Source organism: Liolophura sinensis, chromosome 6 (genome assembly GCF_032854445.1).
Source record: "Liolophura sinensis isolate JHLJ2023 chromosome 6, CUHK_Ljap_v2, whole genome shotgun sequence".
NCBI classification, from domain to species: Eukaryota; Metazoa; Mollusca; class Polyplacophora; order Chitonida; family Chitonidae; genus Liolophura; species Liolophura sinensis.
Window position 1 is genome coordinate 747825 of NC_088300.1, and position 144179 is coordinate 892003.

Consider the following 144179-nt stretch of genomic DNA (forward strand, 5'->3'; position numbering starts at 1 on the left):
TATATATACGATGTCTTATATATGTAGCACATTCATTCAGTATTTCAGATAATATCAGCATATCCACCATAATGCTGACCGTCGTCGTATACATGAAACTTACTGAGTGCTGCGTAAAATACCAGTGAAATAAATAAATATCAACATGTCCTTCAGCCGTATATATATATATATATATATATATATATATATATATATATATATATATATATATATATATATATATATATATATATACATAAAGTGGATACGTTTGCATGAGAAAAAGACCCAGTGGCAAAAATTTAAACTCAAGAGCAAGAGACATAACATTTAATATTTAAAGATCCCCAAAACTGTAGCAAATATTTGCAAAAGACCACGAACTTATTGTGTACAGGTACATGATAGATATCAAATGCTACTTTTTAAACAGGAATGTTTAATAATGATACTCTATCATGTTACTTTAATGGGCAAATATATTGCACAATGAATGTCGGCATACATCTGAAATTCATTATCTATTTGTTTTATTTATTGATTTGACTGTTGTTTAACAGAATAGATTTCTCAGCTATATACAGAATGTATGAGCAAACGGCTACACGCATATGGGTATAGGGGCCTACATCTGAGCGTTCTTGACCTCTTATTGTCGCCAAGACCTCCTGAGCACACGCATGTGAGATAATGGCGGTTATTCTTCAAGCCTTCAGAAATAATGGTCAAAAAATTATACATGTATTTAAAACATGGAGTATGAATGTCACACCTGCTTGACGTGAGCGTTGTAAAAACAGAGTGGTCCCCGCAGCAAGTGATTACTGTGTGTGGACATTTCAGGGAGATATAGATGCATATATTCCGCTTCCCTTCTTCCAGCATCGTCTTAATTTACAACTGTCTTTATTCTTAGCATTGAAGTCCACAATAATTTTGGAACTACAGAGGTATTCGATCTGAAATTGAAAATTATCCAAAAAAATATACATGGTTGTGAGTGTGTAACACATTTGTGTTATTTTGTTTACGTCCATGCATGCATGGAAACGAACACATCTAGATAACATATAAGTTGATCAAAACCCATTGTTTGTGGACCTGTATTGGATCCCTGGCGACAGAAACATCGCTGGCAAAAATACCGCCACATGCATGGACAGAGACATTTGACGTGGGAGCTACAAAAGACTGGCTGTTTGATGAGACATTTGACGTGGGAGCTACAAAAGACTGGCTGTTTGATGAGACATTTGACGTGGGAGCTACAAAAGACTGGCTGTTCACTAAGACGTTTGACCTTAAGGTACTTTTCCATCACATACATAAGCTGGTCTGTCAAACAGGTCAAACTACAACACATTTTTCACCGGTTTTCAGTTCTGCAGGTTCTTTATCAATTAAAGTGGAATAAAATGTCCTTTGGTGCAAACTGACTTTTGACTTGGCTCAGTTCCATCTCATGACTGTGTCTTAAGTCTGTGATTCATAATGAGATCGAGTTCATGGTGTACATTACATGGTAACAGGTGTATAGGTTCAGATGTATGGATCGTAAGTTGCGGATTGTTTCATTGCCATAGATAATGTATGGTGTACACGACGACAGAATAAACCCTTGCGTGGGTTGGAAATCGATCGGGTATAGCTACTATACAGTATAGCTACTGGTGATGTATGTGTGACCCCACACACGTGCAGCTAGTTGCGCGGGTGTGCATACACACGCAGTTTTGTGGGTATAACATTTCGGATTATGTTGTTATTAAAGCACATGCATGATTTGAGGTGTAAAAGTGCATGGGCTGGGGGTTGTATAAATGTAGTTATTACTCTACACGGGCACATTTTCTTTTTCTTTCTATCTTTCTTTATTTTTGTTTGATTCGATTGAGGTGTAACGCCATACACTCTTGAATTGTTCAATTCTACGATGGCCATCAGTTTTATAGATTTTGTTGAGTAGCCTCTTCTAATTTAAAACTAATATACTACCACCTAATGAGCTTACTCATTAGGGCCAAAAATGGCTTTAAACTACAGTTTTCATAAGGCCCAAGCGGTCAGCCCGGGAATCAAGTAGCCTGTATGGTATGAATGTAGGGGTGCAAAGTTCATCCCGCACACTCACGTAGTAAGTTTATCTCCGCAAATTTCTGTCCATTAGCGGAAAGTAGGCAAAAAGATGGGTAATTAAAGCTTAGCAAAGACGAGAGTTGTTATTTATTTATTTATTTATTTGACTGGTGTTTTACGCCGTACTCAAGTATAAATCACTTATACGACGGCGGTCGTGTTTTATGGTGGGAGAAAACCGGGCAGAGCAGAGAAAACCGGGGAAATCCACGACCATCCGCAGATTGCTGTCAGACTTTCTCACGTACGGCACGATAGGTTAAATCTCGTCTGCCGATCAATCTCAAAGTCGTAAGACCATGCATCAGCGACTATTATTATCTCAGTGCGAAGAGCTGAGATGCATGACTTGATTTGCGTCTTATAGGGATACAAACTCGTTTCTGACTGGCTGGTGCTATGTCTAGCCTGAGATGAATTTTAGGTATGGCTGATTTATTCAAGCTTTATCGAAACAGTAAAGTTTTGTGACCTGCAAACACTATCTCCACAGTCAGCCAATTATCGTCGAGTTCGTGTATTCCGAGCCTATAAAATGCTTAAACAATTACTGCTTTTTCCCATTTTTTGGAGGCATTTCTGTCTTCAATTTCCGTTTCTTTTCATTTCGAGTTCTTTTTTTTTGTATCCGTAATGGACCAAATCACAGTCACAAACATGGAATGATTGGAGGCCTGCATTGAGTCAGGTTTTTATGAGGTCTTCCCATAGAGACCTGCATTACGACAGATTTGTATGAGGTTTCCATAGAGAAGTGCATTATTAAGTCAGATTTTTATGAGATCCTCCAGCGAAATCTGCACTAAGCCAGATTTGTTTGAGATCTTCCAGAGAAGTGTTTTTTTAAAGTCAAAAGAGACAATTGATTGTGTGTATATGGGGTTGTATATAGGAAGGAAGGTCCTTCTGTAAATATCTCTCCAAAGTAAATTGTATACAGTTATGCCTGTAATGGGTATACGTGACACCAAAGCTGGTCACACTGTAAGTGGTTGATTGTGTTACACTGTAACAGATGTGGTTGACGGTGTCACACTGTAAGTGGTTGAGGGTGTTACACTGTAACAGATGTGGCTGATGGTATTACACTATAACAGATGTGGCTGATGGTATTACACTATAACAGGTGTGGTTGATGGCGTTACACTATAGTAGATGTTGTTGATGGCGTTACACTATAACAGGTGTGGTTGATGTGTTACACTAGAACAGATGTGGTTGATGGTGTTACACTATAAAAGATGTGGTTGATGGCGTTACACTATAACAGATGTGGTTGATGACGTTACACTATAACCGATGTGGTTGATGGCGTTACACTATAACAGGTGTGGTTGATGGTGTTACACTATAACAGATGTGGTTAATGGTTGTACTCTGTAACAGATGTGGGTGATGGCGTTACACTGTAACAGATGTGGTTGATGGTGTTTTACACTATAAAAGATGTAGTTGATGATGCTACACTGTAACAGGGTTGATGGCGTTACACTATAACAGGTGTGATGGATGGTGTTACACTGTAGAAGATGTGGTTGATGGTGTTACACTGTAACAGGTGTGGTTGATGGTGTTACACTATAACATATGTGGTTGATGGTGTTACTATAACAGATGTGGTAGATATGTGTTAAACTATAGCAGATGTGGTTGATGGCGTTACACTTTAACAGATGCTCGTTTCGTGTACGTGTATTCCGAGCCTATAAAATGCCTGAAAATTACTGCTTTTTATGTATCCGTAATAGACCAAATCACTGTCACAAACATGGAATGACTGGAGACCTGCATTAAGTCAGTTTGGTGACATATTTTTCTGTTTATCTACAAATGCATGTGTATAATGTCGGAATTTCGAATTGCACCAGTTAATTTCATAATCATTTCTTACAAGGTGAAAATAATTAGAGGAAAACACGCTACATCGTGTACCAAAGACATCTATGTAACACCATCATTGCTGCATGTATTCCAGAAGGGCCGACACTGTATTTATACGGTGCTGTCTATAACCTGACCAATGATCTGGTGGTATATGCACAACCGATTGGTTAGTTCCAACCTCCAACTGACGGTCCCAAAGGTGGTTGGTTCCAACCTCCAACTGACGGTCCCAAAGGTTGTTGGTTCAAACGTCCAACTGACGGTCCCAAAGGTGGTTGGTTCCAGCTTCCAGCCGACGGTCCCAAAGGTCGTTGGTTCAAACCTCTGACCGATGGTGCCAAAGGTGATTGGTTCAAACCTCCAACGGACAAATGTCCTTAATGAGTTTGTACACTTTACCTCGTGTCTATAAATGCGTACATGTCGCACCAGGATATTCTTCTCCGTTTTCCCTACTTCACTTCGCACAAGAAACGAACAATGGAGTAGCAAAGGTCATCCTTTGCTATTGTTTCAAGGTTAGGCTTTATAGCACATACAGTGGAATCCATGTAAGCAATTGCATTGCGTTGGGTTTGCCAGAAGCGAATCAGCTCCTCCGCCCATCTACATTTTGAGTTCGTGGAGTTTGCTATGCTGAAAACCAAAAAAAAGACACATTGTAACTTACGCTAAGTTACAATGTAAGAATGCATACACACATTTGAAGCTTAAATACTACTAACCTGGTCGTGAGTATCGTGAAATTTACTTGTGGTGTTTTACATCTCAGTCCATATGTTACAATACTCCATCAACTTACCGCAAAACCCCCCAAGGCATCCTGTAGCAATCTGCAGCGTGGCTAAATCCATATTAAAATCGGTGGCAACGAATAAGAAACTCAACAAGAGCCCGATAAACTCGCTTGTGATTACTAGTTGGATCTCCACATTGGGGCGCTAATGTTATCCCATATTACCCCTGTATCCGTGAACATTCGGCAGTGCAACAAAACATGAAAAGTGTCATCGACCAGACACTCTTCACACATACCAGTACCATGTAGACGAAATCTATAAACATTAATTAGTTTGCATGTGTCCAGATAAAACTCTGAAGACTAATTTATCATGCTCTTGACAATTCAATGCTAGCTCATGACACACATTTACAGATTTGTCAGAAGCATAAGAAAAAAAAAGCAACCTTCATCGGATTCGTCCCAATCCCGTTGCTACTGCTCAATCAATTTGTGCTTTACGTATATAGGATATGGCTTCATCAATCGACAATGGTTTATCACATAATGTGTGCTCAAAGGCTACACCCTGCTTGGTCAACAAGTCCGCTAACTCAGCACAGGTTATACCAAAGTGAGCAGGGAACCAGTCAAAACAGTTATGAATGTCAATGTAAGCCAATTTTGAACACAAAGTTAATATTTCTTATACAAGCATGGTGGATTTCTGTCACATAAAATTTGCGATTGCTTGTAAAGAACTCAAGGACTCCGTGAAGATAACCGCTCTGTTTGGGTTATAGTCAGATAAAAAAAATTCAGTGCACACATAATTTCCATTAATTCTCCAGAAAAAAGAATATGCATAATTAGACAGCTTGACAGACTTACTGTATTTTGTCTCTTGTACACAAAATAAAGCAGCCGCCCTAACGCTCTCCGTTGACTTCGATGCATCTGTAAAAACGTATAAATATTTAGACTACTGAGTTTTGATATGGTCTTGTGCACATTGCAGAGAAGAAATGGGTGAATCATCTTTCTTTAGTTCATTTTTTAACTCCATATATATAAATATTAGGCTTTGCTGCCACGGAGGGACTTGCGGACTAGCCGAAGTCTGCAGAGGCTTTGTTAGCTGCCACGGAGGGACTTGCAGAATAGCCGAAGTCTGCAGAGACTTTGCAAGCTGCCATGGAGGGACTTGCAGAATAGCCGAAGTCTGCAGAGGCTTTGTTAGCTGCCACGGAGGGACTTGCAGAATAGCCGAAGTCTGCAGAGGCTTTGCAAGCTGCCACGGAGGGACTTGCAGAACGACCGAAGTCTGCAGAGGCTTTGCAAGCTGCCACGGATGGACTTGCAGGACGGCCGAAATCTGCAGAGGCTTTGCTAGCTGTCACGGAGGGGCTTGCAGAACGGCCGAAGTCTTCAGAGGCTTTGCTAGCTACCACGGAAGGACTTGCGGAACGGCCGATGTCTTGAGATTAATATCTTTCAACTCCTTGGCCAAAATCACATCCCTTGATCTTACTTTGAATGGTAGATTAGAGAAAGCTTGGTCATCACAGAATCTGTCGTAATGAGACTGTTTCAGAACAACATTGGCTGAGTCGTTAACATCTCCCTGGATACAAAACTTAACCGTTCGCAGCTATCGGTGGAGTCGTTGTAGAACACTTGCAAAACAATAAAGTTAACATAAAGCCTGCCACTACATATACATAGACAAAACGATATATGATACAGTTATCACAGACGAATGTGTGAAAAATTCTATGAACAACTTTTGAAGGCCGAGAAAATGAAGCATTGGGGATATGGCACTGACGGACAATTCACTCCGAGTAGCCATGATGTAAAAGCTCTTATGAGCTTGGTCATTGACTAGCCCCGAAAGCGTCACGTGATAATTTGTCGATTATCGGTGTGGTTCCTTATAATGAATAGACAGATATCGTTGAAATAAACAAGATTTTGCGGTTAGTTTAACTATTAAACTGATTCATTTTGGACCACACATGTATATACAGGGAACTGAGAAAGGCACCCCATGTCACAATGTTGGTGTACATATTGGACAGGATATTGCAGTAACTTGTAAGGGTGAGCTGGCAAGAAACCTGCCTCGGGAGAGTCATTGTTTGAAGAAACATTGTGACATTACACTCTTTTTCCTTAGCAAAAGTCAAATTTATTAAAAAATATATTCCCAAAATCTGAATGAGAAAGAGTCTGAAATCAATAACAAGGTCGTGTTATGTTCGTTAGATTCCCTGAAGTCGATACAGCCAACTGGGTCTAAAGCTTACATCCAAGCAGGACCGTTAAAAACGACCCTTATGTCCACGAACATCGCTCGGACTGAGCGCGAAACCAAAAGAAATGTCAGCCTTTTGGACAGGGGACAGAGCTAACAGGCCTAAACTTTGGTAGGGTATCAGGCATTTTTGTTTGTATTTCCTTATTGTCTCATTGTTTAATAGCGATGGTACGGGAGAGTTCCTGAGTTTTGTGACGTCCCTCTAGATAGCAATAACATGACAAACTGGCGCCACGAAATGAGTAGCTAGGTACTGACGATTGTTGGCTATTTATTTTGTTGATAAGTGGTGTAGAATTTTTAAAATCTTTTTCGAACATTTTTGGAATGCTATTTTATTAATTAATTCACCTTTGTTGGCCGACTTTATGTTCACTTTAAGCGGAGCAGTACGGACTGCCCCTGCACATATTCGCACAGCATTGTATTGCATCTAGCCTGCTTTTTCAGGGTTTATATGCCTCGCAACAATGGTCCAGTCTGGATCTTACTAAAGCTCTACATATCAGAAAGCAAGGATTTCCTCTCGGCCCCCCAAAGTTCTGCCCGAAATACACCTCATAAGATTTAACACTTTTTGGCACCGGACCACAACTTGCATAACGGGTTCTTTCCAAGTTAGTCGCATATCCAGAACCACACCGAGATACCTAAATGGCTCTGATACCTAGCGTTATAGCGTTACCGCTAAGATACAATGCACAATTCTACATTCTTTACCGCCCTCCTTCAAAAAACGACAGCTTCAGTCTTACCGTCTAGATGTGTAGCCGTCTATCTTGTATGTCATGTGTAACATCACAGATGGCGCCTCGTGTAGCATGAGATCTTTACATATTAACGGGAAAGACGTAATCGTCCGTTACTTTTGAATCACAATCTGATCGGTTAGAGTTCTGTAACGCTCGTCATTTTCAAACTGTATCTAATACCGCTTAACCTGGGGCTAGGGTCCGTAAAGGTAGCCATGCTAATTACATCAGCATGATGCCTTTATGAACAGTTGCAATTAAAGCGCGACTGAGATACTTGTTTAATTGTTATTTGACATGGAACTCATTCACGGACTACCAATTTGAACTTTGATATGGAATTCATGCCTGGAATATTCATTGTTTGCCCTGAATCATTGAAAACTGATGACCGCTTCTCTCTTGTGTGTTACCGGCTTGATTTCTTATTTGTATAATTTCTTACATACCTTTGTCTTTGGGAGTTAGTGTTAAACATTGTTTTGGAAATGGATCTTGCGATTATCGATTTGGAACGCCCTTTACGGACTACGAATGGTATATGAATGTAGGACTTGACGTTTATATTTAGTTCGTGAAGACATAAATCCCAAATGTATTTCATGACATCGTCTAGCTCCTGTTGTATATGTAACACATAATTTCACATTTCTCGAGGCAAACCAAATTACTTTTATCGACGGCAAACAAACATTTATTTTAGTGGACAGAACTTTGAACTTCGAACACTTTTACCCACTTTGAACAGAACCGAGTAGATTGTGCTTACTGAGGAACCAAGCTAATCTATAGTTTATCATTTTTCCAGGACTTTAGAAATACAACATGCAAGAGCTACTGGCCAGTATGACGTAGGAATTAAGGCATCCTACCCTGACTTTGGCACTGGAACGACGATGGCCCTTTTCCAGCTAGCTGGTAACCTCATCATCACTCGTCATTCACCAGGGGACTGACATCTTACCGCTCCCTAATGGCTGCCGCGTACTGGTCATTCACCAGGGGACTGGCATGTTACCGTTCCCTAATGGCTGCCGTGCACTCGTCATTCACTAGGGGACTCGCATCTTACCGCCCCCTTATGGCTGCCGTGAACTGGTCATTCACCAGGGGACTGGCATCTTACCGCTCCCTAATGGCTGTCGTGCACTCGTCATTCACTAGGGGACTGGCATCTTACTTCTACTTCCTCCGGAGGACTTGGGAATGGATGCATCGGCAGCTGTGTTTAAGGCTTTTAACAGGTTATCATTAAATACATCAATATCATCATCAATAATATCATCCTCAACAAAAGCTTAGGTACACTCTGTCCGATACAATACCCAATCGACTTTTCCTTCCAACTAGGTGGATGGCCAGATTCACTAAGAAACTGGCTGAAGTTGCATGAACAGTGCATCGGGAAGTGATCACTGCCACAGAGAGAGGACGAATCTACCCACCAGTTAAAGTAGAATTTGTCTTTTGAACATAATGTAAGATCTATACAGGACACTTCACCTGTGTGGGGTTCAAGCCTAGTATCCGCGCCATCATTCAACAAAAATCCTGCCTAATAACAACATATCCCGGGTAGGTGAAATTCAAATGTGGTTTTTAAGAAAGTCCCCTTCAAACAAATATCAGGCATTGGATCAAAATTTAAAACATAAAATTTGAACTCTTGACCATGAGTGCCTAATCCTATGACTTTTTGTTGTAACAGATTAAATGCCATTACCAGAGAAAAACACAATGAAACAAAAATATTGTATAATCGATTCATTAATGACCGGAAGCTAATACTAGAGCATAGATTGACTCCCTAAGAGAATTAAAATCAACGTGCTCCGGACCAAGGTGGTTCTTAATTACCCACAAAACAAGTTTAAGGAATCAGGGCCCATCACCAATTTTAAACGATTTGAAAATAATGTGTATTTGTGGTAATTACTTGCTAGTTATAGTCATAGACAAATTTTCAGTCTGAGTTGTAGCTTCGACGCTTGTTTGAGTGGAGGAAGATTTCAGAACTGCATGGGTTTACCTTACCAAATGAGGGTTGAGACCCAGATTTGGGCAGAGATTGTGACCGGGATAGTGCTAAGGATTGTATTTAATGCGGCGGCATGTACTCTGGATGTGTTTGGGATTGGGACGTACAAAATTGCACTAAGCGGCTATGAGCTTCCTGTAGGTGTGGTGCCTCTAGTGGGACGTAGTCATCACTTTCTACCGTGAATTCCGTTGAACCTGGACTTCTTTCCGGACAGATGTCAGAGCCTCAGCAAAGGATACCTTTTGCGTTGCTTGTACGTATTGAAGACGACTCCATTGCTGCCTAATCGGGAAACCCAAATATGCACAGGTGTGGCTATGAGATCCACAATTAACACATCTAGGCCTGTCCGTATCTGAGCAGTGTTCGAGCTCATGATCCTCCTCACATAATGGGCACCTTACCTTACCTCTACATTCACTTGCTATGTGACCATATGCCTGGCACTTGAAACATCTAATGGCCGGTGGGACATATGGCTTCACATCAAAGCCCCGATAGCCAAGGATCACTTCTTCTGGTAGCGTTTCAGTTGCAAAATACACTTGGTTGGGATTTTTATCTTCACGTTTTAGCAAAATATAAAGACTGTTGTCTATGTGCTTTAGTACATTTACATCGCTTTTCCGACTGCCCCGTGTAACGATTGCCCAAATTTAATAGGGTTTCATGCAAGGATCGGTAGTCCCCCCATAGATGAAATGACTATACATAAATCAACAGACCAGGGTATCGCCTATCTTGATGCTTTCCTCACACTCCGCTTGTCTCGTGCGTCCGATATTCCTGGATCATGTCCTCGTTTCAGGGCACTCTTTGTTGGCACGACTTCCATGATCATATCCGGCTCGTCGTCGTGGTCGTCCAAGATACCGAACATATACTACCCTGTAATACTACAACTTCAGTACAAGCCTGAAGAGCACAGTAATTAGCGGTGTTGGACAGAGAGGTTATTATAACAGTTATTAGATAGAAGAAGGCTGCCTAGGAGCTGCTCTAAGCCAAGGAGATTGGACAAAAGGTGCTCGATGTTAGTAAGGCAGATACAGTGCAAATTACACAGCCCATCTACCTACATACAATGATATTCCGACCTATATACAGTGATATTCTGCACCTAAGATACAGAGCGAACTTACTACACTACACTACCCCAACAAATACTACTGAGGCAATACTGACAGATTTGTAAACTCATAGATGACCGAAGCCAAATCTTTCGCCCTTCAACCGTTAATCTAATGACACGTGCGACACACCTTATAGACCAATAGTACAAGCATAGTCAGTGCAAGGTGATACAACATGAGTTGTGCCGAATGTCGTCAGACTTATTGTAAAAAAAAAAACAAAACAAAAAAAAAAACACCATAATCCACAGTCGTCGATCGAAAAAACCGATGAAACTGCTATGACAGTCTCAGCCAAGAAGGCCCTATACTTTTCTGTGGGGCTTTATAAAGAGCTGCGATTTTACACATCAATTTAAACTATTCCTGTGAGGCCACACTAAGCGGTTTATGAAGCACTAACATATGTGCACACCAATGTCTTACAAGCCCCCTACACAGCGCAAACTTCATTTCGCTAGCGCTCAGTCGGTTAAAGCGCTAGCGCAGCGTAATGACCCAGGAGTCTCTCACCAATGCGGTCGCTGTGAGTTCAAGTCCAGCCCATGCTGGCTTCCTCTCCGGCCGTACGTGGGAAGGTCTGCCAGCAACCTGCGGATGGTCGTGGGTTTCCCCCGGGCTCTGCCCGGTTTCCACCCACCATAATGCTGGCCGCCGTCGTATAAGTGAAATATTCTTGAGTACGGCGTAAAACACCAATCAAAAAAAAAAAAAAAAAAAAAAAAAAAAAAAAAAATCATTTCGCTAGCGCTATCACATGTTGGTGAAGAAAGTGTGGCCACGATGCCCCCAACGCTATTAAGAACACAAAGGAACAAAAGCTGTGTATTCTTGACAAATAATCCACGCCAGATGACAATGGTTTAAGTCGGATAAAACACTTGTAACTATTGATTCGTTGTCTATAATCCATTGGGCGCTTCGCCGAATCAACGAATCAACAGTTACAAGTGTTTTATCCACCACATCCACCTAACCATCTTGGCCTCCAACCCATGTCATAAGGTAATAACTACAAAGCCTGGAATTACATTTTGACAGCTATTTTTATTTGTTCTATGCATCACGTTATCATTCAAGCTTTGAGGTAGAGGAAACTTGGTTCGAGAAAATCACACGTCTATGGATGCCGGACAAGTGACGTGGTGCATTTTGGTATATACATTTTCTTTGTTTGGTATATACAAACAGACCATAGTCTGTTTCTATACTCGCTATCAAACTTGCCTTTCGTTAGTGACACGAAGCACAACAAGCTCTACACCTTTAGTGAGATCTAACTTCAAACTTGAACGTTTAACTTCTATCTAAAGCTCTCTGTCGATGTGCTGTACGTTTATATTATTGCAGTCTATTTCTTTTAGCCAGCCAGCTGTACTCAACTGTCTTTAAAATCAGCCATACTAGCTACCAACACTGCCGTTAGGGAGTGACAGGTAACAACAAAAGCTCTACACATGGTTATGCTGGAAGTTCTTGCACACAAAATGCAGTTAGCATACTTTCATAATGTTATAACTCCATAAGCCTAGTTTCAACACCAAGAACTCATTGCCTCGGGTGACGTCATTATTATGGGCGTGAAGAGTAATTTGCTTTACAACAAACTCAACACTACATTTTTTTATAACAAAATTTTCATAACATTCAGCTCTAAAGCTGTCGTGAGATCATGTACAAGAGATAAAATAAAATTCTGTTATGAAGGTTATATTAAACTAAAACGTGCACACAATGTCTAACATTGGGGTGTCAAACGCAGGGTTTAAATTAAGCTGATAGCAGTTTAGGTAACTGGTGTCACCCTTCGACAAAACATATTGAACTCTGCCCTGTGTTCAGCATGCTAGTGTTTTTTGAATGATTAGGACATCACCTGAGTCAAAGAGTTCTTGCAGTCGAAACCGAACTTATGCAGTTTAACATTGTGAATTAGAAAAAGTGTTCTTACCTCATTTTCTGTGCAAGAATATAAACTTCCAACATAGCCATGTGTTGTTACGTGTCATTGACTAAAGGCAATTTTGGTTCCTAGCATGACTGATTTTATGAACAGCTGAATATAGGCGGCTGGCTGAAACAAACAGTCTACAGTTCTGCCTCCCGTGTGCACATGCTTAACAATAAACGCTCAACCCTAAGCAAATCCATACTGGTGTATTAAAAAACAAATGGACAAGTATCAGGAGCGGTAAATGGAAATAAAGACCATAATACGCTGATTCGAGGCACATAATACACTGATTTGGTCACGTAAGTATTCTTGGGGAGGGCCATTCGTGGAAGCGTTTGGTCGCTCCTTCGTGCCATCGCCGGACGATGAATGATACGATGACCTTATCCGGCATCCATACACGCATCTTTTTGTTTTCCCATAAACGTTTATCCACAACTGTTTCAATAACTACGTGACTAATGCAAGGCCATAGTGGACAAGTGTCACACCCTTCAACTACTTCCCATTTTGTTTATAATGCGACACAAGTTGTACTATGTATGTAGATCGACCAGTGACAGATAGTGGAGCATGCTAATTGTCAACTGGGGTTGTCTCCCCTGTTTAACTCCCTACTTTTAGTCCTCATTTCTCTAATGGTTGCTACTGTGCAAAAATCTGGCCATACCACATCTACGTCGCCGATATATCAACCTTTGAGAAGCAAACATTGCTTTCTGGCGCCATGGAGTTAGACACAAACACACATGCACATGGATCATGTGTTTGCATGTATTACACGAATATAAATATATCCGGTACAAATTGAAATATTTAATACATCTCTTCACGAAAAAACTAAGGCAAATGTAAACAACTGTAATTATCAACTAATGCAGTTAGTGTAAATTATTGATTGCTAATGGTTCAGTATCCGTGACCTCGGCTGGGGATGAGATATTTACAATACTGATGAGCGGCAACTGACGGAGGAGCAGATACCGGACGGCCACCTCCTCGCTTGTCACCTGTGTGACCACTTTACTAGCCGCATCTCTAGACAAGGTTGGGAACAGAGATAATAGGCGGCTTATCGCCATCACCCGATCCATTTTGCGGCTCAGCGTAGGATCAGAGGCATTCTTTTCAAATGAATTCTGGCATCGATCAAGTTTTACAATAATCCTTTGCTTTTGATGATCAATCTCATTAAGTAGCTGCATTAGCTTCCCGGTTCGCTTAGCTAGGGCGTTGGTGTTGTCATAACGTCTGGCATTGACCCAGAACAAGGTGGTTAATAGCGACATACCGACCCCTCCTAGGACAACATAAAACCAGTTGGACATTAACCACACCCTGATTCCTTTTGACGTCCTCAGTCCAAACATATGTGTGAAGCGCTGGAAGGTGCTGTCAGAATCCACTCTTACACACTGACCATTTCTGTCACAGTACCCATGGTAATCTCTACACGGTTGACCAGCTATCACATTAAGAGTCCCTGTAAAATTGAAACTTATATTTCTTTGAGTTAGATAAATTTCAACTGGATGACAGCCACCTGAAAAGTTGGTACAGCAGACACCGCAGAGGCGGTGTTCCTCAGAACACATACAGTTTGAAAGCCCATAAATTTTACACAGACTGTTCTGACATTCACCCGACAAACAATAGCGCTGTACATCAGAACACACTGTGCCATCTGGCCTTCGTTTGGGTGAAGGACAAGAGGCTGAAACCCCGTCACACAAAGATTCGAAACTGCAATCAGTCTCGTCTTTACACACGTGGTTTTCTGTCTCGGATAAGATCTGACAATGTTGATTACAACAAGGAGAAACTCTTGGGCTACAGATGTAGCCATGTTGTCTTTTAATTGTACATGGGTCGTCCTTGGACCAGAACGGGGCATCGCCGGGCGTGCAGCACGAGTCTACAAGCTGACAAGACGCTGTTGTACCACAGTCACATTCTTCACCTTTCTCCAAAAGACCGTTGCCACAGACGGGACCAGAGTGTGCTATTAGACAGTAACCTTTTTTAGCCAACACAGGGTTTATACTTGCTAAACTACAAGGAGAAAACATAAGGTGGTTCGGTTTTGTTCCTTCCTGAGAATAAGGGTACATGAGAAAGTTACCTTGTCTTCCACCGGGAGCGCAGACTTTGTCACTTTTCAAATCGTGTGAACTCCCAAAGTTATGCCCAAGTTCATGGGTCACGGTTATAATAGACTTGGCACGTGGTAGACGGGCCCCATGGGCTCCAAGTGTAACCAGGGCGCTGTTTAAACTGTACTCTTTTTGTTTGGTCATAAGGTATACCCGCTGCTCACAAATGCCCCCAGGGTAGTAATATTTGCTGGAGCTTGCCACATATGCCAGGCCGACCACACCTCTGTTAAAATGGCGATATGTGAAGGCCATGGCCAAACAAAATCTACTAAAGTCATACTCAGAAAATGTCTCTAGATACTGGCCAACACTAAGGCTAGTGTCACCAAGTTTGTAGCCCACTACAGAATCGTCGGTATAAATTACAATATCCCTTATTACAAATCCCAAATTGTCACTAGTCCCGTCACCACTGAAATCTGTTGAACGGAAAATGGAGTCAGCTTCTTTCACTAACAGGGCTATCTCAGCTATTGTTTTAGCCACGCTCTTCTCTCCTACATGCTGGAAAAACAGGTGATCCGCTACCAGTTTTAAGGAACAAGCCATTGGAGTTTTGGCACCTCTTTTGGGACGTGACGGATACTCCTTATAAAATGGGATATCTTGAACATGTTCAAAGTCAAATTCCGCAAAGCGTTTTCTTATTGACAAAAACTCATCTTTATCTCCAATGTCATTGTCTTCTAAGTATATATCTCCTTCCCTGTACACGATGTGTATGTTTTCAATACCAGGCAGGTTATTGGAGTATCTGTTTGCCGGTTCCACATAGTAAACGCCATCAGAAGTATGAATAATCCCATCAAACACACCTTTGATTATTGATCCATGACACCATACAGAACTATCGGTCAATCCTCCTCCAGCAAACATGGGGTTTTCATCACTTTTCGTATCTGTAGAGCTATTCATGGATCCAGATTTTACATACACCCTCATTTTCGGATCAAAGAGAGAGGTATCTTTTCTCAAAGTAATGTTGAAACTCTGATGATAAGCCGTTAACTTCAAAGAAAATGTCTTTTTTGTGATGGGTACAATATAAACAGAAGCTATATCACAAAATCTGAACAAAGTTCTGTTCAAAAAACAGTCAATCTGAGGTAGAGATGTGCTATTCTGAACAAACAAATTGTGTGAAGAACTACTGCGCACGCCTGTCAGCCGCGTTGATGACATGCAAATACTCAGATAAAGTTGTGTCAGGAGAAAGAAAACAGTCTGTTCAGATATCCTTCCACCAGCATTTACAGTCACTGGTTCCAAATCCACACAGAGAGACCAGCGCATTCTGCAATGGAGCAAATTTGCCGCGCCGAAGAGTTCTTCTTTCTGCTAAAAGCCAAACTTAAAGAGAAAACCGGATATTGCTGTAAAGATCTTGCCGTTGTTGGCACTGATCTGAAGGAAACAAAAGCCCCAGAAAATGTTCTTTTGTCGCCTTTTTCATAATTAAAGAAAAACCAATAAGAAATATGACATTAAGGTTAATTTATAGTAACGGAAGCATTATTTGTTTTGCGCTGACTTTGAAAACAACGTCAAAAAAGTGAAAACCTTGAAATAAGTATGATACTAGTAAACATATACTATGTTCTGCATTAGCTATTCACAGCTTACATGTATCTTGCACTGCCATGTATATTGTATTGAGGGAAATAATTACCTCCAATCGTTATATCGACGCAACATTTATTTTAGTCATTTTAGTCATTACCAGGGTGATTTGACAGAAATAAAAGCGGACATTGTCAGCGGTTAGCTCCCCTAGTTGTTGAAAGTACAACATCATTTCTCATTGGCTAGTGGTGCAGGCAGTAGCCAGTGAAACCCTCCGTTACTATCTCGCTACGTGTTGACGTTGTAATCGTTTCTGCTGTGCACTGTCATGCCGTGAAACTATTTCGCTTTCCATTATTGGCAGTGTTATCTAATTTTCTGACAGAATGGATGAGGATAACAGCAACCGAGAAGAACTTTTAGGGTTTAAGCCACAGAAAGAAATCTTTTACAACACTCTTTTGCCATATGCGGACAAGTTAGACGAAGAATCTTGTCAACATTTCGCCGAAATCAAAGGCGAACTTTCTCGGGCTGTTGCTCTTCGTGATCTCAAAGTTGGGGCCAGTTATTGGGTTGGCCAGTTGTCACGGTGAGTTATGTTATATTTTTAAAGGTTTTAACAGTAATCTGTGTTGAAATTTGAGCAAAATTGTTATGCTGTGATGTAGGCCTACACTTCTATCTTTTACGTTACTGGACGTTTGAGTTTCACTACAGGCTGTCAAGTCACCCGATCAATGAATCGTGAAGTGACACAGGCCCTGCCAGTATCACAGCTGATCTATCGTCATTGACAAATATTGAATAATCGCTCCATTGAAACTCTGGACAACGTTTTTAATTTGCAACAGCTGGCTTATACAGACATCCATGTTTTGAGGGTTGCGTGCTCTAGTATTATGGGCAGTACTATAATATGGTATTATCTCTCCATAAACTGTTTGACGTAACCACCAAGAAACCTCTTCACTTAATATTAAGAGTAATAAAAATTTTTCACTTGTTATCTCTTCCAGCAGAACAGAACTGAAGCTACATTAGGCCTATGACACTTGCCTCCTTGTTTCCCATTCCAATATTTTGGAAAATTTATAGGGTGACGAAACAGTTTTCATTCTTTGTTATCATTTTCAGCTGTTCTATAGTAATCTCACCTTTCGCATCACTTTTTGTCAAAGAATGAAAAAAGGACTTTTGATTGAGGTGGAGGCAGGATTACCGGCCATTTTCTGGAACATCAATTTATGCTTGTCGGTATTCAGTTTTCCTTTTGTATATTATATATTTATCTGCGGAGGAAAGCAATGGGAAAAGCTTTTCAAATATGAAGATTATTAAGGTATTGAAACAGCATGTAAATGTGGAGTCAGCCTGCTATTCCACTGACTTGCTGGCATACCAGTTTCTGGGTTTGTACTGCAAAGTGATGCTCCCTGCAATATTGTGATTGACAGAAGCACTGTGTGACCTGGGACAAATTGGAGATTTGAGGGGTTGGATTCAGGGCCATGAAACAGTGTCACCTGACTAATCGACACCTTATCCATTTGGAATTACTCCTGCACCAAACTTGTGGTGTTCTGGGCGTAAGCACTTATTGTTGAGAGAAACATAGTTTTTGCCTAAGGACAACAGTATGGAGGAGATGAGTCTTATTGTATAGGTCTACAATGTATATATACTGTAATTCTTCAGCCTTTTAGAATGTTGGCAAGGTGTTTATTTCAGCATGTTCTGAGGACATTAGTCTGTGTAGACTGATAACATTATACTTTTCATAAAAACCTGAATTCCTTGATCCAACCAATGTAGTCTCCAAAATCAAGTTAAAAATTTGCATAAATTGCCCAGAATGTTGTTTTTTCATTTTGTGAAAAGGTTGAGGAATTAGCATTAGCATTACCCCAAGTTAGCTTTAAGACGTAATACCACATTTAACTTTATGTCTTCAATTGTGTGCTTGGCCCCAAAATAATTGCCTAACAGTATATTAAATATGAACAAAATCTGGTGCTCTGTTTATGTGTTCATTTTGAACAACTGTATTGGCTGATGAATTTGACTAAAATCTTTAATATAAAAATTAAATATGACTTAATACCAGTATTAGCTAAACAACTGTGCTCAGATTGTTGAGAATTTCTGATTGGATCTCAAATATGAAATAACACTGGTTATAATCAAAGACTAGGCAGAAAGATTTTTTTTCGCTTGCCTCTTTAAAGTACAAGAATAGCTTATGTCAGACTGAGTGTTGGCGTCCAGTAAGAGGGAAAGCAATGTTAAGGTAATTGTGAAGGGATGTGTCTGAAGAAGTACTGCATGCATTGAGCTCAGGTTTAAATGTTTGCATACATATGAATCACAGTAGTATGGGAAGAGCGTTCCTTCTTTGATGCTCTGTGTGCGTAATAATTCACAACTTTGTGATTTTAGTGAATCATTGGTAAATTTCTGACTTCACATGTCTGACATCTTTTAGAATTCTTGTTGAAGCAAAATGGTTTAAGGTATCACTCAGTGATTTTGGTTGGTCGATAGTTTTGTATTTACAAAATAAACCATTTTTGGGTTGCAATAAAATATATATTTCTGGATCACTGACTCATTTTCATCGGACATTTCGTAACTAGTATGGATGACATTTTGCTGACCTACATCTACCCTTGGGTAGCCTTGCAAGGTAATTTATTCCAAAACTATAATAATGACGCACCTGATGCATTGCAGTGTCTAAAAATCTAGTCGAACATTTTCACATTTTCATGTAGCTATTTTGCAATTCTTATCGGCGAATATATTTTGGCTGAATTTCTGGTTGAGTTTCAAATTCACAAGTCAGACTAACTATTTTAACTGCTTTCAGCCTGCTTTAATAAATGAGCTGTCTGGACGGTATTGGACATTGCAGGACTGTGTCTAAGCTGTCATCCACACCATAAACAAGTGCTGATGTAATCATGTGATCAATATATTAATGAATCTGCTGTTGACAGTGTTGTCAAACCGTACTGTTCCTTGTGTCAAACCAGTTTTTTTTTTCAAGTATTATTACATTGACTGGTAGCACCATTCTCAGGGACACTGCACAGTGACTTGACTTGGAGGTTTAACATTGACTGGTATCTCAGCACCATTCTCAGGAACTGCACAATGACATGACTTAGAGGTTTAACATTGACTGGTATCTCGGCACCATTCTCAGGAACTGCACAGTGACTTGACTTGGAGGTTTAACATTGACTGGTATCTCAGCACCATTCTCAGGAACTGCACAATGACATGACTTGGAGGTTTAACATTGACTGGTATCTCGGCACCATTCTTAGGAACTACACAGTGACTTGACTTGGAGGTTTAACATTGACTGGTATCTCGGCACCATTCTCAGGAACTGCACAATGACGTGACTTAGAGGTTTAGCATTGACTGGTATCTCGGCACCATTCTTAGGAACTGCACAGTGACTTGACTTGGAGGTTTAACATTGACTGGTATCTCGGCACTATTCTCAGGAACTGCACAATGACGTGACTTAGAGGTTTAACATTGACTGGTATCTCGGCACCATTCTTAGGAACTACACAGTGACTTGACTTAGAGGTTTAACATTGACTGGTATCTCGGCACCATTCTCAGGAACTGCACAATGACGTGACTTGGAGGTTTTAACATTGACTGGTATCACGGCACCATTCTCAGGGACACTGCACAATGACTTGACTTGGAGGTTTAACATTGACTGGTATCTCAGCACCATTCTCAGGAACTGCACAATGACATGACTTGGAGGTTTAACATTGACTGGTATCTCGGCACCATTCTCAGGGACACTGCACAGTGACTTGACTTGGAGGTTTAACATTGACTGGTATCTTGGCACCATTCTCAGGGACTGCACAATGACATGACTTAGAGGTTTAACATTGACTGGTATCTCGGCACCATTCTCAGGAACTGCACAATGACGTGACTTGGAGGTTTAACATTAACTGGTGTCTCAGCGCCATTCTCAGGGACACTGCACAGTGACTTGACTTGGAGGTTTAACATTAACTGGTGTCTCAGCACCATTCTCAGGTACACTGCACAGTGACTTGACTTGGAGGTTTAACATTGACTGGTATCTCGGCACCATTCTCAGGAACTGCACAATGACTTGACTTAGAGGTTTAACATTGACTGGTATCTCGGCACCATTCTCAGGAACTGCACAATGACTTGACTTAGAGGTTTAAATTTTTTGATTGTAGATACATTCGTATATATGGCCGAAAGTTCTCTAAAGATGACCATGTGTTGTTGATCAAGCTGCTGTATGATTTGGTGACAATCCCGGAGCTGGAAATTTGCCTTGTGGTCAAATTCAGTAACTTGCTCAGCACATTGCTCAAGTAAGTTTGTCTTTTCTGTGAAAAAAAAAAAATAAATAAATAAATAAGTAGATTTTCTTGAGAACTTACTTATGTCTATATAATGGGAGACAGCTTAAAACTTACATTGAAATCTGAGATAAATATTGAGAAGATATGTTTCCTGTACAACATGTACTTCAGATGTGGAGCTTGGCCAGTTTTTGCACGTTTAAGTTAACAATTATACTTAGCAGATTAGTGTCATTCAGACTGCTGCAGTAAAATCACCCATTCATGTGCGCATTGTTTTTACAGGAAAAGAGAACTGTTGACCAGGGATGACCTGGAGTTGCAGTGGAAACCATTATACAACCTTGTGGAATCCATATTGTACTCTAGATATGAACAGCATGGGCTACAGCTCTTTCCCTCGTATGGCTTTTTTCTCAGCATTTTTATGTTGTACATGTAATTATAATATATCCATAGCACAGAGCTAATTAATGTCAAATGTAGATTAACTGTGCATCAGGTAATTTGTGATTTTTGTATCATAATTCATTTCTGCTGAATTTCTCTGATTAAATGTGAGAATTGAAATTTTGTACATGTATCTTCATCACTTTGTTGTTTGAACTTACCACTAAATTGTTGTACATTGATTTAATATTATTGGACATAATGCCATATCAGACACTCCAACACAGTCAGTACAAATCCATGGTCATAGTTTTTTCACTTTTACCCCGAAAATGTGCATTGTCAGTGTATGATATGGTTTGCTTTTGATGTGCACAGGAACATTGATGGGACTCTTAAAGGGCTGGTCAGAGTTTGCAGACCGTAAGTTATCTGCCTTATTTAGGATTTAATGACTCTTTTGTTCCCTTGTGTACTCCATATATGTTTGCTTCACTACCTTCAAAAATACCACCCTGTTCTGAATATTTTCTTCCAAATGTTAATTTTATAATAAGGCTTAAAGTTTTCTAAGAACATTTTGTTCCCCCTTGTGTACCTATTTTATTTTAAACAATATAATGTAGTCATGCAATAAAAAATGGTGAGATAATGGGCATGTATGTTACGCTGAGCTGTATAAAAGTCGAACCAGCCATCCTGTCTCAGATGTGTTACGCTCAGCTGTATAAAAGTTGAACCAGCCATCCTGTCTCAGATGTGTTACGCTGAGCTGTATAAAAGTTGAACCAGCCATCCTTTCTCAGATGTGTTTTACGCTGAGCTGTATAAAAGTTGAACCAACCATCCTGTCTCAGATGTGTTACGCTCAGCTGTATAAAAGTTGAACCAGCCATCCTGTCTCAGATGTGTTACACTCAGCTGTATAAAAGTTCAACCAGTCATCCTGTCTCAGATGTAGAATTTCCATGTGTGCCTGCGTAAGCTTTTCTCAATGCTTTGATGACAGTAATTGGCTGACTGTGTAGATATTAGAGTTTAGGTTGTTCTTCAGCAGATTTGCGGGAGTCCTCCACCAATATGCCATGCATGTTAAACTTTCTTTGGGGCTCAAAATCTGTACATCGTAGATCTGTGCCAACAAATCTATTTATCTGGTTTTCCTGCGTATAGGGCATTTTTTGTTTTGTTTTTATTTATGTTAACATTTAATTATCGTTTCTGTTTGCAGTTACTTCCCTTTGGAGGCTACCCAAGAAATGTTGGATGAGTGGCGTCCTCTGCTTTGTCCATATGACATCACTATAATAAAGGGATTGGGATATTTTGAGAACTTTCTTCCCACTAAACTACCTCCAGAGCATCACAGTAAAGGATTCAAGTAAGCTGTGTCAATAGTTTTGATATTTTGTTACCTAAACTTGTTACAATTTGTCCTGTTGTAAGTGCCCAAGATAGAAACATTTGGCTTTGTGAAATTAAAAGATGGAAATGTAGTTTGTACATATATTCTTGCCTTGTGGTGAAGTGCAGCAAAAGTTAACATTTTCAATTATTAAATGGCAAGTTTTGTTGATAAATTTGAATAATTTTCAGTGAATGTACATGTATAATGTTATGCATACTCTGAGCAGATTTGCTTATGTACAAGCTGGCATTGCTATTGAACTTTGCCCTTTATACTTTCAGACTTTGGTTTGAAGAGATGATGAATATGTGGGACTCCTTTCATAACACACCATCATTTGAAAATGTAGGATTTTTGGCTTGGATCATTTTAACAGTTCACAAACTATATTTTTATTAATCCTGTAATTTGCCTGATTTTGCCGTACACAGACCTTCTTCTATTTATATGATGTCTTGATATGGTAGGACTTCCTGCCACTCTGTGTCTACCCTAGATCCTCAACCTTTTCACGTATGAAAGATCCACTTTTCAGTGCAATTTATACATATTTTGGAGAAAAAACTGCATTGATTGGTTTCAGGGTTTCACAAAAAAGTATAATTTTATCAGTGAATACAGAATAAAGCCTTCAGAATATGCTTAAATAAACACCTTGCAAACATGTGAAAAAAATAAAGAATTACAGTAGTTTTTGCAAATATTTGTATATTTTTGTGCATGTGCCAACAATGATAAAAAGGTACAGAAAATTGTAATGCCTACATGTTTTGCCTGTGCCATTCACTTTTTATAATGTCAAAGGATCCATGTTTTTTCATTTTTCATACAATAGCTTTTGGTGGCGTTATTTTCACGCCTGGCAAGTGACAACATTGGTTATGTGGACTGGACGCCTTATATACCAAAGGTAACTGTTTCTGTTTCTCCTATGTCTTCTTACGCTTGACATATTTTTCGACCTGTTTAAGGTTTCTGTGCACAGCATTTTCTATTCCAGAGTAATTTACTAACTTGTCATGATGTGGATATGTTTGATTTTTTTTAATGGTGAACATAGTTTTAAGAGATTTCTAGTCCTTTTATCTTACTTGATTTTGTTTCAGATCTTTACTAGAATCATACGGAGCTATAATCTTCCAGTGGGCACCCAGTCTGTGCAGATTGGCCGTTCACATAACAGCTACGATGTGGGAAGAACCTCAACATGGATGGCAGCTATGCTGGTAAGTATCACAATTAAAATTAATAGTTCACATTTTAAAGCTTTAAAGTCTATGATCTATGTTAGTATTTAGAGGATATAATTTGTATCTGTCACTGGGTAATATGAGACATACTGTCTAGGAAAGGTCTGCAAACAATTTGCTCATTTCTTCATCCCAGTTTCCTCCCACCGTAATGCTGGCTGTCGTCGTATAGGAGAAAAGATTCTCACAACAACATTCTAGAGTAGTGAGGTCTGCATCAAATATGACCACCCCACTTACTCATAGCAACATTCTAGAGTGAGGTCTGCATCAAATGTGACCGCCCTGTTTTACTCACAACCATATTCTAGAGTGAGGTCTGCATCAAATGTGACCACCCTTGCTTGCTCACAACAATATTCTAGAGTGAGGTCTGCATCAAATGTGACCACCCCGCTTACTCACAACAACATTCTAGAGTGAGGTCTGCATCAAATGTGACCACCCCGCTTACTCACAGCAATATTCTAGAGTGAGGTCTGCATCAGATGTGACCACCCCGCTTACTCACAACAACATTCTAGAGTAGTGAGGTCTGCATCAGATGTGACCACCCCTGCTTGCTCACAACAACATTCTAGAGTGAGGTCTGCATCAAATGTGACCACCCCGCTTACTCACAACAACATTCTAGAGTGAGGTCTGGATCAAATGTGACCACCCTGCTTACTCACAACAACATTCTAGAGTGAGGTCTGCATCAAATGTGACCACCCCTGCTTACTCACAACAACATTCTAGAGTGAGGTCTGGATCAAATGTGACCACCCCTGCTTGCTCACAACAACATTCTAGAGTGAGGTCTGCATCAAATGTGACCACCCCTACTTACTCACAACAACATTCTAGAGTGAGGCTTGTATCAAATGTGACCACCCCTGCTTACTCACAACAACAAATAAATTTACAAACCTGGACACATTATATGTCCATCATTCTTTCCACTAATGTATTTCACGGCAAATGTTTATTTTTTTTATTTTTTATTTGGATGAATGTCTTCTAAGGTACTGCTGTAAGGTGGTGAAATGGAATGTCCTTTGTCAACACAAAAATATCTGAAGAAGAAATATTGTCTTTATACATAAGTGATTGCTTCAGTCATGTAAAAGTTGTTGTAATTTCAAAGCTTGGAGCTTGTATAAAGGTGCAATATGATATATAAAGGAAAGGAAGAAAGGTGTGGTAAGATATGCTGTGCTTGTACTTTGTACCCCAGGGAGGTGGAAGCTCTGCTCAGGACACCATAGATAAACTGTTTGGGGGTCTCCAGACGTTTTACCATCCGTCCAACATGGGTCGATGGAATGTAAGTATGTTATGGATTTCAGAAAAGCACACAGCATGGGAAATGAAAGTAGTCCTGACCAAGCTTTATCATTCCTGTGTCAAGTTGTGATGGATTTCAGAAAGCACACAGCATGGGAAATGAATGTAGTCCTGACCAAGCTTTATCATTCCTGTGTCAAGTGTGATGGATTTCAGAAAAGCACACAACATGGGAAATGAAAGTAGTCCTGACCAAGCTTTATCTTTCCTGTGTCGAGTTGTGAAGTGTATAGGCTTCTGTATATAATATGATGTTATTTTAAAATGCATGTAATGGCATTCAGTAATATTAATAGGTTATCATGTAACAACTCCGTTTTCCATCATGGATAGGGTTTAATATAGTACAGTAGCGACCTTCAGATTCATTACTGCTAGTATGTCTAGTGTGGCAAAAATATGCATACGTTGTATTTTACAGATGAAGTTGAATCAGGTTTTACTGAGGTTACCACAAGCTGTTGTGAGAAGGATTCACAGGTAAGAATGTGTTCAGTCCAACAGGGTCTTTGTAATAGCTCATTCTGATGTAGCTGTTGGCATCAGAGGTGTCCAAAGGAAAAAAGATACTAATTAGTTTTGAAATGTCTCCTATTCTGTACAATCTGATCGCCCAGTTTATTTTCCTGTTACACTTATATTTTCTGAATTGCTATTGTTGTAACATTTTTTCTGTGACAGAGAGCGATATCGAAAGCCTTCTTGGGAGCAGTCAATCCCAGACTCTCACAAAATGACAGATGACGAAATCACTCGCTTTGTGCTGTGTATGAGACCTGTGGCTCTCATTGCGATATTTGGGAAGTTTGGATCCCATGAAGCGGGACTGGCATTGAAATATCTAGCAACTTTACGTCCTGAACTGATTGTACCTCCACTTCTAGAGAGGTGAGCTATACACCAATGTCCCCCATGACTTTGAATATTTTGATTATCTTTAATTATGTATTGTACAAATTATAACGCTCTGCAAACATGACTTTAGATATTGGCTATGACCTGCATTTAACAAGGCCTGAGAGAATCACTATCACTATTCTGTTCTATTGTTTTCTTTGGAAACTCGAATCGGTGCGTCTACTTTTGTTGGAAGTCTAGAAAGTATGTACTGTGACTCGTTGATCTGTGCTGATCCCTGGGTTACCAGTTACTGTGTCTGTTCCCTTCTCAGTGGCAACTTCGGGCTTTTGCTGCTTTGAAATGACACCGTATGCAGATTTCTCACAATCAGATCCTATTGTATATCGTCTCCCATGTTTTGTCTATGCGATATTCCAAGGAGTTATACTGCCCTGATTTGTAAAATTATCTTATTGAGACTAGTACACACACATATACATGGATGTTTGGTTTTCGTCTCACTCGGCTAATGAATACCCTGTAGCCAGATTTGTGTCTATTTCTAATAATTATTGCAAATCATATCTATTGCCGCTAAATTACATATACGTTTTCTTCCGTCATAGTCAGCCTCTTCTGGCAAACAATGCCCCAGCATTTACTGTCTTGTTCTTTATATGACTCTTTTCCTTGTCTACTCTTCTTTTTTTCTTTTCTGTTTTTGTGATTTAACATGCCTGTTCGCGGTGTCATTTACTCCAATACCTATATCTGCCTGGACTTACTTACTATACAAACTGTACCCGTAATGGATAATATCATAAATACCGAGTCTGCTCCACTCCCGAACTCTCTTTCCATCCTTCCTTTCCACAATCAATCTTCTCTTCACGAATTCTGCTCTGACGTGATATCAACCTTGTTTTCATCAACAACGTGCTTTAACCCCATTGACCTCAGTGAAAATGAACATTGTAAATCACCTACGGATGACAATCATTACGAAATATCACATTGGAATAAAATTGCTGATCTCCAGTCTAGTTATTTCACCCAAACTCAGTTTATCTCAACCTTTTATGACAGCAAAGGCCTATTCTCTGTCTCTCACTTCAATATACGTAGCATGAGGAAACACTTTGAGGAAACTGTTGGATTCTTGCAGAAGCTTAATTTAACTTCACTGTGTTTGGGTTCTCGGAAAGTTGGCTAACAGAATCAAATGAGTCCTTGTGTGCGATCCCCGGCTATACAATGTTCTCAGAGTCAAGTCAGGATAAGAAAGGAGGAGGTGTTGTCTTGTACTTAAGCAATATCGTTTCGTCGTGTATCATACAACACGGCCTGGGTGACAAAGCTTTGCGCGATGAATATGGAAGCGTTCGCTTCCAAAATCTTTATATATAAATAGTCATGATGTGTCTAACAAAGACGATATAGCTGACAGTTTCAATAATTTTTTTTTTTTTGCCATGGCATCTAACATTGAATCAAAAATACCGCATGCTACATGCGACTTTGCTCAATACCTTGGCCAGCCAATCTCAAATACATTCAATTTCTCACCCATCTCACAGGCAACCATTTCTTCGACAATTGACTCCTTAAAATTGTATGCACCTGGAATTGATGGTATCAATATGTCCGATCTCAAACTGGTTTCCGAGTATATTTCTACTCCGTTAGCTGACATGATTAACTTATCTTTCAAAAGTGGTCACGTCCCGGACTCATTAAAGATTGCTAAAGTTACACCCATTCATAAGTCAGGAGAACTCCAGAAAATTATGGACCGATATCTGTCCTCCCAGCCATAAGTAAAATATTTAAAAAACCTCCAGCAGTCAATATTACAAGTTATCTCAAAGAAAATAATACCATATCGCCAGATCATTATGGTTTTCGTGCCGATCATTCCACCATGAATGCAGCATGTTCTTTACACGATTTTCTTGTATCTGCAACAAGAGAAAGACTTCTGAGAAAAGAACGAAACTACTCTTGTTACTTTTTTAGACTTGTCGAAAGCATTTGATACTGTGAATCACAAGATACTCCTTACTAAACTTAAGCATTACGGCGTTCAGGCCAAACCACTCCTATGGCTGTCAGGTTATTTAGCTGGCCGGACTCAGTGTGTCCAATATGACTCTATAGATCTTTCTTTAGCCCAAGTTGACTGTGAAGTCCCACAGCGATCCATCCTAGGGCCCATCTTATTTCTTTGCTATATCAACAACATAACTAATGTCACCACTGTACTGAAATATGTATCATTCGCCGACGACACAAGTGTGTGTAGCTCATCAAGAAATTTAAACGAAGCAGTCACTACCATGTGTGCTGAACTCAAAAAGATTCGTGACTGGATAACTTCAAACAGGCTATCGTTAAACATGAACAAAACCAAATGTATGGTCATCCGACCAGTATCCTCTTCTCTTAAGGACATTCCTCGGCTTTCTGTGCAAGGGTCAGTTATAGATTATGTTTCTGAATTTAAATTTTTGGGTATAATGTTTAACAGCAAACTTTCCTAGACATCCCGTATCGGTTACATTTGCAAAAAAGAATCTCGCAACACTGGCATAATTAAGCATATTAAACACTTTATAAACAAACCAACTCTACTAATACTTTACAACTCCTTAGTTTCCCCTTTTCTGAACTGTGCTTGTGTTTTACGGGGTAACACTTATTCCTCTCATCTCAAACCCTTGAGTCTGTAACAGAAATGCGCAGTGCGTTCAGTACGCGTGACAAACTCTCCACCGATCCGTGTCGGAGATCTGCTGACGCGTGACACACCCTCCACCGAGCCGTGTTGAAGACCTGCTGACGCGTGACACACCCTCCACCGAGCCGTGTCGGAGACCTGCTGACGCGTGACAAACCCTCCACCGAGCCGTGTCGGAGACCTGCTGAGGCACATAGGATTATCCTCGGAGGTGTGAATATAGTCCCGTCCACTGACTAATCCTTACCTAGTTTCCAAGCGAAGGTGTAGTCTATGTGAACATAGAGCAATGAAAAATGAACAGTTTACCTCAGCAAAATAAAATAAGTTCAACTTGATTAAGTGGTTTAAGGGAGTAAATATATGATCGAAGTCATTGATTGGTGTAGACGGTCGGCGTACTAATTTTGCTAGAGGCCTACATTGGTGTTATGCCATATAGAACTGTACAGCAGATATTTTATAGCAAACTCCACAAATCTTCACAGAAACTTCACAATCCAACACACCTTCCTTGTGAGTAAGGCACGTGCAATACTGCACACCTCCCACCTAGGACATTGCCCGAACAAAGGCAGACAGCGGTCTGGTGTTGTCGTGCCTTTGCATGATCCTCCACACGTGTTTCCTATCATTTGTATAACAGTCACGTCTTAATATCATCACACATTTATATTACTGTAAGGATCGTTGTAAGCCTCGTTGTAAGAGCTAAAAAAAAAAACCCGAAACATGTATGTTCAGGACAGAAGCAGGCATCACCGGGCTGCAGACCTTTCACCTTCAGATTGACAAACATGTAGGCCTGGCCAGAGCTATCAGTGTTTTCAACCAGTAACCTGAAATGGCTGGTGCATTTTTTTTTAAATTTGACAAGTGTCTTTACGAAGTTTTCAAGATTAGCCTACATTAATTATTGATTGTCTGCAGACTAAATTGTTGACCAAAATGCCACCTGGGAAGTTATACAGAATAGGGATGTACACAGAAACAGTGAATCCAGCTCCAGCAGTTTGGAGTGATTAATTCGTTTTTATTGTTTTAAGATTTTCAAAACCATACAGTCTGTGTCAGTTAATAAAATTGCACACTTGTGAATATTATTTACTTACCCCAGTACCACATGCCTGTTGTTCTTCAATCTTGGCAAAGTGTGGACACTTAAGACAGCATGAGTTCTTTCAGGTCTCTGCATTAAGCTCTTAGTATTTTAATTAAGCCTGCAATAAACCGCTTTGCTGTTGCTGTTGCTGTTGCTGCCAGCTTCCATGAATAGTTTACACAAATATAGTAAACACCAAAACCGGAAAGACAACAACTCATAAACATATGTTATTGATACACGTATAAGATAGTCCCAAACATTTTGCTTTAACTTTTGTTCAAGTTCACAAATAAAATTTAATATCTGATTTCATCTGGGTGTTGGTTCAAACAATGTGTTGTTAAGCATAAATGAATCCCATGAAGGCATTTTGTAGTTAAGGAGAGTCAGTAAAGAAAATATTAAAGGCACGGTGTGCCCGATAAGCAAAAAATTCAAATGAAGTGTATTGGTGCAAATGTAAAATTATTTCTTGTTGTCTGAGAAAAAACTTTCGAAAAAAACATTTTTTTACTTCATGTGTTACCTGTGTCTGTGCTTTTCCTGCATGGTTTGATATATACGACAAATTGTCCACAAAGTCATATACACAAAATCTAACTTGTATTTTATTGTGTTTTCATTTATTACCACTTTTTGTACATGAAATTTGTATTGTGATACCACGTTGTTGTTGCAAGGTGACAGTTTGGTCTTGTGAATTACTGAGAGGCAGATAGTTTTGTACTGGCAAATGACACAACAAGGAAAACCTTCTACAGAAGAAATGAAAATAGGCCTGTTTGTCCACTTTTTATGGGAGATGAAGAATCGGTCGTGGTGCTCCATTACGAATCTTGCATGGACTCACACGTAATCACTACTTTAAAAGAAGATATCCACGCTGCAGTCAAAAAGGACACACATCAGTAATTTTACTTTGGTTACATGTATGGTGTTAGTCTTTCAAAACTTCTTTTAAATCAGTTCTAACAAACTAGATATTCGGTCATCAACTTTCCACAGCCTGCGCTTATGCATAACAAAGCTCAGCCACGTGTGTGTGATCAGTGACAGTGGACGGATCACTGACTCTGCAGGTGAGCCTCTTTACAGGCGCTGTACAAGCTCTGTAAAAGACCTCTGGGATCGCGATAATCTCCTGCCTAATTTAGACTGTTAGCCTGAGCCGTACTGTACGGGTTGATTACCTGCTGGAATAACAGCAGGCTCTTCTTTCCTCTTGTATGACATTCATCATTTATGCAAGTCAAGGTTTTTGGTAGCCTTCTGAGTTGTTGCTTTCTCTGGGCTAAGGTCCCAGGATAACCAAACTGCCTTTGACTTATGTCAGACTTTGTATAGACTTCAGAACAATTTACTGTGTTTACTGTGTCAAAATAGTGATTTATCTTATTCATTTTTATTTTTGCGTCACAATTTTAACCTATGTAATAATTACTGTGTAAGTTCAAATCCAGGTTCAGGTCAGATCATTTTTTTGAAAATGAATCATTTGATGGGATTGGGTGTGTCGGTAAAGAGTAAAAATCTGAGCTGACACCCTCAAAACCCTAATACAACCTGCAACACGTGAAACCAGCTGCATGTGCAGTCAAGTTTATCTGACGTCAGCTTATGTAGAAATCTTATGTTGTACTCTAGAAACCTGTAAGATATATGTTAAGCTTGACTTGATATTTCTGTCTGTAGAACATATCCAGCCATGGAAACCTTGACAGAGCCTCACCGTTTGATTTCCTGTATGACCTCCCTGGTGGGTGTGGCTGGGCCCATGTTGAGGGCAGGCAAATGGTACAAGGAAGGGCCCTCCCATATCCTGCCATTGCTGCGCTTGTCTCTGCCTGGTATTGACCCTAATGACTTCAAGAAGTGTTTGGTAAGATTGACACATTTGGTTTTTAACACTTTCACATGATGAACTTGACATTTTTGAAACCACTATTTTCATGTCAAGATAAATTTTAAGGGTTCAGTTATTGCGTTTGGAGTAGTTCAGTGCAGTAAATCAAGAAAACAGGTGCACAGAAGTCGGTGTAAAAAGGGCTAAAATGATGACATAGACAGTGTGAAAGTAAACAAGTGTACGGCTAACTTCAAGGGGTACAAATGTTGCCTGGTAGAGACAAGGATGAGAGATTACTGACCCTTGCAGTTCAGCTTGACCTCGTGTGCCACCCCCTTTGGGGAGTCCGAGGATCAATTTTGTACTTTATGATTAATTAAAGTCTCTGTCTCCTTTGATTTGATCTAAAATGACCTGAGGTCAATACTTATGGCAAGACAAATGTCAGAAACACATGTATTAGAAAAGATTCATAAATTACTTGCAATTTTAGAGTAAATCATAGGGCACATGTAATCCTGCTTCATCCCAGCTCAATCTTATAAACATTTATCATGTGGATTTTTTTTACTTACCCTTATATTTGTTTTCTTAGGTGCATAGGTCACCTGTAATCCCTCTTTGTCCTATCTCAATCTTATAAACATTTATCATGTGGACAGTCTTACTTACCCTTATATTTGTTTTCTCAGGTGCATAGGTCACCTGTAATCCTTTTTTTATCCTATCTCAATCTTATAAACATTTATCATGTGGACAGTCTTACATACCTTTGTATTTGTTTTCTCAGGTGACATTTCAGATGATCTCCACGTTTGTGTCACTGGTGCCTCTTGTAGATTGCTCAGAGGCTAACCTGGTCAGGACAGATCTCACTGAGGTGGGTTCAGTTAGCCGATTCTTACAGTGAAAGCCAGCAAATTTTCTCCACTACTGAGAGTTTTAATTTGTTTTTTTTTTGGATTCAGCTTTTGTTTCTGGTGATACATAACTCCTGACATATTTCATTTGTTAATAACACATTTGAAGATACATATATTCTCAGTGCATATCCCTGTATTTTCCTAGAAAGCCTCTGTGAATCTGTTTTTTTGGAGTTCTCTCGTTCAGGAGTTTTTAAGCTTTTCATCTTTGTTTGCAGGAGGAGAGAGAGCTGTGCTCTGCTACTGCCCAGTTTGAGGACTTTGTCTTGCAGTATATGGATAAGTAAGACCTAATTTATTTGAAAAGTATTCTTTCAAACAATTACAGAAGAAAAAAGCGTAATAAGAAAATATAAGGATATCTCTGTTCCTACAACAGTAGCTGGGCTGCTGCTTTGGCTGAATAGTTAGAGCGTCCGCCTAGATGTCGGGAGACCCAGGATCAAATCCAGGTTGGGTCATACCAAAGACTTGTTGCTGCCTTGCTTGGCGCTCATCACTGAGAGATTAGAGCAAGGAAACAGGATTGGGTAGTCTGGTGTCAGTATAATGTGACTAGGTGGGGTGTGATGTCTGGTATCTTCGACGTGATACTTCAGTGACGCCTGCACTTAGGTGGCATGAGCTCGCCCTGCTACAAGAAAACACAGTATATGTACACACCTAATGTCTCCTTGTTGTCACATGACAGGAAAATTGTTAAGTACAATGTTAAACCCCAAGCAGACATACATGCATACAACAGTGGCTTCACGCTGTTATAAGTGGTCATCAATGACAGATGGTGATAACAGTTGGCTTTATGATTCTGAGGTCAGGTTTTCTAGTCTAGATAGTGAGGGCTTAAAAACAGGTCTTACTTTTATTGGAGTAGAGTTATAATGACACAAGACTTATATTGCTGTCAAATGTTTATCTTCATTCTATTATTACCTCAGGATCTTTATGTTGATTGAGAACAATGCTCAAGACAATGGTCACACCACAGAGCACCTGAATCCAGAACAGAGACTACTGGAGCTGGGTCTGACCTCTACCTTCACATCAGTCCTTCAGCAGTCCTCCACACCAATATTCCAGGTAACTACCTTACTCTCTGACCTTCAGCAGTCCTCCACACCAATATTCCAGGTAACTACCTTACTCTCTGTCCTTCAGCAGTCCTCCACACCAATATTCCAGGTAACTACCTTACTCTCTGTCCTTCAGCAGTCCTCCACACCAATATTCCAGGTAACTACCTTACTCTCTGTCCTTCAGCAGTCTTCCACACCAATATCTCAGATAACTCCACCTTCCTCTCTGACCTTCAGCAGTCCTCCATACCAATATTCCAGGTAACTACCTTACTCTCTGTCCTTCAGCAGTCTTCCACACCAATATCTCAGATAACTCCACCTTCCTCTCTGACCTTCAGCAGTCCTCCACACCAATATTCCAGGTAACTACCTTACTCTCTGTCCTTCAGCAGTCCTCCACACTAATATCTCAGATAACCCCACCTTCCTGTCTGACCTTCAGCAGTCCTCCACACCAATATTCCAGGTAACTACCTTACTCTCTGACCTTCAGCAGTCCTCCACACCAATATTCCAGGTAACTACCTTACTCTCTGTCCTTCAGCAGTCCTCCACACCAATATTCCAGGTAACTACCTTACTCTCTGTCCTTCAGCAGTCCTCCACACCAATATTCCAGGTAACTACCTTACTCTCTGTCCTTCAGCAGTCTTCCACACCAATATCTCAGATAACTCCACCTTCCTCTCTGACCTTCAGCAGTCCTCCATACCAATATTCCAGGTAACTACCTTACTCTCTGTCCTTCAGCAGTCTTCCACACCAATATCTCAGATAACTCCACCTTCCTCTCTGACCTTCAGCAGTCCTCCACACCAATATTCCAGGTAACTACCTTACTCTCTGTCCTTCAGCAGTCCTCCACACTAATATCTCAGATAACCCCACCTTCCTGTCTGACCTTCAGCAGTCCTCCACACCAATATTCCAGGTAACTACCTTACTCTCTGACCTTCAGCAGTCCTCCACACCAATATTCCAGGTAACTACCTTACTCTCTGTCCTTCAGCAGTCCTCCACACCAATATTCCAGGTAACTACCTTACTCTCTGTCCTTCAGCAGTCCTCCACACCAATATTCCAGGTAACTACCTTACTCTCTGACCTTCAGCAGTCCTCCACACCAATATTCCAGGTAACTACCTTACTCTCTGTCCTTCAGCAGTCCTCCACACCAATATCTCAGATAACTCCACCTTCCTCTCTGACCTTCAGCAGTCCTCCACACCAAAATTCCAGGTAACTCCACCTTCATCTCTGACCTTCAGCAGTTCTCCACACCAATATTACAGGTAATTACCTTCCTCTCTGTCCTTCAGCAGTCCTCCTCAGCTATATCTCAGATAACTCCACCTTCCTGTCTGACCTTCAGCAGTCCTCCACACCAATATTCCAGGTAACTACCTTACTCTCTGTCCTTCAGCAGTCCTCCACACCAATATTCCAGGTAACTACCTTCCTCTCTGTCCTTCAGCAGTCCTCCACACCAATATTCCAGGTAACTACCTTACTCTCTGTCCTTCAGCAGTCCTCCACACCAATCTTCCAGGTAACTACCTTCCTCTCTGACCTTCAGCAGTCCTCCACACCAATATTCCAGGTAACTGCCTTACTCTTTGTCCTTCAGCAGTCCTCCACACCAATATTCCAGGTAACTACCTTCCTCTCTGACCTTCAGCAGTCCTCCACACCAATATTCCAGGTAACTACCTTACTCTCTGTCCTTCAGCAGTCCTCCACACCAATATCTCAGATAACTCCACCTTCCTCTCTGACCTTCAGCAGTCCTCCACACCAAAATTTCAGGTAACTTCACCTTCATCTCTGACCTTCAGCAGTTCTCCACACCAATATTACAGGTAATTACCTTCCTCTCTGTCCTTCAGCAGTCCTCCTCAGCTATATCTCAGATAACTCCACCTTCCTGTCTGACCTTCAGCAGTCCTCCACACCAATATTCCAGGTAACTACCTTACTCTCTGTCCTTCAGCAGTCTTCCATACCAATATCTCAGATAACTCCACCTTCCTCTCTGACCTTCAGCAGTCCTCCACACCAATCTTCCAGGTAACTACATTACTCTCTGTCCTTCAGCAGTCCTCCACACCAATATTCCAGGTAACTACCTTACTCTCTGTCCTTCAGCAGTCCTCCACACCAATATTCCAGGTAACTACCTTACTCTCTGTCCTTCAGCAGTCCTCCACACCAATATTCCAGGTAACTACCTTACTCTCTGTCCTTCAGCAGTCCTCCACACCAATATTCCAGGTAACTACCTTACTCTCTGTCCTTCAGCAGTCTTCCATACCAATATCTCAGATAACTCCACCTTCCTGTCTGACCTTCAGCAGTCCTCCACACCAATATTCCAGGTAACTACCTTACTCTCTGTCCTTCAGCAGTCCTCCACACCAATATTCCAGGTAACTACCTTACTCTCTGACCTTCAGCAGTCCTCCACACCAATATCTCAGATAACTCCACCTTCCTGTCTGACCTTCAGCAGTCCTCCACACCAATATTCCAGGTAACTACCTTACTCTCTGTCCTTCAGCAGTCCTCCACACCAATATTCCAGGTAACTACCTTACTCTCTGACCTTCAGCAGTCCTCCACACCAATATTCCAGGTAACTACCTTACTCTCTGTCCTTCAGCAGTTCTCCACACTAATATCTCAGATAACTCCACCTTCCTCTCTGACCTTCAGCAGTCCTCCACACCAATCTTCCAGGTAACTACCTTACTCTCTGTCCTTCAGCAGTCCTCCACACTAATATCTCAGATAACTCCACCTTCCTCTCTGACCTTCAGCAGTCCTCCACACCAATATTCCAGGTAACTCTACCTTCCTCTCTGACCTTCAGCAGTCCTCCACACCAATATTCCAGGTAGCTCTACTTTTGTCTCTGGCCTTTAGCAGTCTTCCTCACCAATATTCCAGGTTACCTTTTTCTCATGTCTGTGGCTACCATTCTCATAATTGCCGACTTCTGTGGATATCTTTGACCGACTAACTCTCAGTGTAAACTTTGTTCAGCAGATCGTACCTTGAGGAGGAAGGTATGTTTATTTCTTGTGGTTTTATGACTCTTATGTTACTGTGATTTCAGTCAGCCCTAAGGAGGCTGTATGCTTTTACCACGGACACAGTTTTGGAGGCCAAGGTGGGAGGCCGCTTTGTGGCCAATCTTTGCCGGGCTGCAGCCAGGGTATGTCAATATGTGCTCTTCCTTTTCCATGCTGTATTTGTGACAGTAATGTGACACACACTCAGTGCTTTATTTGTGTTATGGATTTTAGAACTTGTTACCCGTGGATTCACTGGAATGTTTTTGTGATTCATCAAATGTGAATGAGTGTTCTCTTTTTTTTCATTTACTTGTTCCATTATCGCAGTTAAAAGTCAGACCTTGTTGTTCAAAGTGAAATAATAGAATTACCAATGATAAGTTTTGGCCAATAATCATGTGTGTGGGAGGTCCAGATAGGATGGTGGTATGTAGGTGAACACAAAGTAGGACTTTAGGTGGGACTGTTTAAAAAACAAGCTTTGGTTAGCTTTTAGTTGTAGTGTTTGTTTTGCTTTTCCCAGGTGCACCCAGAACTGGCTCTGAAGAAATTCATACCAATGCTGACAAACAATATCAAACATCAGATGACAGCACGTAGGTACTCTAATCTGTCTGCAACATGAAGCTTTTGCTGCACATAATAATTATTATTTTCAATAATATGGCTATTTAATACTGTGTGAAGTAAATTGTACAATTTGATCTCATCAGGGCTGTGTGGATAGCGCAATAATCTTCAAATATTGTATACACCATACTCATGGATAGAATGTCATGGTTTAAAGTGGTTCAGCCTATTCTGTGATCACAGATAGAATGTGGTAGTTTACAGCGGTTCAGCCTATCGTCTAATGGTGGATAGAATGTGGTGGTTTACAGTGGTTCAGCCTATCGTCTGATCGTGGATAGAATGTGGTGGTTTACAGTGGTTCAGCCTATCGTCTAATGGTGGATAGAATGTGGTGGTTTACAGTGGTTCAGCCTATCATCTGATGGTGGATAGAATGTGGTGGTTTACAGTGGTTCAGCCTATCGTCTGATGGTGGATAGAATGTGGTGGTTTACAGTGGTTCAGCATATCATCTAATGGTGGATAGAACGTGGTGGTCTGCAGTGGTTCAACCTATTGTCTGATCATGGATAGATTGTCGTGGTATACAGTGGTTCAGCCTATTGTCTGATTAAAGGATAGAACATGGTGGTTTACAGTGGTTCAGCCTATCGTCTGATTATGGGTTGAACGTGGTGGTCTGCAGTGGTTCAGCCTATCATCTGATCATGGATAGATTGTTGTGGTTTACAGTGGTTCAGCCTATTATCTGATTGAGGATATAACGTGGTGGTTTACAGTGGTTCAGCCTATCGTCTGATCATGGATAGATTGTTGTGGTTTACAGTGGTTCAGCCTATTATCTGATTGAGGATATAACGTGGTGGTTTACAGTGGTTCAGCCTATCGTCTGATCATGGATAGAATATCATGGCCTAAAGTGGTTGAGCCTATCCTCTGATCATGGATAGATTGTCGTGGTTTACAGTGGTTCAGCCTATTATCTGATTGAGGATATAATGTGGTGGTTTACAGTGGTTCAACCTATCGTCTGATGGTGGGTACAACGTGGTGGTTTACAATATTTCAGCCTATTGTCTGATCATGGATAGAATGTCGTGGTTTACAATGGTTCAGCCTATTCTGTGATCACAGATAGAATGTGGTGGTTTACAGTGGTTCAGCCTATCGTCTGATCATGGATAGAATATCATGGCCTAAAGTGGTTGAGCCTATCCTCTGATTATGGATAGAATGTCTTGGTTTACAGTGGTTCAGCCTATCGTCTGATCATGGATAGAATGTCATGGTTTAAAGTGGTTCAGCCTATTCTGTGATCACAGATAGAATGTGGTGGTTTACAGTGATTCAGCCTATCCTCTGATCATGGATAGAATGTCGTGGTTTACAATGGTTCAGCCTATCAATGTGATCAGATCTAGGAGGGTGAGGTATGGTTGATATGTAAGTGTTTATAATATCATCCTTACAGATGGGAACATTACCAAAGATGAACAGCTGGACGACAGCTTACTGTGGAACATTGTGCTGCTATCTGAGGTAAGGATTTATGTTCTACAAGTATTAACTCACACAGTAATGAAATCTCTCATTCTTTTGATCAGTACAGGGGTAATATTGGATATTGATTTATGCATAGCCAAAACTCTGTTATTAAGGTAAAGACAAACATTGGGAAAAGTGGAAGGACTGTACCCTTTAGTTATAAGTGTTTTCAAGTTGCTCAAAAGTATATCATCCAGTATAATATCATTATTACATGTGTCTACATGAACTTCTTGTATCTTGTTTGTGACTATCACTATGACTTCTCAGTTTGTGTGGAACGTGTATCAGCGAGAAAAAGCTAATATGGAAGAAAATGGCTGTTTGAAGTACAAAATAACATTTAGTAGTTAGGTGAACCTATGAGTGATGTATTTCCTTCTCGCAGGTTGTACGTTGTGACGGATCTGTCCTGATGAACTACCTGGATGAGTTGACGGAGGTGCTCAAGCTAACCCTCCACCTCACCTGTAAGCAGGCCTACGAGCTATCTGCCAGCACTCTCAAGTCTCTCCTGCGAGCCCTCACTCTTGTCTACCCGCTGGACTTCCGCAGCGTGGCCACAGATGTGGACACTCCGGTCAAAGATTACCTGGCTATCAGGGTAAGTTGTTATGTAGAAGTGCTGGTAAATTTTACTCATTTGTTAATATTGCATATCATTAAAATGATTATACGTATGTAGGTAAGGAACACCTTGAAGTTTACCCCAAAAATGCGTTACAAAACAAACTTCTCCATGAAAAATTTCCATGCATGTCTCATATATACTTCAACAGTTTGATAGCTTTAGATGATTGTTTTAGATGATTTTTTTGTTAATGTCTCCAAGCGTAATTGTTTTTGCATAATTTGAAAAGTTAAGTCATTTGTGAACAAATAAAAAAGTCACAGAATGGCAGTATTTTTTTGGCAGTAATTTTACTCCAGTATTGTCTTCTTGGTTGTGAAAGGCTGACAAGGTGTTCATCTTTGTAATATGGTTATACCTGCTCTGTACATGATACAGGACTGGGGGAAGGCTGGAGACCTGAAGGACCTGGGCATGAAGTGGCACGTTCCCTCTGACAGGGAGATCACTGCTGCTGAACGGCTGACCCACAAGTTCCTCACCCCAGAGCTAGATAGCATCAAATCTGTCACTACAGACAACATGTCTCGGTATGTCAGTACACGTCAAATAAAGCTTTGATCTGTCATTGTACCCAGACACAGACCATTTCTTGGAAAGCTTAATGTCCTTGTTACTCTGCCTCTTTTGCTCACGTGAGACTGTTGTTTTGGTGTTAGACATATGCACCTGTTGTATTATCATCTTTCAACTTCCTTTTTGCAGAGATGAATTGTTGCAGAGGTTGACAATAGTTGGGGAGATCTTAATGGGAACAGGAAGTCTGTTACCAGGCATCCAAGGGAAACCACTCCAGCTGTAAGTGTTTTTATCATTCAGGTGGTGTTACTAGGAAAAGAGAAACACTGTGTCACTCTGTCATCATTCTTTTGATAAAATTCTGTGTGTTTAAATCTTTCTGATGCTTTGACAAGATGGTCACAGTTAATGTCTGTGTTGAATAAGTTTATTTACAAAGGACAGGTTTCAACTGAGCTTCTGAATGATTGTGTTGTTATTCATCAGGCTTTAAATTCCCTACAAGATGACTAATTTTGATTTCTCACCATCTTTTGTTGTTAGAGTGGACAGCATGGTACCCCTGACAAAACTGACCTTTACTGGCAAAACAACAGACAGAGGTGAGGCCTGTCAGTAGTATAGTATCTGTAACTGTTATATCTCTGGCACTGACTGTGCATCAATTAATTGCAGCTATTGTGGATTGCATGTGCATGTCATGTGGAACAAGTCTATGTTGGTGATTTTTGTGTTCAGGTAGAAGCGATACTAGATAAATCAAGTATGTGATGTAGATTTGGCTGAATTATGCCTCTCCTGGTGCATATGTGTTAAAGGATGTCACACAGTTTGATAGTGCTATAAAATTACAGGATTGATATTATACATACATATATACACACTTTTGTGTGCATTATTTTATTCTCTGCAGGTTTAGCCATACCTCAGAATGAGTGTTTTATTTTAACTTTAATTATTATTTTGAGAGATCACTGTTTATGTACAATGCTATATATTACATGATGTTTTACGTGTCATGTTTTATGATTTGTCTACCTTTGAAGTGATAACTCTGGATGGGAAGAATGTGCGAGAAGCAGTAATTGAGGCAATCAGGCCACTTCTGAGTGAGTAATACAACTGTAACTTGGGACAAGGTTCTGTATTGTAATGTGGAAATGTAACTTTTAATCTGATCATAATAATTATAATCATGTACAATGTGGTTGTAGAGGCTTTCAGACACCTTCCATTTGTTCATATGGATTGGAATACGCGTATAACAACCCTTAGGCTGAACCTGTAATGTTGTTTCAATACCCATGTATGTCCCTCTTCAGGTTTTATGCTGGCAAGCTGTGAAGATGATACAAAAGGACTCTTCAAACTGCTATCAGTAAGTCATATCCCAAACAGTTTTACTGTAGTTCGTATTTTTTAAAAAATTGTTTTAAAGGTCATGTGACTGGTTTTGGCCCATGTTACATTTTTATTCAGAAGACAGTACATGTTTGTTCTTAGCATGTGAAAGTCATGATTTGTCTGTTTGTTTAAGAAATGGCTCAGTAGTTTTAAGGTTGTATGTTTGTTGCATAGATCTTATGTGATATGTTTTGTGGAGATTAACATGATGTTTGCAGTAGACGTCGTTTACTGTGATGTTGACTGTGATGAGCTTTGTGATTTGTAACTGTATGTTAACAGGAGGTTTTGTACTGGGATATTTGCTGTGATGGGCTTTGTGATGTGTAACTGTATGTTAACAGGAGGTTTTGTTCTGGAAGATCGACTGTGTTGGGCTTTGTGACGTGTAACTGTGTGTTAAGAGGAGGTTTTGTTCTAGGATATTTGCTGTGATGGGCTTTGTGAAGTGTAACTGTGTGTTAAGAGGAGGTTTTGTTCTGGGAGATCGACTGTGATGGGCTTTGTGATGTGTAACTGTATGTTAAGAGGAGGTTTTGTTCTGGGATATTTACTGTGATGGGTTTTGTGATGTGTAACTGTGTGTTAACAGGAGGTTTTGTTCTGGGAGATCGAGTGTGATGGGCTTTGTGATGTGTAACTGTATGTTAAGAGGAGGTTTTGTACTGGGATATTTACTGTGATGGGCTTTGTGATGTGTAACTGTGTGTTAAGAGGAGGTTTTGTTTTGGGATATTTACTGTGATGGGCTTTGTGATGTGTAACTGTGTGTTAAGAGGAGGTTTTGTTCTGGGAGGTCGACTGTGATGGGCTTTATGATGTGTAACTTTATGTTAACAGGAGGTTTTGTTCTGGGATATTTACTGTGATGGGCTTTGTGATGTGTAACTGTATGTTAAGAGGAGGTTTTGTTCTGGGATATTTACCGTGATGGGCTTTATGATGTGTAACTGTGTGTTAACAGCAGGTTTTGTACTGGGATATTTACTGTGATGGGCTTTGTGATGTGTAACTGTATGTTAACAGGAGGTTTTGTACCGGAAGATCGACTGTGATGGGTTTTGTGATGTGTAACTGTGTGTTAACAGGAGGTTTTGTTCTGGGATATTTGCTGTGATGGGCTTGGTGAAGTGTAACTGTGTGTTAAGAGGAGGTTTTGTTCTGGGAGATCGACTGTGATGGGCTTTGTGATGTGTAACTGTGTGTTAACAGGAGGTTTTGTTCTGGGATATTTACTGGGAAGGGCTTTGTGATGTGTAACTGTATGTTAACAGGAGGTTTTGTTCTGGGAGATCGACTGTGATGGGCTTTGTGATGTGTAACTGTATGTTAAGAGGAGGTTTTGTTCTGGGATATTTACTGTGATGGGCTTAGTGATGTGTAACTGTGTGTTAACAGGAGGTTTTGTACTGGGAGATCGAGTGTGATGGGCTTTGTGATGTGTAACTGTATGTTAAGAGGAGGTTTTGTACTGGGATATTTACTGTGATGGGCTTTGTGATGTGTAACTGTATGTTAAGAGGAGGTTTTGTACTGGGATGTTTACTGTGATGGGCTTTGTGATGTGTAACTGTATGTTAAGAGGAGGTTTTGTTCTGGGAGATCGACTGTGATGGGCTTTGTGATGTGTAACTGTATGTTAAGAGGAGGTTTTGTTCTGGGATATTTACTGTGATGGGCTTTGTGATGTGTAACTGTATGTTAAGAGGAGGTTTTGTACTGGGATATTTACTGTGATGGGCTTTGTGATGTGTAACTGTATGTTAAGAGGAGGTTTTGTACTGGGATATTTACTGTGATGGGCTTTGTGATGTGTAACTGTATGTTAAGAGGAGGTTTTGTTCTGGGATATTTACTGTGATGGGCTTTGTGATGTGTAACTGTATGTTAAGAGGAGGTTTTGTACTGGGATATTTACTGTGATGGGCTTTGTGATGTGTAACTGTATGTTAAGAGGAGGTTTTATACTGGGAGATCGACTGGGTTGGGCTTTGTGATGTGTAACTGTGTGTTAAGAGGAGGTTTTGTACTGGGATATTTACCGTGATGGGTTTTGTGATGTGTAACTGTGTGTTAAGAGGAGGTTTTGTTTTGGGATATTTACTGTGATGGGCTTAGTGATGTGTAACTGTGTGTTAACATGAGGTTTTTTGCTCACAGATTTACAATGCAGTCCTATTTTTCCATGGAGCTAAAAAAGATGACTTTGATGGCAGGTGGAAGAGTTTCCAGGTAGTGAAGAAAGGATTAGAGGATAAGGTATGTAAAGTAAGGGTTAGAGGATAAGATATGTAAAGTAAGGGTTAGAGGATAAGTTATGTAAAGTAAGGGTTGGAGGATAAGGTATGTAAAGTAAGGGTTAGAGGATAAGTTATGTAAAGTAAGGGTTAGAGGATAAGTTATGTAAAGTAAGGGTTAGAGGATAAGGTATGTAAAGTAAGGGTTAGAGGATAAGGTATGTAAAGTAAGGGTTAGAGGATAAGGTATGTAAAGTAAGGGTTAAAGGATAAGATAAAGTAAAGGTTAGAGGATAATGTAAGTAAAGGTTAGAGGATAATGTATGTAAAGTAAGGATTAGAGGGTAAGGTATGTGGAGTAAGGATTAGAGGATAAGGTATGTGGAGTAAGGATTAGAGGATAAAGTATGTAAAGTAAGGGTTAGAGGATAAGGCATGTAAAGTAAGGGGTAGAGGATAATGTATGTGAAATAAGGATTAGAGGATAAGTTATGTAAAGTAAGGATTAGAGCATAAGATATGTAGAGTAAGGGTTAGAGGATAAGGTATGTAAAGTAAATGTTAGAGGATAAGGTATGTAAAATAAGGATTAGAGGATAAGTTATGTAAAGTAAGGGTTGGAGGATAAGGTATTTAGAGTAAGGGTTAGAGGATAAGGTGTGTGAAGTAAGGATTAGAGGACAAGGTATGTAAAGTAAGGGTTAGAGAATAAGGCATGTGAAGTAAGGATTAGGGGATAAAGTATGTGAAGTAAGGATTAGGGGATAAAGTATGTGAAGTAAGGATTAGGCGATAAGGTATGTAAAGTAAGGATTAGAGCGTAAGGTATGTAGAGTAAGAGTTAGAGGACGAGACAAAAATTATGAAACTCATCAGCATGTCACCTTCAATAATGTAAATGACACCTTTCAAGATTTATACTCCTATTCTTTTACTGTTGCCACTGTGAAGATACTCATATTCTTTTACTGTTGCCATTGTGAAGATACTGATATTCTTTTACTGTTACCACTGTGAAGATACTGATATTCTTTTACTGTTGCCATTGTGAAGATACTGATATTCTTTTACTGTTGCCACTGTAAAGATACTCATATTCCATTACTGTTGCCATTGTGAATATACTCATATTCCTATACTGTTGGTACTGTGAAGAAAAAAGTGTGATCTCCTTTTGTTTATTTTGTTTATTCCCTGTTCTCTCCTTTTTGGTATTCAGCTGCATGGCAGTAAACATCACATCAGAGCTCTGCTGGTGGACAGGGTGCAGCTACAAAATGAGGTAAGGCTTGTGTAAATAAGACTGGAGGCTAGTATAAAACTTATCAATAGCTGGATTAGCTTGTGGCATTAATACTTCATACCCTGACAGCAGTGAGATAACTTAACCCAGGAAGAGCCCTGAGAGTTCAAACTGAGGGTATTCCGTGCACATGTATTCCTCACTGCGGGTTGTTTTATACATCATACATGTTATCCTCTGTGTATGTTTGCAGATGAGGCTGCTGTCCAGCACAGGCTCCACAATAACGGAGTCACATGTGATTCTGCTGAAGGATTTGCTCATGCTGGCACTCAGTAGATACAGTGAGGTATGGTCAATCAGTGTAGTATTGCCATGTATAGGTGGCTGCTGTATCTTGAGGTTAGTCTTGGAAAGAAATTGGTAATGTTCAGTTATTCATGTTGACTTTTCCTTTATCCTGAACTCATCAACCTAACGACAAAATGAAAATACATTTAGTTTTCTCGCTTGACATTTTTGGTGGGAAGCAGCGGTCTGCCCTTATTAAACTGTGCCCTGCTGCCTTTCTTAAAAACATCATTGCACCCTGCTTTCCTTCTTTCCAATCATTATTTCAAAGAATGAAACCCTGCCAGCGAGGGTACAAATGTGTGCTAAATCACAGCTTCAGGCCTACAGTATGAGTCAAGATATGTTGTTTCATTCTCCATGGTTTGGCATTCAGCGGGTTGTATTGCATAAGAACTATTGTACCACACAAAAACCAAATAGTGGAGAGTTAAAACATCACCTGAGTGCGTGTGTCAAGCCTTTTATAGCAGTTCATCATGCCTTTATTTGTGTGTGTGAGTGTGAAAACAAAAGCTCATAAGCATTATGTAGAGCATTATGTGAGAGGTGAAAATGATAACCCACGAGATGCTTATCGCAGGGAACCAATACTGAATGTGTCTTGTAGACATTATATTATGTTTGTGGTGATTAGATGAAGTCAGATATAGCCTTGTCATTAAGACTTACAAATCAGGAAAAAAAAACCCATACATGAACAATTGATGTGATGATATGCTTGCGGTGAAGGGGACGATTCAGATACATTGTGTATAAATCATGATGTGTTTCTTTGTCAGGTACGGAAGAAAGCCCAGGCCTCACTTATTGTGGGTTTCTATGAGTTCCCGTACTCGTACCGCTGTCTGCTCTCTGATATTCTGTCTGGGCTGAAGGATGACCCGGAGATTCCAGAGTACAAGTTTAAGGTACAACTTTATGTCAACACTGAAACAGTCCTATTATTCTTTGAAGGAAAGAACATTAACAAAATTTTTTGTTTTTTGTGATGTTTAAATATTGGCTGAAGGGCCTTAGTGGCCTAGTGGTTAACGTGCTAGTGCCACACAATTGTCTTGGGGCCTCTCACCAATGTGGTCATTGTGAGTTCAAGTACCTTTCTTGCTGGCTTCCCCTCCAGGCCCATCCCCGTTTCCTCCCACCATAATTCTGGCCGCCCTTGTAGAAGTGATATATTCTTATGTGCAGCAGAATACACCAATCAAATAAATAATGAATACTGGCCTTAAACCGTTCTGAGACTTAATTAAGATATAATAGCAAGCAGTGTGCAGATGTGCAATGGCAGAAATCACTAAATACTGACCTGGTGAAGCTTGGTGAGATCTGTTCACTACAGTAACCCAGCTGTTTGAATTCTCTTTGAAAGAATCTTCTTGTTTAATATGTTGTTATACAACTTTTCTGATGAAATGGAGTATAACTGCAAACATCCTTTGCTAAAGCCTATCTGATGGTTCAAAAGTCAATAAATGTAAACGTATTAAATAAGGAATCATTGCGGTAATTGTCTTCACAAGTTTCAGTTATTGGTCATGTACTGCAGTTATATGCGGTTGTGTTGCCAGGTGTCTTTGTTCTTCTTTGGTCAAGGTTCTTGCTTTGTCAAGGTTCTTTGTTCCTGTTTTGTCAGCAGTCTTTATTCCTGTTTGTCAGTGTTGTTTGTTCCTGTTTTGTCAGGGTTCTTTGTTCCTGTTTTGTCAAGGTTCTTTGTTCCTGTTTTGTCAGGGTTCTTTGTTCCTGTTGCTGGGTAATGGGAAGCAGTGTATGGCCATAAAGAGGAACTGGGAGAGCCTGGGTCAGATCTGGCCAGCCCTGGTCACCTCCCAGCACTCCGAAAAGCCTTCCATCCTCAAACTGATAGATGACATCATGAACAAGATCTGCAAGAACTTTGAGACAGTCACCATCATCTCTAAGGTAGGCGTCGGTCTGATGAAGGCAGGTGATCCGTCTCAGTGCCTGGTTACTCAGCGCAGTTGTAAGGTTAGATAATTACAACTACCAGGGCTAAATATTTTAAAGACATGTTGCCATGGCCCCAATTTCATGAAGCACATTTTAGCTAAGTAAACCCCACCTTGCACTTAATGTGCAACTATAAACTGTGAAAATAAACTAGGTGCAAAAGAAGAATGACACTGAAATTGACCCCAGGAACCAGTTGTTCAAAAGTATATTAAAGTTAAGTCAGGCTTAAATCTCATCCTGCCATGTCTCATCCTGCCATATCTCATTCTACCATATCTCATCCTACCGTGTCTCATCCCACTATATCTCATCTTACCGGTCTCATCCTAATGCAAAGTAACTGGCACTTTAGCCAGGATTAACGTTAATACTGCGCTTAAATCCTAATACTTGTGAACAAATGGGCCCAGGTGAATACTTTTATTTTAGCCTATTATTGTTTTGTAGAATAGGACCCAACACTTGTTTGAATATTTTTCATCAAAAGTATGACTATAACAGATTAACTTGCCTAACTAATACGTGTCTTAATTCTGAACAAAATCACAAACCCAACTGACATGAATAGTTTAACAGCAAGTTTTGAAATTTGGGAGCAGTACAAAACTTCTTACTCTAGGGTCACTAGATTCTGGCTAAATCACATTCGTTAGGCTTTTTACCCTTGTCTGATGTATGCAGTTACCTTGTGACGAAGATGTCTCCTATGAGTGTAAATGTAATTGAGTAAATCCAGAGTTGTGATTCTTACCTGTAAGTTTGATACTGTATACTTCAGGTGAGCTCTAGCAGTGTGTCCGATGCTTTGGCCCTCAGCCAATCCGCCTGCCCCAAACCCTCAGGCTTACCGCCTTCAGAGGATCAGATCACAGCTGGCTTGGCTGGTGAGGAGCAGAGGAACACTACAGCCAGCAGGTAACGTACATAGTCCTTCCATTCAATGATTGCTAGCTCAACAACAAGTGTATTTTATGAAGTTGGATATTGACAGTCGTGTTGTGACTATTTTTCTCCATCTATAAATGTAGACATTGTCTAGGACTGAAATATTTCCAAAAAATGGGGAACATGGCTATAGTTATTGCCATAACTAGCTCTTGACAATCGGATACCTGCAGAAGTCTGAAGTGGGACGTATTAAGTCAATTCAGTGATGCTAGACATTGCACTGCAGCACCCACAGTGCAATGTCACAGTGGGTAGATCTAAAATGTCACAGATGAAAAAGCAGCACGCAACATGTTTCGCGCAACACATGAGTTGTGGGGTTTAGCAGGCCTTTAGCAAGTTCTGTGTAATGGCAGTGTATTCTGTGTAGTCTTAGATTTATTGATGAAAACTGGTCTTCCACCAGTTCGACATCCAAGTGCATGTGTCACATATGGGAAAGTTTGTAACTTTACAAACACCATCAGGAATAAGCGTTTACGTGAACAGCATATGGGTTGTTAACATGTTTTCTTCTCTTGTAGGCTATATAGGAAGCTGGTAGATGACTTGGTGGAGCTAGTTGAAGGAGGAAAACTGTAAGTTTTCTTTTGATCCCTTATCTGTTAGATCTGTGTGTCTTCCAAACATGCAGCTTCTGCTGTGTACAGGTCTCCATTAGCCACCTCGTATACACCATATGTCCATGTAATGTATTCACACTCACTTTGACCAAAGTTTCCTAGTACTTATGCAAGCAGTTTTTTTCTTGACAGTCTTTTTTGTCAATTAATTTGAAAATGTTTGAATTCTGTGTGAATTTTTTTTTGTAAATTATCCTTTGATTGCAATACTTTGTAGAGCTTGCGTACCGATAAAGAGTGAAATGTGCTAAAACTTAATAGTACAATATTAGGATATAATCAGCATGTAAGCTATGGAGAATGCTTTCTGGTCAGCAAATACTGATAAAGAAAATTTGCTGCAGGCGTTGGAAGTTTGTGGAGATCGCGATGGAGCTGTTAACCTTGATGCTGCGTCATGACGTTCCACCTCCCCCGTCTGTCATCTTACTGTTCACAAAGCGTCTAGCTGATGACTCTCTGAGGGTCAGGAAGGTGAGCCTGCACCCTGAGTTCACCCAACAACCTATCTTTGGACTCGCAAGCTACAGCTCACATGTTAATAAGATTGTTACAGACATAACGGTTGGCATCAGAGAAGTACTGTCATTTGTGGTTTATGTCATGGTATCGTAGGATCAAATCTTGTGGAATATATTTGGCCTGTCTTGTTAACGGATTCTAATTAGTGATGTAGATTTGCTTTCCGTCCATGGTGTTGAATATTTGAGTCTCTGAATGTACCTTACTGTGCATAATAGTGAACAGAATAGCTCTTGTGGTTCTGTTGTGTTTTAAATGGAGTTCAGAAACATATTTTGGGTATTACAAAGTTTATGACCTGGAACATGAACTGATTTGTTAACACAAGTGACTTGCGTATGTCTATTCATTGTTGCTCTGCTTTGTCCTTCCACAGCTCGCAATTGGGGCAGTGTCTGCAATACAGAAGCAGCTCAAAAGACCGCATAAGAAAATCAAAGTAGACCCCTTCAGTATATGTGGAGCCCCTCGTAATGGGCAAATCGTACCTGGGGGCAGGGTAGACAACTCGTGGCATATGTATCCAAAGTCTGACGTGCCTCTTTCCAAAGAGGCCTGGAACCGTATTGTGTTTGTAGATAAAACACATTGGGGATATTATCAGTGGCCGAGGTAGGGTTAATGTTGAAGTATCTGTTTTGTCAGTACTGCTTAAAGATTTGTTACATTTGAATCAGTATGGAGTTTAAATTCCTGCCATAAACCTTGCTGCTATGCATGTAGATGAACGTCCAGAAGCATTGCAGTACGGCTTTTGCACAACTTCATGTTAAAAGACATCTTTCAGGCACATTTGGTACCCATTCCACTAACCAGAATTGTAATATATGCAGTAAAGAATTGTCACATCATACAGGATATGGTACATTGGCTTGTGCCCAGTGTTAACATGTAGTAAATGATGTATGTATATATACATGTATGATTGCAGCCAGCTGTCTGTGTATGCTGGGTATGAAGAGCAGCCTAAGGTAGACCGCACTGCTGAGGAGTTGACCCCTGGGGAACTTGTCATCTACACCGCCCTCAATGACCAGCAGTTTGTGGACAAGCTGCTTGACTTCATGTCACTCGAGGAACACAAGGGAAAGGACAAGTTTGAAGGGAAACATGTGACCTTGTTCAAGGTCAGTACTGAATCTTTAATCTATTATATTGTATTAGGGACTGAATAAATACATACATAGCCCATAAAAGTGTGATGGAGTAATGAAAGCATAAGTTGTAGTTTATCAGTCATTTCATAAACTGGACAGTTGTTCAAGCACAATCTGTATAAATCAGCACACTCTTAAACATAACAGGATTGTACATGTAGTGATTCCCCATTAGGAATTTGGCACTTGTACATGTAGGCAAAGTATTTAATGTTTTTTTCTTTAAAAGGTACATCAAATTAAGCTATTAAAATCAAATTTATAATAATAAATGAGGAGGTTAGGTTTGTTGCATCGATATCACATTTACATGTGTATGGGCTAATTGGATACAGTATTTCAGTGAATGTTACACCTGTTGCTCAGCTGATGAAGTGTCCTTTCAGGGTATATTCTGTAACTTTGGGGACATGTATTACAGTGAATGTTACACCTGTTGCTCAGCTGATGAAGTGTCCTTTCAGGGTATATTCTGTAACTTTGGGGACATGTATTGCAGTGAATGTTACACCTGTTGCTCAGCTGATGAAGTGTCCTTTCAGGGTATATTCCGTAACTTTGGGGACATGTTTCTGGAGAAGTTCAAGCCAGGTGTGGAGCGTTTGGTGACAGACAGGAGCCATGAGAAACACGAAAGCAGTCAGCGGTGTGCCATGGAGGTGCTGGCTGGTATCATCCGTGGCTCAAAGCACTGGCCTTACGACAAGGTTGGCACACCCTTCCCACCCAGCCTTTGTGATTATTTACCTGTACTACCTTCTTGCTTTTAAATTTTTAATGTAATTTATATATCCACAGAACCTCATGTTAGACACATTTCTGGTTCAGCTTGCTATATGTGAACTTTGACCAATCGTATCAAATTGAAAAAAAAAGCATCAGATGCTGCTGTAAACAATTATTTCTAATATGATGATGTCACTCATGCCAGTGTTTCTTTCCTGAACAGCTGCGCCCAATGTGGGACTGGGCAGGAGACATCCTGAAGAAGGCCTTGGTGAATATCACAGTGGAAACCATGGATGACTGGGGATCATTCTTCAGTGTCATTTGTGTAAGTCTTGAAGAGAAGGTGGTTGATTACTTGATTGGTTGATTCTGGGACTTATATAAAATGTTTCTAGTCCCTAAAACTTGGTGTGTTTGAAGTGTTAGACGTATTTCATGACCTATCTGTTGATTACCAAAAGTATGTGTGTACTGCAACAAGCTTTACTACTGTGACAAGCTTGACAAGCTTTACCACTGTGACAAGCTTGACAAGCTTTACCTCTGTGACAAGCTTGACAAGCTTTACTACTGTGACAGGCTTTACCACTGTGACAAGCTTGACAAGCTTTACCACTGTGACAAGCTTGACAAGCTTTACCTCTGCGACAAGCTTTACCACTGTGACAATCTTTACCACTGCAACAAGCTTGACAAGCTTTACCACTGTGACAAGCTTTACCACTGTGACAAGCTTACAATCTTCTCTTAGAGTTAATACACCTGTACAGAATCTTTTGTCATTTAGTTTCCCTTCAGGTGAAAAATCTGTACCAAAAGCAATACCTTACCTTGTCTCTTCTTCAGTGTATAGTCTCCTACGATGTGGCTTCAGTACTCCTGAGGTGGCACTATTAAACCGTAATCATTTACCCACATGTGAGGCGTTGTACATACATACATACATATAATATACCGGGTGTTTGATGTGCAGCTTCTTGTTTATTTCTACCACACCAGGAGAGCCGTGATCCGCGCAAGTTGACCTGGATGTTCAAACTAGTCATGGAGTCAGTGCTGACGGGGAATGGGGGGTCTTTTGGGGATGCCAGGTATGTCTGTATTACTTGTGCTCAAGCCTGAAGGACAAGCACTGCTGTTTAACCATTTCTATTACCATGTTTGTATTATATACGGTCAAACCTGTACCTACAACCACCTGTAATCAGCGTCCATCTGCCGTGACCAAACAATTTTCCATGTTAAACGACCTGTAATATGGGGTCACCTGTCCAAAGCATCCAGGGACCAATATATTTTGCCACCAAATTCTATATCAGCCTGTCTTGAGCGGCCGAGACTTTCAACAGTAATGATGATTGCCGACTTCAATAGTTTGTAGTGATTAAAAGTTACAACCTGCCACTTTGCGATGATAAGTGAAGTGTGAACATTATTGGTCAGTAGCACTGAAATTTACCGTTCTTTAATCAGGCCTAGCTGGTTATTGTCCGGACAGCCCTGCACTGTGGCAGTGGATTAGGTCCATGCTGAGGTCCCAGCTATGAATGCTATGAAGAGGGGGCAAACTCGGATATAATCTGACCTCCTGTGGTTCCTCCCATGAATGGTTTCTTTGACAAATTATCTGGCTTGCTTGGCCATTATCTTTGCAGGCAAATGGTGTTGTGTTTTCATTTCGCGTGGCCAAAATATTGCCTGTACCAGACACATGGAGAAATTTGTCTTCCTTCACTCGTACATGTTGTTGTTGTTTCACTGGCAAATATGAATGAACATCTCAGCGGTCTGTCATTTACAGTCCAAAACTTTGTTAGAATAGTAATTTATACCTACGTAGGCCAAACTAGCACATGGCTTTCTAGGGCTTGAGAATGATGGGAAGAAAGTTCTCCTGTCATGTGTGCCCTCATCTGAAACTCTTTCTATAATCGGCTGTTAAATGCGTGACGTCCATAGATCTACCCCACAAAACTTGAAATTATTGAGTTATTATTTTACCACAATTGTCATATTTCTATGAAATTTATATAGCTGACCAGATTAGTGCTTTAACAATTATGTGTAAGATTATTATGTAGGCCTACATGTGTAGATTTCCTGAAACTTAATTCAGTTGTCATTTGGTTTGGTCTTCACAACCTGTCTTATGTGGCCAACTGTCATATGCGGCCACTTTTTACGTGTCCCTTCACTGACCGCATACAACAAGTTTGACTGTATGTACAAACCACAGAGCATGGGATTACCTCTGATCAGTTGTAGGCTGGAGTTTTTATTTATGAGGAATGTGTGTGCTGTTGACACGATTTACCCTTCACGATTATTCTCACAACCATTTTCTTGTACTTCACAGCCGTCTGTTCATCATCCAGCATGCGATAGTACAGCAGGAGTGGAGAATACCAGAAATCCTGAGGCGTCTGTTCAACTCCCTCAGTCCACATCTGGCTCACCCCTACAAGAACGTCCGTGACAGACTGGGAGGGTGAGTGACCAATGACCATGATAGACAACAGGTTCAGAGTTCTTGATGATATTTACCCGCCTGAAGCTGGTTGACAGTGTCAGACACTGATCACTTGTGTCATACATGTTCCAAGTAACCAAGAATTGTATAGTTTGGTGCCAACACTTTAATGATGTCGTTGACGAAGAAGACCTGTGTGTGTAAGCAGAGTTATGGTTCGATTTTCATAGGACAGAGAAATATTGTGACTCTGGTATTGTAATGAGTATGAGTGAGTCCCTCACCCTTTCTACAGTATGTGTTTGTAGATGTATGTGTTTGTATGTGTTTGAACGTGTTTATATGTACTTATTTGTGTCTGTTTACGTTTATGTGTGTTGATATGTGTTCCAGCCTTCTGTCTAACATCTTCCTGTATGACTACGTGATTCCTGGTGGCGCCCCCACAGACAACCCCAAGAGGAGTGAACTCTTACAGTATGTCCTACCCCAGCTGGAGTGCCTGAAGACCTTAACACCAGAGAACAGTCCCAAGCTGGCAGATTCTCAAGGTGACCCTGTGTTAGGGTTAACAGCCATGGTTATATGTCGCTTTGTTGCTATTGTTGTAGAACATTTCCAATGAAATTTTGTGGTTTTCTTTTAAATCTAGGTAATGTAACTGTATGTTTCAAAAAGGAAACTTTTGTGCGATGAAATATTGCTATGAGTATTTCTGGCAAATTTTGGCTAGATGATGGTTTGACAAAAACTATGTGATGTGTTGAAATTTTTATTTACTGTCATTACAAAATATACTGTAGCCAATATTGACAGGTGTTTTTTACATCTAGTCACCCCAGATGAGGATAGTGGAGGTTCTAAGGAGGATTTGATGGAAATGGAGAACCATAAGGAAGAAAATGAGGAGAGAACGGTGGCAATACGGCTTTTCAAGACAGGTCTGTACAAATGTGACAATATGGCTGTATGACACAGGTTAGGAGTAGGGAGGCAATACTGCTTTTCAAGACAGGTCTGTACAAATGTGACCATATGGCTGTATAACACAGGTTAGGAGTAGGGAAGTAATACGGCTGTGCAAGACATGTCTGTGCAAATGTGACCATATGGCTGTATAACACAGGTTAGGGGGAGAGAGGCAATATGGCTTTTCAAGACAGGTCTGTACAAATGTGACAATATGGCTGTATAGCACAGGTTAGGGGGAGAGAGGCAATACAGCTTTTCAAGACAGGTCTGTACAAATGTGACAATATGGCTGTATAACACAGGTTAGGGGGAGAGAGGCAATATGGCTTTTCAAGACAGGTCTGTGCAAGTGTGACCATATGGCTGTATAACACAGGTTAGGAGTAGGGAAGCAATACGGCTGTGCAAGACAGGTCTGTGCAAATGTGACCATATGGCTGTTTAACACAGGTTAGGCGGAGAGAGGCAAATGCAGCTTGTAAGACAGCCCAGTGGAGATGGAGGCAGTAGAACTGTGTTTACACAAATGGCTTTCTGAGATAGATTCTTTCCTACGGCTGGGGTAATTGTAAAAGAAAGTGTAGTTAAGATTTAATTGCGAGTTGGACAACAACGTATGTTTTAACCTGTATATAATTTTTCTTCATTCATCCATTTTGTCACTGTAAGTTCAAGTCCATCTCATGCTGGCTTCCTCTCTGGTCGTACGTAGGAAGGTCTGTCAGCCCCCTGTCGTTGGTCGTGGGTGTTTCCCAGTTTCCTCCCACCATAGTGCTGGCTGCTGTTGTATAAGTGAAGTATCCTGAATGTTAGTATATTCACAATAGTAGAGCATGAAATATCAATCAAACAAAGTAAGTGAATCAATTTTGTGTCAGCATTAAAATCACCCATTTACGTATGTTCAATATCCACACATGACAGCACTGTTTTCTCTGCTTTATCCATGTGTATAGATTACATATATGACATACAGAAAATGGTGCTTTATTACATTAGAAGGAAAAGTTGAAGAATGCAGACATTGAATGTTTTTCAGTTCTAAAGTGGTTGAGTGCAAGCCTGGGTCGTATGTTCATCACCTGTACAGAGGAACTGTTCGCTCTTCTACCAATCGTAAGTGCTCATCATCATCTGTCTTTTGGTGTCTGGACCTGTTTCTAGGCTGTCATAAGACTTGGATAAACCAAGAGCATAACTTTTGGTGTCTGGACCTGTTTCTAGGCTGTGATAGGACTTGAATAAACCAAGAGCATAACTTTTGGTGTCTGGACCTGTTTCTAGGCTGTGATAGGACTTGAATAAACCAAGAGCATAACTCTTGGTGTCTGGACCTGTTTCTAGGCTGTCATAAGACTTGGATAAACCAAGAGCATAACTTTTGGTGTCTGGACCTGTTTCTAGGCTGTGATAGGACTTGAATAAACCAAGAGCATAACTTTTGGTGTCTGGACCTGTTTCTAGGCTGTGATAGGACTTGAATAAACCAAGAGCATAACTTTTGGTGCCTGGACCTGTTTCTAGGCTGTGATAGGACTTGAATAAACCAAGAGCATAACTCTTGGTGTCTGGACCTGTTTCTAGGCTGTCATAAGACTTGGATAAACCAAGAGCATAACTCTTGGTGTCTGGACCTGTTTCTAGGCTGTCATAAGACTTGGATAAACCAAGAGCATAACTCTTGGTGTCTGGACTTGTTTCTAGGCTGTTACAGGATTTGGATAAACCAAGAGCATAACTCTTGGTGTCTGGACCTGTTTCTAGGTTGTCATAGGACTTGGATAAACCAAGAGCATAATGCTTCGTGTACATGCGCAGTCTAAATTTCTTGTGTTGCTGGATGTTGTGTGGTATTTCAGATCTGTGCTGTGGAGAAGGAAACGGCTGACGATGAGCTGATGACCTCCTGCTCTGTAGTGATGGCTTACATGTCCCAGGCCCTCATCCAGCCAGAGCTCATCCCTGTGGCTATCAGGACTGTACAGGAGGTGGGTGTTCAACGATAGCTGTCTCACCTGGCAAGGCTCTTGTATTTTAAATTGTTTTATGCAACCAAAAACTGGAACTTTAATTCTAAATCTTCTTCATCTATTTTGACATACATTTGCTTTAGAAGTGCATTTTTAAAGGTAAGAAAAGATATTAAATAAAATATTTTGGTTGCAAAACACAAAGTAGGATACCACCTAATCTAAAAAAAAAAAAAGATAAAGGCACAAAACATCTTCTTTACATTAAAAGAATCCAGATTCCAGCAGAATGAGTAACCTAGTCATGGCAGTTAAAAATGTTAGGTCCACTAGAGTATATGGTACAGTGTGGCCTTGTTTTGAAGTTCCCTTAATATAACGCAAAATCTGATAAGACCTAAATGAACTGGTGCCATTGAGCCTGTGCATATGCAGTAATAGATATGCTAAAAAGTTTCACACATCATTGCTTTGAGTAACAGATATCAGCCCTCGCAGGTACTGTATGTTGTGTTTTCTGCGGTTGTTCACACAGGTGTCCGAGATGCCCTCCTGGCACTCGCGGTCTTCCATACTTGGCTATCTGCAGGTAATGGTGTTCTGTAACTTCTTCACCTTCAACCAGCCTCACATCATTCGGCAAATCAGGGAGTTGGTGCTCAGGCTTCTCTGTGATGAACAGCTGGAGGTAAGGGAGGTAACCCAACTGGTGTTCTGTCATTTTAGGTATTAAAACAGCACAGCTACCCATTAAAGACATAAATATGTAATGGTTCTAGATGAGCACCAGGTGGAAAAAAATAAAGAAATCATAATATGAGGAACTAACTATTCCAGAATGCTGACAGATTGTGCCAGATAATATGAGGTCAAGCTGGGTGCCCTGAGTATGGCATAAGACTTCAGTGAAATGAACAAATACATAAATTTAGTGAGTGATTTGCATAAATTACAGTTTTTTAGCTTTCCTTAGGAAGTCTTAGGGTTGCAGTGGCCACCCATAGTACATAAGCGGTAGTGATTTGCATATCTAAGATCAAGGAAGTCGTTTACCTCATAGCTGATTTTGCTCAGCTGTTCACAGGGTTGCAATTGCCTCCTATAGTACATGGATTGCCAAATACCGTTCACGATTTGAAAATCCAAGACCTCTGTGGTAAAGTTGAGCACTAACTCCCCCACAGTGTCTTTTACCACTGCATTGATTTGCAATTCTATAACCTATGAAGTCAGTGCTCTGCAATCCTAACGCATACAGTAAACAGTGATAGTTATGACAGTATAATAATTTCAATCTTTCTTGTTGATTTAATGGCAAGATCTTAGTACTTGATAATTAGAGGATAATATATGTGTATGACAGTGTCAATCATTCCACTTTTTTTTGGTTTAGCGATCAGTATTTGAATGTGTCATCACATAACTTCATGCAGTTTTTCAAACTGCTCAGTCAGGCAAGAAACCGGTATTCACTGAATGACTTGTTAATGAAATATTTTGAAAATCAAAAATTGATTTTTTTTTTTATGTACATTGTATTTCATATATTTGTGATTTGTTTGACAGGTACGTCAGATGGCAGCTGTCACCCTCAGCGGGCTGTTACACTGTGACTATCTCACCATGGACAAAGACATTTTGGTAAGTTGCTGTCATGGTCATCATATTTATCACATGATTTGTATGTTCTTGGAGTTTTAATTCAATAAGTCCCTTTGTTTCCAGTCAGTATTCTTCTTTTTATCATTTCTCTTTAATAGGCATCATATTTCGGGACAAGTTCTCTTATCTTCATCAGTGTCTGTTTATGTCCTCTTTTATTGCACAACTGGATGTAACCGGTCCAAGACATGATATTGGTACTTGTTGCAACAGTCTGACTGGAAATTATCTTGGTGATAAGTACAAAAGATTGACTGCAGCATTAAAACAAATAAACAGAATCAGAAATCAAGTCTTATGCATTAGTCATAATACATTTAAAGGGAAAAAACTCTTCCTGGAATGTTGTTTTTGATGTCCATGCATAACATACCGATGAGCAAATTGAATTATCTTAATAACTGTGGATGATAGCATGAGCTTTATAGCTTTAAAACTTATGTACAAAAGCCCTCTGATATGACAAACAGCACATTTCTAAGAAGTGTCCTTACTGCTATGCTAATATACAGGGCTTCGCAGTGATTGTACTACACGCACAATTCTGTTGTAACAACAACGACATGTTGAACTTATTTTGATCCAAATGAGCTGATAATGCAAATTATAGCTGCCTTTAACATGACCACATAATTTTACATAAGTATACTGTTTTGTGAGGCTCAGTGTTTCTTCATGACACTTTAAGATTGGTGATTCTAGGACAGGAAAAACTTAGAGATAATTTATGCGTCACCCGCACTCTTCTTGTCAAAATGTGTCACATGTTAAAAACTATAACAGTATCATGATAAACAACACACGGACATTCATCACATTAAATTCTTCACAAACAAAAATAAACTTCATGACTAAGTTCCGTGCACAGGACAGTAAATGTCAAGAGAAGATCAGTCTTGTGTATATTGGTTACATGCACACCTGAGATATCAGGTTACATGATCCATTATTAACAGAGATCATGGTCATTTTGGTCCTTATAATTTCTCCACAGCATCACTTTGAGAAGTTGAGCAGCACGAAGTTGAAGAAGAGACAAAGACAGGCACCCCAGGTGATTGCGCCCACTGAGGCGCTGATCAAGCGGCATGCTGGGGTGCTGGGGCTAAGTGCCTGTGTACAAGCTTACCCGTATGATGTCCCAGAGTTCATCCCACAGATCCTGATGGATCTGAGTAACCATGTGAATGACCCTCAGCCCATACAGGTAAGTCTGTGTTGTGTTGGCTGAGATCTACACACCGAGTACTGCTGATTTCTCACCAGATAGTATGGCTAATGTCTATACAGGTGGTGCAGCTGATTTCTATACAGGTGGTATGGCTGATGTCTATACAAGTGGTCTTGCTGATATGTATATAGGTGGTATGGCTGATGTCTGTACAGGTGGTCTTGCTGATTTCTATACAGGCAGTGCAGCTGATTTCTCCACAGGCAGTGCAGCTGATTTCTCCACCGGCAGTGCAGCTGTTTTCTCCACAGGCGGTGCAGCTGTTTTCTCCACAGGCAGTGCAGATGTTTTCTCCACAGGCAGAGTAGCTGATTTCTGTACAGGTAGTATAGCTGATTTCTGAACAGGTAGTATGGCTGATTTCTGTACAGGTAGTATGGCTGATATCTGTACAGGTAGTATGGCTGATTTCTGTACAGGTAGTATAGCTGATATCTGTACAGGCAGTATGGCTGATATCTGTACAGGTAGTATAGCTGATATCTGTACAGGTAGTATGGCTGATTTCTGTACAGGTAGTATAGCTGATATCTGTACAGGTAGTATGGCTGATTTCTGTACAGGTAGTATAGCTGATATCTGTACAGGTAGTATGGCTGATTTCTGTACAGGTAGTATAGCTGATATCTGTACAGGTAGTATGGCTGATTTCTGTACAGGCAGTATGGCTGATATCTGTACAGGTAGTATAGCTGATATCTGTACAGGTAGTTTGGCTGATTTCTGTACAGGTAGTATAGCTGATTTCTATTTAGCTACATGTTCATACACAATATAGTCACATGTAGGCTGCTGGAAATACTGGCTAATTTCTTTAGAACTTCCTCCCTGGCCGTATGTGGGAAGGTCTGGCAGCAACCTGCAGACAGTTGTGGCTTTCCCCCACCATATTGCTGGTCGCCGTCGTATGAGTGAAATATTCTTGAGTACGGCGTAAAACACCAGTCAAATATATAAATAAATAAATTTCTGTAGGACTGATGAGGCAGTTTGAATTGAGCTGGGTACTGATTATACATGTATATATGCATGTGGCTTTGTATGGAAGTCTATCCTCAGGTGACATATCCCAGCTACAATATTTCTACTGTTGCAGTTAACGGTGAAGAAAACGCTGTCCAATTTCCGGCGGACTCATCATGATAACTGGCATGATCACAAACAGAAGTTCACAGATGATCAGTTGGTCATCTTGACTGACCTCCTGGTTTCTCCTAACTACTATGCATAAACTGAACAGTTGAGTGCCAGGTGAGTGCTGCTGACCAGTCATGGAGGCCTGATTCATTAACAAGGTTTTTACATCAGAGAAAGCTTGCAAATTGAAAATGTAGTTGATAATAATTGAATTGTAAATCCATACCATATTTTACACAGTGTTGTAACTTGGAATTAAGTTTTTGCAAAGAAGTAATTTGTGGCTTGGTGGCATTTCTTAGAATGTGTTAAACTGTGCGGCATCATTGACTTGACCATATGTCAAGTGATGAAGAAAAAAAGAGTGATAAATTTTTTTTATCCTTTTAAGTTTTTGTGTGGAAATATTAATTGTACGCTAATAATTCTCATAGAGGAGAAAGGGCACACTCATGCTAAATAGATGCAAGATATATTTCAGAGTTTCATATCTTCTCATGTAAACAGTAAAGGTTGTGCCATTTTAATTTTTTTTTTTTTTTTTTTTTTTTTTTTCAGAATGAAATTAGGAGATGAAATTAGGCAGTTGAGATTTATGTCTCCAGTGATTAAGTCAGTAGTAAGAGAGACAAAGCCTTCTCACTAGTGGGATCTGCCATAACTGATGACAATACTGCCATATACCGTTACTCTACAATGTATCTCCCAAAAGAGGACATATTTTCGGTGTAATTTAATCAACATATACATGTATATAAACAGTTTGTGAGATGATTCGTTTTTTTGAGTGAACCTGTATTTTACCCAGATATTTCCAGCATTGGATGGACTGTTCTTTATTATTTAATGAGAGTACTGAATTGTGTACTGAGAGTACTTGTGTCCTGGGAGTACTCCATTGTGTACTGCCATGTGTAATAGTTGGCAGAGAATCCAGATATGGTATTGAAGATCTGCTGTTGCAACTCCTCAGTCAAAGTTTCTCTCCAACATATTGGATACCAGTTATATTGGTGTCAGTCCTTATATTGGTCCATACATTGTGTTGGGTGTCACATTGTTATTCAGTTCCTGCTACACCCACAATACATTGTGAGACTTGTTTGCAACCTTACCGTTGACATGTGTAAATAGGATGGCTTAGGGGGTGATTATTTTGCTGTTTACATTATTTTACGACTTTGGTGAGTATACAATACAGTGTCTGTGTAATTAGAAGCTTGTAATGGTTGTGTTAGGCTGTAACATGGATATGCTGTGTCTGTAACACACAAGGATATACTGTGTTAGAGTGGTATTCTGGTGTGTTACACATCCTCGTGGTACTATAGCGGCTTGGTGTATTATAACACACTGGGCTGATCACAGCATTTGTATCACATTATAATTGTCCAGTGTGCATTGTCAGCAACCTCTGCCTCATTGTTAAGTATGTCATCGAACTTCGGGATAATTTATTTAGTAATAAATATATATATATATATAGCCCAGCTGGGTTTAATGGATGATGCACTCATTTGTGCAGTAATTGCCTTTGTAATACATACATGTACATCGATCACTATAGTTTTATTATTACAGGTTTTAAGTACTTGCGACTGCTTGTATATTATAAATAATACAGAAGTCTATATGCAATACTGGAGGCTATTATTATGTACGAGATGTTTTGTATCTGTGTGTAGCAGTACATTGCCCGTTATGGTGCCCTGACCTGGGTTACTGGCGAAGTCTGTGTCAGCTGTCAGAATGGAGCTGGTGGGCTCATTGCCAGGCCCTGACCTGGGTTACTGGTGAAGTCTGTGTCAGCTGTCAGAATGGAGCTGGTGGGCTCATTGCCAGGCCCTGACCTGGGTTACTGGCGAAGTCTGTGTCAGCTGTCAGAATGGAGCTGGTGGGCTCATTGCCAGGCCCTGACCTGGGTTACTGGCGAAGTCTGTGTCAGCTGTCAGAATGGAGCTGGTGGGCTCATTGCCAGGCCCTGACCTGGGTTACTGGTGAAGTCTGTGTCAGCTGTCAGAATGGAGCTGGTGGGCTCATTGCCAGGCCCTGACCTGGGTTACTGGTGAAGTCTGTGTCAGCTGTCAGAAAGGTGCTGGTGGGTTCATTTCCAGGCCCTGTTATGGTGCCCTGACCTGGATTACTGGTGAAGTCTTTGTCAGCTGTCAGAATGGTGCTGGTGGGTTCATTGCCAGGCCCTGTTATGGTGCCCTGACCTGGGTTACTGGTGAAGTCTGTGTCACAGAATGTTGCTGTTGGGTTGGCCTCAGGTAACAGAAATGCCAGGGAATTGATTGAGAGCATATTGTGGCCTGACACAGGTAGTAATTGTTGGTGAAAGTGAAGTGTTCATTTCTGATCACAAAATGTATCCAAAACTAAAATGCCTCCATAGAAATAGAACTCCATCAAAACAATTTCTTGATTTTTGTGTAAATATAAACAAGGGTGATGTAAGCTTCACAATCAAAGTAGATCAGTGGATCAAAATAATGGCTGACAAAAGTGAATGTGATTGATCGCAGCTACGAAATGTTAAATCTTGTTAGATTTAGTAGTTCTTGTTTGATTACATCGTTATGGGTGATTTTGCTTTTATTGGTATTTCTACCTTTTTTGTTTATTTGGACTTGAGGATATTTGCAGTTTTGTCTGTAAAAAAATTTTTTTTTTAACATGTTGGAATGGAGTTTGATTCTACACATTCAGCATGTTCTGAAAGCCAGTGAAGAGTGTTAGACTTGTGGCCATTTTTTTTATACGGTTTTTGGTAACCATTTTATGTTAAAAGCACATAGTCTGCAGCAGTTTTAATTGTATACCATTCTTTGGCTTTTTATTGCTTTCTAAATGTTTTGAAATCTTGAAGTCTTTTATTGACAGTTGATTGCCATTGCTTAAAAAAAAAATATTCAAGTTGTATTTTATAAGCATTTATTTCTGAATGGTGTCAACTTTGTGATGATAGGTAGACACTGTGATCAAGCTACCTGTTAACCCCTCCCTGCCCAACCCCAAATACCTAGTACAGGTACCTTTGTCCCCTGTATTAATCTCTTTTCCTACACCACAGCTTAAATGGTGGGCTTTTGACCAGTTGTTCCAAGGTACCAATATGTTTTGTATGAATGTACAGATAGTAATTAAGTTGTTTGCATAGTAATTGAATGTTGGTGTTCTGACTGGATTGTCTATGGTAGCTCATTTGTCTACATTCAGTGTGGGAACATTCCACTGGTAGCATGTAAGACATAATCAACCTGCTTTTCCCCATCCAGTATTTCTCCCAACTGCTGTCCTGTATTACACTACTACAGGTGCACTACTTGAATGTATTATTTCAAGGGGGTTTGTGGGAAGGTGAGATAATCATTGAATCCTCCCACAAGTGAAGGTTACACTGACATGTTCAGTTTGGGTGTTAACAGTGGTTGTGTTTGGATGAGTGCCAAAATAAACAAAGATTATATACTTCCCATGTAACATTTACTAAAAATTACCCATTTTTATCATGTATCCAAACAAATTAAACAGATGTGTATATTTATTGGAATTAGGATGCTTGTTTGTTACTGGTATAGATATGTAAATGTAGTTGGTGTCTTTGGGAAACAAAAAACATAACAAATGTACTGGCTAAGTTGGTTTTCTCACGTCACGAGATTTGTAATGGAGTAATTAGCCTCCATGTCAGTCAGGAATAATGGTACTTTGCCAGATAATCACACTCAGCTTTAATTTTTTTGAATTGAATGTTTCTTCACCGTACATAAATAAATGTATAATGACATACCTCGTAAATGGCGGGAATAAAGTCGGAGGGACTTGTTTTATCCCTGACTCATTATTATCAAATAATAATAATACATACTTGGTGAGGAGCGATAATTATTGGATAATTAATATTTAATTAATAATTGTTAATGATTATTTATAACTTGGTTTTAAGGTTAGTGCTGTTGCAGACCCTGGTTTATGGCGTGCTGACATAGGCCACACAGGTGCAGGCTACAGTTTTGCCCGGAATGTCAAGAACAAAAGCACTGACAACACATCCCCAAATTGAATTTTTGTGCCAATATGCTCCAAACATGTGAAGTAATATGACCCACAATATTCACTCAATTTCGACGTCCGTAAAATATTCTTTTCTGTCCAGTTTTCAAATACAACTTTATCAGTGCAAAATAAAACCCTCCAAGTTTCCATTAATTCTTCCACAAAGAAAGACTGACCTCTAAAATCAGGAAAGACTGACCAAGGTCAAGATCAAAAGATATTGTTTCTGCACTGTGGCAGGCATGTTCAGTTCCCATAGAGAGCTACCTCATCCGTATTTCCTCCAACTTGACACAGGTCATTTCCTAAACCTCACTCATGTGCACATGTGCAACACTCGTATAGAGACCTTTAGACATGCAGGGGCCTCGGTGGCCCAGTGGTTAGTGCAGCGCAATGCCCCAGGAGTCTCAAACGAATGCGGTATCTGTGTGTTAAGTTCAGCTCATGCTGGCTTCCTCTCTGGCTGTACGTGGTAAGGTTTGCCAGCAACCATAACAAAAACACACTAAGTTTAAGCATATTATTTTATAGATGCATTGATAAGAAACATTGAAGATATACAATAATAAAATATCTTATTAAAGACCCGCGCAAATTTATTTAAAACATGTCAATAATTCCAGTCTCTCATAATGTTATTATGCTCTCAAACTTTCCAGGTATCCTGGTAAAACATTGCACAATGACATATATGTACATGTAGATAGACCACCCATTTGACAAACTGTGACAGGTGACAGTTACACTCAAGGTAGAGATAACTAGCATCAATATTAATAGTAAATATACCATAACCATGGTGATTCAGCAATATGCACATCTCAATACTCTTGAGAACTAGATCCAGAGATCTACAACATGTGACATTTCCCTAACTACTGGACATTTTCACACGAAAGAAGGCATTAATACATGTAGATGTAATTTCACTACTGCAGAATGCAGAAAATAAAATATTTTGAATATGAGAACCACAATAAAACACATGCTCATATTTCCCCATTTTCAGATCTAATCTTCTTCCAACATTCACTCTTCCACATACAAGTACATGTACATAAAGCTTTAACTCAGACTGGGAGATGAAGTTACATGACATCCACACAAACTTGGGTGACCAAACTCAATTGCAATTTAGACAAACTTGGAAATAAACCCTGGAACAACTGTAAAGAACACATACAGATGTGAAAGATGAGAGCATACTGCTCTCTTCCAGAACCTACCTCTTTTAAGACAACACGTTACATGATAAGCCATCTTGTTCAATGGTTGTGTCTAAAGCTGTTGCCAGATTTAAGTATTTCAAGCACATTATTGGCTAACTGTCCCAAGCAAATTATTGGCTAACTGTCCCAAGCAGATTATTGGCTATTTGTCCCAAGCAAATACTGCTTCTACAAGCTTGAGCTCTAAATGTGGTGGAAAGTCCACTAATACCAAAATGTGAGAAAAACGATCACAGTTTACAATGTCTATGCATAGACTACTAAATTAAACATACCAATTTTTAAGTCACAGCTGAGGGTTTGAACACAAGGCAGCAATACAGCACAAACACAAAATATTTTCTTTTTGTAAACGTACCTGTACAGTCTGACAACACCTCAATATCATGAATCAAACTCAGTCTCGCTAAAGGTACGGAATGTTAAGTGTTCTAGATATTTCATGTATATCTGGTATAAAAATGTTCATGTACAACAAAATATTAATAGTTCCAGTTAAAGCTACTCTGATACAAGTAATAGTGATTTTAAGCACTTCAAGACAGATAGCAGAATCGATAACCAAACATGTAAGGATTCTGGTACATGTCTGCATCCTTGCTCCATGTCTGCATCCTTGCATGGTACATGTCTGTGTGCTTGCTCAAGGACAGGTCATAGCATGGTACATGTCTTCATCCTTGCTACAAGGCAGGTCCTAGCATGGTACATGTCTGCATCCTTGCTCCATGTCTGCATCCTTGCATGGTACATGTCTGCGTTCTTGCTCAAGGACAGGTCCTAGCATGGTACACATCTGCATCCTTGCTCCAGGACAGGTCCTAGCAAAGGTACATGTCTTCATCCTTGCTCCAGGACAGGTCCTAGCAAAGGTACATGTCTGCGTGCTTGGTCCAGGATTGGTCCTACCATGGTGCATATCTGCATCCTTGCTCCTGGAAAGGTCCTAGCATCATACATGTCAGCTTCCTTGCTCCAGGGCAGGTTCTAGCATGATACATGTTAGCTTCCTTGCTCCAGTGCAAGTCCTATCATCATACATGTTTGCGTCAACTGTCCTTGTTCAACCCTGGGTCAGGCCATGGTAAAAACACTTCCTGGGTAGGTGTTCAGCATAAAGAGGTATCAGATGTATAAATGTCTCGCCCACAGGAGTGGAGGCTACAGAGTGAAGCAAGTGTCATATAGCCTTGACAAGTCCTAATGACATGAGTGAACCAGCCCTAGACCAGCAGCAATGAACACAGCCATCCACGCCCCGGTACGCTCTGCAAAATGTGGCGGAATTTTTCTGAAAAACAAAACAAGAAAACATTATAACAGATAAAAAAAATAATTGCAGTCCTGCAGAAATATGGCTTAAGCAGCTCTCCATGTACGTATGTATACGTTTAGTGTTAATGCGCCTAACAATTTTCCATATGACCACGAGGAGTCGTTAAATGTGTGTACATATACTGTGCGAGTCCATGGTGCCAAAGTGCTGCCGACGCTGAAGTATCATGCCGAAGACACCAGGCATGACACCCCACCCATTCACATTACACTGACACCGGGCCAACCAGTCCCTGTTTCCTTGCTCTAATCTCTCAGTGTTGAGCGCCAAGCAAGTACCATCTACTTGTGCCATTAAGTCTGTGGTATGACCCGACCCGGGTTTGATTCCCAGGTCTCCCTACTTTGAGGCAGACGCTCTAATCATTAGGCCACCAAAGCGATCAGCGTAAACACATAGGACAAAGTGTAAACAGCTGCTTTGTTGTTGTTACAGCAGAGTTTCCTATACAACAATGAAAGTAACAGATATGTTGTGTGTGCAGAGTTCATGTACAACAATAAAAGTGACAGATATGCTGTGTGCAGAGTTCCTGTACAACAATGAAAGTGACCAGATATGCTGTGTGTGCAGAGTTCCCTGTGCAACAATGAAAGTGACAGAGATGCTGTGTGTACAGAGTTCCTGTACAACAATAAAAGTGACAGATATGCTGTGTGTGCAGATTTCCTGTGCAACAATGAAAGTGACAGAGATGCTGTGTGCAGAGTTCCTGTGAACAATGAAAGTGACAGAGATGCTGTGTGTGCAGAGTTCCTGTACAACAATAAAAGTGACAGATATGCTGTGTGCAGAGTCCTGTGCAACAATGAAAGTGACAGAGATGCTGTGTGTGCAGAGTTCATATACAACAATGAAAGTGACAGAGATGTTTGTGTGTGCAGAGTTCATATACAACAATGAAAGTGACAGATATGCTGTGTGTGCAGAGTTTCCTATACAACAATGAAAGTGACAGATATGCTGTGTGCAGAGTTCCTGTGCAACAATGAAAGTGACAGAGATGCTGTGTGCAGAGTTCATATACAACAATGAAAGTGACAGATATGCTGTGTGTGCAGAGTTCCTATACAACAATGAAAATGACAGATATGCTGTGTGCAGAGTTCCTGTACAACAATGAAAGTCACAGAGATGCTGTGTGTGCAGAGTTCCTGTACAACAATAAAGTGACAGATATGCTGTGTGCAGAGTTCCTGTGCAACAATGAAAGTGACAGATATGCTGTGTGCAGAGTTCCTGTACAACAATAAAAGTGACAGATATGCTGTGTGTGCAGAGCTTCTGTGCAACAATGAAAGTGACAGAGATGCTGTGTGTGCAGAGTTCCTGTGCAACAATGAAAGTGACAGAGATGCTGTGTGCAGAGTTCCTGTACAACAATGAAAGTGACAGATATGCTGTGTGTGCAGAGTTCCTATACAACAATGAAATGACAGATATGCTGTGTGCAGAGTTCCTGTACAACAATGAAAGTGGCAGAGATGCTGTGTGTGCAGAGTTCCTGTGCAACAATAAAAGTGACAGATATGCTGTGTGCAGAGTTCCTGTACAACAATAAAAGTGACAGATATGCTGTGTGTGCAGAGCTTCTGTGCAACAATGAAAGTGACAGAGATGCTGTGTGCAGAGTTCCTGTGCAACAATGAAAGTGACAGAGATGCTGTGTGTGCAGAGTTCCTGTACAACAATAAAAGTGACAGATATGCTGTGTGCAGAGTTCCTGTGCAACAATGAAAGTGACAGATATGCTGTGTGTGCAGAGTTCCTGTGCAACAATGAAAGTGGACAGATATGCTGTGTGCAGAGTTCCTGTACAACAATGAAAGTGACAGAGATGCTGTGTGTGCAGAGTCCCTGTGCAACAATGACAGTGACAGAGATGCTGTGTGTGCAGAGCTCCTGTACAAAATGAAAGTAACAGATATGCTGTGTGTGCAGAGTTCCTATACAACAATTAAACTGACAGATATGCTATTTGTGCAGAGTTCCTATAAAACAATGAAAGTGACAAATATGTTGCCCAGTGAGGAGAGATATGCTGCCCACTAAGGACAGATATGTTGCCCACTGAGGAGAGATATGCTGCCTACTTAAGACAGACATGTTGCCCACTGAGGTGAGATATGCTGCCCACTGAGGTGAGATATGCTGCCCACTGAGGACAGATATGTTGCCCACTGAGGAGAGATATGCTGCCCACTGAGGGCAGACATGTTGCCCACTGAGAAGAGATATGCTGCCTACTGAGGAGAGATATGCTGCCCACTGAGGACAGATATGCTGAACACTGAGGACAGATATGCTGCCACTGAGGGCAGATATGTTGCCCACTGAGAAGAGATATGCTGCCCACTGAGGTCAGATATGCTGCTCACTGAGGGCAGAGGGCAGACATGTTGCCCACTGAGGGCAGACATGTTGCCCACTGAGAGAGATATGCTGCCTACTGAGGAGAGATATGCTGCCAACCACAGGGGTTCATAGAAGTCGTCTGACGAGCTGGTATTCAGTCCATCGATTGAATAAAAAAACTCATTAAGTGGCTATACTTATTCAATTTGAGGTTGTTTTTTGCACGAAATATTCAAAACTCAATTTGAACATATCCAAAGTTCCCCGAAGCAACATGTATACGTTACAAATTATCTCCCTTTTATGGAAATTTTCATAACCCTCTGCATTTATTTGATATAAGAAAGCAATTTTTGGAAGTGGAGGGGTGTATGAAATCAAACATGATACATAGTAAGCTCCTTTGGTTTCTGCCAAGTTGATCATCACAAATAATTTGACCTACTTCAGTTTCCCGATCATTCTGTTTTTGACATTAGAGTAAAGCGAGGTGACTGCATGTGAGTGCATGCCATCTGCCTGGGTTTCCTCCCCCTGACGTCAGGTGGCACTAATATCTTCAGCTCCTTTCAAGGCAAGCATGTAGTTTGCCTCCAGGTTTCATTTTCAGGAGTCTGAAGTTTGATAAAGGGCGTATAGCAGCAAAATTAAAACCGTCTTTGCCAGAGCTGAACATTAACTAGCGATAATGATTCGCTATTAAAGGCTGTTTTTTAATAGATCATTATAGTTAATACTCCATGGGGTAATTCACTAGCATTTGTGGGTCACTTAATTTTCTCATTTCTGGTGGCTGATTTTCGTGGCAAATTTCATGTGACTATTAGTACTCTATCAACAAGTCAAATCAGACTTCATTTTGAACTGCTTATGTTGACTGAATGCATTTGTTGACTGAATCATTCATTTTGGAGAGTGAGGATTTCAGGAGAGCTTCAATAATGCACAGAACATTCATCTGGATGCACTAATCAAATTAGTTTCTAGTACACCTGAAGGGGATTGCGTGTCATTTTTGAAATGTCCTTTACAGGCTGAGAGTGACAACTACATATTCCATAAGCCATTAATGCATGACCATTCTATCTTGATTCATGACTACTGAATATTTTTAATAGTGATGTCAATTGCTCATAATGTAAGTTTCAGTCAGTCTAGTCTGATGCTCTAGGTTGTAATCTTTCTGGGCAGGCCTTCACACATCACTAGACTGGTACCAAGCAATACATGTAACAATAACTGCATTGCGCATCGATTATCAGTTTGCAGTATCAACTAGGAGGCCAGCTTGAGTTCATGTATAGGCAGTGATAATTAATTTAAAATTGAGGATAGTAAAGAACAAAGATGTTCAATTTTAGTATCTCAAATGGTCGGTCAAATAAAAAAACCCCTCAACTTCAGCTGCAAGAAAAACTCAATTTCGCCCAGAAAATGGTGTCAATATATGGAAACAATGACTTCTATGCACACCTGCCACTGAGGACAGATATGTTGCCCACTGAGAACAGACACACTGCCCACTAAGGACATACACACTGCTCAGCGAAGACAGACACACAGCTCACTGAGGACAGACACACTGCTCACTGAGGACAGACACACTGCTCACTGAAGACAGACACACTGCTCAGCGAAGACAGACACACAGACACACTGCTCACTGAGGACAGACACACTGCTCACTGAAGACAGACATACTGCTCAATGAGGAGAGAAACATTGCTCACTGAGGACAGACACAGTGCCCACTGAGGACAGAAATGCTGCCCAATGAGGACAGATATGATGCCCACTGAGGACAGATATGCTGCCCACTGTCGACAGACACACTGCCCACAGACACACTGCTCACTGAGGACAGACACACTGCCCACTGAGGACAGATATGCTGCCCAATGAGGACAGATATGATGCCCACTGAGGACAGATGAAATGTGATAGGATATGTTTCTATACTTGGGTAACACCATGTAGACAAAGTGACTTACTGTGGGGCCTGCATCATAGCCAATGTGCTGACATAACCATTGGACAAGGCCAACAGGATGATGAAGAGGACAGGTAAGGCATCGTTAGCAAATATCACAGGTAGATGTGTCCTTGGGTGAGCGTTACACAGCATCAGTAACGGGATAAGCGCTGTACGGAGAAGAGTCACGCTGACCACACCAACACTGTTCTCTTTCCTCATCTGTTGGCAAACAGTCACGTACAGCATGTATTCCTGTCACCACAGGGCCATTAAAAAATATATCGCTAAAATACATTCAAGAGGAATGATCTTTGGTATGAAGGTCTGAAGATCAATGGTTCAAAAATGATTACAAAGCCAACACAACATATTCTACTGTTCACTGTTTCCTCAGCAATGATGATCTGTGACAACACTGGTAATGTAAACTCCTATTACAGTATTAATTGTATTACAAAAGAGCAATGGACCCACCTGGCCATTATTTGGGAAAAGTTATTTTTTTTAAAATTACAGTAAATCACCAATAATTTCATGGAATTTTTGAACATGATCTATTAAGCTGGGAAACTTGCACCGGCAACCATCCTACCACTCCAGTCCCAGGCACTGAATGGACAAAAACACACCAACTTACCAACTGAACTCATCCAGCAGTCATCCTACCATCAACACTCCACTCCTTGGCATTAAATAGTCAAAAACACACCAACTTACCAAATGAGCCCATCCAGCCACCATCCTATTACTGCATTCCTCAGCACTGAATAAGCAAAAACACGCCAATTTACCAAATGAACTCATCCAGTAACCTTCTAACCCCTCCACTCTCTGGAACAGAATAGTCCAAAACACATGAACTTACCAAATGAACCCATCCAGTAACCTTCCTACCCCTCCACTCTCTGGCACTGAATAGTCAAAAACACACCAACTTACCAAATGAGCCCATCCAGCCACCATCCTATTACTGCATTCCTCAGCACTGAATAAGCACAAACACACCAATTTACAAAATGAACTCATCCAGTAACCTTCTAACCCTTCCACTCTCTGGCACTGAATAGTTCTATAACACACCAACTTACCAAATGAACCCATCTAGTAACCATCCTAACCCTCCACCTTCTGGTACTGAAGAGGCAAAAACACACCAACTTACCAAATGAACCCATCCAGCAACCATCCTACCCCTCCACTCTCTGGCACTGAATAGGCAAAAACACACCAACTTACCAAATGAACCCATCCAGTAACCTTCCTACCCCTCCACTCTCTGGCACTGAATAGTCCAAAACACACGAACTTACCAAATGAACCCATCCAGTAACCTTCCTACCCCTCCACTCTCTGGCACTGAATAGTCCAAAACACACCAATTTACCAAATGAACCCATCCAGCAACCATCCTACCCCTCCACTCTCTGGCAATGAATAGGCAAAAACACACCAACTTACCAACTGAACCCATCCAGTAACCATCCTACCCCTCCACTCTCTGGCACTGAATAGGCAACAACACACCAACTTACCAAATGAACCCATCCAGCAACCATCCTACCCCTCCACTCTCTGGCAATGAATAGGCAAAAACACACCAACTTACCAAATGAACCCATCCAGTAACCTTCCTATCCCTCCACTCTCTGGCAATAAATAGTCAAAAACACACCAACTTACCAAATGAGCCCATCCAGTAACCTTCCTACCCCTCCACTCTCTGGCACTGAATAGGCAAAAACACACCAACTTACCAAATGAGCCCATCCAGCCACCATCCTATTAGTGCATTCCTCAGCATTGAATAAGCAAAAACACGCCAATTTACCAAATGAACTCATCCAGTAACCTTCTAACCCCTCCACTCTCTGGCAATGAATAGTCCAAAACACACGAACTTACCAAATGAACCCATCCAGTAACCTTCCTACCCCTCCACCTTCTGGCACTGAATAAGCAAAAACACACCAATTGACCAAATGAACCCATCCAGTAACCATCCTACCCCTCCACTCTCTGGCACTGAATAGTCAAAAACACACCAATTTACCAAATGAACTCATCCAGTAACCTTCTAACCCCTTCGCTCTCTGGCACTGAATAGTCCAAAACATGCCAACTTACCAACTGAGCCCATCCAGCCACCATCCTATCACTGCATTCCCTGGCAATGAATAGGCAAAAACATGCCAACTTACCAAGCCCATCCAGCAACCATCCTATCACTGCACTCCCTGGCAATGAATAGGCAAAAACATGCCAACTTACCAAGCCCATCCAGCAACCATCCTATCACTGCACTCCCTGACAATGAATAGGCAAAACACATCAACTTACCACCTGAGCCCATCCAGCCACCCTCCTATCACAGCACTCCCTGACAATGAATAGGCAAAACACATCAACTTACCAACTGAGCCCATCCAGCAACCATCCTATCACAGCACTCCCTGACAATGAATAGGCAAAAACACACCAACTTACCAAGCCCATCCAGCAACCATCCTATCACTGCACTCCCTGACAACGAATGGGCAAAACACGTCAACTTACCAACTGAGCCCATCCATCAACCATCCTATCACAGCACTCCCTGACAATGAATATGCAAAACACATCAACTTACCAAGTGAGCCCATACAGCCACCCTCCTATCACAGCACTCCCTGACAATGAATAGGCAAAAACACGTCAACTTACCAACTGAACCCATCCAGCAACCATCCTTCCACTCCAGTCCGCAGCATTAAATAGCACAAAACACACCACAGGAGTGAAGTATTCGTCTGAAACAGACAGCATTTCACCAAAAATCACTTATGTATCCAAAGAAATATCACTGAAAATGAATTAAGAGCTTGAGCTCTTTATAAAACACTTAAGATAACAAAAAGTTGACAGATACATGATTTGACATATCTTATTTCCTTAACTTGGCCAGGATTTCTTACAACAGCATCTTTCATTAAATGTTATTGTAAGATAGGGTGAGAAATTTATGGAATATTTAAAATATCATATTTAATATTACTAATGACAGCCCATGTCAACCATTTTTTTGTATGTTTATGCTACAACGGGTGTTGAGTAATGCATCTTAGCTGACCATAAGACAAAGTAAACTATGAAACCTGGTTTTATACAAATATATACATACATATCCAATACCAGCCAAGCCAATGAGCCACTTAAGCTGTCCTTTGCAAGCCTACAACCTGGCCTCATTTTATTTCCCTTGAAATAATGAGGGGCTTAATGCTAGTCACAGCTGATTTTCTGGCATTCAAAGAAATTTTATAAAGTGCCACTCAAAACGATGCCTTAAGTATGCAAGTGAAATCAATTTTTGTTATAAACCATCAGGTTTTTGTGCAATTTACTTCTTATTTTAAATAGAGCTTGATTAGTACAGGCAACCAACAGTTTGGGTGCAGAAACGTTTCCTGGAACTGAAATGGCTCAACGCACATTAATGGGCCCCGGATGACAAAACTGTCTTAGACTTATTCCAAATGACCTAAAACTTCGCCCATAAACGTGCATTTTTAGAGATCAATAAATGTCACAAAATATTATTTTTGGTGCTGAAAATTTTCCAGTAGAATGTCATCATATGTTCCAAGCAAACCTCAGAACTCTTTCCTAAAACCAACAGAACTCTCAGAATCAGGAAGAGTGGCAAGTCAGTCATGGATGAAATTTATGGTCCTTTAGGGTTTGATGTAAGTCTAAGACAGCTTCCCGAAGCTGGAGCCTGGCCAGCTGAAAAGTATTGGTCAACCACACAGTATTAGTCAACAGAAGCATGAACCAACCAGTCCAGCTCATGCTAGCTTCCTCTCCGGCTGTACGCAGGAAGGTCTTCCAGCAACCTGAGGATGGTCGTGGGTTTCCCCCAGCCTATGCTCGGTTTTCTCCCACCATAATGCTGGCCTCCATCGTATAAGTGAAATATTCTTGAGTATGGTGTAACACACCAATAAAATAAATAAATGAACCAACCCATGGATAAACATACTAGTAAGAGGACTATTGCCATATTTCTGCTCTGACTCTATGGCGGAGCAGATACCCGGGAATACGGCCAGGGTAACTGTAAATACCCAAAACACTGCAAACGCTTGTGGCCAAACCTGAGGAAACAAACAGAATACATTAAAAAAAGAGACACCAACTAATGTAACAGCTCTAAACGTCCATGGACATATTTTCTGACATGCTTGTATACTTATGACGTCATGGTATGGGCCATGTTAGAGGGCACTGTGTCATGTCACTTGTACCCCATGCACACGAGGCCACAGTATGGATCATGTTAGAGTAACCAGAGGCACGATGTCACCTCACTTCTACCCCATGCAGACATGAGGCCACTGTATGGGCCATGTTCGAGTAACTGGAGGCATGATGTCACCTCACTTGTACCCCATGCAGACACAAGGCCACGGTATGGGCCATGTTAGAGTAACCGGAGGCACAATGTCAAGTCACTTGTACCCCATGCAGACATGAGGCCACGGTATGGGTCGTGTTAGAGTAACTGGAGGCACGATGTCACCTCACTTGTACCCCATGCAGGCAGGAGGCCACGGTATGGGCCATGTTAGAGTAAATGGAGGCACGATGTCAATTCACTTGTACCCCATGTAGACATGAGGCCATGGTATGGGCCGTGTTAGAGTAACTGGAGGCACGATGTCATGTCACTTGTACCCCATGTAGACATGAGGCCACTGTAAGGGCCGTGTTCGAGTAACCGGAGGCACGATGTCACCTCACTCGTACCCCATGCAGACACAAGGCCACGGTATGGGCCATGTTAGAGTAACCGGAGGCACGATGTCACCTCACTTGTACCCCATGCAGACACAAGGCCAAGGTATGGGCCATGTTAGAGTAAATGGAGGCACAATGTCAATTCACTTGTACCCCATGTAGACATGAGGCCACTGTATGGGCCATGTTAGAGTAACTGGAGGCACAACGTCAATTCACTTGTACCCCATGCAGGCAGGAGGCCACGGTATGGGTCGTGTTAGAGTAACTGGAGGCACGATGTCAAGTCACTTGTACCCCATGCAAACATGAGGCCACGGTATGGGTCGTGTTCGAGTAACCGGAGGCATGATGTCAAGTCACTTGTACCCCATGCAAACATGAGGCCACGGTATGGGCCATGTTAGAGTAAATGGAGGCACGATGTCACCTCACTTGTACCCCATGCAGGCAGGCGGCCACGGTATGGGTCGTGTTAGAGTAACTGAAGGCACGATGTCATGTCACTTGTACCCCATGCAGACATGAGGCCACGGTATTGGTCGTGTTAGAGTAACTGGAGGCACGATGTCAAGTCACTTGTACCCCATGCAGACATGAGGCCACGGTATGGGCCATGTTAGAGTAAATTGAGGCACGATGTCAATTCACTTGTACCCCATGCAGACATGAGGCCACGGTATAGGCCGTGTTAGAGTAAATGGAGGCACAATGTCAATTCACTTGTACCCCATGTAGACATGAGGCCACGGTATGGGTCGTGTTAGAGTAACTGAAGGCACGATGTCATGTCACTTGTACCCCATGCAGACATGAGGCCACGGTATGGGTCGTGTTAGAGTAACTGAAGGCACGATGTCATGTCACTTGTACCCCATGCAGACATGAGGCCATGGTATGGGTCGTGTTAGAGTAACTGGAGGCACGATGTCAAGTCACTTGTACCCCATGCAGACATGAGGCCACTGTATGGGCCATGTTCGAGTAACTGGAGGCACGATGTCAATTCACTTGTACCCCATGTAGACATGAGGCCACGGTATGGGTCGTGTTCGAGTAACCGGAGGCATGATGTCAAGTCACTTGTACCCCATGCAAACATGAGGCCACGGTATGGGCCATGTTAGAGTAAATGGAGGCACGATGTCAATTCACTTGTACCCCATGCAGACATGAGGCCACGGTATAGGCCGTGTTAGAGTAAATGGAGGCACGATGTCAATTCACTTGTACCCCATGCAGACATGAGGCCACTGTATGGGCCATGTTCGAGTAACTGGAGGCACGATGTCTATTCACTTGTACCCCATGTAGACATGAGGCCACGGTATGGGTCGTGTTCGAGTAACCGGAGGCATGATGTCAAGTCACTTGTACCCCATGCAAACATGAGGCCACGGTATGGGCCATGTTAGAGTAAATGGAGGCACGATGTCAATTCACTTGTACCCCATGCAGACATGAGGCCACGGTATAGGCCGTGTTAGAGTAAATGGAGGCACGATGTCAATTCACTTGTACCCCATGCAGACATGAGGCCACGGTATGGGCCGTGTTAGAGTAACTGAAGGCACGATGTCATGTCACTTGTGCCCCATGCAGACATAAGGCCATGGTATGGGCTGTGTTAGAGTAACCGGAGGCACGATGTCATGTCACTTGTACCCCATGCAGACATAAGGCCACGGTATGGGCTGTGTTAGAGTAACCGGAGGCACAATGTCAAGTCACTTGTATCCCATGCAGACATGAGGCCACGGTACGGGCCATGTTAAGATAAGCTGAAACAGTATGTCAAGTCACTGGCACCCTGTGCACATATGATTAAGACGCCAAACAGAGTTCAGCTGATGTAAGCGGTGCTTTCAACGATCTAAATGTGAAGCATTTTCCTTACTTTGAACTGCGATACCTCGGTTGTGCAACATCACAAAAGGTTTTTTAATGCACTTTTTAAACCTTCTATGCACATACATTGGACTAGTGTTGTCTTACGGGTAATCCCACCACTGCAGAAACAATGTGCAGGGGACATGGGCGACATACAAGATAAACTGATTGTTGTTTAATGTCATACTTGATGAGTTTTCACTTACATGATTCAACAGTTGGGAGAAACTGCATTGGGAAAGTTAGTGACAAACTCTCATGTCAGATGAACAAACGCCATTCCTTTTATATTAGTTAGTATATTTCGGGTCAATTGTCTGCATCAGGTGTACAACTGACTGCCTTATTTTGCAAAGAGAACTTACCTTTTTAAGAATAATTTTGAGTGCTGTGCTATTGTTGTCAGCAGCATGGTCATCTACATTAGATATGTAGTCTGTCTCCTCAGACTCCACCTCATCAGAGTCCACCAACACTGCGTAGTTTATGGACTGTGCTAAGGAACCTGAATGTACATGATACATTGTAGGTGAGTTCATGATAACCCTGGACTAAAACAACAGTTAACAGCAAAAACAAAACACTCTTGATAATATGTAAATCAGTATTTTGACCTATTTCAAGATCACAAATAAGGCATAAACCTTTCAATATAACATGTCATTTCCCCTGGCAACCTTAATGTAGTGTTGGCGTGAAGTCATCCATATTGTAACAAAATGTGGTAAAGTAGGCTTTCATGGATATATTCAATTCAATTGGTTCTTAACGCCAAACTAAAGAATATTTCACTTATATGAGGGTGGCCAGCATTAAAGTGGGAGGAAACCAGGCAGAGCCTGGGGGAAACCCATGACGATCCGCAAGTTGCGTACGTCTATGAGCTGGACATGAACTCACAGTGAGGGCATTGGTGGGAGGCTCTTGGGTCATTGCGCCCCGCTGGCGTGCCAACCCCTTCTGCCACTAAGGTTCCTTTTATGGATGCAAACAGCTAAAACATGACAAGAAATAAAACCAAGCAATCAAGAAGTGGATGAAATTACTAATCAAGTGCAGGATTACGCTCTGCCGGTCAGTGTGGCTTGACTGTTCTTAACCACAGGGAAACCGCTGGCTTAACTCACATCAAATGTACTTAATTTATCCCTGGCATTATTGCTTTTATTTAGATTTCGTGTCATGACAGTGTACGATGGACAGCGTCGATATAAGATATGGATATAGATTTGTGTGAGTGATTTGTTATTATTTGAGGAAGGATGAAAATACAATGCACTTGGAGCAAAAAAGTATGTCTGATCTGAATTAACTACAGTACCCCACCCCTGTGGCTAATAGCAAAAGTACAGATTCATGCCAAAGTGATGCGCATGTAAGAAATGGACATAGAACATGCTGTTAGTCATGAGAAAATACAATAATCTGAAGAGATAAGCCTTACAAAAGCTGTATGGTGTCAAGCAAACACTTAGCATGAAAATTTTTCCTTTAATGTAGCTATCATTGTAATGCAATGGTAAGGTTTCAAAATCATTACACTTGGAATAGCCCTGTCAGTGGAAAACAGAAACATGCTGAGTGGAAATATTAGCATAGCATACATCTTCTAAACACTAAATGGATGAGACTGTTTTTTTCTAATGTGTACTAAGATTTTCTTTGCTTCACAATCCTGGTTCAAGTAAAATCAACATTCATTCAGACTGCTCAGTTCAACATACACTGCCCTCATTACTTCCTGTGTGCTTCATCATTTTACCTGAGTAACACACCTAATACACATATAAATCATGGTCATGAAAGAAAAGGTTTTTCATGGAGCAATTAAGTTTAAATACTTATCTTTATGGAAAGATCAATTGATACTATAGTTCAGTGGTGTACCTATTTAAAACATAATGCTTTCTGACATATGTTAGTGAAAAATCAAGCCCTTTATCCCACAGCGAAGGTCACTCAATGCCTTGTAAACCTTTTAGCAAAATTAAAGTACTTTGATATTAACTGCACATGAAGCTATTATAAGATAACAGTCAGCCACACATTCCAAATTCAGAAACCAAGCCAGATAGAAGCAAACAAAAAACATTAATCAAATACACAGACACTAGCTAAGGTGAGTCACGTAGGTGTTCAGCCGGCTAATCTAGTGTTGGCTAGATTATCTACCAGAGCACCACAGAGCACAAAAACACAAAAATATGCAAGAAATAGAATATGTACCTGTTGATGTCTTACCCATGTAGAACTGGGAGAATTGCTGACAAAATATAAATGTCATTGTTTACCTGAAACTTTGCACAGTGTACTGTTTACCATATTGCTCTTTTATGGACAAACAATGAAATTACATTATAATGTTTGATAATTATCACACAAGTCATGTAAGTTTTCACACTGGGTCTGTCTTAACAAGACAGCAAGGAAAATTGCACAAATTTTTCATACCAGAATTATAGACTGATAGAGGGGCTTCACACAACACAAGACTATGAATCAACTGACGCTTATTTATTTTAAGGACTTATCTTAAGGACCCTAGGTGGCAGAACCTGTGGTAGATGATAATCCTGTTACTCACCAAGAAATACAAGGAGGCAAAACCAAAGACTGAGAGGATGACCACAATCACAGCTGAAAGGAAGAAACCAAAGGCACTGGAGCTGACACTACTTCCTACCCCGAGTGACAGGACATTGACCAATGCTGCAAAGGTACCGCCCATAGCCTTCAAACAAATATTAGCATATATCACTGTACATGTCAATTAGTGAAACAATCAATCCAGTGGCAACGAGGTCAGAGAATGTTCATGATATACTCTATGCTAGAACCTTAGTTATGCGGCTTTACAGTTTATTTCCAGCATCCATCCTTTTATAAGTCTGTTTTCTGGATCAACAATACTTAATGAGCAGCAGTCATTTTCTGAAAGTATCCTACTAAATACATTTCCAACAGTTTAAATACCTGTGACCATAGAACTAACAATTTAACACAACTATGACCACATAGATAACTGATCACTCATAGCTACTGATCACTCAAATGTCCAGCCCAAACAATGCCCCCTCCCCCCACATCACAGATGTAGCACCTACACAGTACACCTACCTGACCACTCATAGCTGTCTGAGTGTACCTGCCTGGGAACTGCCCAGACAGCCCAAACAATGCCCCACACATCACAGATGTAGCACCAACAATGTAACACCTACCTGACCACTCATAGCTGCCTGAGTGTACATGGCTGGGAACTGCCCAGACAATGCCCTCCCCCTACATCACAGATGTACCACCTACACAGTACACCTACCTGACCACTCATAGCACCCTGAGTGTACATGGCTGGGAACTGCCCAGACAGCCCAAACAATGCCCCCCCCCCCCCCCCACCACATCACAGATGTACCACCTACACTGTACACCTACCTGACCACTCATAGCTGCTTGAGTGTACATGGCTGGGAACTGCCCAGACAGCCCAAACAATGCCCCACACATCACAGATGTAGCACCTACACTGTATACATACCTGACCACTCATAGCTACCTGAGTGTAACTGGCTGGGAACTGCCAAGACAGCCCAAACAATGCCCCACACAACACAGATGTAGCACCTACACAGTACACCTACCTGACCACTCATAGCTGCCTGAGTGTAACTGGCAGGGAACTGTCCAGACAGCCCAAACAATGCCCCCCCCCCCCCACATCACAGATGTAGCACCTACAATGTACACCTACCTGACCACTCATAGCACCCTGAGTGTAACTGCCTGGGAACTGCCCAGGTAGCCCAAACAATGCCCCTCATATCACAGATGTAGCACCTACACAGTACACCTACCTGATCATTCATAGCTGCCTGGGTGTAACTGGCAGGGAACTGTCCAGACAGCCCAAACAATGCCCCACACAACACAGATGTAGCACCTACACTGTACACCTACCTGACCACTCATAGCTGTCTGAGTGTAACTGCCTGGGAACTGCCAAGACAGCCCAACAAATGCCCCACACAACACAGATGTAGCACCTACACAGTACACCTACCTGACCATTCATAGCTGTCTGAGTGTACCTGGCTGGGAACTGCCCAGACACCCCGAACAATGCCCCACACAACACAGATGTAGCACCTACACTGTACACCTACCTGACCACTCATAGCTGCCTGAGTGTAACTGGCTGGGAACTGCCCAGACAGCCCAAACAATGTCCCCCCCACTCCCCCACATCACAGATGTACCAACTACACAGTACACCTACCTGACCACTCATAGCTGCCTGAGTGTAACTGCCTGGGAACTGCCCAGATAGCCCAAACAATGCCCCACACATCACAGATGTAGCACCTACAATGTACACCTACCTGACCACTCATAGCTGTCTCAGTGTACCTGGCTGGGAACTGCCCAGACACCCCGAACAATACCCCACACATCACAGATGTAGCAACTACACAGTACACCTACCTGACCACTCATAGCTGCCTGAGTGTAACTGGCAGGGAACTGCCCAGACAGCCCAAACAATGCCCCACACAACACAGGTGTAGCACCTACACTGTACACCTACCTGACCACTCATAGCTGTCTCAGTGTAACTGCCTGGGAACTGCCCAGACAGCCCAAACAATGCCCCTCACATCACAGATGTAGCAACTACACTGTACACCTACCTGATCACTCATAGCTGCCTGAGTGTAACTGCCTGGGAACTGCCCAGACAGCCCAAACAATGCCCTTCACATCACAGATGTAGCACCTACACTGTACACCTACCTGACCACTCATAGCTGCCTGAGTGTAACTGGCAGGGAACTGCCCAGACAGCCCAAACAATGCCCCACACATCACAGATGTAGCACCTATAACAAAGTTCTGCCATGAGTCAACAGCCACACATACTATATATATCTACGCGTAAAAGTGGTAAGAGGACTTTCTGTCTGAATGCAACAACCACACATACCATATATATCTAGACATACAAGTGGTAAGAGGACTTTCTGCTTGAATGCAACAACCACAGATACTATATATATATCTAGACATACAAGTGGTAAGAGGACTTTCGGCTTGAATGCAACAACCACACATCATTATTCTTATGTGATGTGAATTTAGCTTTTCTTTTTCAACTAGACCTAAATCATATAAACTTAAAATCATGCACAAATATCTTACATACATCCAACATTTGAATGAATGTTCTCCACTAAAAAACTCTCCAAAACCAGTGGAAGTTGAATTTGAATGATAAACTTCATTAAACGCTAGATCAACAGTTAGATTGTAATAGTTCATAACTCACAAAAAGAGTAGCTTGGCTCATGCCAACACTAGTTTTCTGGATAGATGGAATAAAAACTACCCACACTGAAAGCAAATTGACACAATTCCTTCCTAGCCAGAGTACTTTATAACAGTCAATTCACTTATTCATACTCCTCCATTAGATTACTCACCACTTGTTATGGCAACTGTTACAAGAGTTAAAATGAAGAAATCTGTCTGCCCTGTAAAAACAAACAGGAACCTTATGATAAATGGTCAAAGCTGAGAGAGAACACATTGTACCTACCAGTAATACTATATTTACATTTGACGTAATTCTGTTCAACACAATATTAATTAAGGATTGACTGTAGTTTTTTTTTAAGGTTTATTGGGTGTAAAACCACTGTGCAAACTCTTGTATGCACCGCGTAAGTATTGACTGTAATATTTTTTGGGGTTTATTGGGGTATAAACCAAAAAAAAAAATACCTTGCAAACTTTTGTATGACAGTGCAGTACTGACTGTAATATTTTTTAGGTTTACTGGGGTATAAAAACTACTGTGCAAACTTTTGTATGCACCACATAAATATTGACTGTAATATTTGTTAGGTTTATTGGGGTACAAATGAAATAACCGCTGTGCAAACTTTTGTATGCACCACATATGTATTGACTGTAATATTTGTTAGGTTTATTGGGGCATAAATGAAATAACCGATGTGCAACCTTTTGTATGACCCGCTTAAAAAAGAGGCTGATGAGAGAAACTTTACATCTGTGGATCGTTTCAAAAAGAATCACGAATAACTTGACACTTAGGCTGTGAAATCATTTTTCTTATTTTGAGACCAGTTTCCTAGGTGACAAGACGTTTGCGCTGTGAGTAACGGACTGCTGTTGTTGCACACTGAGGATATGTGGGAGTGTGTACACAGTTGACTTCACAATGCCGCTTGCAAAACGCGTGTAATTGTGACATATGTCTCACTATCTAAATCTTACTGATTTCCAAGAACAACAGTGTGCATTTTAGACATCCATTAGAAAGTTTATTTATTATTTTATTTATTTGATTGGTGTTTTACACCATACTCAAGAATATTATGGTGGGTGGAAACCGGGCAGAGCCTGGGGAAACCCACAACCATCCGCAGGTTGCTGGCAGACCTTCCCATGTACGACCGGAGAGGAAGACAGCATGAGCTGGACTTAAACTCACAGGGACCGCATTGGTGAGAGACTCTTTGGTCATTACGTTGAGCTAGTGTGCTAACCAACTGAGCCACGGAGGCCCCCAGTTGGAGTTTATTGGGGTATAAACATAAAACTGCTGTGCTTGTTTTGGTTATGTCACTCGCACTCGCACAAGACTGTCTGTGTCTGTGCCACTGTGTGGTCATTACTGAGGTAGGTATGGCTGTTTAACAGTCTTAATTTCTCGTAGACTATCCAAAGAATTTGCAAGGTTAATGAATGTGAAGATAATTCAGAAGAAAGTAAATACATTTAGTGTTATGTTTGTCATTTTACATGGTGTGTCTTCAGTCTCTTTTAGTTCTGTTCTTGGAAAAAGTAGTCCTATGTGGGCGTGGCTTCGTTTTTTCAGTTTATTAGAGTATAAATGCAAAGATTTGACCAATCAGATTGCGCCTTACAAACGTAATCTCAGGAAAATTAAATTATTGGTTTGTAAAACAATCTTCCAAAGAAAATTAAAAGCATGTGAATTAATCAATTGATTTTAGTGAAAAGCACAAACCATATGAAACAGATGAGTATAACAAACAATTGCCACTGTGTGAACGGCACTTTATCATTTACAGATGCAATGCAACATGTTTAAAGTAGAAGGTAACCTTTCTTTGACACCCAGGAGAAATGAATTAAATATTAACATTTACATAAATCTATGCCATTTTAATGTAACTCACACTCATCTGTGTTGACAAAAACCATTCCATCTGTGAGACAGAACATTGTCATCATTACCATCAGTGACCCCACCATCCTCACCTTCAGCGGGATTCTGCAAGACAAATAACATCAACACACAGTGATTAGTATCCAGGTAATATGATCATACCTCATCAAAAACAGGTAATCCATGAAGCATAAGAACATAACATTGATGTGGGTTTGCAGAGCGGGAACGCAAGACATCAAGGATATTTTTGGTCTTTAGAAACCCATAGATCATAGAAATGTATCGATCAACATCTGGTATCATTTTGGTCAGGTCTGGACTAAGTTTCACTGTCAATATTTAAGTTTGATTGCATTTTTAAATATATATTCAAATGATCAGCCCACAGTTACAGAAACTTATGTCCAGGTAATTTGTTTTAATTTCTGTGAACTGAAGGCCATGTTTTTACTCTGCAAAAGCACGCACCCCATAAAATCCTAGTGATGAATAAATCTTATATGTAAATCAAAACACAGGTAACAGATCTCCTTGGCCTAGACTGTAAGATATTTACTATTTTGGCATTACACACTGTCAACATTTAACATTTCACACACAAACACCACATGCATGTCAACATTTAACATTTCACAAACGAACACCACATACATGCCAACGTTGAACAATTAACACATGATCACCACATGCATGTCAATGTTTAACATTTCACACATGAACACCACATGCATGTCAACACTGGATATTTCACACATGAACACCACATGCATGTCAACATTTAATATTTCACACATGAACACCACATGCATGTCAACATTTCACATTTCACACACAAACACCACATGCATGTCAACATTTAACATTTCACAAACAAACACCACATACATGCCAACGTTGAACAATTAACACATGATCACCACATGCATGTCAATGTTTAACATTTCACACATGAACACCACATGCATGTCAACATTTAACATTTCACACATGAACACCACATGCATGTCAACATTTAACATTTCACACATGAACACCACATGCTTGTCAAGGTTGAACCTTTCACACACGAACACCACAAGCATGTCAATCTTGAACTTTTCCCACATGAACACCACATGTTTGTCAATGTTGAACATTTCACACTATCACCACATGTTTGTCAACGTTGAACATTTCACACACGAACACCACATGCATGTCATTGTTGAACCTTTCACACACGAACACCACATGCATGTCATTGTTGAACCTTTCACACATGAACACCACATGCTTGTCAACATTGAACATTTCACATGATCACCACATGCATGTCAATGTTGAACTTTTCACACATGAACACCACATGCTTGTCAATGTTGAACATTTCACACATGAACACCACATGCATGTCAATGTTGAACTTTTCCCACATGAACACCACATGCTTGTCAATGTTGAACATTTCACACTATCACCACATGTTTGTCAATGTTGAACATTTCACACACGATCACCACGTGCATGTCAATGTTGAACTTTTCACACATGAACACCACATGCATTTCAACACTGAACATTTCACACCACATGCATGTCAACATTGAACATTTCACACATGAACACCACATGCATGTCAACATTGGATATTTCACACATGGACATCACATGCTTGTCAACGTTGAACATTTGACACCACATGCCTGTCCACGATGACCATTTCACACCAGATGCATGTCAACATCGAACATTTCACACATGAACACCAAATGCTTGCCAACCTTGAACAATTAACACATGATCACCACATGCATGTCAATGTTTAACATTTCACACATGAACACCAGGGGCCTCCGTGGCTCAGTCGGTTAAAGCGCTAGCGCAGCGTAATGACCCAGGAGTCTCTCACCAATGCGGTCGCTGTGAGTTCAAGTCCAGCTCATGCTGGCTTCCTCTCCGGCCGTACGTGAGAAGGTCTGTCAGCAACCTGCGGATGGTCGTGGGTTTCCTCCGGGCTCTGCCCGGTTTCCACCCACCATAATGCTGGCCGCCGTCGTATGAGTGAAATATTCTTGAGTACGGCGTAAAACACCAATCAAAAAAAAAAAAAAAAAAAAAAAAAAAAAAAAAAATCATGAACACCACATGCATGTCTACATGGATATTTCACACATGGACATCACATGCTTGTCAACGTTGAACCTTTCACACATGAACACCACATGTTTGTCAACATTGAACATTTCACATGATCACCACATGCATGTCAATGTTGAACTTTTCACACATGAACACCACATGCTTGTCAATGTTGAACATTTCACACACGAACACCACATGCTTGTCAATGTTGAACATTTCACACACGAACACCACATGCATGTTACTGTTTAACCTTTCACACATGAACACCACATGCTTGTCAACATTGAACATTTCACACATGATCACCACATGCGTGTCAACACTGAACATTTCACACCACATGCATGTCAACATTGAACATTTCACACATGAACACCAAATGCATGCCAACCTTGAATATTTCACACATGGACATCACATGCTTGTCAACGTTGAACATTTCACACCACATGCTTGTCAACGATGAACATTTCACACCACATGCTTGTCAACATTGAACATTTCACATCACATGCATGCCAACGTTGAACATTTCACACCACATGCATGTCAACGTTGAACATTTCACACCACATGCATGGACACCATATGCGTGATATGTACAGTGTAAAATTATAGTTGGATATGTTACATAAAGTACAGAAATATAAAACGAGTGGCTAATTAAAGCATCAGCAGTGTGGTGAGTTTAATGATTATTTACATGTGACATTTGATAGTGTCCTACTTACAGGTTTACAAGCATGGCATTCAGCAAGATGAAGATTAAGTTGGGGACGGTGCTGGCAATGGCAATGTAAGCCTCGAAGGATGCCTGTAGATCTGTGCTGACTTCCTCGTCATGGTGGATGTAGTCTACAGGCAAGCTGGTGTTCCTTAACTTGAACTGAAAATACTAACAGAACACACAACATCCTCGTCAGCACAAAAGGATTAATGATAATATTACCCGAAATGAAACTCAAAAATTAAATCTGACTCTTCACGTAAGATGTACACATTTATTTGGTGTGAAATATGAAAAAAAATGTTAACTGCATATAACGTACGAGAAAAATATTAAGCTTGTATCAGAAAGATAATTATTTAACAAAGCAATTTTTGTACACAAAAACATGTTATGTTTAGCTATAGCTCTGACAAAAAGGATAGACTGAATTTTACAAACTGGAAATATGGAATTACTTGACAAAGCAAGCCGTGGATTTCCACTACTCACCAGCATACATCACATTGCAGAAGTAGGAAATAATGTGATTAAAGCTACACATGTATGTGTCTTCAGGACCTACAAATTCCCCTAAAAACTCTTATTTTAGTTTTTCTTTGGCACCCACATGACAAACACATGAATTCAAAGAGAAGCCAACAGTGCAGGAAAATACTGATCCTTTGCGCAGACATTTTTTACTGAAGGGTTAAATACCTTTAATACACAACACCAACGACTTACTTGTTTAGCAGTTATGAAAAAATTCCATGGCAATAGTGATCCCACGCCCAGAAGGTAGAAGATTAAATACACTGTATGGCACCTGTAAGAGAAAGGTAGACCTGGCAACATTCACAGACCTAATTCATGGTTGTGAACTCTTAACCTTTTAACTTAATAGCCTGACCAATATGTAAATTAATTTTATCTTTCAATGTGCAGAATGTCAAAGCTGTTCGATTTGGAAGAAACGAGATAATCTGAAAGCACAATCTACACCGCCTACTTCATGACAAAAATGGAACGGCCCGAACCTTGATGATTTTCCAATCTGACTACGCTTTGTTTACAACTTTCCGGTTTTGATGTTCAGGTTTCTGGAGGTATGTTAGAAAATTGCTAAATCTATTGAAAATAGTTGTCAACTGAATTCAAAGAGAAGTCAACACTCTGTTAAAACAAGTTTTGGCTTGAAATAAAGAGTTCCTGTGTTTGCTGTTTTCCATAACTGCTTGCATGACTCTATGAGTGAATAAAGAGGACAGTAACTCCAGCAATAGCTTTATTACCTGTCAGGTGGAATATAACGCACACGTGCTAACAAAGAGTCCTTCCTCTCATCCTCCATTTTACTAAAACAGAAGGAGATATAATTTATAATCATTGTTCACAAGTACACATCACCTGATTTTGTGTGCCTGGAACAACAGGTGAGTCAACTTCTTTCAAAGTAAAATGGAATTACAATAACAGTAATTTTGGAATCATTTCCAGCTTCTTCTCCTGTTTTCCCCATCTCTACAATCTTAATTTTGTCAGAATAGGGTGTCTTGAAGACACTCAGTCACTACACATCCTTCCTCCTCCTTCCACACACACACATGCTAAAACCATGGTGCAGATGAATCTTTGGTCCTGCTGGATATAAAAATACATCCACAGCTGCAGTATTAAATTATTTGATAACTTTATGCCTCCAGATAGTATACAAAACTGATGTACAAACTGTGAACAAATCTATATAATTTATCCATTTTAGTTAACTTTCTCTCACACTTTGGAGAGTCAAATCATGTTTCATTCCTATAAACTAATCATTTGAAGATTACAAATCTTCAGATTCTTGTAAATGTTTTTTTTTTTTTTACATCACTGTCCCTCTGTCATTATGATGTGTACTTTCATGCAGGAGTATCACACAACTAGTTCACAGAATCTGTAAATACAAAAAGGGTCACCTCAGTTCTATATGCATAATTTAGAACCTAAGCTCTGGAAACCTGGCGACTCATGCTGAGTCTGGAACTCTGGTTGCAGGCACAACTAGATGTACGTGAAGAAGGTGCCAACATATCATGTTTTCACGGCTGGAAGTTTTAGAGCTACTAGAACCTGAATATGTTCATGGTACTGCATGACTCAAGCTTCATTAGATGTCTTATTATTTAGACAGTTGAAAACCACACAAATTCACTTGGGCGCTGTTCTCACTGCTGTTTTTGCGTAAGTAAAGTGTGTTGGTTCTACTGAAATGGTAAATAAATGCATGTCTGCAGTCTTTAATCATATTCTACTTATTAATATATTTGACTGGTGTTTTTGACTCACAAATATTTCACTTGGTGTGCAAAGCCAGCTTTATGGAGGGAGGAAGCCTGGCACAGCCAGAGGCAACCCACAACCACCCGTAGGTTGTTAGCAGACCTTCCAGTGTATGACTGGAGAGGAATACACAATAACAGGAGAAGTGATACATGTATATTAATTACAGGCTTATGAACACCAGACACTGTCAGATCCCATACTGCTACATGTAGTAAATCCCAAACTATCAACTTGTAGTTTATCTACGTACATCTCAACATCTTCAGATAATTCAAGTTACATATAGAGCTTTTAACACAGCTCTGTTAATGTCATATATCGAAATGAACACCATTTACTGACTGCAAGAACAAATTTCTGAGGCAAGCTTGTACAAGCATCGTCTGTTAGGATGATAGAATTTTATAAGTCTGGCGGTCTAGGACCCTAAGCATTGAAAACGAGTACATGGAGAGACCGCGGACAGGTCTGTAACTGACTGTTGTATGCGAAAGTTATATCGTTAGCATACATTACGCTAGTTAGCAAACAATGTCTAATTCACTGGGCTACACTGACAGGAGTTGAAACTAGTAAAGTGAAGCTTGAGCTGGAGTAGCCAGGTAAAGCGAAACCTGAGCTAATTTTCAGTCACTCACGTAAGTATGAAGTCCTCTACCAGTGAAATCAAGCATTCATTCTGGCATCATATGTCTCAATATTTCGTAACTCTATCATCGTTCGTCAACTTAATTTTTTTTCGGCAACTTTGACAAGTGGTTAGTTACACATCTACATGTACCTCACCTCAAACTGTAGCCGTCACCCCTGGAATCTGACTTCACATGGAATGTACTTAAAGGGACGCTACTCTAGATCGGTTTACTGCAATGGGTTGGCGGGGTGCGAGTGGTGGGTGATGCCTTGGGGCATTTTTTTTACTTATTTATTTATTTAAATTTGGTGGGGATGGCGTCTGTTAAGGCAGCAATATTTAATGATCGTTTATGAATTTTAACTGATACAAACTGAATGCTTTGTGCAAAAAAAAAAAAAATGAAAACATAAAAAAAAAATGATTGCAATTTATCTGTCGTGTATGTCAAAGTTTGTACCATAAAACATTGATTTACGATAACATTCATCAGCTGAGGAATAATGCACAGTTACAATAATAGCTAAAGGAGTTCAAATAATACATTGTCAGCATTATATAGTCTCGAAATTATTTTGAATAGTTAAAGCTAACTTAATGATGAAAACTTTGATTTTTGTCTTTCTCCCGACCTATCCCTTTTCTTCTGTTTTTAAATTTCCAATTTAATTTTCTAGTGTAAGTATCTCCAAACCCCATTAAAAAGAAGGAAAATCAAAACTAAGTATCCACACACTTGACATACCAAGGTCAGAATGGCTCTTTGACGAATGGGTCCATCAGAGAGACAGCTTTAGCTTATGAAGGCTAAAGGTGTCGCCTGTAACCCACACTAGACCGGAACTCCAGTTTCAGGACATGACACACATGCGCAGTTTATCCCACGTGGTCAATGATGGCGACCATTGCGCCAACCTCGTACTCCAGAAATGGGGAATATTTAGTTCATTCTAGTGCTGATGGTGTTATAAAAATCTGGGAAACAGAAACGGGCGTTCTTAGACAAGAATACACACCAAGTTCACATCTGTCAGCAGCTTGCACTTGTTTGGTGTGGTGTCCAACGAGGACGTCAGAGGTGATTTCCCACCCTATAATATTAGGTTGTTAGTTGTATTAGTTGTCATAGGCTAAGAAACAGAATTTTATCTTTATTTCCTGTAGTTTACTTATAATCAAAGTAAAAGCACATCTGGCAGACGACGATGGAATGGTACTTAAACACACATGGTCAGGTGAAGTATTACTTGTGACCTGTAATTCAGGTATATCATGGTGTTGTACTGGTAAAGGCACTAGCTAGGTACATCTCTTCCATTGGAGACTAAACCAAGCCAGGTACATGACTGAATACCATCAACGCAAATCACCCGGCTAATAGCTGGAATATGACCTTTTACCCTTTGATTTTGCACTGCCATTGCTACTGTGTATGTGATGTAGTAGTGATGAAATACCTCCCACTTACTTCAAATCAGTCCCTACGATGCTGCCATTTTCACAGTCAACTTCCATGCTTATCCTTCAAAATGGATTTGTTATGCTATTTTAAAATTCTGATATAATCACAACACTTGTGTCCGGCACTGACATCCAGATGATAGTATTTGAGATTCAGTGGCAAGAGGGCATAGATTGACTTGGAAGGAGCGCATCAAAGTGTTGTTCAACCATGGATGGCCATAACCAGTGTCAGAGCGTGTCCCATTTAACCTGATGCAGTTACCTGGCTTGTCAAATATTTAGAGGCTGTCAGACCAGCCATTCCAGTGTCATAACTTATACCTTTTCATTTGGTTGTCATCAGGGCAACCATAATCCTAGAACTGGTTGCTCTGAAATATTTTCACTGGCTCAGAATTTCTTTTTTTGCATCAAAACTCACAAAAGGAATCCAAAACAGCAAAGTTGGACACGAAATTAAAATCTGGCCTTGTAAACTATGAATTAATGCTATTATATTGTCCATATTAGATAGCTGGATAAATCCTTGCTATAAGCCATCTTTTTTAATAATACAACATGACTGTAATTAAACTGTAAAGGGTGGGCCTTTATAGTTTGTCAAAGAGCGCTCTACCATCATTTAACAACCACAAAAGCGTGGCATTCAAATGCAAAACAGAAGTACATTCTCCAAGAACGATGAAATTGTGCCATGCTGTGTTATCGCAAGTGTGTGCGGCAAGATGATGTAGAGTTGGTTAATACCGGCTCCATTAGCACACTTGGTAGATTGTCCGTGGCAGATCCAGGGTCAATCCTGGGTGAAGACACATCTGAGACCTTAAAAGAGGAAGTTGCAACGTGCTTGCCTGGCATTCAGCATGAAGGGGATAGTGCAGCAACTGGATGAGTTGTTCTGAGATTTGAAAAATTGCTGGGACAGTCAACATTTCCCCAAAAATTAGATAATTTGTCAGTTTTATAATAATGTGTTTTTTATACCCTCTTTCAGCGTTGAAAGAAATTGATTCTGCCCGTAAAACAGAAACGTAAATTAGCATGTCCTAATTTGCCAAAGGTTGATGGCTTTCTCGAGGCACAACGGTTTTCTCCTCCCATTAAACTGACTGCAGTTGTATCAACAAAAAGTTCTTGAGCAACAATCAATAAACAAATAAACACCAGAATACCCCAGCTTCCTCCACCAGTGAAAATTGCCAGCAATGTAAAAGTGAAAAATTCTGGAGTATGGCATGTAACAACATTCAGTCTTCTGGATGAGTGAAAATGTTATAGTCCTAGTAAATGTGTCATAAGTTTATGATAAAATGACTTGTTTCAGGAATCCCCTCGAAAAAAGAAGAAAAAAAGAAGTCGTCAAAAGTCGGAAAGTGGCAGTGATGCAGATTTGATAGCTCTGGGTACAACATCTGGTGCGGTTTTACTTTACAGTTACTTAAATGGGGACCTGCAGACTCAACTGGTGAGAATGGTTATCTCCCCTTGAGAAAAATATTGTTATTCGTGGCTTTGTCGTATAATGGTACAGTTTGATGTAATTTGGACTGTTGTACCTTGGCCTTCATAACAAACTTATTGATGTTTTTGTATTATGAATCAAATGATGAACTGACTGATAACATCTTGTCATGTTGAATATAAGCATATACTAATACAATACTTACTAAGTTAATATGCCACATACTTTCACTAATTGTTTGGTTGCTGTAGCATTTTGCACTGATTTGTGTTTGTCTTCTGTGATCTAAATTTTGTGTGATTAATGTAGCACAGATATATCTCAATTGTATGTTGGCTGTGGGATCTTACACTGTCCGGTTTATGTCTGTACTCTGTTTTGTTTGTGATGTCCAGGAGAGCAGTCATGCTGACCGGATCAATGATGTGTGCTGGTCACCGGACGGTGAGGACGTGTTTGCCTGTTCAAATGATCACCATATTACACAGTGGGACGTGTCGTCCACAAAAGTCAAACAGTGAGTGCTTTGCTACATTGTACAAACAGTAGTGAGTGCTTTGCTACATTTTACAAACAGTGAGTGCTTCGCTACATTGTAGCTGTTTCAAATGCTTGAAGCTTTATGATGGCCTACATGTTGTAAGCTCTTCCTTTCAAATCTGACTGATGTATAATGTACACAATCGTTTGGTAGAATTGTCTGTTTTATTTGATGTTAACATGGAATGTGTTTGGTTTATTTATGTACCTGTGTGACTACCTTGCTCTTCCTTGTCACTGTAGTGTCTTGTGTTTTTCTGGTATGATCAGAAGTTCCTCACCGTTTGTTTTCAGCAAGTGGAAGGCAGATAAGGGCATTGTTCATTCAGTTTGTTGTTCACATCAGTACCTTATCTCGGCGGGTCGATCAATCAAGCTGTGGAATTTATCAACAAAAACAGTTGTTCAGGTATGAAGCTGATGCAAAAGTAGCGCTTCCTTTTTTGAGGCTTTTTGTTTTTCCATAGGCTCTAGGCTACCATAAGAATGCAGTCAGTGCCCTAAAAAATTTTCCATGACTTATTTTGGCTGATTCTGAGAATTTTATTGATCATAGACAGGTTTTTTTTTCTCTTTAGCTTTGTTTGGAAGGTATGATGATATCCGTCTGACAAAAATTGAAGTGTTAACAACAAAACACCTTTATTTTCCTCTGAAGATGCACTTTTTGGGCATTTTTGGGGCAATTATAATCAGTCTGTTAGTGAGAATTATTATATAGTGTTAAGGTTGTGTTGAGAACATCAGAACACATTCATTTTAAGTACTCTTGTGACCATAGTCTCCCATGATGTCCACAGTGGCGCTTTCATACTGTAATTCTTGACAGACATAATTCTTGTCATATGCCCTGTACCATAACAAACTACTTTATGTGTGTCATTTCAGACATTCACAGGTCATTCTACAGAAGTTTTTAGGTTGTTACCTGTTCCCAAACTGTTGACAGCGGATGGAGACAGTTCTGCAATAGATAGCTCTTATTTTTTGTCTGCTGCCTTGAATGACCGGTTGATAAATGTGTGGTAAGCAGAAATTTATTTGTTAAATTCTATGAAACTTCCATATTTGTAAATTTATTCAGTAAGTAAGTAGTTCCTTTGTCTCGTAAGAACACAATAGGTGATTTGATGAAATTAGATTATAAAAATTTGCTGGTGTCAAACAACACAGCAATTGGACTGGTTACAGTTTACATACTGTTTAGTTACTTTCAGTTTTGTTCAGTCTCACTGACAGATTCTCTTTTAATTCAGGCATGTTAATCCATCATCAAAAACCAAAAGTGCTGTAGCATCCTTCACATTACCAGATGAACCGTGCATGTTGGATTTGTCCAGATCTTCAGCTGGAGATCAGGTAAGTCTACAAGATGTTGGAGCAGTCAAGGGGACAAAACTCTTCTCTGATTCATGCTGTAGAAAATATGTGTACAGCTGTCCTGTTCATATTTCTCTGTGGGAGCTTTCAATTTTTGATGTTTGCTGTCAGATAATGTCCTGTTCATATTTCTCTCTGGGAATTGTTGATTTTGATGTTTGCTGTCAGATAATGTCCTGTTCATATTTCTCTCTGGGAACTGCCGATTTTGATGTTTGCTGTCAGATAATGTCCTGTTCATATTTCTCTCTGGGAACTGCCGATTTTGATGTTTGCCGTCCGATAATGCCCTGTTCATATTTCTCTCTGGGAACTGCCGATTTTGATGTTTGCTGTCAGATAATGCCCTGTTCATATTTCTCTCTGGGAACTGCCGATTTTGATGTTTGCTGCCCCCTAACCATTCATTTACCATGGTAAACCAATATTGAATGATAAAGTGATCAATATGGACTTCAAGGTGATCAGTATTGACGATAAAGTGATCAGTATAGACTGGTAAGGTGATCAGTATTGACTGATAAGGTGATCAGTATTGACTGGTAAGGTGATCAGTATTGACTGGTAAGGTGATCAGTATTGACGGGTAAAGTGATCAGTATTGACTGGTAAAGTGATCAGTATTGACTGGTAAGGTGATCAGTGTAGACTGATAAGGTGATCAGTATTGACTGGTAAAGTGATCAGTATTGACTGGTAAGGTGATCAGTATAGACTGATAAGGTGATCAGTATTGACTGGTAAAGTGATCAGTATTGACTGGTAAGGTGATCAGTATTGACTGGTAAGGTGATCAGTATTGACGGGTAAGGTGATCAGTATAGACTGATAAGGTGATCAGTATTGACTGGTAAGGTGATCAGTATTGACTGGTAAGGTGATCAGTATTGACGGGTAAGGTGATCAGTATTGACTGGTAAGGTGATCAGTATTAACTGGTAAGGTGATCAGTATTGACGGGTAAGGTGATCAGTATTGACGGGTAAGGTGATCAGTATTGACGGGTAAGGTGATCAGTATTGACGGGTAAGGTGATCAGTATTCACGGGTAAGGTGATCAGTATAGACTGGTAAGGTGATCAGTATTGACGGGTAAGGTGATCAGTATTGACGGGTAAGGTGATCAGTCAAGAAATACACCATAGTTAAGTACGTTACTGTCTGGCTTGTTTACAGCCTATCCTGTTAGCTGTTGTCACCAGAGGAGGCCAGCTTCTGATATTTGAGCACATCCTAAATGGGTGAGTTTGTCTGTACCAGTGCATTGTTTTGCGATCTCTGTTAACCATTGCATTCTACAAGCCTTAAATATACATGTAAATTTGTTGTAGTTTGTAAAGCTTATTTGGCTAGGTAATCCTGTGTGTTTTACACATGTGATAATGTGTATTTTTCTCTGGCCCTGGAAGCGTGGGCCAGTGAGCAAGGTAGTCTAGTTTTAAATACTTGCTGAGTTTAAGCATTGTTTATTCCCTGACTTGTTTGAACGTTACATGGGATATGGCCAGTCCTATGTAAGGATGGTCTTCCTATAGCAGTAAATCATTAAATATTCAGTCCTTCAGAACATTACATTTGGCTATTTTTAATAACATTAAGTCTTATTGAGCATAAATAGTAACACATTGTTATATGTTTCATTTGTTTCAGAACGTTAAAAAGGCCACTGCAGGCCAAGTTCACAATACAGTGTGCGACTCTCGGGGACAAAGATTCGGTGCCTCGCCCCATGACTATCCTGGCTGCTGCACTAGTGAAGGGGACAGAGCCCTCTGTGTTACTGGCCTATGGAAGCTTCCTAAAGCCAACATTTGAGAAAGTGGTCAGTATTGTAAACTAGATTGTGGGCAAATGTGTCTGTACAAAGGTTGCGATAATCCATCTGATACTCCAGGGTCTTTGATACTGCCCTTCTAATGACTTGAAATTGAAATTTGATTGGGTGGACTTTTTATTTTTGCTTCAAGTCTGGGAATTTTTCCAGTACAGTATTTAGATGTATTTTAAAATTGAATAGTGAACAGTTTATTGTGGGAACTGTCCTTAAGGTCCTTAATTCTTCTAATTTTGGGACAGATATTAAAAGTGTTATAAGTAGAATAAAACATTTCTTACCAGCCTTTTGGAAAAGTAAAGATATCAGTATGTTCTGTATTAGATTGTCTAACTATGAGAGAAAAAATAAACTCAGTATCCCTGCTACAATTACATAAAAATATGATAAAATGAGCAGACCAGATGTTCCAAAAATTAAGAGAAGAAATAGGGTATGTTTCAAATTATGTAACCGCTCATCCGTTTGAGAGGCCTCAATGACCATAGTTGGTCAACTCCTGAGTGTTTACACAGTATTATATTTGTTAGGGATCACTTCTCTCCCATCAGTCTGGGGTGCAATCTGTACACCACATGCACCAGTCTGTACACCACATGCACCAGTCTGTACACCACATGCACCAGTCTGTACACCACATGTAGGGAAGTTTTCCAGTAACTTGCCATTGACTGGTGGTTTAACCTGAGTTCCTTAACCTGATTTTTTTCCATCCATAAGGCTGACCAGTATTGTACAATTGAAATATTCTTGTGTAAGGGATAAAACAACAATCAGATACTAAGTTAATAAATACATTAATGTAAAGCATGACTGGATAAGTGTCTACTGTATGTTATAGTGGGCTTACAAGAAAGACAGAATAATAACAAAATCTGTTCATTATTATACTGAAATGTTTGCGTGTATCTTCACATATTGTGGACTTCAAAGTTTGTTCCTTTTATTGACAGGTATGCAATGGACAATCTGACATTTGTTTAGTGCGAGAAGATTCGTTATCCGGTGCCGTAAAGGTGGAAAGCAGTTTATCTAAAGTAAGCTGCTATTTATGTTCTGGTGCATCTTCAAACTATACCTGTCATTTCATCACACCTTCATTTCATCACACCTTCATGGCCCATGCAAAGTGACCTGTCATTTCATCACAGCTTCATGGCCCATGCAAAGTGACTTGTCATTTCATCACACCTTCGTGGCCCATGCAAACTATACCTGTCATTTCATCACACCATGGCCCATGCAAACTATACCTGTCATTTCATCACACTTTCATGGTCCATGCAAACTATACCTGTCATTTTATCACATCTTCATGGCCCATGCAAACTGACCTGACATTTCATCACACCTTCATGACCCATGCAAACTATACCTTTCGTTTCGTCACACCTTCATGGCCCATGCAAAGTGACCTGTCATTTCATCACAGCTTCATGGCCCATGCAAACTGACCTGTCATTTCATAACATCTTCATGGCCCATGCAAACTGACCTGTCATTTCATCACACCTTCAATACCCATGCAAACTATACCTGTCATTTCATCACAGCTTCATGGCCCATGCAATGTGACCTGTCATTTCATCACAGCTTCATGGCCCATGCAAAGTGACCTGTCATTTCATCACACCTTCATGGCCCATGCAAACTATACCTGTCATTTCATCACACCTTCATGGCCCATGCAAACTGACCTGTCATTTCATCACACCTTCATGGCTCATGCAAACTGACCTGTCATTTCATCGCACCTTCATGGCCCATGCAAACTGACCTGAAATGACATCACAACCTAAGCTAATGTAATTCTTTGCATGTGGATGAAACTTAAATTGGTCATTATTAGGGTTTCTCTTGTCAGCCTTGAGTGAAATTGATTTTGAGATAGTTAAGAGAATTTTCATATACTTCTCGCGAGAACAACAGAAAGCGTACTCTTGTAGTGCACAAACATTGGCATAGTGGACATCATGGTAGTGCACAAACATTGGCAAAGTGGACATGATGGTAGTGCACAAACATTGGCACAGTGGACATGATGGTAGTGCACAAACATTGGCACAGTGGACATGATGGTAGTGCACAAACATTGGCACAGTGGACATGATGGTAGTGCACAAACATTGGCATAGTGGACATGATGGTAGTGCACAAACATTGGCATAGTGGACGTCATGGTAGTGCACAAACATTGGCACAGTGGACATCATGGTAGTGCACAAACATTGGCATAGTGGACATCATGGTAGTGCACAAACATTGGCATAGTGGACATCATGGTAGTGCACAAACACTGGCATAGTGGACATGATAGTAGTGCACAAACATTGGCATAGTGGACATGATAGTAGTGCACAAACATTGGCATAGTGGACATCATGGTAGTGCACAAACATTGGCACAGTGGACATCATGGTAGTGCACAAACATTGGCATAGTGGACATGATGGTAGTGCACAAACACTGGCATAGTGGACATGATAGTAGTGCACAAACATTGGCATAGTGGACATGATAGTAGTGCACAAACATTGGCATAGTGGACATGATAGTAGTGCACAAACATTGGCATAGTGGACATGATGGTAGTGCACAAACATTGGCATAGTGGACATGATAGTAGTGCACAAACATTGGCATAGTGGACATCGTGGTAGTGCACAAACATTGGCACAGTGGACATGATGGTAGTGCACAAACATTGGCATAGTGGACATGATAGTAGTGCACAAACACTGGCATAGTGGACATGATAGTAGTGCACAAACATTGGCATAGTGGACATGATAGTAGTGCACAAACATTGGCATAGTGGACATGATAGTAGTGCACAAACATTGGCATAGTGGACATGATAGTAGCGCACAAACATTGGCATAGTGGACATGATAGTAGCGCACAAACATTGGCATAGTGGACATGATAGTGCACAAACATTGGCATAGTGGACATGATAGTAGTGCACAAACATTGGCATAGTGGACATGATAGTAGTGCACAAACACTGGCATAGTGGACATGATAGTAGTGCACAAACACTGGCATAGTGGACATGATAGTAGTGCACAAACATTGGCATAGTAGACATGATAGTAGTGCACAAACATTGGCATAGTGGACATCATGGTAGTGCACAAACATTGGCATAGTGGACATGACAGTAGCGCACAAACATTGGCATAGTGGACATGATGGTAGCGCACAAACATTGGCATAGTGAACATCATGGTAGTGCTCAAACATTGGCATAGTGGACATGATAGTAGTGCACAAACATTGGCACAGTGGACATGATAGTAGTGCACAAACATTGGCAAAGTGGACATCATGGTAGTGCACAAACATTGGCATAGTGGACATGATAGTAGTGCACAAACATTGGCATAGTGGACATGATAGTAGTGCACAAACATTGGCATAGTGGACATGATGGTAGTGCACAAACATTGGCATAGTGGACATGATAGTAGTGCACAAACATTGGCATAGTGGACAGGATGGTAGTGCACAAACATTGGCATAGTGGACATGATAGTAGTGCACAAACATTGGCATAGTGGACATGATAGTAGTGCACAAACATTGGCATAGTGGACGTCATGGTAGTGCACAAACATTGGCATAGTGGACGTCGTGGTAGTGCACAAACATTGGCATAGTGGACATGATAGGAGTGCACAAACATTGGCATAGTGGACATGATAGTAGTGCACAAACATTGGCATAGTGGACGTCATGGTAGTGCACAAACATTGGCATAGTGGACATCGTGGTAGTGCACAAACATTGGCATAGTGGACATGATGGTAGTGCACAAACATTGGCATAGTGGACATCGTGGTAGTGCACAAACATTGGCATAGTGGACATCATGGTAGTGCACAAACATTGGCATAGTGGACATGATGGAAGTGCACTAAACATTGGCATAGTGGGCATGATAGTAGTGCACAAACATTGGCATAGTGGACATCATGGTAGTGCACAAACATTGGCATAGCGGACATGATGGTAGTGCACAAACATTGGCATAGTGGACATGATAGTAGTGCACAAACACTGGCATAGTGGACATGATGATAGTGCACAAACATTGGCATAGTGGACATGATAGTGGTGCACAAACATTGGCATAGTGGATATGATGGTAGTGCACAAACATTTACATAGTGGACATGATGGTAGTGCACAAACATTGGCATAGTGGACATGATGGTAGTGCACAAACATTGGCATAGTGGACATGATAGTAGTGCACAAACATTGGGACAGTGGACATGATGGTAGTGCACAAACATTGGCATAGTGGACATGATGGTAGTGCACAAACATTGGCATAGTGGACATGATGGTAGTGCACAAACATTGGCATAGTGGACATGATAGTAGTGCACAAACATTGGCATAGTGGACATGATGGTAGTGCACAAACATTGGCATAGTGGACATGATAGTAGTGCACAAACATTGGCATAGTGGACATGATAGTAGTGCACAAACATTGGCATAGTGGACATGATAGTAGTGCACAAACATTGGCATAGTGGACATGATAGTAGTGCACAAACATTGGCATAGTGGACATCATGGTAGTGCACAAACATTGGCATAGTGGACATTATTAGTGGATATTATAAGCGATAGGAATTTAGGAATAAATGAAAAATGTCCTCTTGCATTTAAAATTGAAATGGTATTCAGTGGGGAGGTGGCATATTTTTTAATCCTGTGTGGTGGTGCTAGTGTGAAGTAGGACCCAGAGCCATTGTTATGTCTGAACTGAGAATGGAACATTTGATGTCAATAAAGTGTCAATGTCCTGCATCCAGGCATTTGACAGGTGCCCATTGTACATGATATATTATACTTGAGTTTCTTCTAGTCTTTGTTTTCTTAAGTGTAAAGTATGTTCCAGGTGAAAACCCCAGATGTGTCTAAAGAGGTGACAGAGCTTGCCCCAGGTGTGCTTGTCCCGTCACGCCCCACACAAGAGGAACCCAGTGTCTCTGCCAAGAGGAAGAAGAGGAAGCCTTCAGCCTCTGAGGTAAGTACAGCTTTGCTACTACTGCCCTCAAGAGTGTAGTAATGCTGCGGTTATAGGAACTACTGTTGCCCTCAAGAGTGTAGTAATGCTGCTGTTATAGGAACCACGGCTACCCTCAAAAGTGTAGTAATGCTGCTGTTATAGGAACTACTGCTGCCCTCAAGAGTGTAGTAATGCTGCTGTTAAAGGAGCTACTGCTGCCCCCAAGAGTGTAGTAACACTGCTGTTATATCAACTACTGCTGCCTTCAAGAGTGTAGTAACACTGCTTTTATAGGTACTACTGCTGCCCTCAAGAGTGTAGTAATGCTGCTGTTACAGGAACTACTGCTGCCCTCAAGAGTGTAGTAACACTGCTGTTATAGGAACTACCGCTGCCCTCAAGAGTGTAGTAATGCTGCTGTTATAGGAGCTACTGCTGACCTCAAGAGTGTAGTAACACTGCTGTTACAGGAACTACTGCTGCCCTCAAAGAGTGTAGTAATGCCGCTGTTACAGGAACTACTGCTGCCCTCAAGAGTGTAGTAACACTGCTGTTATAGGAACTACTGCTGCCCTCAAGAGTGTAGTAACACTGCTGTTATAGGAACTACTGCTGCCCTCAAGAGTGTAGTAACACTGCTGTTATAGGAACTACTGCTGCCCTCAAGAGTGTAGTAACACTGCTGTTACAGGAACTGCTGCTGCCCTCAAGAGTGTAGTAACACTGCTGTTATAGGTACTACTGCTGCCCTCAAGAGTGTAGTAATGCTGCTGTTACAGGAACTGCTGCTGCCCTCAAGAGTGTAGTAATGCCGCTGTTACAGGAACCATTGCTGCCCTCAAGAGTGTATTTGTAGGAACTACAATGGAGTGTTGTACATCATGTACTAAAGGACATATATAAGAGTAAATATTCCCGCAGTGGTTTGCATTAAACACAAAGCGGCCAGGCTGTTACGTCATGAGAGTAATCAAACACTTTCAGCATGGTGGATCTCAAGGTTGGTTACCTTGTGGAGAAAAGCTGAGTTACTCTACATTCATGGATAAGAAAGTACGATTATCCAGGAATGAACAGTTACGAGATCTTTCTTCCACTTAAACGGTTGCTTTACATAATGAACGATTTCTGTGTTTGGTGGTGGGAGGGAGTGGGGATACAAAGTGTGCTGATAGTACGGGAACTATGTTTTAGCTCTGATTCTTTATGTATGGCAACATGGCTGATATATGCTTGAATCGACAATTCAGATGCAGGTGGTTAAATCTTTGCCTTGATGGCTAGGCCTATATAAGAGACCTAATCGCTCATGTGTCTGTCAAAACTCGTTTCATGTCCAATTTTGAGAGCAACAGTATCATCATAACCCCGTCCTATTTAAACATGTTTGCAGCAACGTAACCGTGATGTCATTTCAAACAAATAAAAAAAACCCATTACATCACAATTAGCGTCAGTGACTGCTCTTTGGTGCCAGCTGAGCTGCATTATTTACATAGAGGAATATGATACGTAACATGGTTAATCTTTCGTGACAATGTTACGTGAAATTTTAGTGCAGCAGCATTAGAGCTTTTAGCCACTGAGAGTTGTATAGATTACTACTGGGTGTGTAATATGATTGACAGTGACTCGGTGTGTGATTCGTTATTCAGGAAAGTAAATCTGAATTGATTGGAGCTTACATATAACCTAGGCAAGTTTGATAGTAGATTATACAATCTCTATCACATTGACACAACTAGGCCTCGAGATATCCGTGTTCGTAATGAGAATGTCACAATTTAATAGACCCACCAGTTCACCTTGCTGTTCATATTTGTGCCTAAGAGAATTGATGATGCTACTCTGCCTTTTCTCACACTGGCAACATTGGTGTATTTGAAATGAAGGCGAAGAATGAAACTGTCAGAAAATGAATTTCACATTGATCAGAAATGAATGGACCCTTCACATGTAACATTCTTCAAGTGTATATCAGTGGAAGGCGCACTTAAGTGGTACAAATTGTCACCCATCACCACTCAAACCACAAACTCGCAAGTGTGGATTCTTGAAAAATAGTCAACTGCACAGACAATAGTGTGACATCACAGCAAACATGTATGTAGTGGAGTCCCTGCCCAGGTTAAATATGGGACGCTGATTGGTTCGTCTTACACGAAGACATCACACGTATTATATAATCTGACAGATGAATATAGGAATAAACGGCTACCGTACATTCCTGACGTAGAAATGACGGTTTTCTGAATACAGTGACGTCACAGCAAGTGTTTAATAGGATGGAATATCACAGGCATACAGTGCAAAGCAAAACGAGAATGGATATTCAGCTGTATCAGAACCGCAGGACGAGGAACGTGACACTGACCCTGACCACGGCGATCAGGATGAAGGCGCCTTGTTGGACTTAACGTAGAGAAGTGACCTGTTTTCTTTAGCATCGTCAGACTTGGTCTTGCAGGCTGTAGAATTAAACTTTTTCCTCAGCACAGCAGAAGGCTCAAGCTTCTGTTCGTAACTGATAGCTTTAGCAACACTGTTAAGCTCCTCAAAACCATCTGCCTGAAAATGTGCAGAGCACAGCAACAACCACTTCGAGGGTCCATTCCACACTTGTGTATTCTTGACGGATTTAGTCCATTTTTTTTTTTTTTTTTTTTTTTTGCAGCTTTTTCATCATTTGGCCACTTTAAAAGGTGCACACTGTCAGCTGTACTATTATAACATCTAGCTGCGACATAAAGTCTAGACATTCTCTTGAAATGTCACAAAACTGCCAGAAACGGGCAACATATAGCTCTGACACTTATGGAAAAAACAATATGGCGACTGGTTTCTCTGCGATGATATCACACCTTGAGCGACCATGAAGGGAAGGGAGTGGTCTTTATTATGTAATATGTCAACAAGTAGTCCGAATACGTGAATAAAGTTCTTGTGGAATTAATGCAAAAAATGTTTCCTTAAATCTTCTATAAAGCCTTTTGAGATGATGTAAAAGTAAACATGAAGGGATGCAAATCATGTACTAGGTTTAAAAAAAAAAAAAAAAAAAAAACCCAAAAGATGGTGATTTTTCCAGTGTAAGCCCCGTTGTGTTGACATTCACATGGAATGGCACTCAACATTATCTGTGCTATGACGAAGACCCACCCTGCCCTGGCTCTGTCAGAGACTTCACAGCCAGTGTATTGGGCAGTGGGCAAGGGTACAAGCTGTTACGGCTGGACACTCTCTGCCCTTGATCCGGGGACTTTCCCTAAAGCCTCTCAGATTCACAAGGAATCAGTCTGTTGCTTCAATAGTGAGTCATGAAGAAACCACCATACACTTAAGAGTGGAGACACAGTGCCTTATATACCCAACACATTTGTCCGTGCCTCATTGAAGGGCCAGCCTAATTTGCATATTTTGTTGCAATCAGAATGAAAGCGGTTGAGATGAATTCTGTTGTTGCTGATACCATACAGGAGCATGAAAGTAACATATGCACATGTAATTTACAAGTTTTTAATGCATGTTAAGGGTTTTTTTTGTATGGTGTTACTTTGATTTTGATGCTTTTTCTCCAATTTTTACAATAATCTCCCTTGGTCAGCTGGTTACAGATTTCCAGTTGATGAGCTGAAGTCAGAAACTTTCTGCAGTTCTACAGTTTATTTTATAAAATCTGTTCTTTTATTACAAGACCTCCCCAGGTTGTTTAGTTGAAGTGTCTGTTATTTTCACATAAAACATTGTTGGATTTTTAAAAAAATCTTTATCTTTATATTTTGTGGTTACCTCCCCTTGGTGATATATTAATTATCGGGCATCATTTTAAAAATTTTACTAGATTTGGTTTGTTAGTCTTTAGTAAGTTAGGTTTGCGCCATATGTCCATTACCTGTACTAGTATCTGGTGTGGATATTTCCATATTTGTTTTAAGAAAGAAGATAAAAGTTAAGCGGAGCAAAGCACTAAAACAGGTTTATGGTTTTGGATTGAAATTTCTAGGTTTCATTGAATACCATTCATTGCAAGTTACCGAAAATTGCAGAAGCACAGAGCCATCAAGTTGTATCCATAAATCTGCTACAGTGTTTGATTTCTAACTATTGTTATTAATATTAGTTTTCGTCGTCATTGTTTTCCTTTAACCATAATGCATTGGATACTTTTCTGTTAGCAGATGACAATGGAAGATCGTTTAAATGCTATCAGTATTGACCAATCACCTGGAAAGGCTGGGACAGCCCCTCCTAAAGCCGATGCCCTAGCACTACTCTTAACGCAAGGTCTTCAGAGCCAGGATAAACTGATCGTTAATGTAAGTTTTCAGATGTGAAAATGTTCTTCATTGTTATGATCTTCTGTCTTGGATATCTGGCAGGAAATTGAAATGGTTGATGACAGGTAGCAAGTATCATACTTCAGTGATACACTTTGGAATTATGTCTTAAGTACCCGTTGATATGCAACTTTTTTGCGTTGGAAATTTTTGTGTTGATGTTTGGATGTCCTTCATTTGTAACGCTTTGTCACATGATACTTGTTTCTTCTCCAGAACGTGTTACAAATTAGAAATGACATGATAATAAGGAACACAGTGAAGAGACTTCCTGCTCCTATGGTTATCCCCCTTGTTAAGGAACTCTCACAGAGAATACAAGGCCATGCTCAAAGGTAAATATGTACATATGGCAATTGGATGAAAACATGAGTACATTTCGAAAAAATGCTTTTTATTAAAGAGAAATTTTCCCTCCAAATCATGTCAGCCAGTTTGTTCTTATAGTTCCCTGTGAATTTTTTGCTATGTGTCTGTTAAGGTTGTGAAAAGCTATTTCTGCAGCTGCATTTGAGAGGCTTGTGTAACTTGCATGAAAATCAGTGTAGAATTATAAAAGGGAAATTTTGGAACAGTTTCACTTCCTGCTTCAGATGGATTTAGTTATGTATGTATCTGTGTTAATTCTGTATTCTGGTTTGGAAATTACTGAATGAAATACAATCAAGTTAGGTCCATTTTGTGTTCTCATGTGTACTCAGTAAAAGATGATTGGAAACACATCTGTTTGACAAACTGTACTAATGCAGATTATCTTCATCTGCCCACAAATGATTGGCGTGTCCCAAACTGTAATAATTCTGACTGCTAAATAAAGTGATGTGTGCGTGTGTTTTGTAGTGGTCACACACTGCTGAAGTGGATCAAGACATTATTGACCATCCACACCTCTTATCTCATGACAGTGAGTAACATTTTGTCACATGGTATTTGATTGCTTTGATCATGTCAACTGCTGAAAATGGTGAGAGATATGAATTTAGTTGGTTTTTTAAATGGGATATATGAATTTCTCACTAGTGTCAAACGTGCTGGCAGTTGTCGGGTTGAAACTATGTTACAAAGGATTACAGTCCACTTTTAAAAGTATTCCTGCTGACAGATGTAAAGAGAATTCATTACATGATCAAGGCAGTAATGTTGAAATACTTAGTGCCAGACTGACAAGGTCAAAGTTTCACCAGTTTTTAACGGATGAGACTGCCGATGATGTGAGCTCAAATTTAAGATTTACAGTTTGTTTCTGAAAATTGCCTGTTTCCTGATTTTACTGTCATAATTAAGTTGCCTCGTGCCAGTGACTATGTTGACGCTTACACAATGTAATTGACTGAAGGTGTATGATACAAGGTCGTGTTTTATGTGTGTACAGTTTCCCGAGCTGGTGGACAAGTTCAGTGGGATGTATGAGATGATGACGAGTCGGGTGACCATGTTCTCTAACCTGTCACGGCTTCAGGGAAAACTTAACCTAGTTCTCTCACAGGTAAATACTTCAGGCGTCTCACCACTGAGTATGAGAATCACAGAATACATGCCTTAGTGCCACCTGGGGCCTGCTGTTTAAGGTGTTTGTGGGTACTTGACAACGTCAGATCATGAACTGGTGTGTCCCATCTTCCGTCAGCCTGACTGTCATTATGTAATTGAAGTAATCTTCAAGGGCACAAAACACCACCAAAAAAATTACAAATTCCTGATGTGAGGGTCTCGTAGCTTATTGATATAACAAGGATGTAGACTTCCATCTGTGCTACTGTAATATTTGAATTGATTCATGTAACACAGTAGCATGAAGGATTTGCCAAGTTGTCCCCAGTAGGTCCAATGTTGATATACTGTGGAAATGTGAGGCAAGGCTTCATGGTTGATCTCTTTGATGTGACAGTCCAGTGGAGACTACTACAAGTAGCCCCTCTGACAGGACCAGCATAAGACTAGAGCCCAAATAAACGAACAACACAACTTAAGGGGTCAACTCTATCCAGAGTGAATCCCAACTGTTGAACTGGCTGTAGTTTGGTTTTGTTGTGGTTGGTTTCCAGTCTGGTAATGTTTCAGTTGTGGTTGGTTTCCAGTCTGGTAATGTTTCAGTTGTGGTTGGTTTCAAGTCTGGTAATGTTTCAGATCAAATCCCAGGATCAGGAAGGAGAAGACACGACAACACAACAGGCTCTTCTCGTCTATGAGGATAGTAAGTGCACATTCTCTGCATTCAGGTTCACAGCTTGTGTGGGACCTCTGTGGCCGAGGGGGCCAGCACGTTGCAGTCACCCAGGAGCCTTTCACCTATGTGGACGCAGCTCATACTGGCTTCCTCTCCAGCCGTGTGGGGGAAGCTCTGCCTGCAACCTGTGGATGGTCGTGGGCTTCCTCCTGGCTCTGCCAATTTCCTCCCACCATTTTGCTGGCCGCTGCTGTATAAGTGAAATATTCTTGAGTATGGCGTAATACACCAGTCAGATAAATGAATCACAACTTGTGCTTCGAAAGGAGATAAAACGGGGAAAAAAAGCAAACTGTCATAGGAGTCACCAGTAGGCTGTCAGGGTGGCCCTGGTGTGTCCTACTTGCAATAGCTCCTGTTACAGTTGGCTTAAAAGATCTTTTTGGTGACTGAAAGCAAATAGGTGCAACTGGGAGCATACGATCAGACACTTTTTAATCACCAACAACTGCTGCTCGTAGTTGAATATGTTCTACTTTTCTGAGACTTGCAGCATCCAGTTGTACCCAGTTGCGTCGATCTACGCGTGTTTACCTTCCAGTGATGCATCACGTGTTCATCATATGCGTGAGATACACTATGAAAATGGCGACCACCAAGGAGACCCATGAGGCAGAAAATAAGTCATCAATATTTGGAGGCTTAGCCTGAACTTGTATGACCTCTCTTGGAAGGCACAGATAAAGCATATGATATACATTGTTATGAAAGAGAGGGCTACAATTAGAACAAATTGTTATGTTTGTCTATCTTTTCACTGAATAGGGGTATAAAGTGAAAATTTGAACATTAGGACAAGAAAATTTTCCAAGAAACCTTAAAATTTCGAAAGGAGAGACAGCTTAGGTATATTAGACATTGTATCAATGACCATGTACAAGAGCCCACCATCATAAACAGGTCACATGATGTCACGTTGCTAAGTATCTGCTCACAGTTGCCAGTCGTACGTGCACCGAATCTCATCAGAAGCTGCCAGTTGCTCACAATCGTAAGGTTTTGTCAAACTTTTTGACGTAAGTTCAACTGTGTTGAGTTGTACCCAGTTGCTTACGATCACAAGTGGACCTACGCTCTGCTTTAAATACTTGCATACATTAAACAAAAGTTACTGCTCATCTGCAGATTGTTGACTTTTGGCCAATAATCAATTTTCATTCAAGACATTCATTACTCACTGGAGATAATCGGTTGCATGCTGTTGTTGTTGTAGATTCCTCAGATGATGAGGGTGAAGTCATTACTCACTGGAGATAATCGGTTGCATGCTGTTGTTGTTGTAGATTCCTCAGATGATGAGGGTGAAGTCATTACTCACTGGAGATAATCGGTTGCATGCTGTTGTTGTAGATTCCTCAGATGATGAGGGTGAAGTCATTACTCACTGGAGATAATCGGTTGCATGCTGTTGTTGTTGTAGATTCCTCAGATGATGAGGGTGAAGTCATTACTCACTGGAGATAATCGGTTGCATGCTGTTGTTGTTGTAGATTCCTCAGATGATGAGGGTGAAGTAGCGCTTGATGACCTGATGGCCATTCATTCAGAATCTGAGGTAAGCCTCACAAGGTTTTTACAAAAGTTCACTGCTGTTTATCCAGTGTTTATTTCCTGGCTCTTCTTCATCTCTGTTCTATATACATGTTTTGTTGAGCATGTCCTTGAACACCGGTGTACACTATATGACGTAAAATTTTGCCCACAAAGTTCATTTTTAGAGGCAAATAAATGTGGGGAAATATTATTTCTGGTGCTGAGACTTTTCCAGGTGAATATCATTCTGTGCCCCATGCAATCCTCAAAACTTTTTCTAAACTCAAATAGAACTCATTTGAGTTAGTCATGGACGAAAACTGAAATAGAACTCATTTGAGTTAGTCATGGACGAAATTTTTGATCATTTAGTGTATTTATGATTTGGTTAGGTGGGGGTGGGGTGGGGCGGGGGCGGGGGGCGAAGTAGTAACTGTTTTTTCTGCTTATCTTGCATCAGTGTGGAACCTGGTATCTCTACCTTTAGGTCATGGTTGTGCAAGTTCATATTCAAATCCATTCTCATCACCGTCTGTAGGAAAACAAAGTTACTGGACTTGGCACAATTCTTGGATTGTATCCCAGTTGGTCTTAGTTGGTATACTCAAGATAACTAACTTCTGGTTCTCACAGGATAACTGGGAGGACCTGTCTGATATGGAAGCTGTAGATGGCGGTGACGATAATGGCAAAGACATGGAGGAGGAGGATGACTGAGATGCGAGCTGTTAGCCTGTGGGTATAGAGGATTTGCTTCCTTCACATCTGTATCAGACTGTCTCAGTGTAAAATACGCTCATGCTTAGGCTGAGAACCAAAAGGGAAGTAAATGGCGTTTATCCTCAAAATGGCAGCCATTGCTCTCAAGCCTGCAGGCATGTGGCTAGATGCTAAAGTTAAGGTTAACGCCATACATTTGCCTGGACGGATGAGGCCTGCGATTTACATGTTAGTGTGGCTTGGCATAAAAGCTGTGCAGGCAGATTCCAGGGGTATAGGTGTGAAGACTCCCAACACCAGGCATCTGGCACATGGTGTGTAGAGGCACTCAGGAAGAGCAACGGAAGCATACCCCTGCGTTACCTGCAGTCTGGGTTAAAGTACTCGTGCACAGACCCAGATGCAATCTGTAGGATTCAACATTGTGTCCAACGGTTACCTGAAGGTAGAGCTGTATGCTGGAGTGCTGGAGCGCTGGTCACGTAGTGGCATACTGCTGTTACAAATGGATTGAACGTTATGCCGCAGTGTAAATCTGTAACAGGATTTGCATGGTGAAGTACAGGCAGCCTGTTCGTGGATGGCCAGAATAAAGCGTTGTAAATCAGCGTGCCACATGTACAGCATGACCACAGTAATCGTGTGTCATCTCATTAACCCTAACCCAGAGTCCTAAATATCATGCCATTTTGTTGAATAGCCTTCAGAAATTCAGCTGAAATTTTCACACCAGAATTACTCTCTCCACTTTAAAAAAAAGTGTTGATGTGATAAATGGTCATTTTGTACTGTTGATGGGGGGAGGATGGCAGTTGCGTCTGCACCCTGGTTCAGAGGTTGTGTTACAAAGGAATGGAACAGTTGTTGCACTGCCTGTCAGTATAGGGTTATACTTCTGAGTTATGAAAGCAGTTTAACTCGAGGGTAATGTGAAGAATTGCAGCCAGGTGGTCTTTGCAAGATGCCTGACTGGAAATATTCTTGCTTTCTGATCATTATTCTGTCTTCAAATGCAGATGGCTGAACATGCCAGTTTACCACCATTGTAGCAGGGCTTGGAGTATGAATTCTAGTAAATCTGTGAAATATTAGAGGACAGCATGTAGCTGCAGTATATGCCAGACTTTGTGATGACCTCTGGTGGCTAATTTTTGTATAGATATTAAAGAGATCAGATTCTGAAATATGTAAATGGATTGATTTAATCTGGTTTGACATCTTTTTGTTGTAAGCCCTTAAAATGAAGTCTATTGAAAACAAACAAACTCTGTTGCTGATAAGGCTTTAACACTACCAGCGTTTTCTCCAGACATGGTCGTTCAAGCAAGCATGTTTAGTTCTTAACGCATATTGGCAAGATACAAAGATTGTTCCAGGTGGGGATGTGTTTGTATTTATCAAACTTTGCAAAACTTGATACCGTTATTCAGAGAAATATACTTGCATGTAAAGATATGGTCTTCAATCCAAAATAATTACTACACAACCACTGGTTTTCTTCATTAAATGCAAAAGTTGAACGTTTTATTACACTGATGTTTATTTTGAACATACAATTAAATAAAAGCTGTACACGTTGAGGAAGGATAAATATCTTATTTCGACCATGAATCATGTTATTTTATTACATGGGTAAAAATCCTATGTAGCAGACATTTTACCATGATTAAAATGGCATATATAAATACATATAAAATGCGTGTTTTTTTGTCTCTGTGTCTGACACCAGGATGTCACATCTTGGTTATTGGTCCAGTTCTTCACCCGTATAATGCAAAGCAAACTTCCTGTTTGTTGAAATCAGTGTCTTCATACGTGCACTTAGTCTGACATCTGTTGAAACAACTCCAAAAACATATGAGGGCTGAAAGCAAATAGCCAAGTTGCCATTTTCTGTACTCCAGTTAAAGACAGTGGTTTCCTGGACTGCTCTTAGGCCATCAGAAGTCACCCACTGACATAAGAATTGCACTCCCTACTTTAATGAGATGCAAAATCCTGCTTGTCAAGGAGTCTGGGAACAAAAGAATCTGACAACATGCAAATCTCTGTATGAAGCATGAATCTAGAATCTGACAACATGCAAATCTCTGTATGAATCTAGAATTTGACAACATGCAAATCTCTGTATAAAGCATGCATTTGCATAACATAAATGTCACACTTTACTACAGCTCTCTTCCTGATGATAACCATGTGTTCAGATTGACAGGAATTTTCAAATGTTATGCACAGATAGTTTTCAGCACAGATAATTTTGAGCACACATTGAACTATATTGTTTTTTTTTCTGTCGGATAAGCATTATCCTGATAATTTGACTCAGTAAGCCACATGCTGTAGTTTGAGAACACTATCTTCTGAGCGCTCTGAACAAATTAATAACAGCGATAATGGCTTCTGGAACAATAAAATTGATATCTAAAGTACAATATCTGAAAGAGTTCAAAAACAATACTGAGCTAGTTGAAGCACAAATAGTAGCCTGAATTAGATGTCTCTTGTGAGGAGAGCCAGATGTGGATGTAGCAGCCTGAATTAGATGTCTCTTGTGAGGAGAGCCAGATGTGGATGTAGCAGCCTGAATTATATGTCTCTTGTGAGGAGAGCCAGATGTGGATGTAGCAGCCTGAATTAGATGTCTCTTGTGAGGAGAGCCAGATGTGGATGTAGCAGCCTGAATTAGATGTCTCTTGTGAGGAGAGCCAGATGTGGATGTAGCAGCCTGAATTAGATGTCTCTTGTGAGGAGAGCCAGATGTGGATGCACAATAATTGTACTCAGCAATTCTAATGTAATTGTATTTAACTACAATACCGAATAATTAAACACAGAAAAGTAATCATGTATTTTCAACAAGTATGGTTACAATTTCAAGTAAGTTATCTGTTCCCAGCAGTGAGATGTTGTCTATTTGCAGAGGACACACATATAGTACATGTAGTGGGCAACCAGTAAAAATTACTACGGCACTGTAACTGTTATTCTGTGAACAGCCTACAGAAGCTGGAAGTCTCTTTCCCATGTACCATACATCCGTCATTGGAAGTCTGGGTTTCCCATGTACCATGCATCCGTCATTGGAAGTCTGGGTTTCCCATGTACCATACATCCGTCATTGGAAGTCTGGGTTTTTCCCATGTACCACCATCCGTCATTGGAAGTCTGGGTTTACCATTTACCATAAATCCGTCATTGGAAGTCTGGCTTTCCCATGTACCATACATCCGTCATTGGAAGTCTGGCTTTCCCATGTGCCGTACATCCGTCATTGGAAGTCTGGCTTTCCCATGTGTCGTACATCCGTCATTGGAAGTCTGGCTTTCCCATGTGCCATACATCCGTCATTGGAAGTCTGGCTTTCCCATGTACCATACATCCGTCATTGGAAGTCTGGCTTTCCCATGTACCATACATCCGTCATTGGAAGTCTGGCTTTCCCATGTACCATACATCCATCATTGGAAGTCTGGCTTTCCCATGTACCATACATCCGTCATTGAAGTCTGGCTTTCCCATGTACCATACATCCATCATTGGAAGTCTGGGTTTCCCATGTACCATACATCCATCATTGGAAGTCTGGCTTTCCCATGTACCATACATCCATCATTGGAAGTCTGGCTTTCCCATGTACCATACATCCATCATTGGAAGTCTGGGTTTCCCATGTACCATACATCAGTCGTGTTACTGACTGTATTTCATGCTACACATCTCCGGCTACCCTATTTCTGCAACCTTGAGGAACAACTTTCAATGCAGTTGTGATTATGGTGTTTATACTGAGTAAGTAAGCCTACACAAGGACTTCACACGGAGTATAATTACATATGTCAGTTCAGGCAGAGTAATGATCTCAACATATGCTTAGAACACCAGGTGAACGTGTGCTATGGTTAAAAAAAAGGTACATTAAATTTCTCACAGATGATGTGGAAGCACACAACATAAAATTACCAACAGGTACATGTGAGCGAAAAACTCAAATAATGGTGAGTACATGCATGTCCTATCATTCAAGCTTACTGAAGGCAAAATTTGCTAGTTTAGAGTTTGTAGACTGTGACAGAGGGTTCTTTGTCTTCTCTGCTGTTTCTGTAGTTTTTGACTTCTTCTGTGAGACTTCCTGTGGTGTGAGACATGGTTCAGCGTGTCTCTTTCGCTTTTTATCTGTGTCACTTTCTACTTCACCACGGGACTTCTTCAGCCAAACCTGTCAATATAAATCCATCAGATCTAATATTATTACCCGTTTCAGACAGAACAAAAACTGCAGCACATATCCATTGAGCAATAGTAAGACTTGACCCTGTGCTTTGATATTCTAATGTCCGCCTAAAACAGTAGTTGTTACCTCAGAGCCAGTCCAACACAGATCTGTCTGTAACATAGCTTCAGATGTAACACAGATTTTGTCATTCTGGTTACTTGATGATGATGTCTGACAATCTAGCCACCATATTTATAGTATTGCCTGCTATGCCATGTCAATGTCACCAAATATACATATAATGGGACACCAAATCCCAGTATACTGACCGCAGACCGAGTGTCAAGACAGGTAAGTATCAAGAATGTGAAGATAGATTAGAACAGCCTGCTTGTACAAAACTGGTTTGAGATTTAACTTTAAGCCAACTTGTTAATTTTTCACCTAGCTGAAACGAAATTGTGTACTAGTACATTAAATATGAACTAAAACTGCTGCTCTTATACTTTGACTTTGAAGAAAGGCATTGGCTGCTGAGTTTGGGTACAATTTTAAGTATAAAATATGACTTAATACCAGTATTGGCGTTTTCAAACAACTGGGCCCATGTCTCTAACAAGATTTATCACATAAACTATGTGCACAAGGGCTTATTTTAGAAAACTAAACATTCACTGTGATACAATAAATTTCTGCAGTCTACCTGTCGTTCCTCCTTTGGCAACTCCCTGAACTTCTCTGCAGCCATGGTTTGCAGCTCCTCTGCTGACAGCTCAGGGTGTTCCTCGGAGATGTCAGTCTGGTTCTCCTGAAACCACAGCTGATAAGCTGTCCTGCAGAATGAGGAGACAAACAATGTATGAACATACACATAATAACAATAATAATGTCTTTATTTATCGAAGGTAGCTGGGTCAATTTACAATGAAACAGTTGTTCCCCAAGGCCTTCACAGACAACATACAGAAAAAAATGTAGTTTAGAGTCCAATCAAAAATATAGATCAATATATATAAAACAAGATAAAGCATCATGTAGTAACATAAGTAGAATGAACAACTCAGAATAGCACAGAACAGACACAATGAACATGAACTGAAGGAAACTCAAGACACAGTGATTACAAGTCTGGAAATAGGTGCCTGGTATTTTTGAGAACACCCCTTCAGAGAAAGTGGGAGAAAGAAACAACAGTATTCAGTTATCTTAATTCCATCTGGTTATGTATTCACTCAAGCATGACAACAGGTTCTTGTTTATACAGTTTTAAACCAGCACTATGGAAAATGTGGGCACATTGTCCATGTTATATAATACTAAAACAATCTTACTTTATAGTAAGTAAGGATAGTAGACCATGGACAATGGGGGCCCGCTTTAGAGACCATGGATAATGTGGGCCCACTATAGAGACCATGGACAATGGGGGCCCGCTTTAGAGACCATGGATAATGTGGGCCACTATAGAGACCATGGACAATGGGGGCCCGCTTTAGAGACCATGGATAATGTGGGCCCACTATAGAGACCATGGACAATGGGGGCCCGCTTTAGAGACCATGGATAATGTGGGCCCACTATAGAGACCATGGACAATGGGGGCCCACAACAGGAACATATAACCATGAACATGTAACCAGGAACACTCCAACTTTACTGACACTCCTTTTAACTCTGGGTGAATTTTCTCAAATCAACAATAATGAAAGATTAGCAGGACAGATTGGCAGAAAGAACTGAGATGAACAGTCCAAATTATTTATCTATCTGCTGTTCAATGCCAGTCTCCAGAATTCTTCCTTGATATGACGTCAGACACCTTTACAGGCTGATCAAATCAACGTGTCTGCACTCACTTTTTCTTCCCGGCTTCTATGGTATCACCGTTTTCTGTGGGTTTCTTATTTTCAGATGACTTTGTGGATTTGGCCTTGAACAGTTTTATTTGTGATGAAGCCTGCAGAGTACAAAGTAAAACATTCATAACAAATGCAGTTTCAAACTTAACCAGATTTATTCTATTCTTTATTCTCAATTTTAATCAGAGTAACATTTGGAAAATACTGATTCTCCATTATATCTTGATTTGCAACATCCTTGAAAAAAGAAAGAGTAAAACCACACTTTTGATCTGATTCCAATGTACCCACTTTTTTCTTTGAATCGCTCACAGTCAATGGTAAGGTAGGACTTTTCAAGGTTTTCTTCTCCTTTGCCATGTCATCAAAGACTTTGGATCCTTTGACAACTGTGTGTGTCTTCTGAGGTGTGGACACCTGAAAAAGGCAATAAAGCAAAGTCTGACATCCATTCTGCTCCTAGGATTCTCAAAGTTCTCTTGTCATCACTTCTACAATGTTTAAAAACTTGTCATAAACACTGATAAACTTTCAGGTCTTGTAGAATATTTTTCAAGAAATTTCTTCCAAAAGCCTCACCTTCAGTGCATGTGTGAAGTGGAGCTGATGATATTGACGGTGATGTGACCTATCGTAAATGGGTTTTTCCTGAATAAGGAGGCAGCAGTAGGCTCTGAGGGCTTACTCACGGCCACTTTGGCAGTGAGACTGAGATTACCTACCTTAAATGGGTTTTTCCTGAATAAGGAGGAAGCAGTAGGCTCAGGGCTTACTCACGGTCACTTTGGCAGTGAGACTGAGATTACCTACCTTAAATGGGTTTTTCCTGAGTAAGGAGGCAGCAATAGGCTCTGAGGGCTTACTCTCGGCCACTTTGGCAGTGAGACTGAGATTACCTAAATTAAATGGGTTTTTCCTGAGTAAGGAGGCAGCAGTAGGCTCTGAGGGCTTACTCTCGGCCACTTTGGCAGTGAGACTGAGATTACCTACCTTAAATGGGTTTTTCCTGAGTAAGGAGGCAGCAGTAGGCTCTGAGGGCTTACTCTCGGCCACTTTGGCAGTGAGATTGAGACGAGGACCTTAAATGTAAATGTGAACAGAAATAAGACATAGTCACACAATTATTCCCAGGGCTATATATCAATATGACTAGTTCATGCTCTATTTATCACATTTTCAGATAACAGTTTGGGCACATTCACCAATGGGTAATTTTCAGAATATAGGAACAAATGTTGTAGTTGTTGTCTGACCTGTTGTTTCCTCAGTTTGATCCTCTTGCTCCATGTCTTCCTCTGCCTCGTCTTCACTTACTCCTCCCTCCTCCTCCTCTTGGCCAATCAGACCTCGCTTTGTAGTAGGCCTTCTGTGGCCATTCCAGCCACTCCTCCCAACAGCCTCAGGCCGGCCACTCCTGTTAAGTGAAATATGAATATCCATGTTCTGTTGACTGGTACACTTCTGTCATGAAACATCATTTTACTCACTTTAGGCCATTAAATTTAGATGGCTTTGTAAATTTCAGATACTGGTTTTAGTGATCAATAATAATTAATGAAGGCAAAAAAAAAAATATTTTTGGCCAATTCTTAAGAATACATCATACATATGTGCTGGTACGGAAGACATCAGTCAGCTTTGTGTCAGACCGAACTCCTGACTTCTATTTCATACAAACTTTATGGTATAATTTGCGTCAATGCAGAAAATTTTTGCATATATATTCAAAGAAAAAAGATAGACTATTCTCCCACCTGCCAGGAACATTTTGCTCTGTATTCAAGAGTTAATGTTTTGCTCACCTTATGCTAGGAGCAGTGAGGTAATCCTCTTCCTGGTTTTCAGGTGTTTCCTCCTCTGCCTTGCGCCTAGCAACGTCACTGATGCGCTCTGCTAGCTGCATACGGCGCAGACGACTGGCGTACTTGATGGCTAGCTGTAGTGTGTGCTGATCAGGCATCATCTCACAAACTTCCACAGCTCTACACTCACGGTCTGAGCGAGCAGACAGCTGAAAACAGTAACGCAGCCCAATCACACAAACTTCTACAGCTCTACACTCACAGACCAATCACACAAACTTCTACAGCTCTACACTCACAGCCCAACCACACAAACTTCTACAGCTCTACACTCACGGACCAATCACACAAACTTCTACAGCTCTACACTCAGGGTCTGAGCGAGCAGACAGCTGAACACAGTAACGCAGCCCAATCACACAAACTTCTACAGCTCTACACTCACAGCCCAATCACACAAACTTCTACAGCTCTACACTCAGGGTCTGAGCGAGCAGACGGCTGAAAACAGTAACACAGCCCAATCACACAAACTTCTACAGCTCTAAACTCACAGCCCAATCACACAAACTTCTACAGCTCTACACTCACAGCCCAATCACACAGACTTCTACAGCTCTACACTCACGGTCTGAGCGAGTAGACAGCTGAAAACAGTAACGCAGACCAATCACACAAACTTCTACAGCTCTACACCGACAGTCTGCAGCAAGAATTTTACTGTAATCATCAGCCAGTTATTTATTTCAATATTAATATAATTAACGTTTGAATCACTACAATTTGAACACAATCTTCTACACTTTGCTACACTTTAAGCATAATGTGCTACACTTTGAGCACAACCTGCCAGATTGTTTCACTACCAGAATTAGAAAAGACCACAGTCAAGTACAGCTTTTTTCCCACATGGATTGATAACCATAAAAATACATCTTACTGCAAACAATTTCATCAGAGCTTCCTGAGCTGGTTTCAGCATTTCAATCTTAACACTGTCATCCACTTCATACCCCTGGGTTTCCAGTACACTGAGATGGTTTGAGAGAAGCCGACTCCGGAGCAGTGTCTCCTGAAAAGAGGAAGGAGAAGAAGAAATGACGGATTGTATCAAACGCATCACAACATTCATAACAGTCATCTGAATGGGACGAAATTGGTCTGTCCATTGAAATAAAAACTCAATTTCTGCTTATATTTATTGAATTTGTGTTTAAATGAAATATTTAGAATTATACAAAACCTCAATTTGGACATCTATATAATCCAACAAAGCAATCTGTGCAAATTTTGGCTATTTATTACATCTGTATCGTCTAGTCTAACAAATCTCTGTCAGTTGTAAAAACATTATCTTTTACCCTATCCAAAGTGGACAAAAAATGATGTTTATGTATACTGTATCAGTGTATTTGTGTATTGGTCAAAACAACCTTCAGTGCATGTTCATCTTTACAGAGGTACTTTTCAACCAAGTCAGTATTTGCCTCTATTAAACAGACAAGCTGTGGTCTTGTCTATATCACAACAGATTCTTCTGGAGTATAGTGTAATCTTACACCAATAACAGACCAGACTATCTGTCATGTAATGTCACCAAAATAAAACAAATAACTATGGTAAAGGCCTTCACCAGGTCATCAAATGAACACGTGTATTGATAAAGGGAGGTAATCTCACCTCGTACTGACTCTTCTCCGTGCTGAGTTCACACAGAGGCAGCTGGTAAGGCAGTACTGACACCATGGGGCGGGGTAAGGTCGGGGGGAACTTGGAACCCTTACACATGATACACCTGTACACAAAACACAGGATATTTTAGAGGCAACTCCTGGTAATTTACCAACCATAGAGAAACAGAGGAAACAACAAGGAATATCCAATGTTCTTCATCTCAAACAATTTAATCTTTACAATGAATTCTAAAATTTAAGTTCAGTGCCTCATTTTATTTTCTATCTTGTGACTCAAAATTTGCATTGATCAGAATAAAGAAAAATGTTGCAAGGAATGATATTCTTTAAGGCTTGATTTACATGTAACTGGGAGGACCAGCAGCATCAACAAAAACTACCAGAGCAGGGATATGAAACGGAAAGATTTCCCACATAGAACTCCTTACCCTTATCCCTCCAGCACTGCTCAGTACGTTAACAGCAACCTTACACCACAACATTGTTGTCTGTTGTCACCACAACATTGTTGTCTGTTGTCACCACAACATTGTTGTCTGTTGCTACTACCTGTGTGGTACAGATCTAAAATTACCACACAATAAATTAAACATACCTCAACTGTTGTGGATTTTCATGAACTCCAACAATCCAGTAATGATCAGACTTTCCTCTTGCCTGTGAGTGGGAATGTTCAATCAGCTTTCAGATATAACTCTTATTTACAACACAGTCACAAACAGCCCAAACACCCAGGTGAAGCATAAAAAGAATGGTCAATCAAATATGCACATTTAGTTTTTTATTTGATTGTTCTTTTATGAAAACTCACGATCATCCGCAAGTTGCTGAGAGGTCTTCCTACTGTGCACACTTAAGACAAACTTGAGAATAAATGGCAACAATAACAAATGTATGTCATGGTACACATTTCTGATAAGTAAGAGCTAAAATACAAGTTGACTTGTATTTTAAGTTTACTTGTATTTTAGGCAATGTTTAAAACCAAAAACCTTGATTTTTTTTTAAACCTTGGGTTATTTAAGTCAAAACAGACACTAAGCTGGTGTAAGGACAGAAACTATTCACCTGACAACAAGCCACTTTCCAAAATAACTAAATTCAGCCGCAGTGTAAACATGTAGCCTCTACTCACATGATGGTTTGTGTTACAGACTTGAATCCATGTGTTCCCCAGGCTGCGATTCAGCAATCTGACAACTCCAGAGGAATCCACCAGGCCTGGGGTTCCTTCTGCAGAAAACCTGCAACATGCCATCAAAACATCTGTAACATGCCACCAAAACATCTGTAACACGCCACCAAAACATCTGTAACATGCCACCAAAACATCTGCAACACACCACCAAAACATCTGCAACACGTCACCAAAATGTCAGTAGTCACTGACATATCTCACTACTATAAGTCACTGTCATCCAATACGGAACATAAAAAGCTGGAATTAGAATTCAGAATACTAACAATTGTTCTTTACTTTCACCTTTTGAAGAGATTACTGTGAACCTTGTAGAACATACCTAAAGAACCTGACCCTGACCCTAACCTCAGTAACATGTTTTAGCAGAGCTCAGATGATTCTTATTTTACCCATCACCCCGGGGAGAGTTTGTGCTAAACATCATAATGCTTACCCCAGCCAGTTCAGAGTAGAACGAGGGCTCAGAGGAACAGACTCTCCACCAAGCAGGGATTTCCGTCTTGATCCAACATGTAGGAGAATACATCCCAAGCACTGATCACCAGGTACACCTGTGGTTACATTTACAGGCAATGCAACAATACCAGTAACAGTTCTCTGCTGCTCAATCCAAGATCAGAATCATTTTTGCTCCAATGCAACATTTGAATATTGATTTATTATGCTCACTCTGCTATTATTGTGCTGAAGACATTTTGGTACTGAAGCATTCAAGTTTGCTTCAACAAGCCATATTAAGGTTTTCTTTATCTGGTTCCCATCAACACTTCACAATGTAACCATTGCTACGTGTAGTTGATATCAACACTTCACAATGTAACCATTACTACGTGTAGTTGCCATCAACACTTCACAATGTAACCATTACTACGTGTAGTTGCCATCAACACTTCACAATGTAACCATTACTACGTGTGATTGCCATCAACACTTCACAATGTAACCATTACTACATGTAGTTGCCATCAACACTTCACAATGTAACCATTACTACGTGTGATTGCCATCAACACTTCACAATGTAACCATTACTACGTGTGATTGCCATCAACACTTCACAATGTAACCATTACTACATGTGATTGCCATCAACACTTCACAATGTAACCATTACTACGTGTAGTTGCCATCAACACTTCACAATGTAACCATTACTACGTGTGATTGCCATCAACACTTCACAATGTAACCATTACTACGTGTGATTGCCATCAACACTTCACAATGTAACCATTACTATGTGTAGTTGCCATCAACACTTCACAATGTAACCATTACTATGTGTAGTTGCCATCAACACTTCACAATGTAACCATTGCTACATGTGGTTGCCATCAACACTTCACAATGTAACCACTGCTACATGTGGTTGCCATCAACACTTCACAATGTAACCATTACTACGTGTAAATATCCATGATGCATGTGCTAGATTTTTGGTACTTCCCTTTTCAGTTTGTCATCATTGTATGTTAGTTTACTCTGTTATTCAGGTAACTTTTATCCTCCATCAAAAAATGTATTTTAAGTGTGTCTTACATTCAAAAAGTGCTTTGCCAAATATTTCTTCTGTCCCTTAAAATAACTTAATGAATCAGTGTCATCACTGTTTATATAACCGCTTCTTCAGGATGTGGCCAAGTGTAACAGCAGGGATCTGACCCAGCCATATGATGATCTAACATAGCAGAGGGATAACAACCGCATACTAGATATTATACCATAATATGGCTGCATTTCACGTACACCAGACTCGCGCTTAAGCCTAGCCTTCAGTCTGGACTTGGAAAGGTGCTTAGGTATGTCAGTTTCCTCCACCTATAAGCCTAAATGTCTTCATACATTACAACTGTATTATTATGAAGTATGAATTGAGAGAAAAATGTGGAAACAAACACCATCCAGCAGTCTAGAGCAGACTTACCTGTGCCCCTGTGGAAGACGACCAGAAGTTGATCATGATGTCCAGCGAGGCTGACCACTGGGCCAGGAATGGAGAACAACTCCCTTTGGACACCTCCTACAGATAACAGCCGGACATTGCGCTGGTCAGTGGCCACAGCTATCCAACCACCCCCTAAACACAATGCCTGCAAAACGAAACAACCAAACAGTCAATAACTATTTTGCAAGGGGACAAATTACTGAGAAATCACACCCAGGTGCCATAAATGCAAGACACTTCCACTAAAACTGACCTGTTAGGAAAGCGACACTTTTCTGCTTTTGCTCAATTACACTAAAGCTATCATACTATGTATGATAGCGAATACCGCGCATTCCACCAAGCAGTCAACCAGAGAGTGGAATCAGAGAATCCCACCAGCTGGCCAGCTATAGCAGTCAACTAGTCACTGGAATCAGAGAATCCCACCAGCTGGCCTGCTATGGCAGTCAACTAGACAGTGAAATCAGAGTATCCCACCAGCTGGCCTGCTATAGCAGTCAACTAGACAGTGGAATCAGAGAATCCCACCAGGTGGCCAGCTATAGCAGTCAACTAGACAGTGGAATCAGAGAATCCCACCAGCTGGCCTGCTATAGCAGTCAACTAGACAGTGGAATCAGAGAATCCCACCAGCTGGCCTGCTATAGCAGTCAACTAGACACTGGAATCAGAGTCAACTAGACAATGGAATCAACGAAACCCACCAGCTCACGAACAAAACAGGAAAAGGATAAAATCACCAGAGGAACCCAATACTCTTCTTCTTCTCCTACATGTAGGTAGAAATGTGCATAAATAATGTAGCCCTATATGAAACTTTTCTTGATTACAAAAATGGTAAATCTGGCAAAGCCCATAAATCTTAAAAATCTTAACCTTTAATCCATGTGTGATGGTCCAATATACAAGAGCTAAACAAAACACCAACACAGACACTCCAAACCCCTCCCCCCACCCGCTCACAATACCTTGCCTTACTCCGTACAGGTGAGCTAAAAAGGGAATATTTAATTCAGTGTTATGTTTCTGTTAGCCTGGTGAACGGGTGTACACAGACTTACCTCAATGTTCTCCCCATCTGGCATTGTCACAGACCAGTCCTTAGAGTTATCCCATGATGCAAAGTGCATACAGAACAACTTACTAAAAAATAAAAGTAGACATTCATACAACTATGTTGACATATTTGAGACAGGCTAGGTTGATTAACAAGGAATTATACAGGAGGGAAATGAGCAAATACAGGCAAATCAGACAGAATATTTGTTACACTGATCATTTTTTTTAAGTTTAGTTAGTTGTCACATCATCAAGCTATTTTTAAGAGAGCTTGCAATGAGTTTTAACATTTGCCATGCATCACTATCAGGCCTTTTCAGGTTTTCCTTTATTCCAACATTAATCAGACGGACCTTGGAACGCTGTCATCAGCCTCTGCTGCCAGCACTACTGCCTCTGTTGACACATCAGCTAGTGTGTAGCCACTGTCGTTGTTGAAGTGCATGGCATGGTGAATTGCTGTGTCATGGAACTCCACGTCAATAGAGTTCTCCTCATCCGAGCTGTACTGACGAATGATTCCAACGGAATTCCATTTCTGTGAACCATAACAATTATACAAATATGTCAAAAGTCACTCAACTTGCTCAATAAGAGATGAGCTAAAATGGCAGAACACCTTGCTCACTAACAGATGAGCTAAAATGGCAGAACACCTTTACTAACAGACCAAAACTGTGTGTATGAAGAAAACATGCAACATTGTTGTCCAGTTTGTAATGGTGAGAATCTAGCAACCTATCTAAATTGCAGGGGGCTGGTTAACAAATACAAACTCCTAACTTGTCGTGTCCTCAAACCCATGGCTGTTTAGCGTATTACATTAGCATGGTGTGTTAAAGAACTTTTCCCACAAAACAAGGACTAAAAAGAAACCGCACACGATGCAGGTGATGCAGTAAAAGTAAAAAACTATTGGCACATTCAAAAATGCTGAGTGGAAATCTGTAGCGTAACCAGTCCTCCAGGTTGTCTGATAAGGTGAGGGGTGCCACACATGGAGTTCAGCACACCTGTTTCACAAAGACGAAGAAAGAGGTGTTTCAGAGGCATGACTCAGGAGGTGAGGGTACTGACCATAAACCTGGCACTGAGGTGCTCTGGGGTAGAGCCAGACTGGAAGGCTTTCTGTAAGGGGGTAGGTTTAGGCCCGAGAGTGGGGGCAGCACTGGTCCTGGGGGCACCCGCCGTACTGTCAGCACCATCTAGGTCTGACATCACAGACGTTACATCATCTATAACATGGGATCATCAGGCATAACGAGGAATAATATAGAAGCATAAATGAAATAACCGTAGAAGTGAACTATTTTCAAGTACAGTGTAAAACACAAATCAAATAAATCAAACTGTATTCTACATTAAACTGACTACATCAAGTATACCAAAGCAACAAGCCCCCCCTCCCTCTCCCCCTCCCCCACAAGAGAGGAAAGCTATGAAACTGACTACACCAAGTACATCAAAGCTACAAGTCCCCCTCCCTCTCCCCTGCTCACAAGAGGATAGCTATGAAACTGACTACACCAAGTACATCAAAGCTACAAGTGCCCCCTCCCTCTCCCCCTGCTCACAAGAGAGGATAGCTATGAAACTGAGTACATCAAGTACATCAAAGCTACAAGTGCCCCCTCCCTCTCCCCCTGCTCACAAGAGAGGATAGCTATGAAACTAACTACACCAAGTACATCAAAGCTACAAGTCCCCCTCCCTCTCCCCCTGCTCACAAGAGAGGATAGCTATGAAACTGAGTACATCAAGTACATCAAAGCTACAAGTCCCCCTCCCTCTCCCCCTGCTCACAAGAGAGGATAGCTATGAAACTGACTTCACCAAGTACACCAAAGCTACAAGTGCCCCCTCCCTCTCCCCCTGCTTACAAGAGAGGATAGACACATGATCACACGAAAGGAGAATTCATAAATTTTCAAATAGTACATATTTTAAGAGAGATATTGAGAATCTGACAGTATCAAGGAATTTTACCATTAGATTGCAGGTCATCGAGGACTCCAGGTTTCTTGATGGGTAAATTGAATGGATCATCATCCTGGTCAGAGTCGGGGTTATCTCCCCCTGGGATGCCATCATCACCGGTGGCTCGTAGCAAGAAGTCATCATCATCATCAAACACTCCCTCTGTAGGATCCATGGCTCCATCAACTGGGTCCTGAAGAAAACAGATACGCCACTTACACGCTACTTCTTTTTCCAGCATAAAGCATTTCTGTTTTGACAAAATGAACAAGGTCTTTACAACAAATCAGACATTTCACTTTCAGGCCTGAATAACTCATCACTGCCTAAAGTATCCTGTCATGGGTGGACATTCAGCGGACAACAGGTCACTGAATGTGAAAATAACATACCGTACCTTCTCTGAACGCGGGGAGACAAAATATTCAATATGTATATGGATTACAAAAATCAAGACCCCATGCACAACATCTGCTACAAGTACTGGTTTTACAAATTCAAACTCACCACAAAAAGCAGGATTAAAATACTATAGAAATTCACAGCTTGTATGTATCCCGCTGATAATATATTTTTAAGGAGCTTTCCCAAATCACTGGTGGGCTTACGGGTACATAAAATGGCTAATGAATGAATAATTACCTACTGTGAAAAAACTTTTGAACCAGGTTTTATTTTTAATGTGGCAATAAAAGCCACACAATACAGGATTAACCAAGTGCACACGGTAGGCTAAAAGCCTCCACAACTGCCCAAGCCTGGTACGTCTGGAAACACACTACTTACCGTACTCACGCATGCCTACATGCACAAAGTATGTCACACCACGTATCAAAGCCGATATTATGGGCTTGAGAATATCGTGAAATAAGTAAGTAGCTGTGTATATGTGTCAAACTGTGCCAAACTTAGATTTTCTTTAAGAAAGGTTTGTATCGAGTCGTTTCACTGTTGTTGTCCTTTCTCCAGAATCATTTCACATTCTCGCCATGTTATTATTATTTCTAGCGTGTGCTCGTATAGTGTTTTACTGCCAGCTGGTTTTAACTTCATTTTTTTGGATAGTCTTCGTGTAAGTTGTAAATACCACTAGTTATGAATGACAAATAATTTGCTTTCAAATTTCGAGAACCACATATTTTGACAACATGTCATGTATATCCAATGAGAGAGTCTATTGGCCGACGTTCAGATCAGCGCAGCAAATCAATACATAAGTAACAAATGCAATGTATCGACATGTTACAAACGAAAATTCAGGAAACGTCTGTTCTGAAATTTGATAGATAATATAGGTCTACCAATGTATGACATTGGCATGATTGAAAATCAGCCATCCAATCACACAGAAAGTTTAATCATTTCAAAACCTGGCAGTGTCTCTCCCCATCTTGCCAAGCTGGCGAGGCACACTCAGGTGTGATGGAGATGTGAACTACTGTCCATGATCGACTACCGGTAACACTCTATTCCCCCCAGAGAGTGTACGAATCTGATTAAATTTTGGCCCTCTACCTTTCTTGTCAACCGCCGATCCCTTGCCAGGTGATGCTGGATACCTGCCAGGATTATGTGTTGAAAAGCCCTACTAATCAGTGCTGAATCCATGCATTAGACCTACACACTGGGTGCTTTTCCAGAATTACTCAGGGTATGACTTAATCTATAATTATCCCTACGTGTACACCTCTTAATTAGCATCCTGAAAATCATATAAGTAAAACTGTTTTGCAACAAATATTTTAAAAAAACACCGGAGTTGTTTTTAGATCCTTGAAAAGCATGTACAGCATAGTGACTGTGCGTTATGATGACAGAATTTCGCTGACAAACAGGACACTGTAGATGACGCAAACATGCTCCCGCCTGGTTTGTCTGCTACAAATTGGACACGGTTGTACTCATGGAGAATATGGCATCGTTTCACAGTCCACAGTCTATAAATTTTTACAGCCAAGTCAAGCAATACCGGCGCGACACAAGAATCTATGCTGTCGGGCCAGAGGATTGGAAGTTGTAGTGACGAGCTAGAAAAGTCTGTACATCAACACCGGGGAAAATAACAATCAAGCTCATTTTTTATTATGTTTAATTTTTAAAAAGTATCCCCGGCAAAAATAAATAAGGCTTGAATTATATTGAATAGAAACAGTGATTGGTTAGACATCTAAATGCCAATTTTGAGCCCTGTTACGGTCATCGAGGTGTGGCATGTTGTGAGGTATCACGCGCCCGCTGTGCTCGGTGTGAACAGGATGGCCGCCCTGTAGCCGCCTAAACATCGAAGAGCAAAGACTCCCTACAGTTCGTGACACAGCCTGCTGTTTCAAACAAGCAAGTACTTAAACAACTTCTGCATTCAGGGGAATGAAAATCCCAACTTATTTTCTTTTTCATTATGGGGGGACATATGCCTCGTCTTTCTGCCTTTTCTTTCAACATAGGCATGATTGAATTAGTCTCATACATGTACGGCTACAATCGATCCGGTCCTCCACAATCAAAGGCTGTTTACGATGAGATATCTGGTACATATTCTCTCAATCTGTCGCATTTTTTGGCCATGTATGTAACTGTATAGTGTGTGTTACTGCTGTCACAAGCCACACTTGGGCATGGTATAGTTTCAAAATTAGTTATAAGTCTAGGAATTGTCTCCTGTATTGTGTGTTGTACACAGAGAAGCCCGCATGCCTGCCAGCGAATGTACCACCGTGACATCACAAGGTCAAGGTCAAGGTCAAGGATGGCTCGACCATAGTCGGGTACATTTTCTGATGTTTCATCACCAAATTCTACGCTTTTTCCTCCCTTTTCTATGTTTTAATCCATTAAAATGGTTTCTATATGCAGTTTGGAAGGTCCAACATGCCACACAAGAACCTGTATTGTACTTCATTTACACGCAGACTGAGAGGCAGGTTTATTAATGTTTGGTCACAACTAAAACAAAGATACATGATTAAGATGGATGACAACCATACCTGTTCAGGGGCATCAGCAGAGACAACAGCTTCAATGAGCCCAAGTTGACCCTAGGGGAAAGTTTCAAATGAGAACATGATCAGCACAACAGGTCAGGGTCATGAAGCAACTCGTAACAGAGCAGACTATCTAAATCAGAGAATTCATAGCTCAATGATTTTAAATCCACTGCTGGATTAACATTACGGAATCTAATCCTTGTCATACATTTACAGGGATAGTATAAGGCTAAAACATAGAGCTGATCCCTGTACACTTAAGTTTAATAATTTTGTATCAGTGAAGCTGATCACAAGAATTGACATCTAACCTGGTTATCACAATACGCCATCTCATTGTTTCCTTTAGGGTTCCACGCCAAAGCTGTGATCATCAGATTCTTGTCATGTTTGGTTCTGTCAGAAAGAGGAGGGTAAAGGAATTATGGATGTGTTTGGTTCTGTCAGAAAGAGGAGGGTAAAGAAATTATGGCATGTTTGGTTCTGTCAGAAAGAGGAGGGTAAAGAAATTATGGACATGTTTGGTTCTGTCAGAAAGAGGAGGGTAAAGAAATTATGGACATGTTTGGTTCTGTCAGAAAGAGGAGGGTAAAGAAATTATGGATGTGTTTGGTTCTGTCAGAAAGAGGAGGGTAAAGAAATTATGGACATGTTTGGTTCTGTCAGAAAGAGGAGGGTAAAGAAATTATGGACATGTTTGGTTCTGTCAGAAAGAGGAGGGTAAAGAAATTATGGAAGTGTTTGGTTCTGTCAGAAAGAGGAGGGTAAAGAAATTATGGATGTGTTTGGTTCTGTCAGAAAGAGGAGGGTAAAGGAATTATGGATGTGTTTGGTTCTGTCAGAAAGAGGAGGGTAAAGAAATTATGGACATGTTTGGTTCTGTCAGAAAGAGGAGGGTAAAGAAATTATGGAAGTGTTTGGTTCTGTCAGAAAGAGGAGGGTAAAGAAATTATGGAGGTGTTTGGTTCTGTCAGAAAGAGGAGGGTAAAGGAATTATGGAAGTGTCTGGTTCTGTCAGAAAGAGGAGGGTAAAGAAATTATGGACATGTTTGGTTCTGTCAGAAAGAGGAGGGTAAAGAAATTATGGACATGTTTGGTTCTGTCAGAAAGAGGAGGGTAAAGAAAATATGGACGTGTTTAGTTCTGTCAGAAAGAGGAGGGTAACGAAATTATTGATGTGTTTGGTTCTGTCAGAAAGAGGAGGTTAAAGAAATTATGGACATGTTTGGTTCTGTCAGAAAGAGGAGGGTAAAGAAATTATGGACGTGTTTGGTTCTGTCAGAAAGAGGAGGGTAAAGAAAATATGGACTTGTTTAGTTGTCAGAAAGAGGAGGGTAACGAAATTATGGACATGTTTGGTTCTGTCAGAAAGACAGAGGAGGGTAACGAAATTATGGCATGTTTGGTTCTGTCAGAAAGACAGAGGAGGGTAACGAAATTATGGCATGTTTGGTTCTGTCAGAAAGACAGATGAGGGTAACAAAATTATGGACGTGTTTGGTTCTGTCAGAAAGAGGAGAGTAAAGAAATTATGAATGTGTCTGGTTCTGTCAGAAAGAGATCCATAACCAGGCTATGGTCAACTTCAAGCCTAGCTTTAAGTCAGTATTTTGAAAAGGTGCTGCTGTTTCTCAGTTTCCTCCATCCAAAAACCTAAATGCCTTCATACATTACAGAAAGAAATTCGTAATAAGACTATGGTCATGTTGGGCTCTGCCAGAAAGACCACAGCACATTCTGGACATGTCTGGTCCATTCCTGCTGATTACAGTTGTGTATCACTCTGAAACATTACCAGTTCACCAGTTTGGTAGCTTGAAAGAGACATCTAACAAAACTGGTCACGTTTGGTTCTAATTAGAAAGAGATAAAACCATTTACAGAAACCAGGATGCCTGAATTATATTTACAACGTTTAAGTGACATACCTTGAGACACATTTCTTGGTCTTCCAGTCCCAAACACAAACAACACCATCAACACAGGAAGCAGCCAGATAGTTTCCACATGGCGAGAATGTGACAATTGACACCAGCTGTGAACACACGAACACAAATAACACCATTAACACAGGAAGCAGCCAGATAGTTTCCACATGGTAAAGAAGGTGATGACTGACACCAGCTGAGAACACACAAATAACACCACCAACACAGGAAGTATCCAGACAGTTTCCACATGGTGAAGAAGGTGACGAATGACACCAGCTGAGAACACACAAATAACACCACCAACACAGGAAGTATCCAGACAGTTTCCACATGGTGAAGAAGGTGATGACTGACACCAGCTGAGAACACACAAATAACACCACCAACACAGGAAGTAGCCAGACCACTCCACATGGTGAAGAAGGTGATGACTGACACCAGCTGAGAACACACAAATAACACCACCAACACAGGAAGCATCCAGACAGTTTCCACATGGTGAAGAAGGTGACGAATGACACCACCACACAACCACCACTAACTCACCACCATTAACATGACAAATGTAATGTACTGTTTTACTGAAGGATTTCTATGTAAATCTCCATGAATAATGATCTGACCATCAGGCATTAGCATTTTCCCATTTCTAACAGTAGAGAAACATAAAATTATATGTGATTTGCAAATAACACAGGTACGATAGTTATTTGTTTATTTATCTATTTATTGGTGTTAATCACAATACTCCACACTTTTTTTTAAAAAACTCTTACAGTACTAGTCGTCACTTTTATGTGTGGAGAAGATGTACAGAGTAAACCATTTGTCAAGCCATTGTCAAGCAACTGAGTGGCACAGCTTTCCTTAGTGTTAGTGTGACGCACAAACCTTCATCTGCATGGTGAGCTTATGGTGTATGTTATATTCATGGAAGGCAAACAAACTTCATGGTCAGATCAGCTTTGTACGGTTTCTTGCCATCAATGTTCCAATCTTCGTTGATAACCCAAGAGGATATACCAAAGATATTTGTCAAAAAATTGATCAGTGCAAATCTAATCAAATTTTTTCTGTTTCAGAATAGTCCAAACTTTAGTACTGTTTTAACACTATAAATAGTACAGGTACAAGTCTGAAAGGCAATAATTTATGTTAATTTCGGTAAAGACAGAAAACGTATTGATTAGCGAATATGGGGTTGTTGCCAAAAACCTATGGTAGAGATTCTTTAATGGATTAGTATACTAACATGACAACAAATCAATTTATTATTAACAAACAATTGTAAATACCTCTTTGATGGAGCCATCAGTCAATGAGTGGACTTTCTTCCATGAATCTCTTTCATACACGTGCACTTCTTTCTCCACTGGGACGACAAGATTCTAACACAAAAGAGATAAAAAGTAGAGAAACATAAAAATGTTAACGTCATAGCAAAAGGAAGAAACTACAATGGAGTCCTCTGTGGTTAGCATGCCAGCACAGCTCAATGGCCCAAGAGCCTCACACCAATGCATTCGCAGTGAGCTCAAGTCCAGCTCATGCTGGCTTCTTCTCTGGCCGTAAGTGGAAAGGTTTGGCAACAACCTGCGGATGGTCGTGGGTTTCCCCCGGGTTCTGCCAGGTTTCCTCCCACCATAATGCTGGCTGCCGTCATATAGCTGATATATTCTTGAGCATGGTGTAAAACACCAATCAAATAAATAAATAAATAAATAAATAAAACTACAATGCACTCATGCAAACATCTGATCTGACTTTATTGGTCTTTTCACTACAAAAGTCAGCATACATGTGCATTTAGCTAGTGTAACATAGTGAGACTGATATTCTAAAACCTCTGCCCTTGGTGTGTGTCACTGCTTACCTTCCCAGTCTGTGGTTCCCAGCAGAGGCGACATAATGTCTTGGACAGGCTGTCAAAGAGTGTTTGAAATGTATAAGTTAGCCTGGATCAACAGCAACCTCACAAATAAATAAACCATTAAATAATTCAAAAATTTGGGTTAAATTTTAATTCAAATGACTTTATGCTAATTATTTTTTTTCCACTGTCCATGTGATTCCCAGAAAATATGCTGCAAATGTCATGTATGGTCAGGTATAAAAATTAAATACCCTTAATCTTTATCCAAGTCATCGGAGGAGACCTCAATCCTGAAGATCTGCATGACTTTGCAGCAAAACAATATGACAGTAAGAGCTGATAATTCACATATTCCTAAAGAGGAATCAAAGAAACAGTTGTTTAAAATTTTAAGCAGGAGCAGTCAATAAAACCTTGTTTAATATATAAGAGTATGTGAACAGCAGTATTGCATTTGTTGGATATACAAGGGTATGTGAACAGCAGTATTGCACTTGTTTGATATATAAGGGTATGTGAACAGCAGTATTGTGCTTGATTGATGTGTAAGGGTATGTGAACAGCAGTATTGTGCTTGATTGATATGTAAGGGTATGTGAACAGCAGTATTGTGCTTGATTGATATGTAAGGGTATGTGAACAGCAGTATTGTGCTTGATTGATATGTAAGGGTATGTGAACAGCAGTATTGCCCTTGATTGATATATAAGGGCATGAGCTCAGCAATATTGCACTTTTTTGATACATATATAGAAAGGGCATGTGCTCAGCAATATTAAACTTGTTGGATATACAAGGGTATGTGCTCAGCAATACTGCACTTGTTTGATATACAAGGGCATGTGTTCAGCAATACTGCACTTGTTTGATATACAAGGGCATGTGCTCAGCAATACTGCACTTGTTTGATATACAAGGGCATGTGTTCAGCAATACTGCACTTGTTGGATATACAAGGGCATGTGCTCAGCAATACTGCACTTGTTTGATATACAAGGGCATGTGCTCAGCAATACTGCACTTGTTTGATATACAAGGGCATGTGCTCAGCAATATTGCACTTGCATGATATACAAGGGTATGTGCTCAGCAATATGGCCCTTGTTTGATATATAAGGGCATGTGCTCAGTAGCATGGCTTTGTGTACTTGCAGTCCTGCAGTTGTGGAGATGCTCTGAGGATTGTACTAGCCGGCTACCCTTACAGACAACCTAACAAGCCTGTGAGACAACCCTAAAGACCCAGGGATAACACATGGCTGCCTTGGTGGTTACCTGACATCGTTAGACTTGGGGACAACTTTCCAGGACTGTACAGTCTTCTGATCAACGATACTCCACACTCGTACTGTACCATCACAACTTGACGACGCCTAAATTACAGAAAAAACACAAATTTTACCTCAAGCTAAGCATTTTGCAAGTGACACCTTCTGCCGCAGAGCAATTGCTATGCACGTAGTCTTGATTTTTGTGAGTTTGTTATCTGGTAATAATTTCTGTAGCCAGTACCTATAGCAAATGCTCTACATGTAGTCTTGATTTTTGTAATCCATTTGCCAGTTGCATATTTTGTTTCTCCGATGTTCAATTGAAGAGTTTGTCAAGATACTTCAGTTTAATTGAGATCGGAATGAACTGAGTGAGGTTTCCAAAGACTGGATGTTGACGTATTTGGTAAAATATTTACTGAGACCATATCATACCGTGCATCAAAACTTTTGAGTATACCTTTAAAATGATTAATAGATAAATACACCAGGGGTTCACAGATGTCAAAATGTTAACTACTCTATTTCAAGGTTGTTTTAAATTATTTTCAGATGTAACTGCCCTGTAATGGTGTCATACTGAGTTCTTTTAAATATGTAACTACCCCATACAATTAAAGACAAAGTAATATTAATTTCTATGTTTTTCAGGTTCTGAAATATCAAAATGAAAATATCTCATACATTCATCCTAACTGGTCGATACCCTAAACTATGTAAACACGAATTCTCCATCACCATGCAAACTCCAGGAGAACAATAATTTCACATGTTGGTAAGTACAGTGTGCTTTCAGTTGGTCGCTATATTCATTTTGAATACAAGAAAATCCGCCTTCGGCGTTTGTGCCAGTTTAAGCAAAAAATGACTGACCATCGACGACGGTAACTGACAGGAAAATGGCTGCTTGCATCAGTGAGTGTAGACTACTATTTAATGTGACGAGATTGGCTCAATGAAATGTCTTGTTTTATAATCCCAAATAAAAGCTCCTGTCCACACCACTGAAGAGCTTGTGCACACACATGGTATGAAAAGTGAGCTTGATGGCGGAAACCGTTCATGAAAAACCCCTTCCCATACGTCCACTGAAAGATAAGTTAATCATTCTGAGCTCTGATAGCGGCAGTTATAGACCTGATTGTACGGGCTGAAGCCTGTCGTCAAAATGTGGAGGATGTTGCACTTGATGAGATGCAGTCAACTATGTATATGAGTGATGTAATACACGAACAAAAAATATCAAATGTAATCAAATGTACTTTAATGATTAATATTTTAATTAAGTTAAAATTATTATTTCCAAGTTAAAATCAATCAAACAGTATTATTAAAAACAGTACACACATATGACAATTCTCTGTATGAATTTTTCCTTCAAATGGGATAAAACCTACTTTTAAAACGAAAAAAACACATGGCTTGTAAAATGTTAGAGCCCTCTATCTCTACACAGATTGTGGATGTATGTACAGAGAGTAAACCACATAGGAGTATACTAATCAGCAATCAGATGGTGAAGATAATACATGCGTTTGAGGATTCTATTCTATAGGGTGGCATGCCCCAGACTACAGAGAAGTAAGAAGAAATCTATAGCTGAATTACAATAGGTAGTAGAGATTATCATGGGACGATTGTCACATGGGGGGAACTGCATGGTTTTTAATTTTTTTTTTAAAAATTCTGTATTCAGTATTTTGAATCTTTTAACTACTGTTTAACGGTAGTTCAGGTGGACATCTATGAACTGCTGTACACATGATAATTTGGCAATTCTTCTCTTCACATTAGACATTTATCAGGACACATAACACACACATATATATATATATACATGGTCTTGAATATGGAAATGACTTTTCAGAGCCTCCCATGTCCCAGACCTGCAGGTGTCAGATAAAATCTACATGGTTTGTACTCTTGTCGGAGAACTGGGCTATCAGGCCTTTCATCCTTTCAGTTAGATCTAACCACTTGAACTTTGTTTTCTGGGCAAACATTGTTTATATTCTTTCTGTTAAATTAGCGATGCCTTTCATAACAACATGTAATAAAAGTATAAAGCCAAGTTCAGCTAATTTAATGACATATGTACATGAATGTACATGTACTACTGACTTTTCCTTGAAATACCTGTGGTATAACGTTACAAACTATCTTTTTAAAATTAATCTACAAAGGGTGTAGCCCTCGCCCCTCCCCCTCCTCACTTAACGTTTCGCGGGAGACTTCAATGTTCTAACCGCTTACTTCCAGTAAGTATCAATTAGCGAGGGTCTGTAATTATTCAGTGGGTAAGGTGATCTCTTAAGGGTATCAGAAATACTTTAGCCCTTTCATGAAAAGCATATTTTAAGGCCTTTCTGTGATTCATAAAAGTGCATTTTTACCGCCCAAACATTAGGTGAATCCTGCGGTATGTTTATACACTGTGTAGTAAGTATGTTCCATCATGTTCTGGTTAATACTCACTAGAATCTAAAACATTATACAGCCTCGTATATTTCTACATTTTTCTACATTTTACTGATATCCAATAATGTACTCACATCTATCAAAAAATATGCATGTCACTGCAGTCAGCTGAGTGCTGACTGCAACAAGGTTTGGAGATGGTCCAAATATGGGAATATCTTCACACGCACCAAACCAGGACAACTTTCCTACATTGAGCCTCACATAAGCCAAGTATGAACTCAGTCAGACCTGATACCTGTATGAAGCCAGACCTGCATGAAGCCAGACCTGTATGAAGCCAGACCTGCATGAAGCTAGACCTGCATGAAGCCAGACCTGCATGAAGCCAGACCTGCATGAAGCCAGACCTGTATGAAGCCACACCTGCATGAAGCCACACCTGTATGAAGCCACACCTGCATGAAGCCACACCTGTATAAGTCAGCGACTAAACATGCCAGACAGGTATTCTCTACAGCAATAGTAACTGAAGACGACTAAAATGCATCAAACTAAACAAATCTTCCAGGAGGATATTTATTATTCCCAAAATATCAAAACTGGATATTACTGAACTCCTTCACTATGAAGATGTTACAAATTGCTATATGTACGTGTAATCAAAACAGGGAGATAACTCACCACCATGTCCTCGTTTGGGTGAAGTGCCACACTGAGAACTGGGGCTTCATGGCCAGACAGGGCTCTGAATTCACAACTTTCCACATCCACAACTTTTATACTAAAATCACTGAAAATTGTATAAGACATCAAGTTTAGCTGAAAATCCATAACACACCAATTTAGTTCACAGTTACATAATCAATGCTCATCTTTTCAACACATGTACTTCAAATATTGCAGCAGGCAGGTGTAGAAGGCAGTAACATAAACAAGTCATAGCAGGCTTTTTGAAAGGAGGAAAAATTGGCAGACAATAATGTTTTGACTATCTTGAATACTATTGAGTAACAAGCAACTTTTGTATGCCCAACACAATTAAGATATATCTGTGACAATTTGTGTACAAACCTAGCACCAGCTACAAGTGTACTACCAGATGAGTTCAGGCACATGTGAGTCACAGGGGAGGTAAATCTGGTGATGATCCCATCTGGAGCTCCATCAGGGAAAGTGTAGGCTTGGACAGAGTTTGAGTCAGATGCAGTAAAAAACCTGTCGTTCTGAAATTTTAAAAGTATCCAATTAATGAAAATTAGTGTGTTAACTAGAAGGAGTGGCTTTCACTCAGAAGATTTCATCACTTTGACATGTTAGCACTTCCTTCTGATAGGAGAACCAAACCCAGAATCACATGAATGGTGGTGGAACATTCTGGAAACATGCAGTTGAGTTAGGCTGAATAAGGCTGTCAGGCCATTTGGAAACGTGCAGTTGAGTTAGGCTGAATAAGGCTGTGAGGTGATTTGGAAACATGCAGTTGAGTTAGGCTGAAAAAGGCTGTCAGGTCATTTGGAAACGTGCAGTTGAGGTAGGCTGAATAAGGCTGTCGGGTCATTTGGAAACATGCAGTTGAGTTAGGCTGAATAGGGCTGTCAGGTCATCTGGAGACATGCAGTTGAGGTAGGCTGAATAAGGCTGTCAGGTCATTTGGAAACATGCAGTTGAGGTAGGTTGAATAGGGCTGTCAGGTCATTTGGAAATGTGCAGTTGAGGTAGGCTGAATAGGGCTGTCAGGTCATTTGGAAACATGCAGTTGAGTTAGGCTGAATAAGGCTGTCAGGTCATTTGGAAACATGCAGTTGAGATAGGCTGAATAGGGCTGTCAGGTCATCTGGAGACATGCAGTTGAGATAGGCTGAATAGGGCTGTCAGGTCATCCGGAGATAAGCAGTTGAGGTAGGCTGAATAGGGCTGTCAGGTCATTTGGAAACATGCAGTTGAGGTAGGCTGAACAAGGCTGTCAGGTCATCCGGAGATATGCAGTTGAGGTAGGCTGAATAGGGCTGTCAGGTCATTTGGAAACATGCAGTTGAGGTAGGTTGAATAGGGCTGTCAGGTCATTTGGAAACATGCAGTTGAGTTAGGCTGAAGAGGGCTGTCAAGTCATTTGGAAACATGCAGTTGAGGTAGGTTGAATAGGGCTGTGAGGTCATCTGGAAACATGCAGTTGAGTTAGGCTGAATAGGGCTGTCAGGTCATTTGGAAACATGCAGTTGAGTTAGGCTGAATAAGGCTGTCAGATCATTTGGAAATATGCAGTTGAGGTAGGCTGAATAGGGCTGTCAGGTCATCTGGAAACATGCAGTTGAGGTAGGCTGAATAGGGCTGTCAGGTCATCTGGAAAGATGCAGTTGAGGTAGGCTGAATAGGGCTGTCAGGTCATCTGGAGACATGCAGTTGAGATAGGCTGAATAGGGCTGTCAGGTCATTTGGAAACATGCAGTTGAGTTAGGCTGAATAAGGTTGTCAGTCATTTGGAGACATGCAGTTGAGGTAGGTTGAATAGGGCTGTCAGGTCATTTGGAAACATGCAGTTGAGTTAGGCTGAATAAGGTTGTCGGGTCATTTGGAAACATGCAGTTGAGGTAGGCTGAATGGGGCTGTCAGGTCATCTGGAGACATGCAGTTGAGGTAGGTTGAACAAGGCTGTCAGGTCATCCGGAGATATGCAGTTGAGATAGGCTGAATAAGGCTGTCAGGTCATTTGGAAACATGCAGTTGAGTTAGGCTGAAAAAGGCTGTCAGGTCATTTGGAAACGTGCAGTTGAGGTATGCTGAAAAAGGCTGTCAGGTCATTTGGAAACATGCAGTTGAGTTAGGCTGAATAAGGTTGTTGGGTCATTTGGAAATATGCAGTTGAGTTAGGCTGAATAGGGCTGTCAGGTCATATGGAAACATGCAGTTGAGGTAGGCTGAATAGGGCTGTCAGGTCATTTGGAAACATGCAGTTGAGGTAGGCTGAATAGGGCTGTCAGGTCATTTGGAAACATGCAGTTGAGGTAGGCTGAATAAGGTTGTCGGTCATTTGGAGACATGCAGTTGAGGTAGGTTGAATAGGGCTGTCAGGTCATTTGGAAACATGCAGTTGAGTTAGGCTGAATAAGGTTGTCGGGTCATTTGGAAATATGCAGTTGAGGTAGGCTGAATAAGGTTGTCGGGTCATTTGGAAACATGCAGTTGAGGTAGGCTGAATAAGGTTGTCGGTCATTTGGAGACATGCAGTTGAGGTAGGCTGAATAGGGCTGTCAGGTCATCCGGAAACATGCAGTTGAGTTAGGCTGAATAGGGCTGTCAGGTCATCCGGAAACATGCAGTTGAGGTAGGCTGAATAGGGCTGTCAGGTCATTTGGAAACATGCAGTTGAGTTAGGCTGAATAAGGTTGTCGGTCATTTGGAGACATGCAGTTGAGGTAGGTTGAATAGGGCTGTCAGGTCATTTGGAAACATGCAGTTGAGTTAGGCTGAATAAGGTTGTCGGGTCATTTGGAAATATGCAGTTGAGGTAGGCTGAATAAGGCTGTCAGGTCATCCGGAGATATGCAGTTGAGGTTGGCTGAATAAGGCTGTCAGGTCATAACTATAATACCACAGTTACTGTATTGGACTAGATTTAGTATCTTAGGTAGATAACCAATGCTGGCAAAGCCTCATTCACTCCACTCATAAACTTCATCACTGCTGTTTCTGTGTAAAATTAATATGGCAATCTTATCATTCAAGGTAATGTTTTATACTGTAAATGTATTAATTCCAATAACAGTTCAGCCACATTATTTGAGCTAGAGAAACGCTTAGTTGTGGAGTAACATTTATTGAGCAACGCAGTTGGAAGAGTTACGGAGAGAAACAGCCCTAAATGTGTTGGACTGACGGTAAGCAACATTTACCGCTCTTCACAAGCGCATTAAATCTTCCCTAGCATAAACTGATGTCAGTCACATGTTACTACAAATAAACTAACCTCTTCTTAGGTTGGTCTAACCAAAAATAGTCCATAGCAATAACACAAATTGACAGAAAAGGACATTTTTAGGGGCTACCCTACTGCGGCCGCCATAATCTATAACTCCTGAACCGTTATGGTATAAGCTTGGAAAATGTAATTATTTTACATGAAGAGATTGAGGTGATTGTCACAGACCCTCAGTGAGTTTTACAACAGGTTAGTTAATCACAGAGACAACATGGTTGCCATGGATATATTAGATTGGTTTGTGTGATTTGATGTTTTTGTCCTTGCAGTCAATCCCACACATTTAGGGCTGTTTCTCTCCATACCCTCAATCCCACACATTTAGAGCTGTTTCTCTCCTTACCCTCAATCCCACACATTTAGGGCTGTTTCTCTTCTTACCCTCAATCTAACACATTTAGGGCTGTTTCTCTCCTTACCCTCAATCGCACACATTTAGGGCTGTTTCTCTTCATACCCTCAATCCCACACATTTAGAGCTGTTTCTCTCCATACCCTCAATCCCACACATATTTAGAGCTGTTTCTCTCCTTACCCTCAATCCAACACATTTAGGGCTGTTTCTCTCCTTACCCTCAATCCAACACATTTAGGGCTGTTTCTCTCCTTAAAGTCAATCCAACACATTCAGGGCTGTTTCTCTCCATACCCTCAATCCAACACATTTAGGGCTGTTTCTCCCCATACCCTCTCCTTACCCTCAATCCCACACATTTAGGGCTGTTTCTCTCCTTACCCTCAATCGCAAACATTTAGGGCTGTTTCTCTCCATACTCTCAATCGCAAACATTTAGGGCCTTGTCTCTCCATACCGTCAATCCCACACATTTAGAGCTGTTTCTCTCCATACCCTCAATCCAACACATTTAGGGCTGTTTCTCTCCTTACCCTCAATCCAACACATTTAGGGCTGTTTCTCTCCATACCCTCAATCCCACACATTTAGAGCTGTTTCTCTCCATACCCTCAATCCCACACATATTTAGAGCTGTTTCTCTCCATACCCTCAATCCAACACATTTAGGGCTGTTTCTCTCCTTACTCTCAATCCCACACATTTAGGGCTGTTTCTCTCCGTACTGTCAATCCAAACATTTAGGGCTGTTTCTCTCCATACCCTCAATCCCACACATTTAGGGCCGTTTCTCTCCATACCCTCAATCCCACACATTTAGAGCTGTTTCTCTCCATACCCTCAATCCAACACATTTAGGGCTGTTTCTCTCCTTAAAGTCAATCCAACACATTCAGGGCTGTTTTTCTCCATACCCTCAATCCAACACATTTAGGGCTGTTTCTCCCCATACCCTCTCCTTACCCTCAATCCCACACATTTAGGGCTGTTTCTCTCCTTACCCTCAATCCAACACATTTAGGGCTGTTTCTCTCCATACTCTCAATCGCACACATTTAGGGCCTTGTCTCTCCATACCGTCAATCCCACACATTTAGAGCTGTTTCTCTCCATACCCTCAATCCAACACATTTAGGGCTGTTTCTCTCCATACCCTCAATCCAACACATTTAGAGCTGTTTCTCTCCATACCCTCAATCCCACACATTTAGGGCTGTTTCTCTCCATACCCTCAATCCAACACATTTTGGGCTGTTTCTCTCCTTACCCTCAATCCAACACATTTTGGGCTGTTTCTCTCCATACCCTCAATCCCACACATTTAGAGCTGTTTCTCTCCATACCCTCAATCCCACACATATTTAGAGCTGTTTCTCTCCATACCCTCAATCCAACACATTTAGGGCTGTTTCTCTCCTTACTCTCAATCCCACACATTTAGGGCTGTTTCTCTCCATACCCTCAATCCAACACATTTAGGGCTGTTTCTCTCCTTACTCTCAATCCCACACATTTAGGGCTGTTTCTCTCCATACCCTCAATCCAA

General features: G+C 40.7%; 5 protein-coding genes across 6 annotated transcripts in view; 2 read left to right on the forward strand and 3 right to left on the reverse strand.

Moving 5' to 3' along the window:
- Window positions 1–12035: 12035 nt before the first annotated feature.
- LOC135468157 (disintegrin and metalloproteinase domain-containing protein 10-like) lies at window positions 12036–16403 on the reverse strand. The gene has a single exon (XM_064746245.1). The coding sequence runs from the start codon at window positions 16370–16372 to the stop codon at window positions 13805–13807; it is 2568 nt and encodes an 855-aa protein (XP_064602315.1). The 5' UTR covers window positions 16373–16403; the 3' UTR covers window positions 12036–13804.
- Window positions 16404–16954: 551 nt separating this feature from the next.
- Window positions 16955–61605, forward strand: LOC135468506 (proteasome activator complex subunit 4-like). Its single transcript, XM_064746793.1, has 47 exons — window positions 16955–17234; window positions 20899–21039; window positions 21316–21432; window positions 21799–21843; window positions 22652–22801; window positions 23110–23173; window positions 23664–23738; window positions 23935–24054; window positions 25298–25387; window positions 25829–25887; window positions 26089–26295; window positions 31782–31968; window positions 32726–32815; window positions 33077–33141; window positions 33797–33938; window positions 37053–37151; window positions 37535–37607; window positions 39056–39123; window positions 39518–39733; window positions 40139–40290; window positions 40466–40558; window positions 40823–40881; window positions 41326–41388; window positions 41602–41657; window positions 43844–43942; window positions 45140–45202; window positions 45417–45512; window positions 46297–46425; window positions 47246–47437; window positions 48267–48403; window positions 48961–49014; window positions 49404–49533; window positions 49958–50193; window positions 50513–50708; window positions 51281–51445; window positions 51688–51792; window positions 52467–52558; window positions 53824–53955; window positions 54331–54488; window positions 54771–54878; window positions 55949–56025; window positions 56769–56897; window positions 57415–57567; window positions 58446–58520; window positions 59536–59748; window positions 60869–61023; window positions 61468–61605. The coding sequence occupies exons 1-46, from the start codon at window positions 17029–17031 to the stop codon at window positions 61001–61003; spliced, it is 5511 nt and encodes a 1836-aa protein (XP_064602863.1). The 5' UTR covers window positions 16955–17028; the 3' UTR covers window positions 61004–61023; window positions 61468–61605.
- A 3305-nt stretch (window positions 61606–64910) lies between these two features.
- On the reverse strand, window positions 64911–91687 carry LOC135468507 (equilibrative nucleoside transporter 3-like). Its single transcript, XM_064746794.1, has 14 exons — window positions 91548–91687; window positions 89874–89936; window positions 89326–89407; window positions 88604–88767; window positions 85756–85850; window positions 84010–84060; window positions 83324–83409; window positions 81117–81263; window positions 80759–80795; window positions 78898–79037; window positions 75885–75999; window positions 74567–74652; window positions 71883–72085; window positions 64911–67491 (listed from the first exon to the last, which is right to left on the reverse strand). The coding sequence occupies exons 2-14, from the start codon at window positions 89930–89932 to the stop codon at window positions 67401–67403; spliced, it is 1356 nt and encodes a 451-aa protein (XP_064602864.1). The 5' UTR covers window positions 89933–89936; window positions 91548–91687; the 3' UTR covers window positions 64911–67400.
- A 751-nt stretch (window positions 91688–92438) lies between these two features.
- LOC135466793 (WD repeat-containing protein 43-like) lies at window positions 92439–114685 on the forward strand. 2 transcript variants are annotated; one of them, XM_064744483.1, is made up of 17 exons: window positions 92439–92621; window positions 94332–94472; window positions 94865–94986; window positions 95304–95418; window positions 95898–96034; window positions 96266–96368; window positions 97566–97630; window positions 98040–98211; window positions 99177–99260; window positions 103142–103270; window positions 107428–107568; window positions 107806–107924; window positions 108430–108493; window positions 108962–109075; window positions 109717–109783; window positions 111307–111371; window positions 111983–114685. In XM_064744483.1, exons 1-17 carry the CDS (start codon window positions 92439–92441, stop codon window positions 112064–112066), a joined length of 1905 nt encoding a protein of 634 aa, XP_064600553.1. In that variant the 3' UTR covers window positions 112067–114685. The 2 variants fall into 2 exon arrangements, with proteins under 2 accessions (XP_064600553.1, XP_064600554.1); XM_064744484.1 differs by having other exon boundaries at window positions 107431–107568.
- Window positions 114686–115226: 541 nt separating this feature from the next.
- Window positions 115227–144179, reverse strand: part of LOC135466794 (WD repeat and HMG-box DNA-binding protein 1-like) — a 36403-nt gene continuing 7450 nt past the window's right edge. The window contains exons 3-27 of the mRNA XM_064744486.1: window positions 139374–139525; window positions 138984–139092; window positions 135886–135983; window positions 134611–134659; window positions 134033–134125; window positions 132735–132841; window positions 131118–131202; window positions 130807–130857; window positions 127832–128015; window positions 126923–127080; window positions 126199–126383; window positions 125848–125929; window positions 124763–124928; window positions 123272–123389; window positions 122773–122881; window positions 122233–122294; window positions 121624–121738; window positions 120884–121015; window positions 119944–120152; window positions 119395–119555; window positions 119132–119220; window positions 118433–118558; window positions 118139–118239; window positions 116986–117115; window positions 115227–116285 (exon numbers count right to left, since the gene is read on the reverse strand). Of these exons, the coding sequence (XP_064600556.1) occupies window positions 116085–116285; window positions 116986–117115; window positions 118139–118239; window positions 118433–118558; window positions 119132–119220; window positions 119395–119555; window positions 119944–120152; window positions 120884–121015; window positions 121624–121738; window positions 122233–122294; window positions 122773–122881; window positions 123272–123389; window positions 124763–124928; window positions 125848–125929; window positions 126199–126383; window positions 126923–127080; window positions 127832–128015; window positions 130807–130857; window positions 131118–131202; window positions 132735–132841; window positions 134033–134125; window positions 134611–134659; window positions 135886–135983; window positions 138984–139092; window positions 139374–139525 (3072 nt within the window). The 3' untranslated portion in view covers window positions 115227–116084. The remainder of the gene's footprint in view (window positions 116286–116985; window positions 117116–118138; window positions 118240–118432; window positions 118559–119131; window positions 119221–119394; window positions 119556–119943; window positions 120153–120883; window positions 121016–121623; window positions 121739–122232; window positions 122295–122772; window positions 122882–123271; window positions 123390–124762; window positions 124929–125847; window positions 125930–126198; window positions 126384–126922; window positions 127081–127831; window positions 128016–130806; window positions 130858–131117; window positions 131203–132734; window positions 132842–134032; window positions 134126–134610; window positions 134660–135885; window positions 135984–138983; window positions 139093–139373; window positions 139526–144179) is intronic.

Bases quoted from the DNA above. Each gene is read 5' to 3' on its own strand.
- LOC135468157 (XM_064746245.1), bottom strand. From the start codon at position 16,372: ATGCGCTGGTCTCTCTGTGTGGATTTGGAACCAGTGACTGTAAATGCT.
- LOC135468506 (XM_064746793.1), top strand. From the start codon at position 17,029: ATGGATGAGGATAACAGCAACCGAGAAGAACTTTTAGGGTTTAAGCCA. The intron at 26,296-31,781 runs GTGAGCTATACA...TTCTGTCTGTAG, and splicing joins GTACCTCCACTTCTAGAGAG to AACATATCCAGCCATGGAAA. The intron at 31,969-32,725 runs GTAAGATTGACA...TTGTTTTCTCAG, and splicing joins ATGACTTCAAGAAGTGTTTG to GTGACATTTCAGATGATCTC.
- LOC135468507 (XM_064746794.1), bottom strand. From the start codon at position 89,932: ATGGAGGATGAGAGGAAGGACTCTTTGTTAGCACGTGTGCGTTATATT. The intron at 89,408-89,873 runs GTAATAAAGCTA...TTTCTCTTACAG, and splicing joins CGTTATATTCCACCTGACAG to GTGCCATACAGTGTATTTAA. The intron at 67,492-71,882 runs GTAAGTCACTTT...TTTGTTTTTCAG, and splicing joins GCTATGATGCAGGCCCCACA to AAAAATTCCGCCACATTTTG.
- LOC135466793 (XM_064744483.1), top strand. From the start codon at position 92,439: ATGGCGACCATTGCGCCAACCTCGTACTCCAGAAATGGGGAATATTTA. The intron at 103,271-107,427 runs GTAAGTACAGCT...CTTTTCTGTTAG, and splicing joins GGAAGCCTTCAGCCTCTGAG to CAGATGACAATGGAAGATCG. The intron at 111,372-111,982 runs GTAAGCCTCACA...TGGTTCTCACAG, and splicing joins CCATTCATTCAGAATCTGAG to GATAACTGGGAGGACCTGTC.